The sequence below is a fragment of the Lampris incognitus genome, chromosome 6 (genome assembly GCF_029633865.1).
Source record: "Lampris incognitus isolate fLamInc1 chromosome 6, fLamInc1.hap2, whole genome shotgun sequence".
NCBI classification, from domain to species: Eukaryota; Metazoa; Chordata; class Actinopteri; order Lampriformes; family Lampridae; genus Lampris; species Lampris incognitus.
In genome coordinates, this window is record NC_079216.1 from 21,954,535 (window position 1) to 22,098,713 (window position 144,179).

Genomic DNA, 144,179 nt, shown 5'->3' on the forward strand with positions numbered 1-144,179 from the left:
CTTTGTGTCAACCTTTCATGTTTGAAATCCTGCCGGGGGGGGGGGATGTTATGTCTGCACACATCGACAGTGCTGCATTTGATTTGGTGCTGTTCTATTGTGCTGGGATCGATTGGTGATGCCTGCGGGCTCTGGGTTGTTTGATCGGGTCTGCCTGTGATGCTGTGTCAGTCTAAATAAAGAATGCAACGTAGCGGTTGTGTCGAGCGACAGCGCTGTGTCCTGACGTGATTTCTAAATACAATAGTGACTTTCAACGACGCTCGCGCCACGCTCCTGTGCAATGTCTCCACGGGTCGGCCCCAGCCTGTCATTCCAACTGGCTGGAGGCTCCATGTTTTCGATGCTGTCCATGGACTCTCCTACCCTGGCAAAAAGCCATCCCAAAGGCTAGTGGCAGTCAAGTTCGTCTGATACGGGCTCAAAAAAGACATGAGAAACTGGGCTGATACCTGTATTGAGTGTCAGTGCTCTAAAGTGCACCGCCACACTAGAGCCCCCCTGGCACAGTTCCCGGTGCCCAAAAGGAGGTTCTACCACATAAACGTGGACCTAGTGGGCTCCCTGACCCCCCCGGTTTTACTTACGTCCTCACCGTGGTGGACAGGACCACTTGATGGCCAGAAGCCGTCCCACTATCATCAACGACGTCCACCTGGGCATTCATCGGGACCTGGGTCACCTGGTTCGGCACCCCGTTGGACCTCTCCTTGGACTGGGGCTCACAGTTTGCATCTGAGCTCCGGAATACAGTCGCAGAGAGCATAGGGGTGAAGCTCCACTGCACCACCGTGTACCACCCACAGGACAGTGGTTTGTGCGAGCGGTTTCATCGCTCTATGAAGGCCACTGTTCAGGCCAGCCTCAAGGATAGCAGCTGGGTTGACAGGCTCCCGTTGGTCATGCTGGGCCTCAGGACCGCCCCTAAGGAGGACCTCCAGTCCTCATCCGCTAAACTGGTTTACGGACAGCCGCTGCGGGTCCCAGGGGATTTCGTCCCCAACACCACAGCCCCCTGGTCTGCAGCCCATCAACAGACCACGCTCCTGGATAATGCCAGAGATTTTGAGCCAGTCCCCACTTCGCAACATGGCCTCCCACAGTCTCACATCCCCGCAAGTCTCCAGGCAGCAGAATATGTTTTCATCCGCCAAGATGCCCACCGTGGACCCATGCAGCCTACCTACGGTGGGCCGTTCTGCGTCCAGGAGACCAGAAACAAGCACTTTGTTGTGGAAGTCAGCAACAAGCCAGAGAACATTTCAGTAGATTGCCTCAAACTGGCTCACCTACCCCTACGCTGCCGCAGGGTCCTTAAGGCCCCTCCTGTGGGCACTCTGGCCTCTGCACCTGTTCGACGAAGCTGTTGTGGCCGGGCGATCTGCCCCCCTGCACGCTGACTTTTTTTTATTATGGTAAATTCTGGGGGGACTTATGTAGTGGACTATATGGGCACAACTCACCGTAACTGGTAGACACGGGCCCTTTAAGAAGGGGTTTCTGGGTTGAGAGGGTGAAGCGAGGAGTAGGGGTAGCACCATGTTTTTGTTGAGGATGGTGATTTTGTATGGATGAATAAATGATAGGGCGGCACGGTGGCACAGTGGTTCGCGCGGTCGCCTGTCAACAAGAAAGTCCTGGGTTCGAGCCCCAGGGTAGTCCAACCTAGGTGGGTCATCCCGGGTCGTCCTCTGTGTGGAGTTTGTATGTTCTCCCCGTGTCTGCATGGTTTTCCTCCAGGTGCTCCAGTTTCCTCCCACAGTCCAAAAACATGTAGGTCAGGTGAATCGGCCATACTAAATTGTCCCTAGGTTTGTGTGTGTGTGTGTGTGTGTGTCTGTGTGTGTGTGTGTGTGTGTGCCGGCCCTGTGTGATGGCCTGGCGGCCTGTCCAGGGTGTCTCCCCGCCTGCCACCCCATGACTGCTGGGATAGGCTCCAGCGACCCTGAGAGCAGGATAAGCGGTTCAGATAATGGATGGATGGATGGAATAAATGATACACATGTTCGTGTAGTCAAAGAGAGAAATTATCGGTCTCTACTTTCCTGCAATTTCCACAGTATTTCAAATACACAAATACAAGTTGTTAAAGTATTTTGTTACAAATTACATCTTTTTTTCTGTCCAGCAAAATACAAATTGCAAAATACTCAAAAGTAATTAAATACGTATTTTAAATAAATTTAATTGAAATACTGCCCATCTCTGTTCACAAATCAGTTCAATGTAATGAACCTCAGTTGGATTCTCAAGGCATTTTTGCATATGAAAGCAAATACAGGCGTAATATTCCTTATTATTGTGATAACATTCTCCCATACCGCCCAGCACATGTTGTGTAACCTGACGTGCGCTCAGTGAAACGTGACCTTCTGTTCGCCTGTAGACTTTCTTTATTTTGCCTTAAAGTTGTAGAGGTGGACACGTGGTGGGTGTGACGCGCTGACCCCGTGTCTCTGAAGGTAAACCCGTGCGTTTGCGGTGCGGAGCCGGCCCCTGCCTCCCACCCTCCTCCAGAGGGGAGGCGCCCGGGAGCGCTGCCAGCTCCGCTCCGAAATCACTGGAATTCCGTTTCCGCTTTAGGGAGTCGACTTCGGGCTGTTTTTATTCACGGCGTTTTTTTTAATGTAATCACTTTATTTGGCTCTGTCACATTTACACCGATGGCTTCCTCGCCTCAGAAGTCTCCGTCCTCTCCCAAGTCCCCGACTCCCAAGTCGCCCTCTTCCCGAAAGAAGGATGACTCTTTCCTGGGCAAACTTGGTGGAACTTTGGCAAGAAGGAAAAAAGCTAAAGAAGGTAGGTGGCTAAAAAAAATAAAAGAAGACGGACCCGGACTAGAAAGGATATTTTTCTTCTGTGTTTATCTCAGTAACGAAGCGAAAGGGGACCCACGACAGACCATGTGTTGTAAAGTCAGTAGTTTGGCAGTTATAATAATGTCAGTAGTTTGGCAGTACGTTGTGGCCTGTCTGGCACCAGTTACGGACCAGAATTATTTCCTGGGTAGGCTTGTGTGTTCCGTCTGTGGACAGTGCTGATGTGTTTTCTCATAATGTCACAGAATAGAAATCTCACAATAAAGCCGTGTGACACTGCCGGCCAGACGTGTAGTTATCTCCATGTAGGGTGTTGGGAGTCCGCTGCTAATGTCATGGTAGAGGAATGATACACACACACACACACACACACACACACACACACACACACACACACACACACACGCACGCACACATACACACACACAGAGAGAAGTATGCAATATATGTAATGGGGGGGGGGTAAGATTCACATCTTCCTGCCGTTCCCACGTGATGTGCTGTTTTACGACAGCTTTACCGCATCCATCATAATGCGTTTGTGGAATAACTTGAACGCACGTTCTTTTCGTATGAAAATGCCCCTCAAAACGCAGACGCGCCACAAAAAGCCTCCATTTACAGGCTCGGTTAGATCGGAAGCCACCCAGGGCCCCTTGGGAGGTACACAACGCTCTGGTGGTGCTGACATTCGCTAGTAAAGGCCAGGGCTGATTGTGGAGCCTTGCTTCAGAGAGGATGATTGGTTTGTGTCATTCAGGATGCTGTTCCACAGCTGAGCTTGTTTTGTTCGCGTGGCACATACACACACTTAGATGCACATATCCCGGCAGCAGCAGTGTGGGGTGCTGTTGTGTGTCCTGTGTGATGGAGAACCCGGCCGCTCTGTCTTCTGTCAACATTAATTGGATTGAAGCCTCTCTGACGTTTATGACAGTGGCTGCTCACATTGGGGAGGTGAGGAGATTGAATGAGACTGGCCGTTGGACAAGATGGGAAGAAAAAGAGGAGTGATAGGATATGACCTGTGATAGTGGGGGTGGAGGGGGCAAAGCTATAAGGATGGAGGAAATTGAAAGAGTGATGTGGGGGGGGATCAAAGCAAAAAAGGAAAAAGGAGGGAGGGGAATGAGTAGATGGGGTGTCCGGAGAAAAAGCATGAAAATACGGCCGTTTGTAGTTGCTGTGTTTGACAGAGGGTTAGCCAGGGTTCAGGGTATAAACACCAGCGGTGATAGCAGTAGTTTGCCTGTGCCATGGAAAAAACAACAACATACACTTCATAAAAGAAAAAAATATTACAGACATGCTCAAATTTGTTGGTACCCTTACAGCTCATTGAAATAATTCTTCATTCCTCTTGAAAAGTGATGAAATTAAAAGCCATTTTGTCATGTATAGTTGCATGCCAAGAGAGGCAAGATTGAGATGGTTTGGACATGTGTGGAGGAGAGATGCTGGGTATATTGGGAGAAGGATGCTGAATATGGAGCTGCCAGGGAAGAGGAAAAGAGGAAGGCCAAAGAAGAGGTTTATGGATGTGGTGAGGGAGGACATGCAGGTGGCTGGTGTGACAGAGGAAGATGCAGAAGACGGGAAAAAATGGAAACGGATGATCTGCTGTGGCGCCCCCTAACGGGAGCAGCCGAAAGTAGTAGTAGTAGATAGTTGCATGCCTTTGGTATGTCATAGGAATAAAGCAAAGAAGCTGTGAAAAGAGATGAATTATTGCTTATTCTACAAAGTTATTCTAAAATTGCCAGGACACATTTGTTGATTCCTCTTAGAAAAGGTAATAAATAATTGGATTATAGTGAGATTTCAAACTAATTACTTTCTTTAATTAGTATCACACATGTGTCCAACCTTTGTAATTAGTCATTCAGCCTATCTAAAGGGAGAAAAGTCATCCCTGTGCTGTTTGGTATCATTGTGTGCACCGCATTGAACATGGACCAGAGGAAGCAGAGGAGAGAGTTATGTGAGGAGATCAGAAAGAAAATGGGAGACAATCATGGTAAAGGTAAAGGCTACAAGACCATCTCTAAGCAGCTTGATGTTCCTCTGGCAACAGCTGCAAATATTATCAAGAAGTTTTAAGGTCCATGGAACTGTAACCGACCTCCCTGGGCGCGGCCTCAAGAGGAAAATCGACCCCATGTTGAACAGAAGGATCATGCGAATGGTAGAAGAAGAACCAGGGATAACTTCCAAAGAGATACAAGCTGAACTCCAAGGTGAAGGTATCTGATCACACCATCCATCATCGCTTTTTGAGCGAAAGTGGACTCCATGGAAGAAGACCCAGGAGGACTCCACTTTTGAAAGAAAAACATAAAGTCAGACTGGAATTTGCTAAACTGCACATTGACAAGCCACAATCCTTCTGGGAGAATGTCCTTTGGACAGACAAGTCAAAACTGGAGCTTTTTGGCAAATCACATTATCTCAATGTTCACAGATGAAAAAAATGAACATTTCAACAAAAAGAACACCATGCCTACAGGGACACATGGAGGAGGCTCAGTTATGTTTTGGGGCTGCTTTGCTGTTCCTGGCACAGGGTGCCCTTGAATCTGTGCAAGGCACAATGACATCTCATGACTATCATTCTGGAGGGAAGCGTACTGCCGGTGTCAGAGAGGTCTGTCTCAGATGCAGGTCATGGGTCCTCCAACAGGATCATGACCCAAAACACACAAATAAAAGCACCCAAGAATGGATGAGAACAAAACACTGGACTATTCTGAAGTGGTCTTCTGTGAGTCCTGATCTGAATCCTATCGAACATCTGTGGAAAGAGCTGAAAGCACTAATCAATCCTGAGACAGCTGTAGCAGTTTGCTCAGGAGTGGGCCAAGATACCTGTTAACAGGTGCACAAGTCTCAATGAGATCTACAGAACACATTTGATTTTAGTGATTGTCACTAGAGATTGTGTAACAACATATTAGGTTAAGAGTACCATCATTGGGCGGCACGGTGGCGCAGTGGTTAGCGTGGTTGCCTCACAGCAAGAAGGTCCTGGGTTCGAGCCCCGGAGTTGCCCAACCTTGGGCATCATCCCGGGACGTGCTGTGTGTGGAGTTTGCATGTTCTCCCCGTGTCTGCGTGGGTTTCCTCCGGGTGCTCCGGTTTCCTCCCACAGTCCAAAGACATGTAGGTCAGGTGAATAGGCCATACTAAATGGTCCCTAGGTGTGTGTGTGTGTGTGTGTGTGTGTGTGAGATGGCCTGGCAGCCTGTCCAGGGTGTCTCCCCGCCTGGCGCCCAATGACTGCTGGAATAGGCTCCAGCATCCTCGCAACCCCGAGAGCAGGATAAGCGGTTCGGATAATGGATGGGCCGCTCTATGAAGCGATCCATCCATTCATCTGTTGCCATCACCTCATGTCTTTCAGGATGGAATAAACAATGGTGGATGCCAGTAACTTTTTTCCAGAGAAAATGGTGCATCTTTCATTTTTAGTTGAAGGGGGACCAACAAATTTGAGCACGTCTGTATAAAGAATTCAGTATTTTCTGTGGATATTGAGAAAATGTACACTCACCGGCCACTTTATTAGGCACACCTGTCCAACTGCTCGTTAACACACATTTCTAATCAGCCAATCACATGGCAGCAACTCAATGCATTTAGGCATGTAGACATGGTCAAGACGATCTGCTGCAGTTCAAACCGAGCATCAGAATGGGGAAGAAAGGTGATTTAAGTGACTTTGAATGTGGCATGGTTGTTGGTGCCAGACGGGCTGGTCTGAGTATTTCAGAAACTGCTGATCTACTGGGATTTTCACGCACAACCATCTCTAGGGTTTACAGAGAATGGTCCGAAAAAGAGAAAATATCCAGTGAGCGGCAGTTCTGTGGGCGAAAATGCCTTGTTAATGCCAGAGGTCAGAGGAGAATGGCCAGACTGGTTCGAGCTGATAGAAAGGCAACAGTAACTCAAATAACCACTCATTACAACCGAGGTATGCAGAAGAGCATCTCTGAACACACAACACGTCGAACCTTGAGGCAGATGGGCTACAGCAGCAGAAGACCACACCGGGTGCAACTCCTGTCAGCTAAGAACAGGAAACTGAGGCTACAATTCGCACAGGCTCACCAAAATTGGACAATAGAAGATTGGAAAAACGTTGCCTGGTCTGATGAGTCTCGATTTCTGCTGCAACATTCGGATGGTAGGGTCAGAATTTGGCGTCAACAACATGAAAGCATGGATCCATCCTGCCTTGTATCAACGGTTCAGGCTGGTGGTGGTGGTGTAATGGTATGGGGGATATTTTCTTGGCACACTTTGGGCCCCTTAGTACCAATTGAGCATCGTGTCAACGCCACAGCCTACCTGAGTATTGTTGCTGACCATGTCCATCCCTTTATGACCACAGTGTTCCCATCTTCTGATGGCTACTTCCAGCAGGATAACGCGCCATGTCATAAAGCTCGAATCATCTCAGACTGGTTTCTTGAACATGACAATGAGTTCACTGTACTCAAATGGCCTCCACAGTCACCAGATCTCAATCCAATAGAGCGCCTTTGGGATGTGGTGGACCGGGAGATTCGCATCATGGATGTGCAGCCGACACATCTGCAGCAACTGCGTGATGCTATCATGTCAATATGGACCAAACTCTCTGAGGAATGTTTCCGGTACCTTGTTGAATCTATGCCACGAAGGATTAAGGCAGTTCTGAAGGCAAAAGGGGGTCCAACCCAGTACTAGCAAGGTGTACCTAATAAAGTGGCCAGTGAGTGTAGGTTTTAGGAGGGATCGGGTGTGCCAGGCTAGCTCGGCTGTTAGCTAGTGTATGGTGGGTGATGCTGCAGACTGGGGGACAGAGAGATGGGCTGTGGTAGGACACGGCACACACACACACACACACACACACACACACACACACACACACACACACTGTTAACTGCATTCCATCTAACATCCTAACTTGTTATATACATGTGTGCTGTCCCACGTAGCACGGTGGAGCATGTAATCACCTCCTGTTTGAAGTCAACCCCGAGCTAATACCACACAAGAGCTAACGCCATACCACAGCTAACGCCACACCACAGCTACACCACACCAGAGCTAACACCACACCACAGCTAACGCCACACCACAGCTAACACCACACCAGAGCTGACGCCACACCACAGCTAACACCACACTAGAGCTAACACCACACCAGAGCTAACACCACACCAGAGCTAACACCACACCAGAGCTGACACCACACCAGAGCTAACACCACACCACAGCTAACACCACACCAGAGCATACGCCACACCACAGCTAACACCACAGCACAGCTAACGCCACACCACAGCTAACACCACACTAGAGCTGACGCCACACCAGAGCTAACACCACACCAGAGCTAACACCACACCAGAGCTATCACCACACCAGAGCTGACACCACACCAGAGCTAACACCACACCAGAGCTGATGCGACAACACAGCTAACACCACACCAGAGCTAACACCACACCAAAGCTGACGCCACACCAGAGCTAACGCCACACCGCAGCTAACACCACACCACAGCTAACACCACACCAGAGCTAACACCACACTAGACATAACACCACACCAGAGCACTTTCGCTGTGTAGCATTCACATTTGCCAAATAAGCTAGCTACTGTATTTGGGTTTTCTGGACACTTGTTGATGTTGCTCACATGCCTTCATTTTGTAAAACTGACCCCCAAAAGTTGCATTCGGTGTCACCGGGAGGGTAGTATTTTTATTCAGTTTTTTGCGGTTACCTTTCGAGTGCTAGTTGTGCTTTGGTGGTAGCTGTCAGTAGTGAGCATAAGAAAAGATGACTCAAGGCAGAGCGTGCTAGAGGATCCAGGTAGAGAGCGAAGGGGGTTTTCATGGTCCTGGTTTTTAGAGGACATATGATATATGCAGCAGACTCAGTTAGTTGTGATCGTACGGGCGTCAAATTATCTTCAGAAAGCAGAAAGAGCGAGACATGTCACAATGTCATGATATTCTCATACAATCATATGATGCCCATCATACCTGTGTGTGTGTGTGTGTGTGTGTGTGTGTGTGTGTGTGTGTGGGGGTGTGCGTGCGTGCGTGCGCGCGCATGCCTGCACACGCCTGTGTGCGTGTACATCCATACTGATGGATGGTGTTAATTAAGACAGTGTTTCTCTGGGAGGGCAAAAGTATGAGGATGTTGTCCGGGTAGCATAGTGGTCTATTCTTTTGCCTACCAGCACGGGGATCGCCAGTTCGAATCCCCGTGTTGCCTCCGGCTTGGTTGGGTGTCGGCGGGTGGGAAGCCGGATGTGGGTATGTGTCCTGTTTGCTGCACTAGCGCCTCCTCTGGTCGGTCGGGGCATCTGTTTGGGGGGGAGGGGGAACTGGGGGGGGAATAGTGTGATCCTCCCACGTTCTATGTCCCCCTGGTGAAACGCCTCACTGTCAGGTGAAAAGAAGCGGCTGGTGACTCCACATGTATCGGAGGAGGCATGTGGTAGTCTGCAACCCTCCCTGGATCGACAGAGGGGTGGGGCAGAGACCAGGACGGCTTGGAAGAGTGGGGTAATTGGCCAAGTACAACTGGGGAGAAAAACGGGGGAAAAGCAAAAAAAAAAAAGGCACTGTCTCACTCAGTAATATTTTTGCCATTGGCTTCAAGCATGTAATGGTTTGGGTTCAAAGGTGATATGAAGTGTGTGTGTGTGCATGTGTGTGTGTGATGGAAATATACTCTGCAATAAAAATAATAATAATGTTTTCCCGTCATAGTGTCTGAGCTGCAGGAAGAGGGAATAAATGCCATCAACCTTCCTCTCAGCCCCTCTCACTACGAGCTGGACCCTGAGGACACCATGCTAGGTAAACCACCGCCCTTACCATCTTTGATACCACTGTCAGTTGTAATTCATGTTTACTGAATGAATAAGCTAGCTCAAGCATGATGTTACAGCCCCTTTATCTAGAAACTAGAAATTGTTGGTCTGCAAATATTTAAGACGAGCCTCACAACATTTGCCGTGCTGAGATGGTCAGTAATCCAAATATTTGTTATAGGAATATAAATGTCCTGCCAGTGAGGATGGAGCAGGGTTGTACAACTAACATGGCTGCCACAAAGCATCTGAATGCTTTCATTTTCAGTGGTTTTATGTGGTGTGATATTCATACTCTGTTTTATACACGGTAATGTCTTATCCTGCCCTGTCAGATTTAAATTCAATTTATGTAGGAATGTTAATCTGTCAGTGTCTTCAGAAAACCCATTTTCAAATCTGTTTTTTTTCCAGCACTGATAGATGACATTGCTCTCCACTCGATCCCAGTAAACATGGGGAGCCAAAGCAATTAAAATATATCATTATTTGGTATGAAAAAGAAGTGAAAGTCTTTTTTTTTAATCCTTTGCTATGTTGTCTTTCTGGAGGTGAAAGGCTTCTTCTCTTGGGCACTAAAGAGAAATTCTTTAGTTTGTTTACTTATTCTCGGTATGCTGCCATTACTGTCCTTCCCCAGTGTCGGCCCTGACAAAATGTACACTTTAAATTTCGACTTTTAAATGACTTCTTTGTCCCTTTCAGAGGAGAACGAAGTGCGTACCATGGTGGACCCCAACTCCAAGAATGATCGCAAACTCCAGGAGCTTATGAAGGTCATTTTCTTCTTAATTCCGATTTTCTTTTCTTTTCTACGGAGCTGTCCAACTAAAAAAATGAAGAAGAAAAAAAAAACCTCATTTACTGATAACACATAGTTTATTGAAAAGAATCAACCCTTTAATAAAGGACACTCAACCATTCATACATATTAGAGACACATGCACCGAATTTTATTTGCACAAATTTTTTATTTCTTGTAAATTTTGTGCACAGATAATTTTGGTAAGCCATTCTTGTTTGCCAAATGATCCACTCAACTGACAAGCACATCAGGATGCTGGTTAAGCATCATTTTAACACCAGTGTACAGGAAGCAGTGTGCTCATCGACTCCACTTGGGTGTCTTCTTCATGTTCTGAACTGCACCAGGCAGCTGGCAGAAACCATAGCTGTTGTGGAGCAGCACTACGCTGATGTTGAACCTGTAAATACTGTGCCCATGTATGGCGGTAGGGTCATGTTATGTGTAGACAGAAGTTGCAGAGAGCGAACACATCAACGTCAATTCATCTGCATAAAGATACCCTGACAAGATGTTAGGGCCCAGTGTTGTGTGATTCATCTGTGGCCATCACCTCATGTCTTTCAGCATGATTGTGCAAGACCTTAAGTTGCAAAAATGCATGATTTCTGGAGGTTGTGATTTCTAAAGTTTAAATGCGGTTGCTCAAAGGATGAAATGATAGTTATTTTAAAGAAGAGTCAGTCATAGTGCCAAAAAGCAGTTTCTATGCAAATAATAATCATCATAATCATAATCATTACATTTATATGGGGCTTTTCTAGACACCCAAAGTGCTTAATATAAGCCCCACTTGGTTACTGGACTTATATTTTCTACACTTCTCAAAAAAATAAAGGGAACACATAAGCAATGCAATGTAGCTCCAAGTCAATCACACTTTTGAGATATCAACCTGTCCAGTTAGGAAGCAACACTGATTTGTGAATCTATTTCACCTTTTGGTAAATTGTTTAATTTCCACCAGGTGGAAATTAGACAATTTGCAAGACAACCCCTATAACAGGAATGGATTTGCAGGTGGTGGCCACAGACCATTTGCCTGTCCTCATCTTTTCTGGCCGATCTTTGGTTAGTTTTTCATTTTGCTAGTGCCCGCACCACTAGAGGTGGCATGAGGCGGTATCTGCAACCTACAGAAGTTGCTCAGGTAGTGCAGCTCATCCAGGATGGCACATCAATGCGTGCTGTGGCAAGAAGATTTGATGTGTCTCCCAGCACAGTGTCCAGAGCATGGAGGAGGTACCAGGAGACAGGCCAGTACACCAGGAGACGTGGAGGGGGCCGCAGAAGGACAACAACCCCGCAGCAGGACCGCTATCTGGTCCTTTGTGCAAGGAGGAACAGGAGGAGCACTGCCGGAGCCCTACAAAACGACCTTCAACAGGCCACTAATGTGCAGGTTTCTGCTCAAACAGTGAGAAACAGAATGCATGAGGATGGTATGAGGGCCCGACGTCCACAATTGGGGCCTGTGCTCACAGCCCAACACCGTGCAGCCCGATTGACCTTTGCCAGAGAACATCTTGGTTGGCAGATTCGCAATTGGCGCCCTGTGCTCTTCACAGATGAGAGCAGGTTCACACTGAACACATGTGACAGACGTGAGAGAGTCTGGAGACGCTGTGGAGAACGTTCTGCTGCCTGCAACATCCTCCAGCATGACCGGTTTGGCGGTGGGTCAGTGATGGTCTGGGGAGGCATATCCTTGGACGGCCGCACAGACCTCTACGTGCTAGCCAGAGGTACCATGACTGCCATTAGGTACCGGGATGAGATCCTCAGACCCATTGTCAGACCATATGCTGGTGCAGTGGGCCCTGGGTTCCTGCTCATGCATGACAATGCTCATCCTCATGTGGCCAGAGTGTGTCAGCAGTTCCTGTATGTCGAGGGCATTGATGCTATGGACTGGCCTGCACGTTCCCCAGACCTGAATCCAATCGAGCACCTCTGGGACATCATGTCTCGTACCATCCGCCAACGCGATGTCGCACCACAGACTGTCCAGGAGTTGACCGATGCCCTGATCCAGGTCTGGGAGGAGATCCCTCAGGAGACCATCCGTCGTCTCATCAGGAGCATGCCCAGACGTTGTAGGGAGTGCATACAGGCACGTGGAGGCCACACACACTACTGAGCCTCATTTTGAATCGTCTTGAGGAATTTCCACAGAAGTTGGATCAGCCTATGTTCTCATTTTCCACTTTGATTTTGAGTATGATTCTGAATCCAGACCTTAATGGGCTAATGATTTTGATTTCCATTGATCATTCTTAGGTTATTTTGCTCTAAACACATTCCTCTGTCTAATAAATAAAGATTTTCAGCTGAAATATTTCATTCATCGAGGTCTATATTATGTTTTTAGGTGTTCCCTTTATTTTTTTGAGCAGTATATTTTGATGTTTGGGTGTGTGTGTGTTTGTGTTGAGTGGGAAGACGGGAGGGATTTTCAGACTGTGGAAGGACGTCCTTGGTCTCTGGTACTCACAACCCCTTTCCTTCCAGCTTGCATATTCAGAAAACATGTCACCCATGTTTGGGACACTCTGGATCAACTTGTTGGACAATGTATTTCAGTTTCTGGGTATATTTAGAAACTTTTTGTATATCAATAGTTAATTTTCTGAAAGGAAAAAAGACTTCCTAAAAATCTAAGCCCATGAAAAAGCTTTTTCATGATGGCACATGCTGCTTATAGTTGACAGAACCACTTGTCTCTGTCTGAGAATGAATATGTTGTGTATAAATCCATAACCAAGTAATTGTTGAAAATATAAGGTCAAATGCAGTACATAACAGTGCATACAAACCAAGTCTGACTCATCTTTCCTTTATTTTTCCCATGTGGGTGGCTAAAATAAAAACGATATATCAGTGAATACAGTAGTGTAGCATTTTCTCAGTCTCCACAATTACTATTTAGAGCTGAAAAATGCAAGATATTAATTCCTGTGTCAGGTCATAAATTCAGAGAATGATAATGCACACACACTGTTTGCCACTATGGATAAACTCACCAATTCACGAGTGCTAATGTTGCCTGAATTCAATTCCACAAAGTTGTGTAATTACCTTGGTTTTTTTCACTGAAAATATTCGAAAGATTAGGAAAACGATCAGTGCTTTCTCACGTAAGTTAAATAACACACCTCAGCAATGAACTAGAACTAATCTGGTAAAGATAACTCATTTTGATGTCATAAACCTCACAACTCTTGAAAAAATGTGTTTTACATCTCAAACCCTCCATGTGCTGCTTTGATTCGTTGTCTTCAGATTTAAAAAAGGGGGCTTTTAGTTTCCTGACAACAGATGTATTACAGATAGTCAACAGTTCACTGCTTTAAGGGGGTTTCCCCAAAGCCCTGAAAACTGCAGTAATCAAGCCACTTTTAATAAACGCTAATCTGATACATATGTACTAAACTACAGGCCCGTATAAAACCTGCCATTCATTAATACAATTATTGAGAAAGTTGTCTTTAGACAAATTAGCAACTTTATGGCAGTAATTAACTACCTTGACATTTTCCAGTCTGGATTTGGGCCCCACCACAGCACTGATACTGCTCTTATCAAGGTTCTGAATGACGTTAATCTCAGCATAGATTCTGGTGAAGTCTCTGTCCTCATGTTATTAGACCTCACTGCTGCATTTGATACGATTGATTACAATATATTAGTAGACTGACTTGAACACTGGTTTGGTCTCTCTAACATGGTCCTGAATTGGTTCATGTCCTACCTTCAAGACTGAGACTATTTTGTATCAATTGGTAGCTGTACATCAGAGTGTCTCCCAACAATGTGGAGTTGCGCAAGGGTCGATTCTCTGACCTCTGTTATTTAATTTTTAAATGCTCCTGTTAGCTGAAATTATTAAAAATGTCATGATTTCCTCAGATGTACACAGATGACAAGCAAATATATATATATAGCCGTGTCACCAAATGAATACAGTTCAATAGTAGCTGGATGTTCCAAAATGTTCTCCAGTTAAATGAGGACAAAACAGAAGTCATTGTTTTTGGGGGTAATGAAGAAAGACTTAAAAGTATGTGCTCACGTTAATAGTCTGTCCTTGAAGAGTAAAAATCAAGCTAGAAACCTCAGTGTTATCCTGGATTCAGACCTAGCTTTCAGTTGTCACATTAAATCAATAACAAAGTCAGCCTTCTACCGCCTTAAAAATATCACAACGATCAGAGACTTGATGCCAGAACATGATCTAGAGAAACTTGTACATGTTTTTATCCCTAGCAGGCTGGACTACTGCAATGGACTATTCACAGGTCTGTCTTAGACAGCAATCAGACAGCTTCAGCTAATCCAGAATGCTACTGCCAGGGTTGTAACCAGGACCATAAGGGCTCAGAATGTAACTCCAGTTCTCAGATCACTACATTGGCTCCCAGTTTCTCACAGAATCAACTTCAAAATTCTATTGCTTGTCCATAAACCACTGAACGGTTTAGGGCCAAGATACTTATTAGATCTTCTGACCCAGTATGAATGTTGCAGACCTCTTAGGTGGGCTGGTTCTGGATTACTGGCTGTTCCCAGAGTCAAAACTAAACATGGTGAAGTTGCCTTTAGCTTCTATGCTGCTCAAATGTGGAACAAATTGCCAGAAGAGCTAAGACTTGGGACAATGCTGACTACTTTCAAATCCAAGCTAAAGACCCATCTGTTTGCCATTGCTTTTAATTAATTTTCTTTTAAATCAAATTTACTTGCCTATTTGTTTTATTGTTTTTACTCTGTGTGCTTTTGTTTGCTTTATTGTTTTTGCTCTTATGTGCATTTGCTTGCTTGCTTGCTTTTATTGTTTTTATCATTTGTTTGTTGTGCTTTTTCCTGTGTACTCTTCAAAGCACTTTGGGTGACCTTTGAGTATGAAATATGCTATATAAATAAACGTGCCTTACCTTGACTTGCCCATGTAGGTGCTAATTGACTGGATCAATGATGTTCTGGTGGGAGAGAGGATCATCGTGAAGGATCTGGCTGAAGATCTGTATGATGGTCAAGTCCTCCAGAAACTCTTTGGTGAGAAGCAGAGCCAAACAAAAAACATTATTAGCATTAAGTATTGATAAACTTGATTGTATTTTGTTTTTTTTACTTCTATGTGGTTTAACAAGGAGGCTGATACAGACCCATGTTTAAAACACGTTTTCATGTTAATCTTATATTTAATCACTTAATCTGTGTTTTCCATTAAAATTCAATATTATTCTCAAAATAATTTGAGATTAACACTTTTACCTTACCGCAAGAGAGTACTGAGTTCAAATGCGGCCCTTGTGTGAGGAGCTCACGGGAACTCTCTTAGTTTGCATGGATTTCTTCTGTGTGTGCCAGTTTCCGCCCACAGTCAAAGATATTCATGCAAGGTAAATTGCAGACTAAAAATACCAATTGGTTTAAATAGGAGTTTGATTAATTTTGTGTAGGAATGGGTATGGAAACCCGGTATTAAATGCGCAGCAGTGCTAAATTATTAAAGACTGTAGTATCGATAAGCTCCAGTGTTAACGATTCTGCTATCAGTATTGGAATTAAGAAAATAAATGTTCTGTTTAGGCTACATAAACATTATCTTGCACCTTTTATCTCACCAACTCCGTTTCTAATTTGCAATAAGATTAAGACATTTGTCTGTTATACCTTTTCACTATTCCCAGTCCAGAAGAGCGACGTCTCTCTCTGAGCATGTAAGATGTGTGAGCGGAGGGGTGGGGCCAGCTCTCTGCTTCTCTGTCTCTGATGTAAAAACACACACACACACACACACACAGACACACACACACACACACACACATAGAGCCTGCTCTTTGTGACAACGGCGGACAGAGAATTAAACAGTCAAAAGTCTGGTTATACTTCACTAGAGTTGATGCTGACAATGCCCGTTGCCACATGTCAAGTCAACTCAATTTTATTTGTATACAAGTGCAACAAGTCTTTTGCAACGCAAGCAATCTTTTGAAACATCTAACGAAAGTGCATCAAATACAGGCAGAGCTCGTAGTTCATCTCTCGTTGGCCCATCCACCTCAGGTATGTTATGTATGCTAGCAGCCTTCAGCCCACACGGAATTAAGTAAATTATACAAACATGGGTTAATGATTAAAAGTGACGCTGTGTCCAGACATGAGAAAATAGAGCAATGTTAATTCTGTTCTTAATTTGTTTTGTTTTTTTGCTTAACAAAAAGAACCCAATAAGAGTACCGTTAAAGTACTGGATCGGTAAGCAGTATTGGTAAGAGTAGTAGTACTGTTAAAATCTTGACAATACCCATCCCTAGTTGTTTGTGAGTTGTTTGTGGCTATCTGACTAGAGTGTCTTTCTGCTGCCTGCCTGCAGGGATGGGCTGTCGCTCACTGTGGGCCTAAATCGGAATAAACTACTATAGTGAATGAATGGAAAGACAAATGTCATGTTCATTGTTGACCTGACAGTTATGTGTTTTTTGTTTGTTTGTTTTTTTTGTTGATGTCTGTCTCTATTTCTGTTGCAGAAAAGCTGGAGGGTGAGAAACTCAATGTGGCAGAGGTGACCCAGTCAGAGATTGCCCAAAAACAAAAGCTCCAGACTGTTTTGGAACGCATCAATGACTCGCTCAAACTCTCAACCAGAAACATTCGCTGGAATGTTGACTGTAAGTGGCCTTATAAGGGGTGCTAGAGCTTGACAAAAATTGATATTGTGTTTTCCCGATAGATGCACTAACCATATTGTTTATCATAAATGCATACCCATCTTTTAATCCACTAATTTTGTTTAAGTACTTTAAAATGTCTGCCACTTGGGTGACACAGCAAAACAATATACAAGCATCCCAATGGTGAGGTTCACAGTTTGAACTCTGGTGTTTCCTCCAGCTCTGCCAGGCATCACAAGGAGCACAATTGGCACTGCTCCTTGATAGAAAGCAGTAGGGGTAATTTTTCTCACCGTTGCAGTTAGGGACTCCTACAGGTGGTGAGCCACCAGTGTAGCTGTCGGTGGATCTGGGGAAAATAATGGGAATTTCTGCACATGTCTTTTCGTTTTAACTCTGGAAGGCTTCTGCCCATACCTACGTCAAAAGAGCCGAACACTAGATCTAAACTTCTTTCTTCATCTGGCTCCAAAATGGTGGAATGAACCTCTGCCCTTCCATCAGAGCTACAAATTCTTTTACTTCATTCACGAAGGGCTTAGCCTTTCCTTTTTGAGGATAAATTAATCCATAAATGATCTTGAAACATTATACTGATTCATGTTGTTCTGCATGTTGAATCACCTGCCATTATTAATTTGCATCCTTGGCTGTGATCTCTGCACTTATACTAGTTGCACTTAACATGACCTACACATTTGGCTATGTTTTTTTTCTTCTTTTTTTTTTGAGATACTTCATTGATCTCCGTAGGGAAATTATGCTGTGCATTTAACCCATCCTAGCTGTGTAGCTAGGAGCAGTGGGCAGCCACCATGCAGCACCCGGGGACCAACTCCAGTTCATCTTGCCATTCCTCGGTCAAGGGCACAGAACGGACTACTAACCCTAACATGCATGTCTTTTTTGATGGTGGGGGAAACCCGAGCACCTGGAGAAAACCCACCACAGACACGGGGAGAACATGTAAACTCCACTCAGAGGACGACCTGGGATGACCCCCCCAAGGTTGGACAACCCCGGGGTTCGAACCTAGGACCTTGTTGCTGTGAGGTGCCACTGCCCCACCATGCCGCCCAGAATATATAGTATATCAATTGGGGGCTCGTCCGGGATTATCTTGTGTCACTGTCTGGTGAAGTGGGTTCTGAAATGACATGACCCTCTTTCCAAAGCTTCAGGGAAGGCTGCAATCCAGTGCATCATCCAGAGAGCAGAGGCCACCTGTGGAATGTCATAATGGCCTCTGTCACCCCACGGCGGATGCTGGTCTTCAAGATCCAGAAGAGACTTTCTGATTTGAATGCAAGCCAGCTACTGACAGTCGCAAGTTCAATAGATGATGGCGGTGCAACTTACAACATTGATGACCTGAGTGAACCAGACCAGGTGAGCTTCAGGGAAGGCTGCAATCCAGTGCATCATCCAGAGAGCAGAGGCCACCTGTGGAATGTCATAATGGCCTCTGTCACCCCACAGCGGACGCTGGTCTTCAAGATCCAGAAGAGACTTTCTGATTTGAATGCAAGCCAGCTACTGACAGTCGCGAGTTCAATAGATGATGGCAGTGCAACTTACAACATTGATGCCCCAAATGAACCAGACCTGTATGACCTGATTGTGGACTACATAAGAATTGAGAAATAAATGAGCACTGGGCTGAGTTAGATGCTAACTTTGGTACTCTCTCTATCAATCCACAGTGTTTCTATCTTGGCCGCACAGTGCTTCTTAGCCTGTGTAACTTTTGGTGCCAGTCCAGATTTCCCCTAGGTCTGGTGCCGGTAACAATTGCCCCATCTATGATACAGGTTTGTGGCATTATCCAGCAAAATTATCATTTGAATTACCTATTACTTGCATCACTATTTGTGATTGACCTATTGCACATTTATGCTACTTGGACTTGACATGAAATTTGGCAACAGGCATGGGCACAAGTCCATGAATACTGGATGGCATCCAGTGCTTTACCTGTGCCCCCGTCCATAGGGTTAATGGTTGTGTCAGGAAGGGCATCCGACATCACATTTTGCCAAATCAGTATGCAGCTTGACAAGACCCTCAGTTGAGGCTGCCTACGGGATTGGCTGAGACCCATATTAAAAAATAGCTGCCATTGGTGCTGTGCCTCACAGGGTACCAATGAAAACTGTACAATCTGCTGTGGTGACCCCTGAGAAACAGGGAACAAGCTGAAAGAAAAAGTAGTAGTATGCGGATTCACAAGACCATACTGGATCGGTTGAGGCGCCATACTGGATCGGTCAAGGCCCAGGTTAACAACGGCCGCCATTAATTAATCCTCGTGGGGAAATTCTTCTCTGCATTTAACCCATCCTAGCTGTGTAGCGAGGAGCAGGGGGCAACGGCCATGCAGCACACGAGGACCAACTCCAGTTCGTCGTGCCATGCCTCGGTCAATGCCACAGACAGGAGTTTAACTTGTGTAACCCCTGTGATTTCCACAAGACGGTGATTCTGTAACTACATGGTGTTAACGGCAACGTAGTTCCCCGTTCTTACCAGTAGAGTGCGCATACTTGCTGCAGATTGCTTTTTTTTTTTTTTTGGATTAATGCAGGCGACCAGAGCAGAGATATCCCTGTGGTGAAGTCTTTATTAGGTTTGTAACTTTCTCTAAAATTCATGAACAAGTACTATATTTTGGATTTTACGGTAAGAAGACTCCTACTCTTGAGAACCAAAGTTTGGCCAGCGAGCGTCATCTCTTTCTTTGTATTTTACCGAGCGACGCGCCGGTGAGTTTAACACTTGAGTCGCGTTGCTAATAGCTTAACTTAGCTTATTGTGCTAGCTAATTTCACTCCGGGGTATATTTATTTTGTGGCTATGTGAAACATTATGTAGCTTTGTTAAGTGTATTAGAGACTCTCAAAACTGCTCCCAAGCCCAGCCTGACTGACCCAGTTGCCTTGGTGGTGCTTCTACAGCTGTCTAAAGCACAAGTTCGAACCATTGCAATAAAACTGAAAATGATGAAATAATATAATTATAACTAACTGTAAGTTGAGGTAAATTCAAAAGGTTGGTAGAAAATGTGATAAAGGTACAAGGTTAGCGAGTAAACTGTGAATGATGAGTCGTGATCAGCATATATTTGAAAATGAGCGCCGTTTGACAGACTCACACTCAAGGGCGGGGCCGGGGGAAGGTGGCTTGCCTCCCTCTGACTAGAGGGCATTAACATTTTCTTTTTTAATTTCATTACGTAGATGGTGACAAGCATGAGCGCAAGTCCATGAATACTCGGATGGCATCCAGTGCTTTACCTGTGCCGCTGTCCATAGGGTTAGTGGTTGTGTCAGGAAGGGCATCCGACGTAAAATTTTGCCAAATCAGTATGCAGATTGACAAGACCATACTGGATCGGTCGAGGCTCCATCCGAAATCGGCTGAGGCCCGGGCTAAAATTGGAAAAGGGATTTAGCGTTGATGCCAAACTTGCAACATTTTTACAAAGCAAGTAAATTACAGCACGGTGGCGCAGTGGTTAACGTGGTCGCCTCACAGTAAGAAGGTCCTGGGTGGTAGTCCAACCTTGGGGGTCATCCCAGATCATCCTCTGTGTGGAGTTTGCCTGTTCTCCCCGTGTCTGTGTGGGTTTCCTCCAGGTGCTCCGGTTTCCTCCCACAGTCCAAAGACATGTAGGTCAGTTGAATTGGCCATACTAAATTGTCCCTAGGTGTGAATGTGTGTGTGTGTGTGTGTGTGTGTGTGTGTGTGTGTGGGCCATATGATGGCCTGGCGGCCTGTCCAAGGTGTCTCCCCGCCTATGCATCGACTACAGGAAGTTGAACAATCAGACCATAAAGGATGCATATGCCTTACTGAACATCGAGGAAACCTTTGCTGCTCTCACAGGATCCAAGTGGTTTTCTGTCATGGATTTAAAGTCTGGCTACTATCACGTGGAAATAGCTGATGAGGACAAGCACAAAACGACTTTTGTCACACCCATGGGTTTCTGGGAATTCAACAGGATGCCCCATGGAGTCACAAATGTTCCGTCAGCCTTCCAGCGAGTCATGGAGAAATGCATGGGCTCTCTCAACTTCAAAGAAGTCCTGGTGTTCCTCAATGACTTCATCGTATTTTCTGACACCCTTGAAGAACATGAACGGCGCCTTCTGCATGTCCTCAACAGGATTAAGGAGTTTGGTCTCAAATTATCACCCGAAAAGTTCCACTTTTTCAAGAAGTCAGTCAAGTACTTGGGCCACGTAGTCTCGGGAAACGGAGTGGAAACTGACCCTGGAAAAATCGCCCCTCTGACAACCTGGCCCAGGCCAAACAACATCAGTGAGCTTAAATCCATCCTAGGATTCACTGGGTATTATAGGAGATTCGTCAAGGACTATGCAAAAATCACCAAACCTCTAAATATTCTGGCTGCTGGTTACCTTTCACCCCGGAAGAAGCCCAAAAGCTCCAGGGTCTTTTCCAACTTGTACCTAAAATGACCCTTTGATGGAAAATGGACATCAGAATGCGAAAATGCATTCAAAGCACTTATAGAAAAGTTGACAACTGCTCCAGTCCTCGGCTTTGCCAACCCCAGGAAACCATATGTCCTGCATACTGATGCCAGCCTGCCTGGAGTCAGTGCTGCTCTCTGTCAAGAGCAAAACGGTGAGATGAGAGTCGTCACTTATGCAAGTAGAGGACTATCCAACTGTGAGCAGCATTACCCTACACACAAACTTGAGTTTTTAGCACTCAAGTGGGCTGTTACAGATAAATTCTTTGACTACCTCTACAGGGCTGAGTTCACCATCATGACTTACAAATATCCATTTACCTACATCTTGACGTCTGCCAAGCTTGATGCTGCGGGACACCGGTGGCTCGCTGCCCTGTCTAACTTTAATTTCAACATACAGTACAGAGCTGGCAAGAGAAATGCTGATGCCGATGGGTTATCTAGACGTCCACATGATGCGGTGGAACCTGATCTAAGAGCTCAAGATGAAGATGACAGGGTGAAACAGTTCATTTCAAGGTTTGTGAATGAAAGGAGTGACCCCATCTTCCCCAAAGATGCTGTCAAAGCTGTTTGCCAAAGACATGAGCTAGACAAAGCTCCAGACACTGAAGAGGGTAGCCACTCACCTGTCATATTAGAGGGTCTCACCATTTATGTGAGTGCTATCCCAGCAGAGTTCTCTCAAGCTGACTTACTGCATGGATCTAGCGCCCTACCTAGGATGCCACAGCAAGATTAGGCTGCGGAACAATGAAATGATCCCCTGATCAGCAGAGTCATAGACATTGTTAACACAGGAAGATGTCTCACTTACCATGTTCACCAACAGGAGGACCGAGAAGTTCAACTCATGCTTAGAATGTGGATCAACTTGTAGTAAACAATGTTGTTCTGTACAGGAAGTGCATGAACAGAGGTGAGCCCTTCTACCAGCTAGTTCTTCTGTTGAAGTACAGAGAAATGGCACTTGAAGGTCTCCACGACTCAGTCGGTCACATGGGAACAGACAGAACATTGGATCTCGTTTGTATGCATTTCTATTGGCCAAGAATATTCGCGGATGTTGAAAAGAAAGTATGAAACTGTGAAAGATGTATCCGTCATAAGGCCACAATTGATAAAACTGCCCATCTTGTGAACATCCTGACAACTCAACCACTCGAGTTAGTCTGCATGGACTACTTGTCCTTGGAACCTGATGGACGTGGACTGAAGAACATCTTGGTCATAACTGACCATTTCACCAAGTATGCCATTGCTGTTCCTACCGCTGATCAGACAGCAAAAACAGTAGCCAAGATCCTCTGGAACAGTTTCTTTGTCCACTACGGCATGCCTGAATGACTTCACAGCGATCAGGGTTGCCACTTTGAGTCCACTCTCATCAAAGACCTTTGCCAACTGTTGGGGATAAAGAAGACAAGGACAACCCCTTACCACCCCCGAGGCAATCCTGTCGAGAGGTTCAACCAAACACTTCTGGAGATGCTGGGAACTCTCCAGGAAGAGAACAAAATCAAGTGGCACGATTTTGTGCTGCCCTTGGTTCACTCATACAACTGCATCAAAAATGACACAACTGGATTCTCTCCTTACCAGTTAATTTTTGGGAGACAGCCAAGCCTCCCCATTGACATGGCATTTTGACTCAGTCCAGAAGAACTGAAGAAAGTCACGCTCACTCACACAGACTATGTGGAAAAAACTGAGAGATAGTCTGCAAGAAAACTACAAGCTTGCCATTGAACACAGTGAAAAGACTGCTTAGCGCAACAAGCAGCAATATGACCTCAAAGTCAGAGAGTCTATCCTTGAAGAAGGAGACCGTGTCCTCGTCAAGAATGTCTCAATACAGGGTAAACACAAGATAGCAGACAGATGGCGCAGTACTGTGTAAAAAGTTGCAAGGCAGATTGACGATTCCCCAGTCTACAACGGGAATCACATAAATCTCAGACTTTTATTGTTCTTATGAGCAAAAAAAAATAATATATGTTTTATATATTTTAACCAAAAATTATGCATTTTTAATTTAATTAACACATTTCATATGAAGAGGGAAGTATTTTTGCTCATAAGAACAATAAAAGTCTGAGATTTATGTGATATGTTTTAAGTGTTACCTTACATGAATGTGAGAAATGGTCAGAGTGGACATGAGAAAATGATTGTAATTTAACAAAAACAGCTAAAAATATACAAATTGTATATTTATTATTTAATTGTATTTTGCTTCATGCTAACCAGTACACTTGAATCAGTGGCTTCAGACACTGAAAACATTACTGACAGTTTTATTATGCCTCCTTGTCCCCTTTGAATGTTGTGGACTCAAACTTAACACTTTCTATGAAATGACCCAAATGCTAGCTAGATAGCGAGACGGTTTAACCTACTATGAAATGGCAAGGAAAGTATGAGCTGCTTTTGGTTACAGTCGATTTGAGTTTTGATGGCATCCTAGGAGGTTAAAAACATACACAGCTAGCTAGCTATGTCTTACCTTTGTCATTATGAGGTACATCCCCCTGCTGTGAGTGTAGCACCGTGATTCTGTAACCCAACCAGCTACAAAGAACTGGTAAGCATCCAGACTTTTGTATGCTTTTAGGTCAGCACCTGTGTATGAGGACACTCCGTTGGTAACATTGTGATACAGATCGTGTGGATTAAACTCGGGCAGACTGGACGATTTTGCTAGATCCGTGAACACATCGGTGGGAAGAAGGCACGGATCAGTAACTAACCCTGCTATCGCTAGCTTCTCCACATATCACTCTTTGTGCCGTCCTACAAGGTGACTCACTTCACAGGACAACTCCACCACATTACTCTGACTATTGGTAGCCATCACTTAAATTTAAACTATAATAGCTACTCATCCGTCGCAATATTTTGTTTGTTTTTGTTGTTCGCTTTTGAATTTCCCGGTCTATCACTTCCTGCCGTCCGTCATGGCGTTCATATTTCCCGCGAGTGGGACGTGACGTCATGGGCAAAGGATCAATAGGAAGTGGAGTATTATTGCCCATAGATTACTCAGGAGAATATCACATTTCCAACAACTATTGTACACGAAATTCCTCGAGCACAAGTCAACCCAACTAGGGAGGATGACCAAGATGCAATGAGCACTGAAAAGCCAAATCTGAATCCAGAGGCTGATGCATTCCAACCCATGGGAGACCTGAAGGGAATATTCTGAGGAAAAGGAAGGAGACCTACCTGTGGAAAGAAATTTACCGGTTGAAGGAGACATACCTGTTGATGATGATCTGGAAGTCAAAGATGAAATAGTCCAAGATGAATCTGAAAGAGAAAATACAGTTGAAGCAAGTGAAGGAAATGTGGAAAAGGAAAAAGATGATGACAAAAAAGAAGTGATGATGGAAGAAGAATTTGGGATGGAGAAACAAGGTGAAATTGGGCCTAAAACTGTTGAAGACAATCCTGTTCAGGAAGAAACAGAAGTTTCGGAGATCAGAAGGTCAGCAAGATAAAGAGCCGAGCCTAACAGACTAACATTCTGAACAGTCTTGACCAAGTTTTTACACAAGCACTTGATTTTACTCCTACCCCTGGCATTAGTCAACTTACACATTACATTACAGTCATTTAACCGACACTTTTATCCAAAGCGACTTACAATAAGTGCATTTATCATAGGAAATCAGAACTACTAGTCATCAGAGGTCATAAGTGCATCTAAACAAGCATCTAAGAGCAAAACCAGTGCTAAAGTAAAAGCACAAGAAAGAGATTTTTTTTTTAAATGAGTGAATACACCTGTATAAAATATACCTGTATAAAAGTTACATATGCAGGGACACATTCAGTTTCAGGAGGGGAGGATGTAACCCCCATGATTTGCACAAGACAGTGAGTCAATAACTCCATGGCATTAACTCCAATGTAGTTCCCCGGTCTTACCAGTAGTGTGCATACTCACTAGAGATCGCTTTTTTTTCTTTTTTTTCTTTTCTTTTTTTTTATTAATGCAGGTGACCAGAGCAGAGATATCACCATGGTGAAATCTTTATTAGGCTTATACTTGCATGTCTTTTTTTTTTAATGTGACAGTCTACCCACCAGCAGCACTGGACCGCATTTATATACTTATATATTGATGTATTCTATTTCTATTTAAAATGCATCTCCAAAAAAAAACAAACAAAAACCGTCTACTCTGGTAAACAAACTGAAAGAAAAGGCTCTGAGACATACTGTGTATTTATGAAGTGGTATCAGATGGTATAGGCTGATCTTGTTAAAAACAATAGTATTCGATGTGTTGTATTGGCTAAAAATCCCAAATCAGAGCATGTCTAGTAAAATCCCACCTTTCCCCCTAGAAGCAAGTCCTTAGATATCATCAATGTCTTCATCATTATCGCCAATGTCATCAAACTGGATCTCATCACCATCTCCAGGACCGAAGGTGTCTATCTCATTGATTTTGGCGTGCTCAAGCAGCTCCCTGTAGGCTTTCAAACTGCGAGCCTCATCTACGTTATACTTGAGGATGACATCAACTTTGTTGTCCTGGTAATCTCTCAACCCAACCAGGATGATGGCTGTTGTGTTGATCAACACCTTTTTCTGAGTTTTCCCCAAGCCGCGTGACTCCATCAAAACACATAGCCTCTAGATGTCAATTCCCCAGCATTTTAATCGCCTGAGCATATTCTTGCCCATCCTCTTTGAACACCAACTCTCTCTTCTCAGACTCATTTTCATTCTTTCTACTTCGCCGATTCTTTCCTCCTTTACCTTTATTTTTGGGCATATTCTTGAGTCTGTGGACTTGCTGTTCACAGTAGACAGAAACAAGTTGCTGTTATACGATATAGTGTTTACAGTGGTCAACGAAATCAGATCCACAGAAGTAAGAGCAATCCCCGCTGGTTCTCTGGCGGTTTTATTATTTATTTATTCTTCATTTTGGGGTTTTTTAGCCACTGACATTGCACATCGGTGCTTTAAGTTTGGGGGGTATATTGTCCAACTAAGTTACACAGTCCACTAAGAGACTGTTGTTGCTTCCACTGATGGTTAAAGTGTACCTAATCCCCTAGGTCTGAGCCTAACTCCACCCACTGCATTATTTTGAAAAGTGCTAAAAAGCGGGCAAGGGGCTGAGATGGGGAGGGGGTTGGTGCATGGATATGTGATTTATGTCTGTTTTTCTTTCCCTTTATATCTGTCCAAGTCAGAGAGTGCTGCTGGCGTTGTGTGTGGCTGCCACTTTTCCCTCTCGTAGCCCCCCATCCACCCCTGTATGTCTGTCTGTGTTATGTTCATCTGTCGTCTTGTTTCACTCTATTTATTGTAAAGCGACTTTGAGTACTAGAAAAGCGCTGTATAAGATTGATTTATTATTATTATTATTATTATTATTGTTATTATTATTATATGTGAGGCAGGAGCATGGGCAGGAGTAGCTGGGGAGATCTATGAGAATGGCAAGGTGTGAGTTGCCAACTCGCCGCCACACACTGATGTGCCCAGTCCTCGACACTGGCATGGCATTGGACATGACCCCACGAAGATGCCCTGACACGGATGCGCCGCAGACGGCAAGAGTGCCCCATGAAACTGGCCGTGGCTTTCTGGCGGCAGAGAGAGATGGGCGACGGGGCAACTGCTCCCAAGCCCAGCCCGACCGACCCAGTTGCCCGGTGGTGCTTCTACAGCCGCCTAAAGCACAAGTCTGAACCATTGCGATAAAATTGAAAACGATGAAATAATGTAATTATAACTAACTGTAAGTTGAGATAAATTCAAAACGTTGGTGGAAAATGTGATGAAGGTACAAGGTTAGTGAGTAAACTCCTGTGAATGATGATTCTCGATCAGCATATATTTGAAAATAAGTGCGGTTTCACACTCACAGTCAATGGCGGGGCTGGGGGAGGCGGATCCCCCCCCCCCCCCAAAACAAACATTGTTTGTTTTGTTTTTTTATTTCATTACGTAGATGGTGACAAGCATGGGCGCAAGTCCATGAATACTTGGATGGCATCCAGCGCTTTACTTGTGCCCCTGTCCATAGGGTTAGTGGTTGTGTCAGGAAGGGCATCCAACGTAAAATTTTGCCAAATCAATATGCGGATTGACAAGACCATACTGCATCAGTTGACGTACCATACCAGATCGGCTGAGGCGCAGGCTAAAATTGGAAAAGGGGATTTAGCATTGATGCCAAACTTGCATCATTTTTACAAAGCAAGTAAATTACAGCGCAGTGGTTAGTGTGGTCGCCTCACAGCAAGAAGGTCCTGGGTTCGAGCCCCCGGGTAGTCCAACCTTGGGGGTCATCCAAAGTCATCCTCTGTGTGGAGTTTGCATGTTCACCCCATGTCTGCGTGGGTTTCCTCCAGGTGCTACGGTTTCCTCCCACAGTCCAAAGACATGTAGGTCAGTTGAATCAGCCATACTAAATTGTCCCTAGGTCTGTGTGTGTGTGTGTGTGTGTGTGTGTGTGTGTGTGTGTGTGTGTGTGTGTGTGTGTGTGTGTTGGCCCTGTGATGGCCTGGCTGCTTGCCCAGGGTGTCTCCTTGCCTGCCGCCCAATGACTGCTGGGATAGGCTCCAGCATCCCCGCGACCCTGATTGGGATAAGCAGCTTGGATAATGGATGGGTTACCTTTCATAATTTCTTGTACGTCTACAATTCCTGTATATGTATGTGGTGAATCAGGGACAGGAGGGGTGTAGCTACACCTCCGTGGCTGCACCACAGCAAAAAAACACACTAACATTAACGTACAGCAAAATTCAAAAAGTAATATAGAGGTCACCAATTATCAGCATTACAGATTCTATTTTTAAAGTCCATTGGTGTCCAGAGAAATTAATATTTGGGAAAATAAAATTACAAGGCAAAATGAAATGAAATGATCACAGAAAGTTGAATCAGTTCATCTGGACATAACGTTTATTGACAAAAACATTTTATCACTCATCTTAAGTGACCTCTTCAATCTCAACTGACTGCAGGTATCCCCACCCTTATAAACAATACAGCGGCATAACCACCCAAACCAACGATCAGTTTCATATGCAGTTGCTGTGACTTTTCAATGGCAATTTCTACTATTCACAGAGGATTTGGGAATGGTTGCAATCATAGCATTGTAAGGTGGTGACAGGTTCAGGGTTGGTTGTTCCTCTTAGTACATCTTACATCTGTCGTCATCTTACAATGCTGTGATTGCAACTATTCCCAATTCCTCTGTGAATAGTAGACATTGCTATTGAAAAGTCATGCCAATTTGTAGCTGGGGAAGGGGAGAAGTCCTAGGCCTTGGGTTACCCTAACTGGGCGTTTGTCAAAGCCAGGAAGATGCCCAAACAGTGCACCAGCCAATCAAAGAGAGGAGAAGGACAACAGCTGTCTTATAGTAAACCAGTGGTGATTCCGCATGTGGCAGGAGTGTCAGAAAAGCTGAGACACGTATTTTCCAAACACCACATCTCAGTTGCTTTCAAACCCCAGAACATGCTGCACCAGAAGTTGGTCCACCTCAAGGATCAGGTACTCTGGCACAAACAGAGCAATATAGTGTACGCTGTTAAGTACCAAGAGGATTGCCATGACTTGCACATTGGGGATACTAACGCTGGCCAAGAGGATGGCACAACACAGGAGAGCTAACACGTCAGGCCAGGACTCCACAGTCTACACCATCTACAGACCAGTGGCCACTCTTTCAAGGATGAGGATGTGCACATCCTTGATAGGGAGGAATGCTGGTCGGGAGATGACACCACAGGAATGCTGAACGGGAGTCTAAAGAGGCCATCTATGTGACAAGGGAACGACCATCCCTGAATTGGGGGGGGGGGGCTAAGAGTACATCTGTCACCATTTTACAGTGCTGTGATTGCAGCTATTCCCCAACCCTCCGTGAATAGTACTCATGACCATCGAAATGGTCACACCATATTTGCATATGAGACTGGTCGTTGTTTTCGGTCATTATGCCACTGTATTGTTTATAAGGGTGGGATACCTGCAGTCAGTTGAGACTGAAGAGGTCACTGAGATGAGTGATTAAACGTTTCTCTCAGTAAACGTTGCATCCAGATGAACTGATTCAACTTTCTTTTATTTCCTTACCTCGATTATTGAGCATGCATAAAGATGAAATGAAATTATGTTGAAGTTTGGTTCTTACACCATCATTTCAATTGCCAGATACAGCTAAAGGAATTTATTTAAAATGATTTGGATTTTATTTTTAGATTAAAAGGTAATGTAAACTTGTATTTTACCATACATGCGGCAACAAATTGAACAAATTTCATGAAGGACAATTATCTATCTTTAACATTGTTTAATCCCTTTAACCCTGTCCAGTTATTAGTTTAATCCCCCCACCCGAATTTAAAATCTGTGAATTCTAACAGAGATAGCTATGCATCCTCATACACTATTCTGTGTACTGCACCATTGAGAGTGGGATAGTGACTTGGTGGTATAAGCATTTATGAGATTAATTGTAAAAAAATTGGTGAGAGTGATACGTGCACAGGAGAAGGTGCTTTTAAAGATGGACATCACACTTGAGACAGATTGGGATCAGTGCAAGATCTCATCATTCATACCATGTTGGTCAGTTACCAGAGAGCTGTGGACATTATTTACACCCTGAGTGGATAAATGTACTTCTCGCAGGCCAGTTTGTCTTCTCCACTTGAAAGGTTTAGGGTTGATTGTGTTCATTTTGCCTACCATTGAGTTTATATGGTTCTTATTGAGCTGTGTGCTTTCAGACAGAGAAGTTGTGAATGTGGCAGTGGATGTCTTTGTAATTTTCCATCTCGCCCTTGATGCATTCTTTTCTAACAAAGAGGGCAATGATAAATATTATCAAGATGACCGTACATTCTGCTTCACTAGCTGTAACATAACTGCATGGGATACCATAATGGTAATAGAGGGGACAATTGATGGCACCAGGTTGGTACAGTGAATGATGAGTAAGGAGAAAGGACAAGCTGGATGGATAGATAGAGATGGATAGATGGAAGGATGGATGCCAAAAGGGCCCGAGGGAGGCTTTGATATAAGGAAAAGGTTCATTTTGTGAGAAGGGCAGTACAGAGGCTTCATTAGATTGAATTGATTAAAATTCAAAATGTGAAATGTAAGTTCATCTCAGGACAAAAAAAGCCCTATAATGATTAATAAATGCATACATGGCATGTCTAAGCAAAACGCTGGAGTGCACTGAAGAAGAACATGGAATGTAATTGATTTCACTGCGCCTCCTAATCAATACTCATTTCTTCTTGCTCTCATCCTCCATTCAACAGCCTTACAACCCGACCATTCCTGATGTAACTTAGTCTTATCCTCTTATCCAGCGAGGATTTAGTAGATTTCTGAAGGCTTTTAGCTTGCTCTCAGTAATTTACCATCATTGTGCCATGGGGCATAATAAAAGGCTTGCTTTGGCCACTTAATTGATCCTGGTTGTTTTGACCATGTAATCCCGTTGCGCTCAGGTGTATGACTGCGATGACTAAAGACATGTTATTTGGCACAACTTGGTATGAGCAGGTCTTTTATGGTTTATGTTGTACTGCACAGTCCCACCAGGTTTTATCTGAATCGCTCTCTTGTTTTTCATCACAAAGGCTCGAGTTGCCTTGGCTTTGTTGGAAGCATTGAGGGTAATTTGTGCAAAGTCGGCTGTGTATTTACAGTGAGCAGGAGGTAGGGGTACAAAGTAAGTAATTTAAGTTTATTTATGTAGCACCTTTCACAGACACAAGTCACATAGTGCTTCACAGTCGAATAAAACCAGGATAAACAACAGATAAAACACACCAGAGGAGATGGGGATAAACACAAGTTAAAACATAAAATACCACATGCTACCTAAATGCCTGTCTGAACTGATGGGCTTTCAACAGCTTCTTAAAAGAGTCCACAGACCTCAGACTTATTGAGAGACTAGTCCAGAACTTAGGTGCTGGTGACTGGAAAGCAGGATCTCTCCGGGTCTTAAAATGTGTCCCAGGGACACTTGGAAGACCCTGGTGAGAGGACCCAAGAGCTCGGCTCCTGGTGTGGGGGTGCAGAAGGTCCATGAGGTAATGGGGAGCCTGGCTATGTAGGGCTGTATAGTGAGCACCAAGATTTTAAAATGAGTTGTAAGATTAACAGAAAGCCAGTGCAGAGAGGTTAAAATAGGTGTAATGTGTGACCATCTGCTGGACCATGTTAAAAGCATAGCAGCAGCATTTTGGATGGTTTGTAAGTGGTCTGAGGCAGATTTATTAAGGCAGCTAAGAAGAGAATTACAGTAGTCTAAACACGGTGAGATAAAAGCGTGTGCTAGCATCTCCATTTCAGCCCTTGACAAAAGGACACTGGAGGAGGAGGAATATGGGGGGATTTGAAAAGGAGAAAACATTTCCTCTTTTTGACCATTATGTCTTGCGGCTGTTTTACAACGCTGTCTGTACTGCAGAGCATCCTGCCTTTTGGCCTGATTTGTGTGTTTGGTAACATGCGCTGCAACCAAGCCCAAGATTGGTTGCATCTTGCTCGTGCGCTGCGCATGAGCAAGATGTTGGTGGGGCCAGTGGGTGTGACCAGATGTCAGCTGCTCAGTTGTGTAAAGACCTCATTCTGAGTAAGGCTGAGTGCATCCTCAGTGACCCTTCTCACCCTCTACACAACAGGTTCCAACTAAGCTATCAGGGCAAAGGAAGGATTCTGGAAAGGAAAACAAGAACAGCCAGTTTTAGCAACTCTTTTGTTCCTGCAGTAATTACACTGTAAATAAAACAGACAGTACAAAAACACAGGATTTGATGGTGTTTTGCCCAGGGCTATGTGCAATGGTAACCCTTATGGAATACTTGTATGGTGCAATATTTTTATTAGTTGATTATAATTGGTATGTAGAGTTTGTTTCTCAGGGATTATGTAGCCCACAGTATTTATTTGTCCTTATATTAGTGTCTGGCAGCGTATGCTAGAGCAAGGGTGCTTAGAAATGCTGTGTGTGTCTGCATATTTGTTTGTGTGTTAAGGGGATGGAAGAGCGGACTGCATACTTTATTTTTTCCTTTATATCTGATTATGACTGTTTTGTGTACTTCTGCACCTTGACCACCTGAATATCTCTATCTGGGATAATAAAGTTTACCTTGACTGTGAGAATCAGCCCCTGCCTCAAAAAAAGAATATTGTTCACCATGACTTAGGCATTCTCAGTTCCCTTGGTTTGAATATAAAAGAGGAGTGTTTTGTGATTACTGCAAGTGATGTGGGACTGTGATCAAGGTTATATTTTGGAAAGTCGAAAAAATAAAATGTGACTTGTGTGTTTCAAATAGCTGGTTTAAGTTAAAAAAAAATCTTCCTGTTTTCAGGGCAGGGCGAAACTAACCTAATGTCAAAAGAAAACAGGCTCGAGTAGATTAATTATTTTATTAAAGCCTGATCAATTCAATTCAATTTTATTGTCATTAAAAACAATGTGCAGGCACATGTTAAAAATGAAATGAGGGCTGTGGCTTCACCAAACAGTGCAAGACAGACACAGACAAACACAGCAAACACAGTATAAGATATACACACATGAAGACCAAAGCTGAAAATAAGTAAAAAAAAAATAAAAAAAAGCTGGAGTACAAAATATTTAAAAATATCTACAGACATTCAGTGGGTAGCCAGGTTCAGGTGGGCAACAGCTTGTGGAAAGAAGCTGTTTTTGAGCCTGGTAGTGCGGGCTCTGAGGCCCCTGTAGCGCCTCCCAGAGCACAGGGGGGAGAACAGTCCATGGTTGGGGTGGGTGGGATCTCTGCTGATGCTCAGACCCCTTCGAAGGCAGCGTTTGTGATAAATGTCTTTTATGCCTGGGAGCTGGGTACCGGTGATATGCTGGGCCACCTTGACGATCCGCTGCAGAGCTTTCTGATCTACTGAGGTGCAGTTGCCGTACCACACTGAGATGCAGATGGTCAGGATGCTCTCTGTGGTGCAGTGGTAGAAGTTGGTGGGAATTTTGGGGGGTAGACGCGTGCTCCTCAGCCTCCTCAGGAAATGCAGGCGTTGTTGGGCCTTTTTCACAAGGGCCTGGGTGTTTAATGTCCACGAAAGGTCCTCGCTGATGTGGACTCCAAGGAATTTAAAGCTGGGAACACGCTCCACTTCCACCCCGTTGATGTGTATGGGGGAGTGGCTGCAGCTTCTAGACCTCCTGAAGTCCACAATCAGCTCCTTCCTCTTCTGCACATTAAGGACAAGATTGTTGGTAGTACACCATGATATGAGGTGCTCAATCTCGTCTCTGTAGGCCATCTCGTCATTGTTGGTGATACGGCCAATGACTGTGGTGTCATCTGCAAACTTAACTATAACATTTGAGGGGTGAGTTGACAGGCAGTTGTGGGTGAAGAGGGAGAAAAGGAGGGGGCTCAGAACACAGCCTTGAGGGGCACCTGTGCTGAGGGTCAGGGTGGAGGAGGAGTGGTCACCTAACCTAACAGACTGAGGTCTGTTGGTCAGGAAGTCCAGGATCCAGTTACAGAGGGAGGGGTTGAGGCCAAGGGAGAGGAGTTTGGTGGTTAGTTTGGCGGGGATGATAGTGTTGAAGGCAGAGCTGTAATCTATAAACAGCATCTGGATGTATGTGTTGTTAAGTTCAAGGTGGGTCAGAGCAATGGGCAGGGCAGTGGCAATGGCATCCTCAGTAGACCTTTTGGGTTGGTAGGCGAACTGATGTGGGTCGAATGTGGGGGGGATAATGTTTTTGATGTGAGCCAGAACCAGTCTTTCAAAGCACTTCATGGCAATGGGGGTGAGTGCTATGGGTCGGTAGTCATTCAGACATGTGGATGTTGGTTTCTTGGAGACAGGAATGATAGAGGTGGTCTTAAAGCATGCCGGGACTTTAGATTGGGACAGTGAGAGGTTAAATACAGGTGTGAAGACCTCAGCCAGCTGGTCTTCACATTCCCGGTAGACCCAACCCGGTATGCCGTCTGGTCCGGCAGCCTTCCGTGTGTTCACTCTGCGCAGTGATTCTCTGACCTCTGCGACTGATAAGAGTCGAGATCGTGTTCTTTGAGCTGCAGACATGACTACATACCTTCTGTCTGAGAAACTCGTCAATACTGGACAGAATTTTAGCACTTGCCGAAATAACTTAACCACTTTCTATGAGGAGAAAATACATCGTTGTGCTGCCCCCTTAGCAATGCTCTACTGAAGATGTTGAGGTAGTTTGAAGTAGGGAGGCACCGATATCACTCTTTCACAGCTGATAACCATTCCAAGTATGAATCTTGTAAGTATTCTTCAATACCAATTCCGAGTACACATCTTTAAGTATCATTTGATACCAATCCCAAGTGTGACTCTTTAAGTAAAGTATGGTCCAACACAAAGTACTAATCCTATCCATTACTCTTCTTGAACTGTGCAGACTTATACCATTAGTTTGCCCCCCCCCCGCCCAGTTTTTGAGACACACACCCTTTTCCCATCTCGATCTCCATCTCACAAATTTACATACTGAGTAGAGAATACCTGAAACTGCACATTACCCTGTAAAGCAGAGTCATAAAAAGTGGTGCCAACTGTTTTTTATCAAACTGAATCCTCTTGACTGGTCAATCAATAAAATGTTATACAATGCTTTCAGGGTCATTTACTTGTCAAAATATTTCTTTCTTTCTCCGTCTCTATGTATCTATCTATCCATCTTTGCAACTGTGTTTCTATTGTCACATTTTTCTCACTTGTTGGGGTTGCGACCTACCATTCAATTCAGTTTGGGGAGGCTTGAATGCTTTACATATGGCTATTTTTAATTATTTATGATTTTATGTTTATTTTTTATTCTTGTTTGATAGATTTTACATACATTTCTCTCCTTCCTTCTTTCTTGTATGCTATAGCGGTCCATGCTAAGAGTATTGTTGCCATTCTTCACCTGCTGGTGGCGTTGTCGCAACACTTCAGAGCACCAATCAGATTGCCGGATCACGTCTCCATTCAAGTAGTTGTCGTCCAGGTGGGTATGTCGATGTTTTGGAAGGCCACTCTGGAAGTGATTTTGTGTAAATACGTTAATGTATGTGATGTACTTATGTATGCACATGTTTATTGTTTTGAGTATTTTATGGGGGTTTGTGAGATTGTTGTTTTTGCAACACCTTGCTTCATCCTTATCATTTTTTCTATGTAAATATATTCTTTGCTTATAGATATGATATCTCCTTAATATTTAGCAGGATGAGATAACAACACATTTGTATACTGTATCTGTTTTCTTGCTTTTAGAAAAGAGAGGGCATCCTTCAGTCCAGACAAATTCAAGAGGAAATCACAGGCAACACAGAGTAAGTCTGCTCAGCTAGTTCAGCTATCCTGTTGCCACAATACATGCATGATGTTTTCAATGCAGAATGACACTGTCACTTGCAGCAAGGATAGATATTAAGAAAAAAAAAGTAGAATAGTCGGTGAAAAGTAGAAGAATAATGTTGGTCATAAACCTTGGCTAAACTGTCCAATTTAATTGCCACAAGTTGTTCACCATGCATCTGATGCTGTTCAGTTGAAGTGCACTTCTTTTGGGAATTATTTTCCTTTTTTGAGGGAAAAAGGTTTTTACAGAGACAAACATTTGGCAAAAGTAATAGCTGATAAATTGATTTTCTCAAGATGAAATTTACGCTTTTGTTTTTCTTTGCTATTGCCTGCTCTTCAAAGCGGCATATGTGAATGTCGAAAATACTTGAACTGCGGCGGAACCTATTTGTAGATTTGTTTTACCCATAACCAGTTATGAAACAGGAATGTAAAAGAATGAATGGGTGCTTTTTCAGGTGACTTAAATAAGATGGCAGGTGACTTGAATATCTGGGCCCATTCAACTCTGAAAAAAGGCTGTGAAGTCCTTAGCCGGCTTTTTGGTTTCAATCAGTGGCATCAGGTGTTATGTTCTGCCACTAGTTTCAGCTTTATTGATTTGGGATGGCACAGTGACCCAGTGGTTAGCACTGTTGCCTCACAGCAAGAAGGTCCTGGGTTTAATCCCCAGGCTGTCCCAAGTCCAGACACAAGGGCAATGTCTGGTCGCAGTGTGGTGTCCGCAATATGGTTGGGGAACTTCAGCTGCCATTTGAAGTCCACCAACAGCTGCCAGTCCTTGGCTGAGGTCAGGATGCCTGCAAATGTTCTTTTAGCGGGTTTTGGCTGCTCCCCAGTCCTGACAAAGGCAATGCGCTGCTTGGAGGGTCGGGACCGCTTTGCCCATTCAACTCCTGCGCTGATGGCTTCAGCGATGGTCTTCAGGACCTGATTGTGCCTTGATCGGTGCCATCCCTCTCTAAGTGCCTTGTTGCGGCATCTTAGAATATGCCCCAGGGTTCCTCGCTTGGAGCACAGAAGGCACATTGGTGACTCTGCTTTTCCCCATATGTGCAGATTTGATGGGCTTGGAAGCACATCATATACTACCTGGATGAGAAATTGGATGCAGTATGGCTCGGTTTTCCAAAGTTCAGCCCAGGTCACTTTCCTCTTGACCGTGTTCACCTATCTTGTCCAAGCTCCCAGTTGCTTCATTCCCACTGACTTATAGGTTCTCATCTCCTCCACTGCTGCTCTCACCTCGACCTGAATTAGGCGGCGCCTTTCCTTCCCTCTGATGGTGTTCGTTTGGGGAGCTGGAAAGGATCCTAGCCAGCTTGGCCTTGTGTGACTGCTCCCACCAGTCTCTTGTGACGCAGCCTTGCTTCTGCTACCTGAACAGCTTCCTCTGTCCTCCACTTCCTGCCCATCCTCACTTGGATCCCTGCTTTAGCTACCCTTGGATCACTTGAGGCCCTGTACTGGACCACTTCTCTGGCTCTTGTTACCTTGAATTCCTCCTCCAAGGATTTGAAGGACAGTTGCAGTTTGTTGTGGTGACCATAGAATGTGATGCTGCTCAGGCTCTTTGGGCAGCCCCAGTCATCTCCTGAGGTGGTTGCTGACCCTCTTCTCTAGGGTCTTGACTTGAAATAAGAACTGGATAGACAAGGAGAGGCCACATGATTCTGGGAAGAATGCTGTGCTGATACACTCAGGCTTTGAACTTCCCAGGGTAGGCCAGATTTGTCCATGGATTTCAGCCAGCCATCCAACTTGGTGCAGGTCAGCTGGATGGATGTCATGTCCCTCTGAGAGCTGTCAAAAACCTTGCCTAAGCTTGACTGGCTTCTCTGTGATGGTTGGGATGGCTATGCCTGTGTTGTTGAACTGGAACTTGTCCTCCACTTTCCCTTTTCTCAGCACCATAGATCTTGATTTGTCTGGATTGAGATGCATCCAGGCCCACTCCACCAGCTTTTTGAGCCCCTGCAGAATCCACCGCCACCTGGGACTGATTCTTTTGTGACTGTGAGATCATCCATGAATGCCCTGAAGGGTGGTTGCCATTGAATAGAATTCATTCTGGGCCCTCTGCCCTCTGGTTCATCAGATTTAGTGAGTATGTTCATGGCAAGGGAGAACAGTGTCACAGAAGTAGTGCACCCTGTGATGATGCCGATCTCCACCTTATGCCAGCTTGATGAAATTGCTCCTGAAGAAACCCTCATCCTGAAGTTGCTGTAGTAATCAGCGATGAGGTCTCTGATTCTGCTGGGGACGTGATGTTTGGTCAGTGTGAGCTGCACCAGCTTGTGTGGAATGGAACCATATGCATTTGCCAGGTCGAGCCACAACACTGAAAGGTTGCCTTTGTTCACTCTAGCCTCCCTAATGGAACTGTGTCATCACACTGGTGTGCTCTAGACAGCATGGCATTCCTGAAATGCTACCCTTTTGGACTGATGTGTCGATGTAGGTGTTCTTGGCCAGGTAGGTGCCCAGTTTATTGGAAATGGCACTGAAGAAAATCTTCACCTCGACACACAGCAGGCAGATGATGTAGAACTGGTCTGTCTGGGTGGAGTTTTCCTCCTGCGGGATCCATACCCCTTCAGCCCTCTCTCCACTGCTCTGGGATCTTCCCCCTTCTCCAGGTGACTTGTAGGAACTTCCACAGATGCAGCAGGAGTTTGGGACAATTCTTGTACACTTTGTATGAGGTGCTGCTTGGTTCTGGAGCAGTCTCTGACTTCCTTTAGCTGCAGCTCTGACATGTCGAACTGCACAGCCGGTTCAGGAGGGTCTATTAGGATGTTGTTCTGTCCCAGCTCCTGCTCTCTTTCAGGGTAGCTGTATATCTGCTTCAGATGTTGGTCTATATCTTTCTGCGAGCAGGCCAGTTTCTCACTGTGCTTTTGACCCAGCAACTCCTTGGTGAACTTGAAGAGGTTGGTGATAAAGGCAGCACGTTTTTGGGCCCTTTCCCGACACCGCTTCCAATGCCACTCTACCCGGTGGAGGACCTTGATCTTCTTTCCTAAGATATACATCAGCTGGGCCAAGCCAATGCGTCCCTCTTCTCCTGCCTCCTTGTACTGGGACTTCAGCGCTTTCATCTCCTGCCTGATGTTGTGAATTCTGACCGCTCTTTGGTTCTTTGAGTAAAGTGTTTTGGAGCCTTTCTCCTCCTCTTCTCTGAACTGTTCAGTTGCAATGCTAACAATGATTGTTGTCATGGCTTGTAGCTTCCTATTGGCCTCTCCCTTCGCTGTTGGCTCCAGAATTTAGTTGACATCTTCATCAAACTGCTTCCACAGTAAAGTCATGTTAGCTGTTGGCCATTTGATCTGCCTCCTGTTAGGCTTGATGTTAGAAGTATCAGTTTGCAATAATTGGAGGTTCCGGGCTCTGTGGGGAACTCCAGGTCTGACACCTCCTGCATCTCACTAGGTTGGACACCTGTGCATTTTGCTGCTCCTGCTCCCACCAGACACTTGATCCTTGCTTGGTGGCTCTTCAAGCATAAGATGGCAGATGACTTAAATATCTGGACCCATTCCAACTTTTAGAAAAGGCTTTGAAGGTTTTACAGCTTTTTGGTTTTAATCAATGGCTTCAGGTGCTGTGTTCTGCCACTAGTTTCAGCTTTATTGACCAGTTCGATGTATTTTGGAGTTGGAGAGACTTGTATAAAAGATAGTCTACACCCTAACAAAAAATACACAAATTTGCGTATAGAAAATTTTGTTTCTTTTACAAACAATACCTGCCCATGCTGACTATCCAGCACAACCCCTCCTCAACAGTGTTCAGATGATTTTCAAGTGTACAAGATAATGACTATTTGTAGTAGGAGAAAATCCACTCTGCAAAAGGGGTAGCAGCAGCTGTTGTCACATACAGGTTAATCACAATTTCTCGCTTTCCTTTGTCAATTCTGCCTAAGAAACTGCGGTCGGCTCTTCTTAATGTGAGATCACTTGTAAATAAGTCTTTTTTTATGTAATGAATTTATTCTTTCAAACGATCTAGATCTCTTCATGATCTCAGAATCTTGGCTTACACCAAATGATTATGTAAGGACCATTGAAATCTAAAAAAAATCTTTGGTACTTCATTTACCAGCATGCTTTGTGTTTTAAACATTTCCTGTGTGGGTGTGGTTTCCAAACATGTGGACCAATGGGATGTATTTGTTATTTGAATTTTTGTTATCGGCCAATGATATGATGTGGAGTGTTCTGCCCGCGAAATCGCGGAAATCGCAACGGTCGATCTCCTCGCGAAAAGGAGGGAGCTGGGGGACGGAGCCGGACTCCAAGGAGAGAAGTCACATTTTTTTATCTCTCTCTCTGCGGCCCCGTTTGAGTGCTCGTTTCGCGGAGACTTTGTACACAGCCGTGTACTGGCCGCATTTGAGGACCCGAGGGTTGCGATTGGCCCACGGTCGGGTGCTTGCTGGTGGGGTTTGTTTCGGGTCGGATTGCTTCGTTTCCCACCGGAGGACCATTGTCTTTGCCGGGGTTTTCGGAACGTTGTGACCTGTGGCCATCTTGCCGACGAAGGCCCTGCCGGGGAGCCGACAGCAAGCACAGCGCCGACCATCGGAGGCCCTGCCGGAGAGCCGACGGCAAGCACAGCGCCGACCATTGAAGGCCCTGCCGGGGAGCCAACGGCAAGCACTGCGCAGACCATCGGAGGCCCTGCCGGGGAGCCGACAGCAAGCACAGCGCCGACCATCCTCTGAGCTACACACAGCCTCCTGGTCGTGGGAGCGTTGGGTCGTGAGTAACTTGGGCAGAGCACTTATACACATACACCCACGCACTCGTGTGGTACTCTCTGTTTTTTTTCTCTCTCTCTCCCTCTCTTTCTCTCTCTCTCTCTCTCTCTCTCTCTCTCTCTCTCTCTCTCTCTCTCTCTCTCTCTCTCTCTCTCTCTCTCTCTCTCTCTCTCATTATTATCCAATAAATCCTATTATTATTAATTATATTTCGGGTGTATTGGCAGCTCATTTACTTTGGAGTGCTGGTAATAAGCGTGTACGGTACTTCAGTACACAGCAGGGTCACACGATCTGCCTTAACCACAGGTTTGTTTAAATTCTGGGAAGATACACCATTCACTAGCCTTAGGTAAGTGTAGTATTTTCTCAGGGGAGGCACCGCGCTACTACACTGATAAATATCCTGGTTAATTATTTCTATTATCATTTATCACTATTATTGTCATTAGTGGCACTAGCCTACTAGTGCACAGGAGGTTCGGCCAGCTCAACATTCCACCGCTGAGAACTCAGGATCCTGTTGCGCCATTGGATTTGCTTGTAACACTTTAGTAACTGGTAGCATTAGGATGTTGTCTTGTTCAAATGTGCTTGGCGTTGCCCGCCAGTGAAGAAGGGGTTACATTTTGGAGGCACCGCTGGGATTCTCCTGTTTTATTAACTTTAGTAGGTAGTTTACTGTTTATTGTTGTTTGTTGTTGTGATTTAATACAGTTAGCATGGAGCTCAGTCAGGCTGTCGAGTGGAGCCGTGAGGAGAATTTGGATGTGTCTCATGCTATTTTGCTTAGCAAAGTGCCACTGAATGTCGGAAATGATATTGTGAGCCGTGTACTTGATACAGTCAAAGTTTTGGGTCGCACTCGGATACGTGGTTGCCGTAGTGACAAGACTGGTAGGCACATGTTCATTCTAGTGGAGACTTCTGCTGCTTTAGAACCCGTTTCTTTACCCCCTGAGATGGGAATTGTAGGTGAAGCGGGTCCCTGGTCTGTTCATGCTCTGAGTAGTTTGCTGTATGCTAACCCTGTCCCTGAAGGGGATGCATTTGAGGCCAAGCTGTTGGCATTGTTACAGCAGGAGGGTAAGTCAATGGGTGATGTTAAGGCTGTTGTCATGGGCACCCAGCATCCTACACCTGATGTCAGCACGGATTTAGTCAATGCCATAAGCAAGCTGGTGGGCCGCTGTAATCAGGCCCCATCTGATGCACCTAGTTATAGGAAGCTGAGGTTGTTTTCAGGTTTGCAACCTGTTCCCCCTGGTGAGGAGGAATATGATTCCTGGATGGAACAGGCTACTCAGATGATCACTGAATGGCAGTGTGCAGATGCTGCAAAGAGGCAACGCATTGTTGAAAGCTTGCGTGGGCCTGCTGCGGACATCGTGAGGTTCTTGAAGGTCAGTAATCCCTCTTCCACGGCTACTGAGTATTTAACTGCTCTTGACACTGTGTATGGGTCCACTGAGAGTGGGGCAGATCTTATGGCATCGTTTCGCCATACATTCCAGGAAGATGGAGAGAGACTGTCTGCTTACCTCTATCGCTTGGAGAAACTCCTCCACCGTGTTCTTGTGAGAGGAGGGATTGGTCCTGCTGACTTGAATCATGCACGCATGGAGCAGCTCTTTAAGGGTGCCCTTACCATTGACTTGGTGGCTTTACGTGTGCGAATGATGCATACTTGGCAAGATCCACCTACTTTCTCTCAGCTGATGCGGGAAATCCGAGAAGAGGAGCATTGGGTAAGTGTGAGAGAAAACACTAAGCTTTCTGTTGCTGCCGCAGCGGTTCCTCGTGCACGTGTGACTGCTGCTGCTGCTGTCCCCCAGGTGGCTGTGAATCCAGTGCCATCTGAGGTGGATAGTTTAAGGAATGAAGTCAAGGAACTGACAGCTTTAGTAAGTAGAGTTTTGAGTGCTGCTATCCTGACTCCTGAAATGCCAGCACCGCAGACTACACTGGGCCAGAGCTTAAAGACCACTGTTTCCCCGAGGGTTGTTTCCTCGACCTTTCCCACGTCTGCTGCTTTATCTTCTTTGCTTGGCATCTTTTTCTATAAGTGTGGGGAGGATGGTCACACCAAGTGAGAGTGTATGCATTCTGAGAACCTCATACTGGTGAATCAGAAGCTGATCAAAAGGGTCACTGCCACAGGGAAACTTCAGCAGAACTCAGTGACGGAACGGCGTCGAGCTCCATCACACAAAATCCGTTCCACCCAATGCTTACCTCAAATTAAGGTCAGCCAGTCACCCCTGCCGGCTGGCTTAGTGGGGCCCTCTACCGAGGTGCCTGTGCAGATAGAGGGGATTTATGCCAAAGCTCTTCTTGATAGTGGTTCCCAGGTCACTATCTTGTATCGCAGCTTTTATGATGCGCATTTGAAACATTTGCCTCTGCAGCCAGTGGAAAATCTTGAAATATGGGGTTTGAGCTCTCACAAATACCCATATGATGGCTACTTGTCTCTCAGGCTTGAGTTTACTGGGGCTGTTACTGGAGTGCCTCAGGTGGTAGACACCCTAGCTCTTTTGTGTCCTGACCCTCAGACCAAACAGGGGATAGCTATTTTGGTTGGCACAAACACTCAGGTAGTGAGAAAGTTGTTTGCTTCTTGTAGGGAACAGGCAGGAGACCGGTTTCTCAGCACTCTGAGAATACACCCGGTCATTAAAAAGGCTTTTGAGTCCCTCCAACACACTGGTATCATGCAAGATTGTGTGGACAAGCATGGCACTGTGTGGTTTACAAAGCATAAACCTGTTGTCCTGCAGCCGGGCCAGGTGTTGCAGCTTTCCGGCGTGACTAAATTACCTGGTACCTTTAGTGAGTGTTCTGTACTTGTAGACCAGGCTGTTACCAGTGATGAATCGTCTGTCCCTGAGCTACAAGTGAGGCCTGAAGTTCATCCTATCTCTGTTGTGTCTAGTCGGCATATTACAGTAACTGTAAGGAATGTTTCCTCTAGGGAATTAGTGGTGAAGAGAGGAAGTCCCCTCGCTCACCTCTTTCCAGTTGAAGTAGTGCCGCAGGTTCCGTCCACTAGCCGCTCTGAGGATGTCAGTGGGCTCAGCCCTTCTTCCTTTGACTTTGGCACTTCTTCTATGCCAGAGGAGGCCAGGCTGTGCCTCTGTGAGAAGATGATGCAAAGAAAAGATGTGTTTTCCTGTCATGAGTGGGAAGTGGGCTGTTCCAAAAGCACCATGCATGATATTAGGTTAAATGATGCACGGCCTTTTCAAGAGAGGTCTCGCCGCTTGGCCCCCGCGGATTTAGAGGATGTGCGAAAGCATTTGCAAGAGCTTCAAGAGAACGGCATCATCTCAGAATCCAGGAGTCCGTACGCCTCGCCTATTGTAGTTGTGCGCAAGAAGTCTGGAAAGGTCAGGCTGTGTGTGGACTACAGAATGCTTAACAAGCGGACCATCCCTGACCAATACACGGTTCCCAGAATTGAGGACGCCCTCCATTGCCTCTCTGGCCGCAAGTGGTTCTCTGTTTTGGACTTAAGATCTGGTTACTACCAGATTCCCATGAGTGAGGCTGATAAGGAGAAAACCACCTTCATCTGTCCTTTGGGGTTCTATCAGTTTGAGAGGATGCCTCAGGGAATCTGTGGTGCCCCTGCCACATTTCAGAGAGTCATTGAGCGGACTGTCGGGGACATGAATTTCCTGGAAGTTCTGGTGTACCTAGATGACTTGATTGTGTTCGGACACACATTAGAGCAACATGAGGAACGGCTCCTTAAGGTTCTGGACAGGTTGAGAGATGAGGGTCTGAAACTATCTCTGGACAAATGTCAGTTTGGCAGGACATCGGTGAACTATGTTGGGCACATAGTCTCACAAGACGGTAAAGCCACTGACCCTTCCAAGATAGCTGCTGTTGTTTCTTGGTCTCGACCTCAGACGGTGACTGAGCTGCGGTCATTTCTGGGTTTTTGCGGTTATTACCGTCGCTTTGTGAAGGGTTTCTCCACACTGTGTCGACCCTTGAATGAGTTGCTGCAAGGCTGCCCATCACGTGTCAAGAAGAAACCAGTGAGTTCCCAGACCCCGGACTCCAAACCTTCTTTTCGGCCCTCTGAGCCATTTGGCCCCAGATGGAGCAACCTGTGTGAGTCTGCTTTTCAGGAGTTGAAGATGAGGCTTACTCAGGCTCCGGTGCTGGCTTTTGCAGACCCCCAAAAGCCATATGTGTTGCATGTTGATGCGAGCTTGGATGGTTTAGGTGGTGTACTGTATCAGGAGCATGTTGACGGTTTGCGCCCAGTAGCTTTCATCAGCCATAGTCTTTCCCCTTCGGAAAAGAATTATCCAGCTCATAAGCTGGAGTTTTTAGCGTTGAAGTGGGCTATTGTTGACTGGCTGCATGACTATCTTTATGGGGCCACTTTGGAGGTCAGGACTGACAATAACCCGCTGACTTATATAACTACGTCAGCTAAGCTGGATGCCACTGGTCACCGTTGGTTGTCAGCCTTGTCCACCTACAGCTTCAGCGTGAAGTATAGGCCGGGGCGGCGAAACGTTGATGCAGACGCGCTGTCGAGACGCCCTCACATCAGTCTGTCCCCTGATGATGAGTGGCAAGAAATTCCAGCGCCTGGGGTCCGAGCCATTTGTCAGGTGGTGTGCTTACAGCGATCAGGTTGTTCCTCGTTCCCCTGTGTTGTCAAGCAGATTGGTAATCATGAGTCAGCTATTCCGGAAGTGTTCTGTAATGTTGCTATGGTAGTGACTGATCAGATGCCCTCTCTCAGTTCTGCTGAGCTTCAGGATGCTCAGAAGACAGATCCTTTCATAGGAGAGGTGTGGCATGCCATTAGCCTGAAGAAACCTGCTGGTAGTATCCAGACTAGGCACCCAGATTTTAGGCTCTTGAAAAGGGATTGGGACAAGTTTTCTATTGAGGGAGGATTGCTGTATAGGACAGTTAAAAAGGGGGACCAGCATGTTAAGCAGCTGCTCCTGCCAAAGCGTTTTCACAGTCTTGTCTGTAAGATGCTACATGATGACATTGGTCACCTGGGGTTTGACAAGTCATACAGCTTGGTGAGGGACAGGTTTCATTGGCCTCGCATGAAATTTGATGTTGAACGGTATTGCAAGTCTTGTGAACGCTGCATCAAGCGGAAGACTCTTCCTCAAAGAGCTGCTCCTCTCTCCCACATCCAGAGTTCTGGGCCCATGGATCTAGTTTGCGTTGACTTTCTTTCGATTGAGCCTGACTCTCGGAATGTCGGCAATGTGCTAGTGGTCACTGATCATTTCACACGCTATGCCCAAGCTTTTCCCACCAAGGACCGGACAGCTGTCACAGTGGCAAAGACTCTGTGGGAGAGGTATTTTATCCATTATGGCTTGCCTACGCGTGTACATTCTGACCAGGGGAGAGATTTTGAAAGTCGGCTATTGACTGAGATGTTGTCCATGTTGGGTGTAAAGAAGTCCAGGACGTCTCCTTACCACCCACAGGGTGATCCTCAACCTGAGAGATTCAATAGGACCCTGTTGGATATGCTAGGTACTCTGGAGTCTCATGAGAAGTCTAAATGGAGCCAGCACATTGCACACCTGGTGCATGCATATAATTGCACACCTAATGAGGCTACTGGGTACTCACCCTATTTCTATATTTTTTTTCGGGAAGCTCGGCTCCCTATAGACGTTTGTTTTGGTGTTTCGTCTGATGACAGGTCATCTGCGTCACATATGAAATATGTGGCAAAGATGAAAGAGGAGTTGCAAACTGCTTATCAGCTAGCGCAAGCTTCCGCGGATAGGATGAACCAGAGCAACAAGGAGCATTATGACCAGAAAATCCGTTATCATAGTCTGAGTCCTGGGGATCGGGTTTTGATTCGGAATCTAGGGTTGAAAGGGAAGCATAAGCTTGCAGACCGGTGGAGCTCCTGTCCTTATGTGGTGGATGGGCGACTGGCTGATCTTCCTGTGTACCGCCTTAAACCTGTGGATGATGGGCCAGTGAAAGTGATGCACCGTAACCACATCTTGCCTTTGGGACAGGAGGTAAGGTTGGGTTCTGTGGCTGACACCACTCCTGCTCCCAGCCCTAGAGCTGTCAGGCGTAGAAGAGCTAAGGATAAGCGTAGGGTCGTTGGACCTGAAGTTCCGACTGCTGTGACTCAGGAACGGTTCATTTTCTCAAATAGTGATTCCGAGTCTGAGTGTGGCTGTTATGCTGAGGATGCAGTGCAAAACGCTCCTCTGTGTGTAAACATCCAGGATGTGCAGCCTGTGATGGAGTTAGACTCCGCAGCGCCTTGTGTCTCCATTGAGGGTAGAGGTTCTAGTCCAGTGCATTCACCTAGTAAGAGGGTTAGTGTTCCCGCAGAGATGGAACCTACTGTCAGCTCACACGGTATAGTGGAGGTTGAAGAACATGTTAACCAGCACTATAGTTCTGACACTCCCCTTCCAAATGCCTCTGATGTAGTTTCTTCGTAGTCCTTACCTGCAGTACGAAGGTCTCAAAGGACAAGGAAACCTACTGATAGGTTAGTGTATGGAGGGTTAGGAATCCAGGGTACGAACCATGTAGTCGCATCACACATAGCGCCAGTGTAGCTTCATGCCTGGTGGTGTAGCCCACATTCCTGTTGCAACACATGCGCACCCACACCTGTGCTTATGCCATGCACTCCTGCCATTGCACCCATAGCTAGTTTCTGAGTGCTAGACTATGTTTGTTGTTTTGGCAATTTCTTTATGTTCTTTTCCTTTCTTCCTTCTTCACCTTAGTATGTGACCTGGTATGGGCAGGACATGTTATTTATTTGGTGGGTGAGTTTTTTTTTTGTTTGTTTATTGGGTTCTCTCTTCTCTTAATGGGGGAGAGTGTAAGGACCGTTAAAATCTAAAAAAAAATCTTTGGTACTTCATTTACCAGCATGCTTTGTGTCTTAAACATTTCCTGTGTGGGTGTGGTTTCCAAACATGTGGACCAATGGGATGTATTTGTTATTTGAATTTTTGTTATCGGCCAATGATATGATGTGGAGTGTTCTGCCCGCGAAATCGCGGGGTCGCAACGGTCGATCTCCTCGCAAAAAGGAGGGAACTGGGGGACGGAGCCGGACTCCAAGGAGAGAGGTCACATTTTTTTATCTCTCTCTCTGCGGCCCCGTTTGAGTGCTCGTTTCGCGGAGACTTTGTACACAGCCGTGTACTGGCCGCATTTGAGGACCCGAGGGTTGCGATTGGCCCACGGTCGGGTGCTTGCTGGTGGGGTTTGTTTCGGGTCGGATTGCTTCGTTTCCCACCGGAGGACCATTGTCTTCGCCGGGGTTTTCAGAACGTTGCGATCTGTGGCCATCTTGCGGACGAAGGCCCTGCCGGGGAGCCGATGGCAAGCACAGCGCCGACCATCGGAGGCCCTGCCGGAGAGCCGACGGCAAGCACAGCGCCGACCATTGAAGGCCCTGCCGGGGAGCCGACAGCAAGCACTGCGCCGACCATCGGAGGCCCTGCCGGGGAGCCGACGGCAAGCACAGCGCCGACCATCCTCTGAGCTACACACAGCCTCCCGGTCGTGGGAGCGTTGGGTCGTGAGTAACTTGGGCAGAACACTTATACACACACACCCACGCACTTTTGTCTCGTCGCCTGGGCATCGTAGGGTGTCTGCCTTGCCCTGCGCTCAGAGAACTGGTTTAATGTGCACCAACGGGCCCCAACAGAAAGCGCTGGGTATTTTGTATTCTTTTGATACTTTCTTTCTGTGTATTGTGAACGGTTGTCACACCCTGTGAAATTTTAATTAATGTTTAGTTGATCAACAGTACCACACTCATGTGGTACTCTCTGTTTTTTTCTCTCTCTCTCCCTCTCTTTCTCACACACTCTCTCTCTCTCTCTCTCTCTCTCTCTCTCTCTCTCTCTCTCTCTCTCTCTCTCTCTCTCTCTCTCTCTCTCATTATTATCCAATAAATCCTATTATTATTAATTATATTTCGGGTGTATTGGCAGCTCATTTACTTTGGAGTGCTGGTAATAAGCGTGTACGGTACTTCAGTACACAGCAGGGTCACACGATCTGCCTTAACCACAGGTTTGTTTAAATTCTGGGAAGATACACCATTCACTAGCCTTAGGTAAGTGTAGTATTTTCTCAGTGGAGGCACCGCGCTACTACACTGATAAATATCCTGGTTAATTATTTCTATTATCATTTATCACTATTATTGTCATTAGTGGCACTAGCCTACTAGTGCACAGGAGGTTCGGCCAGCTCAACATTCCACCGCTGAGAACTCAGGATCCTGTTGCGCCATTGGATTTGCTTGTAACACTTTAGTAACTGGTAGCATTAGGATGTTGTCTTGTTCAAATGTGCTTGGCGTTGCCCGCCAGTGAAGAATGGGTTACAATTATATTCCCCTAGTCGAAGCTAGCCCACCTGGTTATTGTTTTTTATTTTAAACCAGCCCAGACTAACAGGCAGGAATGGCGGGGTTGCTGTTTTCTATAAAGATATATACAAATGCTCCAGCATTGATCTCGGGACTGTTTAGCTCTTTTGAAGCCCTTTCCTGATTAAAGGAAATTATAGACCACCTAGATGTGATCACGGTTTTATCAGTGAATTTGCTTAATTTCTATCCTGAACTCTGCCTAGATTTGATAAGTTTCTGATCCTTTGAGACTTGAACATCCATATCTGCTTCCCTGACGACCCTCTAGACCTGGAATTTTTAAACCTTATAGTCTTTTAACTTATCACTTATCTGATTGTACTTGCTCACACAAAAGGTCACACTTTTGATCTAATTTTATCATAAGTTATGAAGATTCCTGATGTCAAATGTGTAGATGTTTAACATGGTGTTACCTTGTGTTACCTGTATCCCTGTCCCTAAAACTAGATCTAGAACTTTTAATTCATCCTCTGCTGCTAAATTCAATACTGCCTTCAACATCCCCACTAGTTTTTCTGGCTCGCCTCATACTGCAAGTGAACTGTTGAATAATCTTAATAACAGGTGTTCCTCCATCTTAGATGAAATCGCTCCCTTCAAGACCAAAAAATCTAGTCACCTCTCGATATTTATAATTATGATTTAAAAATATTTATAACAGCCCAGATTGGACATTTCTGGAGTTAGGATCATGCCCATATATTTCGCTTCCAGCACTCCTTGGCTCACCGCTCAACTACCCCCTAACAAAATCAATAGACAACCCAGTCATGCCCTTAAAGTGTGGACCCAGTTCAGGAAGTCCTTTGGCTACAGATATTTTTCTCGCCTGAGCCCTGTTGCTTCTAATCATCTTGTCATTCCATCTTGACATGACTCAACTTTCCAGGACTGGCACAGGAAAGGCATCAGATGGTTTAAAGACATGTTCAAAGATAGCTGTTTTATCTCTTTCAGTCAACTGTCTGAGAAATACAACTTACCCAAAACACATTTCTTTCGATATTTACAGGTCAGACATTATATGCGCTCCATCTTACCTTACTTCCCTGCAGAACCTGACACTAACCCGGCTGACACTTTTCTTTCCTTTAACCCACTATCTAGGGGTGCATTGTCAGCATATAGAAACAGCTCCATGCTGACATGTCCACCTCTGGACAGGATTAAAACGACTTGGGAACACAATGTGGGACATATATCTGATGACCAATGGGATTCCATCCTCACATCAATACACAAATCTTCATTCTGTGCAAGACACTGCCTAGTGCAATTTAAGGTGGTCCATAAGGGCCCACATGTCCAAGGTTAAATTATTTAGCATCTACCCTGATATCACCCCCACTTGCGACAAATGCAAAAACAGTGATGCTACCTTGATCCATAAGTACTGGCTGTGCCCTCACTTCTGGAAAGATATATTTCGTACCCTATCTAAAATTTTAAAACAAAACTTAGACCCAGACCCTCTTATTGCTCTGTTTGGCATTACTGATGGAGGTTACTCTCATCTGACATCTGTGGCCTTTGCTTTGCTCTTGGCCAGACGCACAATTTTGGTCAAATGGAAGGACGCTGCCCCGCCCACGCTTAGTCAGTGGCTTCGAGTCGTAATGTCCTGTCTCAATTTAGAGATGCTGTGATTCTCAGTCAGTGGTTCAGAGAATTTTTTTTTATAAAACCTGGAAACCTTTTTAACATACTTTTGTAACACCCAAAAAATATAAGCACAATATTTGTTTTAACTCGGCCCCTGACATGAAATACAATACCTGACTCCATGGAAATAGGTATATTATTTTCTTCTTTTCTCCTAGACATTGTGCCTTAGAATTATTCCAGATAATCAGGGGGTGGGGTGATGGGGGTGGGAGGGAAGGGCTGTTTCACTATATCACTGTTACCACTGCCACAGGGTTTTGTTTGTTTTTGCTTGTTCTGTACATTGTTGTGTAGCTTTGTGGTATATATATGTGCCCAGCCCTGTTCACTTTTGGTAAAAATATTTTGAAAAGAAAGAAAAGAGCCAGATTAGAAAAATGCCCCATTCCATAACCAAACCAACATCGGGCTACTATTAAATAGGCTACTTTTAGATATTAAAAAACAAGATATGAAAAAATATGATCCTGTACTGCATGCTGTACCAGTAGGCTGCAGAAATTTATTAGCATTGCCATGACAACCTTAACTATTGATGCATATGGCAAAATCGCAAGCAGTGTATAATTATTTTCATGAATGGTTTTCGATTCGATTGTCGCTGTAGTAGCCCAGGCTGCAGACAGCCCATCAGCCCAGAGTCCATTAATGTAGTAAAGCCCAGAACAACTGTGGTTAAGTCCATAACCATAGAACTAGAATAATATAGTAGGCTGCGAACAACGCCTGATCACCACAAAGTCCATAAGTGCAGCTTCATATTCTTGTTTCCCCAGGAGAGAGACAAAAAAGGAGACACACACACACACACACACACACACACACACACACACACACACACACACACACACACACACGGGGAGAGAAGGGGGAGAGATGGAGCGAGACACATACAGAGGGAGAAGGGGCGAGAGAGGCTAGAGAGAGACACACACACGATACTGACCATCACATACTACACCAAAGGAACTATACTGCTGCAGGGAAATGAGAGCCTGAACTCTTTTGAAGAGATTTTCCCTCTGCTTAAGGCAGAGGTAGACAACCACAGAGACAGCGACACGGCTGAGGAACAGCTACCTACAGAGCCCCCACAACACGCAGCAGCCCCTCCCCTTCCCCCTTCTGACAATGAGCCCCCAAAACAAGCAGCAGCCCCTCCCCCTTCTCACTCTTTCTCTGCCACTGACAGGCAGCTGAGGGAGAGTCTGGCTCTGCTGGAACTGGACTTGGTCGAGTTTAGGGAGTTCACCCAGGCCAGGCTTTCTGACACCACCACCAGCTCCATCCAGCAGCTAAGGGAGGAGGTGGAACAGCTGAGAACAGAGAACAGACTGACTGTGAAACGCCGTGTGTTTGGACCCAATCGCAGAGAAGAGGCAGTTGTCAAGTAATAAGTCACTTTACTGGCCCCCGGAAAACATACAATAACCAAAAACCACTGCCAAACAGGGCAGGCAAAAATGCAAATACGAATTAACACAAAATGCCAAACACGGGAAACACTCTCACACAGAGGAGGCAGGCGAGGGTTCAGGAGACACGGGCATCTGCAAACCAACGCTCAGCTTTTCCAAGACCCGACGAGGAATGTCTGCAAAGCACCCGGTCAAATAGTCCCCAGCACAGGTGCACCTAATCACAGGCCAATCAAGGTCAGGTGCCACTCATACTGGCCAACAGGGAGATGTCACACCTGTTGGCTGCTGACCCTCTGGCCAGTGATCGTGTCAGTGCCCCCCTCCCAGGGACGGATTCCAGACGTCCCAAAACCAGAAGGACCCAGCAGGACGGACAGAGGGGCCCAGGGGGAGGACGAATGGGGTCAAGGATCTCAGGCGGGCGGCCCGAGGGCTAGGGCCGATCGGGCGGGTGACCACGACGTAGGAGGCAGAGCTTCTCCGGCGGGCAACCCGAGGACTGGGGCCGATCGGAAGGGCGACCAGGACACAGGAGGCAGAGCTTCTCCGGCGGGCGGCCCGTGGGCTGGGGCCGATCGGGAGGGCAACCAGGCTTTGGAGGCGGTGGGACGGCTGCGGGGCAAACTGAAGAACTGACGGCCACGGGGCAAACCGAAGAGCTCACAGGCGGCGGAGTGGCAGCCGCGGGGCCAGCTGGACTCGGAGGCGGCGTGGCAGCCGCGGGGCAAGCTGGACTCGGAGGCGGCGTGGCAGTCGCGGGGCAAGCTGGACTCAGAGGCGGCATGGCAGTCGCGGGGCAAGCTGGACTCGGAGGCGGCATGGTAGTCGCGGGGCAAGCTGAACTCGAAGGCGGTGTGGCAGCCGCGGGGCTAGCTGAACTCGTAGGCGGCTCGGGGATGCTGGGCAGCCATGGCTCGGGGACGCTGGGCAGCCGAGGCTGTGGGACGCTGGACAGCCAAGCCCAACGGGTCGGGGTGGGCGTCGCCGACACAGGTGGCGCTGTCTGGGTAGGCAGCGGCCGATGGAGAGTGGTGATGGCGAGGCCGGTGACGGCGGCCATCATCTGCTGCTGTTGCGCTTTGATCTGTTGCAGCTGGGAGTGATCCGCTTTCCGCAGCTGAAGCATGGTGCGGATCTCTTTCAAAGCACAGCAGATCGAGTGGATGTTCGCCTTCAGTGACTGGAGCTCTTTGCGCTCCTCAACCAGAGCCGCACCCCGGGCAGCAACGGTAACGCACAACTGCTCTAATTCTGCTGGGTCCATGTATGGTCGAGTCTTGCTGTAACGCCGTGCGTTTGGACCCAATCACAGAGAAGAGGCAGTTGTCAAGTAATAAGTCGTTTTACTGGACCCCGGAAAACTTACAATAACCAAAAACCACTGCCAAACAGGGCAGGCAAAAATGCAAATACGAATTAACACAAAATACCAAACATGGGAAACACTCTCTCACACAGAGGAGGCGGGCGAGGGTTCAGGAGAAATGGGCATCCGCAGACCGACGCTCAGCTTTTCCAAGACTTGACGAGGAATGTCTGCACCTGTGCTAGTCCCCAGCACAGGTGCACCTAATCACAGGCCAATCATGGGCAGGTGCCCCTCATACTGGCCAACAGGGAGATGTTGCACCTGTTGGCTGCTGACCCTCTGGCAAGTGATCATGTCAGACTGTCTTGGAGCTACAGGAGACCGTGAAGCAGCTACTGGTGGAAAACCAAAACCTACATTCCCAAGTAGCACAACTAGAGAAGGAGGCGCTACTGAAAGAGAGTAACCTCATGAAACAGATGGAGGATCTTAGGTCAGAGCTCCAAGAGAACATCAGGGCCAGGGCTTCCGTCTCCCAAAACAATGCCACTAACACCCATACAGATCATCACACCTCCCCTGACACTAGAACAACCAACAAACATGATACAGAGACCACTCACACAGACAGACAGACAATCCTCACACAAAGCACACAACCCAACCAATCTCCTCCCACCAAGACAAACAAACAGCGCCCACACGTAGCCCTGCTCATGGACTCAAACCAGAAGTTCATGGACCCTCAGAAACTGTTCCTCGGATATCACGTGACAGCAAAACGATGCAGCACTACCGGCCATGCACTACAGTTCCTGAACAAGGAATCTTTTGGGAGCCCGCAGTGCATCATCATCCACAACGGGACCAACGACCTGCACTCTGTGTGCAGTGACACAGCTGTGGCGGTGCATAGAGTGGCAGAGAGAGCAAGTGGGGAATTCCCAGAGGCACGGATCATCGTGTCAACACTGCTGCCATGGCGTGACACCCCACCCCATATAATCCATGGAATCAAGGCAGACATCAGCAGAGGCTGTGCAGCTCTTCCCAATGTCCGCCTGGCTCACCATCCAGCCATCAGCCTCCATGACCTCTACGACGGACTGCACCTTCACAAGGAGGGGGTGCGGATTTTTGCAAGAACCCTAAAAGATGCTGCTTTGGGCCACAACCCAACCGCACCCACCTATCCTTCGTCAGTAGGAGACTACAGACCAGAACCCTCCCACATCCCCAGATACCCCCCTTTCCCCCCCAGAGCACACAGCAATACCTGGACCCCCCCCCCCCCAGCCCCATACTCCATACTCACCTTTGGGCCGAAAGCCCTACACACCCCCATACCTACGTGCTGCTTTCCCCAGGTCCAAGAAAGCTTTGCACCCAACCCCTCCAAAAAGCAAACAGGCAACAACACCTGACAGAGCCAGTCCCCCACAGCACAGGCCACAAAGCTATGCTGCTGCAGTAGCCCAGCCCCCTCCCCCCCACACCCACTGCCCCAGCCAAGACCGAGCTGGGAGAGATAAAGGAGATGCTCCACACCCTGTGCTCCAGACTGCTGCATGGGTAAAATACACAGCCGTGTTCACACACACACACACACACACACACACACACACACACACACACACACACACACACACACACAAACAGAATAGACTGCCAGTCCAAGCCACATAATTCCCACACTATTCTGTGCACTACAGACTAGGCCAGGGCAATTTATTAATATTATGTGAATATCATGATGTGGCTCTGGATGTCATCTGGGATTCTGGATGGCTGCAGTACACCAGAGTCATATAACTTTCTGAGCTTGAGCTGCCTGACTGTTCTCGCTGCTCTGGTGTTTGCCTTTAACCCTTTAAGACCTGAAGTCTCATTTTAACAGCATCTAGGGCGACCTCTTTGTCTCATCAGGTCTTGATGGGATAACCACTTACACGGGGGAATCCTGAGTGTTGATTTGGCTCTGGATGTGTATAATAATGCCCACAATATCGATAGTGAGGTGTATTTGTTAAGAGTTATCATGATATTTTATATATGTCTTCTTCCACTGTAACATAATAATCCTCTGATTCACAAAAGAGACTCATTGTATGTTTTCATTTCATGCGTTCTTTTTCTGTGTCTTGTTGGAACAACCAGGGTCTCTTCTCATCTTCCTTTGGGATGAAGAGTAGAGACCCTGACTTCTTAAAAAACATCGATAATGTCGACATAGTCATATTAACTGAAACCTGGTGTCGTGAGGACATACCAACCCACTGTCCCTCAGGTTACAATTAAATAATTACTCCATCAAATAAACTTAACTCAGTACATCGTGGACGAGACTCCGGAGGTATTTTGATTTAGTACAGAAGATATTTAGCCAACCACATTTCAAAAATTAAAATTGGAACATCCCACTGCTGGCTAAAACTCAGCAATAAATTTGGCATATCAAACAAAGATATCCATCTCTGTGCTCTATATCCACCCCCAATTGAATCTCCATATTATGATGAGGATTTCCTGAGTAACCTCCATGAAGAGGTAAGCCTTTTCCAGGCCCAGGGAAATGTGCTGCTCTGCGGAGATTTTAATGCAAAAACAAGTTCAATAAATGATACCATTGACACTCAGGGTAACAGACATGTGTTTGGTCAACATTCCCTGTACCGCTCAACAACCCTCATTAAAAGGAGCTCCTTCGACTGTACTGTGAACAAGGCTGGTAAGGAGCTAGTGCACCTCTGTCGCGCCTCTGGCCTGTATACACTTAATGGTAGGATCAGAGGAGACTCTTTGTTGTTCAGGTCTTGGAGCTAGTCTAGTTGACTATGCAATAACTGACATGGACCCCACCTCCTTCAGTGCATTCACTGTCAGACAACAAACTCCTCTTTCTGACCATAACCAAATTATGATTTTCTTCAAAACTATTAACCTGACTCAAATGCCTATAGAGGAGCCCAGCAAGCTGTTCAAAATTAATAAGACCTACAGATGGGCTCCAGACAGTGCAGAAAAATGTATCAACATCCTAAATTCATCCAAATTACTTAATATGATTACTAACTTCATTAACAAACCGTTTGAAACTAATAAGGACAATACCAACCAAGCTGTCAATGAAATCAATTATATCTTTCAGACAGCAGCAAACATGGTCCTACCAAGGACCAAAAAAAACCAACCTAAAAATGAAAAATGGTTTGACAACGATTGTAAAAATATAAGAAAAGAACTGCGTAAATTGTCAAACCTGAAACACTACCAACCTCAAGATATGGATATAAGAAAGAAATATAGCGGAAAATTAAAACTATATAAACACACATTAAGAATGAAAAAACAAAGCCATGTAGATAGAACCCTACAGGAAATAGAAAATTCCCTGAATCAAAACCAGTTCTGGGAAATGTGGAATAATTTGAGCTCTACAAAACCTCAAGACCTGCCTATCCAAAATAGAGAAATTTGGAAAAATCAATTTGAACATATCTATTCGGAAATCCAACAAGAACACTAAAATTACAATCTAATCAAACAAAAATTACAGTTACTCGAATGCACTATAAAAGACAACCAAAACCCACTGGATTTTCCAATAACACAAGAAGAATTGGCACAGAAGCTCAAATCCTTAAAACCCAATAAAGCTTGTGGCCTTGACAGCATCAGAAGCGAGATGCTTAAAAACAGCACACCTGAGCTGCAAAGGGCAGTACTCAAATTATTCAACATCGTTCTAAGTTCGGAATATTTTCCTGACATCTGGAGCAAAGGGCTTATAATTCCTATTTATAAAAATGGAGACAAATTGGATCCTAATAATTTCAGAGGCATTTGTGTGAGCAGTAGTCTGGGGAAGGTGTTTAACAGCATTTTGAACAATCAAATTCTAACCCTCCTTAACGAACACAATGTCCTGAGCAAAGGTCAAATTGGCTTCCTCCTAAATCACCAGACTACGGACCATATTTACACCCTACACACCCTCCTAAATGAAAATGTGAATCAAACCAAAAATGGAAAAATATTTGCTTGTTTTATTGACTTCAAAAAAACTTTCGACTCTTATTTGGCATGAAGGACTATACTATAAACTTTTACAAAGTGGTGTAGGGGGTAAAGTGTATGACATAATAAAGTCAATGTATTCGGACAACAAATGTGCAGTTAAGATTGGAGACAAACACACTGAGTTCTTCACTCAGAATAGAGGGGTGAGACAGGGCTGTGGACTTAGCCCGACACTATTTGATATATATATTAATGAACTGGCAGTGCACCTGGAACAGTCTGCAGCCCTAGGTCTCCCCCTGTATGACATGGAAGTAAAATTTTTTGCTTTATGCGGATGATCTACTTTTGTTGTCACCAACCGCAGATGGACTGCAACAACTACTAGACCTGCTTGAGGACTATTGCCAGCACTGGGCCCTGGCAATAAATCCAAAAAAGACAAAAGTAATGATCTTCCAGAAGAAGCCCAGATGTTAGGAAAATAGATACCAGTTGACTCTAGATAGCATCATCTTAGAGCATACGATGCAGTATACCTACCTTGGTCTAATTATTACAGCATCTGGGAGTTTCAGTAGGGCAGTGAATAACCTAAAACAAAAAGCTCGCAGAGCTCTATATGCAATTAAAAAGAAATTATTTAATATTGATATACCAATCTCCATCTGATGCAAATTGTTTGATGGTGTAATTCTGCCCATTGCGCTATATGGAATTGAGGTATGGGGTCCACTCAGTCTTTCCAGCTACACTAGATGGGACAAGCATCCAGCAGAAACCCTACATGCTGAATTCTGTAGAATGGTTCTGAAAATACAAAGGAAAACACCAAACAACGTATGTAGGGCAGAATTAGGCTAATTTCCATTATTGATAAATGTACAAATAAGATCTCTAAATTTCTGGATGCACTTAAATACAAGCCTAACAAATACATTGCACTTTAAAGCTCTGAAAACCCAAGAACTGAACCCCGAAAAGAGTCCCCTGAAGCAACTGGTTCTGAGACTCACTTTAACAAATACTAAGACCAACCAACCTCAGGCCAGCACTGCATTCCAAACAAATATTACGGTAAATCAGGCTATAAAACAAACCAACATGAGGATAAATAAGGCTATAAAACAAAGCAAGAAAAATTATTTGAAACATTGGAACACTGAAATCAAAACTCAAAACAAACTAGAAGTCTTTCGGGCCCTAAAAACAAACTATGATTTGGAAGAATACCTCTTAACTGTCAGAGACAGGAAGCAGCGACAGATCTTCACCAAATACAGGCTCAGTGACCACAGTCTAGCCATTGAAAAGGGGAGACATAAAAAGACATGGTTGCCAAAAGAGCATCGAACATGTGGTCAGTGCATGACAGATGAGGTGGAGACAGAGGTGCACGTCTTCCTTAAATGTGAAAAATTTGAAAAACGGCGACGGGCTTTTGTCCAGGAGCTGGAACATGTGATTCCAGAGTGCCAGAAAATGGACGACGCAGGTAAGCTGCGGGTGGTCCTGCGAGGGGGGCCAGCGGCGAGCATTGCAGCAAGATTTATATTTTCCTGCCACAACCTGAGAGACAGTGGGTGACGGCACCTATTGCTACTGTTGTTGTTTGATATTATAATCATTGTTGTATTGTGTTGTTGTTTTACATGCTTTGGCAATATGTACACGTATGTCATGCCAATAAAGCACATATTGAATTGAATTGAGAGACGCACACACACACGCGGGGAGAGAGGGGGGAGAGATGGAGCGAGACACAAACAGAGAGAGAAGGAGCGAGAGAGGCTAGAGAGAGAGAGAGAGAGACACACACACACACACACACACACGTTCAGTTGTCCAGGTGGAAGAACAGGAGAGTGACAGAGGGAGGGGGAGAAGGGGGGGGGGACTCATACAGAGTGAGAGCCCTTCAGTTTTACTGTACAAATGTGTATTAGTTGGTAAAAGGTTGGCAGGATATAAACAGTGGACACACACCATTCTGTGTGATTTGTGACACTCCTGCAACACAGTACTTTTGTAATGGTCTCTGCAGCCAGGGAACAGTGATCCGAAGAGGCAGGTCAGTTCTGTTTGCCTTTTTCCACCTAGTTCAGTAGGCCTTGTTAGTCGATGTCGGGTGTTTTCACAAAGCAGACAAATGCAGCTCATCTCCGAATGTCCTGTAGCCTGCTCTTCTTCTCTGTACTTGTGTTTGTATAATTTATTGTTGCCAGTTTAGCTTCACGTTAGCTTTCCACTGACACGATGAGCACGCAAAGGTGCAGAGTAACTGGAGGTCTGCTGGTAGTTTGGTCAGAAGGGAGGGGACGACAGATTTTCCTAGGTAATTGGTTGTAACTAATGGGAGATGATTGCTTATGGCATGAAACAGTCTTGTACTGTCTCATAAAGAATTTATTTGACTCTCTAGATTTTATATATATATATATATATATATATATATATATTTTTTTTTTTTTTGTAATTTTTTTTCCCGCCCGCTGCGGGATTCGTTCCGGGGTGTACTGCACTGCCCCACAAGGCGACATTTCTAACCGCTCGACTAAAGGGGGGCCGACCCATATATCTGTGATGGCCTGGCGACCTGTCCAGGGTGTCTCCCTGGACAGGTCTCCCCAATGACTGCTGGGATAGACTCCAGCATCTCCACGACCCGGGTTGAGATAAGCGGCTTGGATAATGGGTGGATATATATATATATATATATATATATATTAGGGATGTCCTGATCAAGTTTTTTGGGCCCCGATCCGATTCCGATCATTTAATATTGCCATCTGCTGATCCCGATCCGATCCAATACATTTTCTGAGAATAACCAATCCAATGTATATGCTTGACAACTGAATAGCTCTGCAATGCATTAAGAAAGAAAATGCCTGCATCCAAGCTGTTCCTTAATGGGTTTTTATGTATTTTCAAAATAAACAGTATAAATATGCCTCTTATCACAAGTCCACTTGTAGTGCAGCATTGGTTTTAATTTGTTCTTTAACAAAATAGCCAAGTAATTGTAAACAAACTAAAATATATAGCTTATTCCACTTAGTGCAAATAGTCACAATTCCACTTCAAAATGGTAGCTTAAGTTTGACATTCAGTCACAACAATCAATTCCTTAGTGCAGCATTGTACTAAAACTAGAACACTCAAAATGAGTGCATGACACGTAGTGTCGGGAGGGCAGGTAGGACATAACGTGGACCAACAGCTGCAAAAGACGGAGAAAACCAGTGTCCCCTACCACAGCGATGGGCTGGTCATCCAAAGCGATGAATTCAGCTACTTTTTCAGTTAGCTTTTTGGCCTTGTCTCTGCCGGGAGGAAATTCCTCTCTCTTTTTAAAAGTACCCTCCAGTGTGAGTTGCTTCGGTGCAGACTTCGCCTTGGTTAGCTGAGTGAACTCCTTAAATTCCATTTCGTGTTTTTTTAGGTGCCTAATCAAGTTAGTGGTATTGTGCGCAGCTCTACAAAAACCGCCCCGCAAAAGGCTTGCATTGCAAGTTGCTGTTGGGTATTTTCAGTTTCTGTTTTAAAACAACGCCACACTTTACATTTTAGCTGCATCCTGGTCATGCCGCAAATTGTGCTCCCCGTTTACGACAGCTGCATTACAACAGACTGAGCGGAGGTGTTGCAAAACAAAACAAAAGATCGCACTTATATTCGCTGAATCCAATCCGATCCGATCTCTTAAAAAATGCCTGGATCGTCCCTGATCCCGATCATTGAGATCAGATTGGGACATCCCTAATATATACTACTCTCTCTCTCTCTCTCTCTCTCTCTCTCTCTCTCTCTCTCTCTCTCTCTCTCTCTCTCTCTCTCTATATATATATATATATAGTATTGTATTGGTGTTAGATGGAGCAAATGCTCCTCTTTGACTTCATTGTTCTTGAATCTGTAAGTGCAGCTTAATCTCAAATCCAACATCTTGCTCCTGAAAGCTGAACTTGTACAACACATTTTGCTACAGATATGTTGTCTTTCTTACTGTATTATTAAAAAGAATACACACAATAATGGAAAGCCAACCATGTATCTGGAAAGTAGGGATAGCACCCTGAGGTGAGGCATTAGATCATTTCAAACACACACACACACACACACACACACACACACACACACACACACACACACACACACACACTTCCCTGCATTGATGCTGTCCTGCAGGCTGTCAGCAGAATGTTAGGAGATAACAACAGGCCAACACACACACACACACACACACACACACACACACACACACACACACTTGCTCATATTTTGTCACGGCAGATAGATCCACTGTTAACAACATAGACAGATACTTACAGGCACACACAAACTGACACAAACACACACTGGAGGTGGAAGTACGGTTATTACCACCACCAGGACCACTGCCCAGCCCTGCCGGACTCTGCCATCACACATTACACCATGACCATCAGTGTGGACTTGCGTGCGTGTGTTTATGGATTAGTGCTTTGTGTGTGTGTGTGTGTGCGCGCGCGTGTGCGCGTGCGTGCGTGCGTGCGTGCGTGTGTGTGCGCACGCGCATGCATACTAGCTTGCCCATTGCGATATGTGTCTTCCTTGAGGACATTCACACCAAAGCGTTCCCTGCGCTCCAGCTCAGCCAGGCCCTCTAACAATCATATTCTGCATTGTGCGGAGATTGCCCTAACAGGCATGACAAACACACCATTCTCTGAGAAAACCTGCACATGGAGCGCCCAGGCATGTTTTCATTCATTGTATTAATACCCAGCAGTGTTTGTCTGTTGCTGAGATTATTGAAATGTATTTATAGTACACGTCGCAGTGAAAATTCTGCAAGTATGTCCATTGTTAATATTCCAGTAATACCCGAGGTATGCTGATATTCCAGTAATACCCGAGGTATGCTGATATGCGTTGCCAGTGACGTGATGATACACAACACATGAGAAGCGCTACCTACCTTGTCAACATCCTCTTCAGTCGAACTGAGAGCATTCCTCTCTGGTTATCCCTCTCGGTTCGGGATTTCTTGTTTTAGGCTGTGAACTTGTCTGTGACCACAAATGGCCTTTATCATACACATTTAACTCATTCATTCTCCCTCTTTTTTTTTCTTTTTTTTTTTTGTCTTTCTATTTTCCAATCCTCCTCTTTCTCAGGGCTTTCTCCGGGAGACACGGTATGTCTATTATATATATATAACGCAAGAGTGTATGTTTGTATGTTCACTTAAAACTCCAGAAATACTCATTGTAGAACAAAAAGAAGGGTATCTTTAGAATCAGCACTTTTCAAGGATTGCACAGTTTGAAAAATATTTAAAAAACCAAGTACAAAATTTGATTTATTTGCGAAAGAGACATTCCAACGATGCTTTGTGGAAACTTTCGGCAAATCCTTCCATTGGTCAAGGGAGGCACTACACCTAACATTGTCAGTGCTAGCCTGAAGGCACGCAACGTGGTTTACCCTGAGGTGCTTGAGCACTGAGCGATTAATACACACATTGGCAAAGAAGCTTGATGAATGGATTGAAAATTATGACATTTGATCATTTTCGTTGATAAGATTCCTTTATTCGACATTCGTTTATCACATATATCATATCATAAATCATCCTATATTTCATCATCAATTATATCGTAAAGATCAGATCCTGTTGGTTGTTTGAGTGAGAACATTTTCCTCAGGCAGCGCCGGGTACCTCTGCTAGTTCTTCTATAAAGTACACATTTTTCAGGGACATTTTCTGAAAGGATTGAAGTTAATTTTTTTTGTGCCTGTTTTGGTTACTAATCTTTGTCGTTTCGTGTCCCCAGAGCGCGATGCTTTCGACACCCTGTTCGACCATGCTCCAGACAAGCTGAACGTCGTCAAGAAGGTGCTTTTCATGTGTGGCGGCGATGTGTTCTTGTGTGTTCCTCTGTCTCTCTGTGCATGGAGGTGACATGCATAGTGTTCACATGCAAAAGATCAACCTAACCACAAACCAAAAGGCCTTGCTTTCATCATACTAACAGTCATACAAACAACTTTGTTGTGTAATGGTTGTTGGGGCAAGCATAAAATGATTACAGCACTTATTTTTGCTTAATCTTTTTGATTTATTAACATGTGTAAATGGTATACTCAGCTAAGTATTAACACATGACAATAGCATAGTCGCTAAGAATTTGTTTTTGCTTTTTTGGGGGGGGTGTTTTGTTTTTGCTTTTTTTTTGTTTTTTTTTTTGTTTTGTTTTTAAACTGTGCATGGCAAAATTCACCATACACAGTGAACAGGATATCGAAAAATACAAGCATGATAAAATGCTGTGATTTTAGGGGGGACCTTAACAATCAAACATATATTACTCGGGTTGGATCTGTATGTTGTTGCAAACTGAAAATGCAAAATTGTAAATACAGAATTGTTATCAAAGTTCACTATGTGCTATGGCACTGTTAGCAGTCTAAACAGAAACAAGTGAACAAATTCATTTTCAAATTTTATCAGAAATAAAAAATAGAAAAGGCATGACTGGAAAGAAGCGAGGACTTCCCTTGATAGTTGTCATATTAACAATAAGCTTGGATTTTTTTTTTGAATTTGACCTGGCAAGATTCCCTCTAAACCTTAAACAAATCTTGTCATGATGCCTTTTAAAACATTGGCTGCTTGTCCCCATTCATGTCTTTTCCATTCTTCATTTGAGATGTAAAATGATGAAGTCATCCACGTCACAACTGATTACAATTCTGATGCATAGTTGGCAGTGGTTTACTGTCTGCCACTACGTACATGGACCCAGTTAGCTGGTTAACGGTTAACTTTCAGACAGGATGACAAGCAGAGATTTAGAAAAATGTGGTTAATTATTCATTCGGCTACTATAAAATGAGATTGTCTGCTCTAATGACGTAACTGCAGCAAACAAAAGTATCCATTCATGCCTTGACTTACTGTTCAGTTATGAATCCTCCCCGACAGTCGTGACGGTGATCTTGAAGGCTGAAATTAGATGTGGTCAAATGAACCAGCCACTCATTTTTGAGTTCTCCATAATTATCCCACCCTGTGATGGCCTGGCAGCCTGTCCAGGGTGTCTCCCTGCCTGCCACCAAATGATTGCTGGGATAGGCTCCAGCATCCCTGTGACCCTGAGAGCAGGATAAGCGGTTCAGATAATGGATGGATGGTTATTTCAAACCTTGTAAACCCTTTAATCAAAGTGTTGCCTTGAACAGATTATTCCTGGAAATGAGATTAATGGTGTCCGTGTAATATACTCGGTTATGCATATGATAGTAGAGTATATCTGTGTATGTAGATATACTACTATATGCTTTGTGAATAATGTTGTACATCTGTCGAGTATGACACTCTTCCAACCTTTGAAACCGAATCTCTTAATGTTTTCTTTCTTTTCTCAGACACTGATCACATTTGTGAACAAACATCTGAACAAGCTAAACCTAGAGGTGTCTGAACTGGACACACAGGTATTGGACGGAGAGACACACACACACACACACACACACACACACACACACACACACACACACACACACACATATACACACTTGTAAATGCAAATTTTAAAGTGTTCACAATATACATTCATGTTTAAAAGGTTCTTCATAGTGCTGCCAGTATTGTAAAACAGTGCCTTGATCTTATTCATAATGATATAGTCAGCTATTTGCCATTTAGATAATGCTGCCTGCTTGCAATACTACATATTTAAGTGGCCCTGATGGGAATTCAACCCTAAGCTTTACAGTATGTTGCCCATATTCAGTATTAAATCATCATGAAAATCTATCTAATAACACTGTAGATTCAATCCTGTCCCTTACCTCCTGAATACCCCTTGATATGGTATAGTGATCTCTTTTGAAGCGGTGAAGCAATGATAGTACCTACAGCCATGTGAAATTGATGTGGGTTATTGACTGCCGTCATTATTCAGTTTTAAAGGAAACATTCATATACATATACATTCATATTAGCCTGCAAATCTGAATGGTGTCATCCTTAGTTTGCAGATGGTGTGTACCTGGTGTTACTGATGGGACTGCTGGAGGGATACTTTGTTCCTCTTTACAACTTCTTCCTTACACCGGAGAACTTTGACCAAAAGGTACAGTTTAATCCTTTATGGTATTGAACTTTTTTATATACTGAACTTTTTTATATACTGCAACTAGTCCAGTAAACCCAGCCACTGGGGATGCAAAAGCCAGTGCATTCTTAGTGCCAGTCCCAAGCCCGGATAAATGGGGAGGGTTGCGTCAGGAAGGGCATCCAGCATAAAACCTTTGCCAAATCAAATATGCGGGTCATAAATCACATTCCGAATCAGTCTAGGCCCGGGTTACCAATGACCACCACAAGTACTGTTGGCCAGCAGGGTGCAAGTGGAAACTATGTTACTGTTGGGCAAAGGCGAAGGAGAAGGGGAAAGCATGTCCAGAGGCAGCAAGAGACGAGTAAGGGCAAGAGTGTGAAGGTGACTGGTAAAGGCAGAGAGCTGGCTTCTATGATGGAGAGAAGGAAGGTAGATGTACTGTGTGTGCAAGAGACCAGGTGGAAGGGGAGTAAGGCCTGGAGCATCAGAGGTGGGTTCAAACTGTTTGCATATGTCCTGCAAGTTTGGTGTGAGATGGAAGAGAAAGAATAATTCTCGAGTGAGTTGGATGAAGTGGTGACGAGTGTAACCAAGGAGGAGAGAGTGGTGATTGGAGTGAACTTCATTGGGCATGTTGTTGAAGAGAATGGAAGTGATGAGGAGGTGATGGTATCAGAGAAGAATGTTGAAGGACAGATGGTGGTGAATTTTGTGAAAAGGATGGAAATGGCTGTGGTGAATACATATTTCAAGAAGAGGGAGGAACACAGGCTGACTTATGAGTGGAGGAAGGTGCACACAGGTGGACTATATCTTATGCAGAAGGTGAAGGTGCAATGTGAAAGAGATTGGTGACTGCAAGGTGGTGACGTAGCTAGCCAGCATCGGATGGTGGTCTGTAGGGTGACTTTGGAGATAAAGAAGAGGAAGAGAGTGAAGGCAGAGCAAAGGATCAAGTGGTGGAAGTTAAAGAAGGAAGACTGTTGTGTGGCGTTCAGTCAGGAGCTAAGACGGGCACTGGGTGGTAGTGAAAAGTTGCTGGATGGCTGGGCAACTACTGCAGAAATGGCGAGGGAGGCAGCTAGGAAGTTACTTAGTGTGTCATCTGGACAGAGTAAGGAAGACAAGGAGATTTGGTGGTGGAATGAGGAAGTACAGCAAAGTATGGAGGAAGAGGTTGGTGAAGAAGAAGTGGGATAGTGTCATGGCAATTATTTAACTCCACTCTGATATAAATGAAAAGCAAAAAAAATTTTCTTACAGTATTGTCACACTGTAATATATAATGTTCATGAACATGACGCACAAGCCCAGACACTTGAATGCAGCATGAATCATGCCCATTGTTCCGATCATGATGTATGCCCAGAGTTTCTCCTTCATTCTGCTATCCTGTAGTCACTCTTACCTGGAAATTTCTTGTCATGTCCATTCAATTGACATTATTCATTACTTCCTTTGCCAATGGGTCGTCACCCCTAAGTGAATGTCATTACCTGCAGACGTCTCCCCGTTTTCTTCAATACTGTATCCTCATATAAATAAAAAGCCATATCACACAATTCCTTTCCCCACAATCTCACAACAGTCTCCTCTCACCCCGGGAGTCAACTACAAGCTGTCCTGGGGGGGGGGTAGTCTTCCTAGGTTTTAGGGGATTTTTCAATCCCTTCACTAGACTGGCCAGCCAGATTTAATCCATGCAGAGAGTGGGTCAAAGTAGAATATGAGTTAGGACATCCCAGACGAGCCCCCAAATTGTCATGGCAATTATTTAATTCCACTCTGATCTTAAATGAGGAGCAAGACAAAACTTTCTTGCAGTATTGTCACACTTGAATATATAATGTTCATGAATATGATGCATAAGCCCAGATGGTTGAATGAGTGCCCTGATCTCAGATGCAGCACGAATCATTGTATCCAGATGAACTGATTCAACCATGCAGCACATATCATGCCCATTGTTTCGATCATAATAGTGTGTACCCAGAGTTTCTCTCTCATCCTGTTTTGGAAGAAATAGCTCATCTTTATTGCTGGACTATCATCCTGATGGATAACAGAACTTGCTCAAAGAGTTCATAGGTCAGGTCTCCCTCGTTCCTATCCTCCAGCTCGAAATTCTTGAGCTGGAGGTCCTTCAGACCTTACAACACACAAGTGGGCTTCCCAGACATTCCTCTGTTATCAGTACAATGCAACGTACAATACAGTGCCTTCGTTAGGCACTGTATTGTACTGTGTTGTTTATAAGGGGTGGGGATACCTGCAGTCGGTTTAGACTGAAGATGTCACTTAGTTGAGTGATGAAACGTATCTGTCAATAAACATTGTATCCAGATGAACTGATTCAACCTTCTTTGATTTATCCCCTAAACGAAGGAAAAAACAAACTTGCAGAATTTCTTGCTCTTCGATTGTTTTTTTAAACCATAATTTCACATGACTACAGTTAGTCAGTGAATCAGCCAGGAATTGTTACTGTAAATCTGGCAGGACAGAACAATTGCGAGATTTCAATTTTGAGATTTCACTGTAACAATCAATCAAGAAATGAGGTCATTCAGTGAGTGATTCTGTCTTCTCAGATAGAATTAATGTTCTACCAGAGACAGGACCTGTCTTTTGACCTATAGTCTAAAGCAGGGGTCGGCAACCTATGGCACGCATGCCTACGGTGGCACACGAGGCCATTAACATGGGCACATGGAGCCATTCAATAAATGATTTTTTTAGCATACTTTTTCGATAAAAAATGTTTTTAATAGGAAATATAGCCTAATGGTGAACTAAACAAACAACTTGATTTAAAATTATACTGAAATAATTAATTATTCTTAAAATACACCATTGTTTTTGACAGCAACAGAGCGCACACAATTGACGTGGTCCAACATCCTCCTCCTCCCTTTGATCTGCTGGCAAGCGCAGCATTACAGCAGTAGTGACAACGTGGCATAGCTAGCTAGCTTTCTTTTTTACTTTAGGTCAAGAACAGCTGATGATGGTAGATGCAAAATAAAGTAAGTCGTCTAATATTCTCCTCTTTCAGCCATCTTGGTGAAATAAATTCAGGTTTATTTCACAAAAGGACCATACTGTGTGCACTCTGCTGCAAAAATGTGTGTCAAACTTCAAGTGTAAAATGTCATTTTGAAACAAGGCATGAGAAACACTTCTAAGATAAGGCTGATAAAGCCGGATCAATCAAGAAGGCAGTAGCCCAGCATGGGAAGCAAAGCAGCCCGATGTGCCGCCAAAACCAAGCTACAGAGGGCAGCTATAAAGTCGTACAGTGTATTGCTTAACATGAGAAGCCATTCTCCGATGGAGAGTATATAAAGGAGCTTTCCTCAGCAGTTCGCAGATCATATTTGATGGATTACCAGACAAAGACATGATCATAAACAGGCTCGAAGAAATTACCATTTCTGCGAGAACTGTAGAGGCGCATTACAGACATGGCTGAAAACGTAAGACACCAGCAAACTCTTGCATTGAAAGATGCGTCTGTTTTCATCATAGCTCTTGAGTAGAGTGTGGATGTAAACAACGTTCTACGTCTAGCAGTAGTTACCAGATATTGCTACAAACAAGGGTCACTGAATCGGTAAGACTGAATTAATGTTAAGTACGTGTTAAGTTCTATGTTAAGTACACTGACAGAGCCACGAAACTCCGAGTCAAATTCAATGTATGTGCAAACCTACATGGCCAATAAACATGATTCTGATTCTGATTAATTTTCTTTTGTACCCTAGTAATTTTCATACATTTGCAAAGCGTGTGTGTGTGCGTGTGTGCGTGCGTGCGTGCGTGTAGAGGGTATATCTTTTAGCATGGGAAATCTAGACGGGGAGACAAGCAGCAGCAGAATATAAATAAATGCTCATTATGAAAATGAACTGGCACTCAGGTCTGTGAATTTTCTTTTTAAACTTTGTAAAGTGGCATGGCACATCTAAAAGGTTGCCAACCCCTGTTCTAAAGAATATTGCTATCAGTGCTGTTAATAAAGAACCTTGTGCACTCAAGGCCTGAACTCCCTCTCCAAATAGCTTGATGAATACCATCCCTTGTCCCCAGAAACAATTCTGTGCACAGTCATTCCTTTAACTCTGTTGGCCTCCATAATACCATGGTATTCTGATCAGGCAATCTGTGGGGACACCATAGTAGCCTTGTGTTTGGGTCTTGTCCAACTGGCCCTGCCAAGCTGCAAAGCAGTGATACAATTTTCACAATTGCACACACACACACACACACACAGATACTCCTGGCCCATTAGAACAGGCACCAGCCCCACGGCATCTGTAATCTCCTATTGCACAGGGAATGATCTGAGTGGCGAGGATGTTTACCTCTATAACTGTATGTGTGTGTGAGAGAGAGGTCTATACAAGGGCCTAGAGGCCTATAGATGGGATGCCTAAGGTTTTGGTGGTTTTCATTTATTCAAACAAAAATAAACCAATGTGCAGAAGCGTTGCACCATCTCTTGAATTATATCAAAAGAATTCTGCTCCACTCTTTGCCAGGCTGCCTCATCCCATCCATGTTTGTGGACATCTCTCGTATGGAATTGACAACATGGTGATAGTGTTTGAGGTCTGGACTACATCTAGCCCATTTCTTTTTCAGCCATTCTGCAGTAAACCACATATTTACTTATGTTCTTTATAATATTGGGGCTTATGAAAAACATGCTCTACATTTTCACTTCTCAACACCTGATTGATGAAACACTCTGAATGGCCAAATTTGTTCTTATAAACCTGCTTTGAATGTTGAATTTAATTTGTTCGTGAATTGATGCGCTTGCTGTTCAGTTTACTATAACCTTCAATTAGCATAGTTACTGCCTCAAAACCACTATAACGCCAGCAGCAGATTTTGACTGTTGTGTGGGGAAAGCGACCATTCTGAGGAATCTAAGCAGCTGACCATGTGATACCTTTACATTGAGAAATGCTGCCACAAAAACGATCTAAAAGGACATTAGTTCGTCCCACTGTCAGAACTGACATGGAAAAAAAGTGAATGTTTGTTTTATACTGGAATGTTGATAAAGTCTCACCTGTTCCAGTAATGCAAGAGTGCAGTTTGTGGGAGTTTTGTTTGTATTACGTAGATTTGCTTCCCCCTTATTCCTTCTGTTTGCATCTGCACTAATATTTGATAGGTATGAAAAGGCTTTTCTAAAAGCTGACTGAAAGGAGTGGAGGTATCAACCAGTAAGATCTCAATACCTTATAGCCAGTAACATTTCTGTTTCAATTTAAATATTACACTCATCAGCCAAAACATTAAAACCACTGACAGGTAAGTAAATAACTGATTATCTCATTACAATGTCCCCTGTGGAGGGGTGGATATATTAGGCAGCAAGTGAACAGTCAGTTCTTGAAGTTGATGTGTTAGAAGCAGGAAAAATGGGCAAGCGTAAAAATCTAAGCGACCTTGACAAGGGCCAAATTGTGATGGCTAGATGACTGGGTGATAGCATCTCCAAAACGGCAGGTTTTGTAATATGTTCTCAGTATACAGTGGTCAGTACCTATCAAAAATGGTCCAATGAAGGACAACCAGTGAACCGGTAACAGGGTCATGGCAGAGTTGTGGACTCGAGTCACATGACTTGGACTCGAGTGCGACTCGAGTCACAAATTTGATGACTTGCGACTTGACTTGCCAAAATTAAAATTACTTGAGACTTGACTTGAGACTTGACATCTATGACTTGGACTTGAGCTGGATGACTCGAGAGAATTGTTTACGTGTTTTCTCAATGTTTATGCGGGCTGCACCTCTCTCGTATTTTATTTATTTTATTTTGTAATCATTCTTCATTTCCAGTGCGCACACAATTACATACGCACAGGCATCGCGTAGGGCCAATCAAACGTTTAGATGGGCGGGAAAACAAAAATACTCAAATCTAATTGGAGGTACCATCATGCTACTCAAAAACTAACGTCAGCTCTACTCAACATGAGCGCGGAGAGTTTGCAATCATGGCAAGTGCGGCTGCTGCTGGAATGATTCCAAAAATAATAATTTACGGCTATAAGAACTTCGAAGTTGTTGGGAAGAAAAGGACTGCCGTTTGTAAAACATGTGCAGCAAAATTATCAGATGGGATTTCAACAACGTCAAACTTTGTGCGTCATCTGAAAAGCCACAAAGAGAAGTAAGTTTGTTTGCTAGCCTACAGGTACAGTAGCGTGTGAGTGGTCACACACACACAGACACAATCTGCCCGTTTGGAATACGCCAGCCAGGCTATATCGCCCAAACATCGTCCCAATCTCATCTCAAAAATACAATTGAACGTACTGTTCTGTTTCAGAACACCTAACAACGAATATTCAATTATGTTGGCCCAGTGGGCAAACGATGTCTGGGCGATGTAGCAGTCACCGGAATGAATTAGCATGCCCCCTGCTGCCCCCAGATCATCAGCCTATCAAACACTGTTTCAGTGCATGGTTTCACGTATCATACTATAATGCAATATTGTAACTTGCATGGATAAGAAGACACGCTGGCCGCTGGCTCGCGGATCTAACCTTTTAGTCTAGCGGTTAGCGATGTCTCCTGCGGTGCGGGCGATACAGGTTCGCTTCCCAGCCATGGCAGTTCCTGTGGTTGCGTTGTCCCCCGAATTCGCTACAATATGATATAGTTTTAAACATGCGTAATATAATGCGGTTCTCGAGAAAATCAGCCCATTCCGAACGGGCACTGAACTAGTGGTATTCAATCGTGATTATGTTTACACTGTTTTTAATTGAGCATTTAGACGATGCTCCGAAGTATGTGCTACCGACGACTCCTGCCGAGGGACTACAGATGCAAATTAGCTTATAGCTAATTCTGGTACAATATAGTTATTGTGCATTGTCCCTGTCAAATAAATAAAAAATATTGAAGTATCTCCATGATTCAAATTAATCTAGTTATATACTGTCTTTGGAAAGATTTTTCTCCATTGAATTATAAACATTTATAAATACATTTACTTGTTTCATGAAACCAAAATTAATACCTATAATTTCCTATATTACAACACTTTTTGTATGGCACAATGGCAATTGAAATAATGCTCAGAGCATGAAGCACAGTGCACTGCACCCAATATGAAACATAGCCTACTAAGCATAGGCTTAGATTAGAGCCATGGGGTAGTAGGTTATTTCACAAAGCTGGCTAACTAAGTAAGCCTCACTTCTGCGCAGAGTGAACCCCGGAACAGCTCTTTTTACTTCAATCCATGTTCCAGATCTGAAAGGTTTCCAGGGTTTACTTTGCGCAAATGTCAGGCATACTCAGTTAGCCAGCTTTGTGAAATACTCACTTGTGTCTAGTCCAGTGGTTCTAAAACCTCCATGGCTGTGACCAAAAACGCACCCCTATATATTTTAATGTACGCTTATTAAGTACACATTGTCACGTACATCGGTATTTAATAAGCGTACATAAGTAGGGTGCGCCTTTCGTCACACACAGCCCATGTATTTATTGAATTACACCAACAGCACCCCTGATTCCACTAATCTAGGGAGTCAAACAATTAAAGGTAGGGAAGGCGATTTTTTTCAGAAGCACTTTTTGTTATATTTTTTGCAATTCTCTTTACATCCCGACAGCAATCAATAAATAAAATACTCTGACACTAAATTAAAAAAATAAAAAGAGTAATCTGTGGAAGTCGCAGGACCGTTATAAACCCACCCAATCATTTTAAGGTGTCCGGTTAAAATGATTGGATGGCCTACCTGCCTGTCAACCTATCTACCTCCAGCAGTAGGCTAGTCAGGCAGTGCTTGTTTGAGTGTTTTGGAGGAGTGGCTTTGGAGGGAGGCGATAAAGCCCTAGCCAACTTGATATTTTGCAAGTGCAATGAATTGTAGGTCGAACTAGACAAGCGGAGAGAGTGTTTGTTTATTGTGTATTGGAATGATCAATATGTTTTGTATTGTTATTAAGAGTTGTGCGCTCATTTGTGATTTAGAGTGTGCCTTTTATTATTTCTTAAATGTAAAACAAAATCCAACTGTTGTCCAAATTTGAAGACAATAAAATAACAATTATTTCTAACATTATCTGTGGTTTATTTATGTACTATTGTAATGAAACAATTTAATATTACCTGAATTTAAAAAAAATGTGTTAAATTGGTATAAAACACCCTACATTTGAGACTTGATGACTTGACACCTGAAATTAGGGACTTGTGACTTGACTTGACGTGAGCTTGGTGACTTGGGACTTGACTTGAGACTTGCCCTTCATGACTTGGGACTTGACTTGAGACTCGAAGGTTAAGACTTGAGACTTACTTATGACTTGCATAACAATGACTTGGTCACAACTCTGGGTCATGGGTACCCAAGACTCATTGATGAGCATGGGGAGTGAAGGCTAGCCTGTCTGGTCCTATCCCACAGAAGAGCTACTGTAGTTTAATTTGCTGACAAAGTTAATGCTGGCTATGACAGACAGGTGTCGGAACACACAGTGCATCACAGCTTGCTGCATAGCCGCAGACCGGTCAGAGTACCCATGATGACCCCTGTCCACCGCCAAAAGTGCCTATGGGCATGTGAATGTCAGAACTTGACCATGGAGCAACGGAAGAAGGTGGCCTGGTAGTCCATGAGCCAGAGCCCAAAATGTCCTATTTCGGTACACTCAAGGTGGCAAAACTTACTTATAATTTTTGAAAGGATCCATGTCTGTAGATGATATTTTGGTATGATAACCATTCCTGAGTGGCAGCTGTATCACAGTTATCAGCTCATGAAGTTAACCACCCCCTAAAGTAAATTGCATTTTAGACGCTGGTGCATATCCTGGTTTAGCCTCATGGTCAGGACATTTTTCAATGTTCTATAATATTGTCTTTGGTATCATTTTAAAGGGGACCTTCTTAGCTTTCATTCAAGCCCTGTTGTGCATATTTCTCACAAATATAGAGGTCACTTGAGCTCTTCAACCCGTCAATAACACACATCTTTCTGCAATGTTCGCCTAAACTATATACTTTCTTTTAGCCCTGTGGCATCTAGGAATATCAGGGACACAAAACACAAAAACTGGAATACTCACAGGACTGTAAAGATTCAGGAAATGTATAATATACCCATACTATTTCATTGTGTGAGGTGATTGTGAACCTTAAATTAGAAGGGCATTATTACTAAGAAACTAACTAGACCAAAGCCAGTTAGTCCATGGGTCAGACCAGATATCGATATCACCCAAGGTGACACAACTTCACTGGTGCCATTTTATTTGGTACACTAACAGAAGTAAAATAATACATGATAACCTTTCCAAATGAGCAGCTATTTCATTTTTCTTTCAGGAAACCTGTTTCTGTGCCTCTCACGATTGTGTATTTGCCCAGATTTTTACAAATATAGCATTTCAACACCCCTGGTACTGATTAGCCTAGCTTAAACTCTGGGACAGTTCTTAGTTGGCCAACAACCAAGGATAACCAGTACTGTGTACTTCCATTCATTGTGCTAAGCTAGGCTAACGTGCAGCCAGATAGCTTTCTACAAAACACATATAGAGGAAACTGGTATCTATCTTCTTGTCTCACTCTGGAGAAGATTGTAAGCTAATTTCCCATAATGTTAGCATGTTCTTTTAATGTATATGTTAATATGATTAGTTAAAGTGGCTACGAGGAGGACAAAATACAGCTGTTGCATAGCAACTAGGTAATGTATCTATTTGTGGCTATGTAAGATAAATAATGGTAATATGACGCTGGTGAAGCAAAGTAAACTTTGTTTTAGTAGTGTTCATACACCTAAGTTACATGTATTTGTTTGTATGTGGCAGGTGAAAACTGACTGAATATGGCCACTGGTGAACAAGCAAGTTTTTACCCAATACCAAAGCGCCCACGGGTGGAGTGCATTATCCACTGTTCTGATGATACAGATAAGCTGGTTTCACTACAAAGTGTCGACTCATGGAGAACTCTGCTCAGGGCAGCTCAGATACGAAATCATGCACCAGTTTTGAAACTGGCAAAAGACATTCCTGAGGGACAGATTCCAGCAATCTACTACCACAGAAAGTGTCGCAGTATCTTCACTATGAAGCAAATTCTTGATGGCCTCCTTGCAAAAGAAAAGAAAAGTTGTGTCTCTGCTGAAGAGAAACAATCTAAGAGAGTAGCTCGACATGCTCTAAGTACATCTAGGACTTATGATGCAGAGTGCATATTTTTTCAGAAAAACAGCAAATATTCCAAGAGACAGAATACGAGAGAAGTACTGGTGCAGTGTCGAGAACTGCGAGCTGATGCAAAGATCAGGAGTGCAGCCACAAAGAAAAGGGACAGCAGAATCCTTGCCATTGTGAGTAGAGACCTTGTAGCAGCTGAAGGGCACTACCACATGTCATGCTATAGACTTTACACCAAAGAAGAGGTTTCCAAAGAGAGGTTGCCAGCAATGAAGATGATGATGCTGCCGCCCAGTATGAAGCTGCTGTGAATAAGGCATACAATGAGCTGTTCCTCTTCATCAGGATGGAGCTTTTTGGCAATCCTCAAGTGATGACAATGACTGATCTCTCTTCTAGACTGGTAGCTTCAATGAACTCCCAAGGCATTGCCCAAGTCAAGGAATCAACCAAGAAGCACATAAGGCGAAACCTGGAGAGTGAGTTTGCTGGAGCCTTGCAGATATTCCCTGATGAGAAAGGAAAATTCCTCCTCTATCCCGATAACTTGTCCATGAGGGAACTTGCCAAAGAAAATCAGTCTCTCAAAAGGGAGCTGCAGACCCTGAAAAGTGTCAGTGCACAAGATGTTATAGCCAAAGCAGCCATCAAATTGAGAGCAGACATTAAAAGTCAAGATGTTCCTCAAACCTCGCCGCCTGAAGTCAAACCAGAAGCAGAATGTCCTACCATTCCAGAGTCGCTCATTATCTTCCTGTACTCTCTACTCACAGGCTCAAATGATCCTGATCATGCATCCCAGAGAGTGCAGTGCCTTCTGCAGTCATTTGGCCATGACATAGTATATGCAGTGACATGTGGAAATACCAAGCCTTCCAAGCACATTGTTCTGCCATTCAGTGTCAAATCGTTGACAGGAAATGTAGAGTTGATAAACATCCTCAACCGACTTGGTCACAGTGTGTCCTATTCACAGATGGAAGAGATCAACACTGCCCTGTGTCTCCAGAAACTCTCATCATCAGGGAGTGGCATTGCCCTTCCAGCTAACATCCATCCTGGCATATTCACAACTTTAGCCTGGGACAATATCGACCGTCTTGAAGAAACTGTCAGTGGTGAGGGAACATCTCACAGGGTCAATGGGATTGCTGTGCAAGCAAAGCCAGTCAACCCACTTCCTGTCCAACCCATGCCCACCGTTCCCAAAACAAAGAAGAGAAGCATTGATGGACCCCCACCAATGTTACCAACTTACAATGCTGGACAACGGGTAGGGCCACCACAAAGCAAAAAGTCAGATGCCGATACTGCAGCCAATACTAAGCTTGCCAGAGAGAAAAACCTTCTTTGGGTCCTAGCACGCATGTCACAACAAGAAGAACAGTCAGTCAGCAGCTGGACAGGCTTCAACATCCTGACTCGAGGAGAGATGACGGTCATCCCTGACAATATAGGCTATCTGCCTATCATCAATGCTCCAGCGACACAAATGTCTACTGTCAACGAGGTGCTTAACCAGTCACTGAGCATCATGCAGTGCTCAGGCCTGAGGAAGATTGTCTGTGTCTTTGACCAAGCCCTGTATGCGACGGCTGTCGAGATCACATGGAAACACCATGACAAGTTCCATGATATCATCATTAGGCTTGGGGTATTCCACACCATCTGCACACTGCTGGCAATAATAGAAAAGCGTTTCCAAGATGCTGGACTCAAAGACCTCTGCATTGAGTCTGGCATGATTGCAGAAGGCTCAATTGCTGGTGTTATGGATGGCCGCAAGTACAACAGGGCAGTGCGACTACACAAGCTCCTGTATGAGGCTCTCATGCGACTGACCTTGAATGGTTTCCTGTCCTGGTTGGAAGAAACTCACAGGAATGACATGGTTCACCTGAATGAGACACTGAAGACCATTGACAGCCTTGGGAAAGAAGTCTCACAACATGCTTTGAAGGAGGTCCTCGAGAACAGCTCTTGTACATGCATCATGGATCTATTTGAAGTCTACCGTGAGTTCCTTAGAGGTGGAAACGGCAGCCTCTCGAACTTCTGGATGTCCTATTTGGACATGGTTGAAATCTTGTTGGGGCTCATCCGAGCATCCAGAGAGGGAGACTGGATGCTACACTTGGCTAGCATTCGAGCAATGATCCCATGGTGCTTTGCTTATGACAGGATGAATTATGCACGCTACCTCCCCTACTACTACGCCCAGATGTCTGAGCTGCCCATCACACACCCAGATGTGTACACAGAATTCATGGAAGGAGGCTTCTCAGTCCAACTGGGCTCCACCAATCCCTTTGGCCGAATCCCTGTTGACCAAGCTATAGAAGAAACGGTGAACAAAGACACCCAAACAGCTGGAGGGACGAAGGGATTCAGCTTGAAGCCAGGAGCTGTGACCAAATATTATCTCACAGCTGAGTATAGAAGCATGTACCTCAGACAGCTGAGAGACCTGACAGGTCAAGGCAGGTGCAAATGGTCTCATCCAGATCTACAGAGTCCAAGAATCAAGAGAGATGAAGCAGATGTCCAGTCTCTCATGGACCTTATGGAGAATAACTGGCTCAATCCTATGTCCCCTGATGAGATTGATTTGGTTAGCCTCTCCACTGGCAACATGGCTCCACCTGATGTGACCATAGATCTCTTGAGAGCTCTTGAGAAAGGAGAAGAGGCCTACCAAGCATTCCAGCAAACAAGGTTAGATGCAGACCCACCACCTGTGAAATTCCACGACAAGATGACCAAGCAAAGTCTGAAAACATTCTCCAATGTCAGCACAAAACAAGCTCATGGAAAGAAAGCACAGGATGTGGTTCTGAAGGCAGATAGAAACCTTTTCAGTCACATGATCCTGGTGGCTGAAAGCAGGAAGGTGAATCTGAAGGATGTCCTTGCCTACCCATTGGGCCCACTACCATGGGCACTGGCAAATGCTGATGGGTCCTTACGAAAAACAAACAAGGCTGCACTTGCCAGAGAGCTTGAAAAGAATGTATCTCCTGCAGAAGACATCCCAATCCCATCTACTTCCATCATTGATGGGATGAGCCTGGTCCAAAAAATGAATGGCAACAACAAAACCTTTGCACAGGTGGCAGAGTCAGCCTTGACCCAGGTCCTCCATGAGGGAGCACAGAGTGGGAGGATTGATGTTGTTTTTGATGTCTATCACCAGACTTCGATCAAAGATGCTGAACGACTGAACCGGGGTGGAGACATCACTCTCCAGTACAAGAATCTTGCAGAGGGACACCACGTCCAGCAGTGGAGAAAATTTCTGTGCAGTTCCTCCAACAAGACCAGTCTCATCAAGTTTCTGGTGGAAGAGTGGAAACTCCCACGATACAGAGCTATGCTGCATGGCAAGGTGTTGTACATGACCTGTGAGGAAACCTGCTACAAGTTGACAGAAGATGGGTGTGAGGAAGCAGCAGAACTGCACTCCACACATGAAGAAGCTGACACCCGTCTGCTCCTGCATGCATTGCATGCAGCAAATGCGGGCTCAAAGTCAGTTATCATCACAGCTGAGGACACTGATGTCATGGTGCTTTGTCTTGGCTTCCAGAAGGACATCACCTGTCCCATCTACCAGAGGTGTGGGACTCAGAACCGCACACGGTTTGTCGACATCACCAAACTGGCAAGTTCACTTGGAGACAGCATCTGTGACAGCCTAATTGGCTTACATGCCTTCACAGGCTGCGACACTGTCAGTGCATTCGCTGGTCGAGGGAAGCTGAATGCCCTGAAGATAGTGAGAAAGCACACTTCCTGCCAAGAGACTTTTAGTCAACTGGGACAGACATGGAATGTGAGTGATGAGCTGTTCCAGAAAATTGAGCAGTTCACCTGTCGGATGTATGTTGCTAATAGCAGCACTGCTGAGGTGAACAAACTGCGTTACCAGCTCTTCTGCAACAAAAAGGGAGAGGTTGAGTCCAGCCAGCTGCCACCATGTAGAGACTGTGTCTTTATGCATGTTCAACGAGCCAACTATCAGGCAGCAATATGGAAGTGCTGTCTGCAGGCTAACCCTGTGGTGCCAAGCCCTACTGAGTATGGATGGACAGACGATGAAGGCAAGCTGGCCATTTACTGGATGCGCTCCCCACCTGCACCAGATGTGGTCTTGGAAATGCTAACATGCAAGTGTGTGCATTCATGCAAAATGCCAAGCTGCATGTGCCTGTCAAATGGACTTCCATGCACAGACATGTGCAGGTTACAGACCTGCAGTAACCAAAAACAACAGGATGGTCCAGAACTGGACTTTGAACTTGAGGAGTCAGATGATGAGAGAAACGAGCAGTTTGAAGAATGACAGTGTGATGATTCTGATGGTATTACTGTGGTAGTAGTCTATTGATGCACAGGATGTTGATTCTGGACTTGGTTACCCAGAGCTTGATAACAATAATGTAACCATATTCACATATACCCATTACCCTACCCATTACCATTACATATACCCACTAATGATATGGGATTACATGTATCATTGACTAAGTATATGTAAATGTCAATGTTGTTTAAAATATTAAAATAGTTCATTACCTCACTATGGTATTCCTTTTTATCATGTTTTTTGATTGTGTATTTAAACAAATGTATAGAGACCAGTTTGTGACCTAACTGGCTTTGGTCTAGTTCTCATTTAAGGCTCACAATCACCTCACACAATGAAATAGTACGGGTATATTATACATTTCCTGAATCTTTACAGTCCTGTGAGTATTCCAGTTTTTGTGTTTTGTGTCCCTGATATTCCTAGATGCCACAGGGCTAAAAGAAAGTATATAGTTTAGGCGAACATTGCAGAAAGATGTGTGTTATTGACGGGTTGAAGAGCTCAAGTGACCTCTATATTTGTGAGAAATATCCACAACAGGGCTTGAATGAAAGCTAAGAAGGTCCCCTTTAAAATGATACCAAAGACAATATTATGGAACATTGAAAAATGTCCTGACCATGAGGCTAAACCAGGATATGCACCAGCGTCTAAAATGCAATTTACTTTACGGGGTGGTTAACTTCATGAGCTGATAACTGTGATACAGCTGCCACTCAGGAATGGTTATCATACCAAAATATCATCTACAGACATGGATCCTTTCAAAAATTATAAGTAAGTTTTGCCACCTTGAGTGTACCGAAATATCGTCTGGCCCATGGACTATGGTCTGATGAATCCCATTTTCTTTTAGATAACTTGGACAGCCAGGTGTGTGTGTGTTATTTACCCGGGGAAGAGATGGCACCAGGATGCACTATGGGAATAAGGCAAGCCGGCGGAGGCAATGTGATGCTCTGGGCAATCTTGTGCTGGGAAACCTTGGGTCCTGACATTCATGTGGATGTTATTTTGACACATGTCACCTACCTAAACATCGTTGCATACCAAGAACATCCCTTCATGGCAGCGGTATTCCCTGATGGTAGTGGCCTCTTTAAGCAGGATAATGCACCCTGCCACACTGCAAAAAAAATTTTAGGAATGGTTTGAGGAACGTGACAAAGAGTTCAAGGTGTTGCCTTGGCCTCCAAATTCCCCAGATCTCAAACCGATCGAGCAATTATCACTCTCTCTTCCTTTGATAAACGCTCCACCACTTCATCCAACTTTCCAGAATTCTTCTTTTACTTCTATGTCACACATAACTTGTGGGGCATATGTGCATATAACATTCATCATCACACCTTCGATTTCCAGCTTCATACTCATCACTCTGTCCAGCACTCTTCACCTCCAACACACTCTTCACATACTCTTCCTTCAGAATTACCCATACCCCATTTCTCCTCTTATCCACACCATGGTAGAAGAGTTTGAACCCAGCTCCATTGCTCCTGGCCTTACTCCCCTTCCACCTGGTCTCTTGCGCACACAGTATATCTACCCTCCTTCTCTCCATCACATCAGCCAGCTCTCTCCCTTTACCAGTCATAGTGCCAACACTCAAATTTTGGACTCTCACCTCCGCACTTCCTCATCTCTCGCTGCCTCTGGACATGTCTTTCCCTTCTCCTTCTCCTTCGCCCAACAGTAGCATAGTTTCCACCAGTATCCTGCTGGCCAACAGTACCAGTGGTGGTCATTAGTAACCTAGGCCTCGACCGATCCGGTATGGAAATCTGATTTATGATCCACATATTTTATTTGGTAAAGGTTTTACGCCAGATGCCCTTTCTGATGCATCCCTCCCCATTTTTAAAAAAAAAATTTTTTCTGATTTTTTCATTTTTCTCCCAATTTAGTGGCCAATCGCTCCCTATTTTAATTCAAACACCCACCCTCGTACTGCATGCGTTCGCCAACTGCATCTCTCCGGCCGACAGTCTCAAAGGAGACGCCTCCCCACTTCCATGACAACGCGAATCCAGGCTGAACCACTGCTTTTTCCGACACACCCAGAGACACATTCATGTGACGAACACAAGCCAACTCCACCCCCCTCCCGAAGACAGCGCTGCCAATTATTGCTGCTTCATCGAATCCGGCCATAGTCAGATCTGATGAGACCAGGGCGCGAACTCCGGTCCCCAGTGGGCAACTGCATCGACACAAAGCCGAAATCCCTCCCCATTTATCTGGGCTTGGGACCGGCATTAAGAATCCACAGGCTTGTGGCTGGGTTAACAAAAGCGTAAAACACACAACATTAATCACAAATTAAAAACAATTCTGAAGAGGTGAGTTTTGAGTAATAATTTTAATATGAAAAGATCAGTGCAGTCGGCTGTGTATTGGGAGGGAGAGGGCAGCAATGGAGAAGGCTGTTGCTCCAGGTCCGGTACTTGGCCCTGTGTGGTGGAGACAGGAGGTTGACGTCGGAGGAGTGAAGGCTGCAGGAAGGAGTATGGTAGTGGAGCAGTTTAGTGAGATAGGAGGGGGCAGGGTTCTGGACGGCTTTGTGAGTGAGGAGGTACTTTGAATTGGATCCGTTGTGGGACAGGGACCCAGTGAAGGCTCTGGACTACAGGTGTGATTTAGTCACAGGAGCAGAAGTGGGTGAGCAGGAGTTCTGGATGTACTAGAGTTTGTATAGAACTTTGGATGATGACCCGTAGAAGAATGCTGTTGCAGTTGTCAGTACTGGATGTAATGAAGGCATGGATCAGGGTTTCAGCAGCAGAGAAGGAAGGTGATGGGCGGAGATGAGCTATGTGTCTTAGGTGGAAAAAGGCAGTTCTGGCGATGTGATTGATGTGGTGTTCGAAGGAGAGATTGCCGTTGAAAATGATTACAAGGTTGTGGATGTGTTGGGAGGGGGACAGAGTGGAGTTATTGATGGTAAGGCAGAAGTTGTGAGTCAATGTGGTAAGGGATTTGGGCCCGATAATGATCATGTCAGATTTATCACAGTTTAGTTTGAAGAAGTTTGGTTGCATCCCGGATTTGTTCTGTTGATAATAGTGGAGCCAAATTATTTTAGGGCTGTGCTAAAAATGTCTGTGATGGTCAGTAAGGATGTTATGATCAACAGTGGGCAATGGGGATATTTTGATTAGTCACCGTCTTCGGATTAAAGTAACCAGACTCAAGGCTCAAGGGCCATCAGTGCATCATTCAATACTTTCAGGGGGGTGATTATGTGTTTAAATTTTTGTTTAAAAACAATGAAGGTTGAGAAAGTATATCCAAAGGAATTGAAACAAGTGTAACTGGACTTGGTATATATCCGTGAAGACGTTTCGCCTCTCATCCTAGAGGCTTAATCAGTTCGTGCCTTTCTGACTAGACCAAGCTAGTCTGACTGGCTGGTGATGAAACTCAGATATTTATCCTCTTTGGAGTCGTTATCAGAGCTATAGATGTCCATGGCTCTTTGTGTTGCGATATTAAGCAGCGCCCGTCGTTATCAGAGCTATTGATGTGCATGGCTCTTTGTGATCCGATGTTAAGCAGCGACGGTCGTTGGGGGTGTTAGTTTCGACTTCATTAGTGCTCCATTCAGTGGTCATGAGTCGTTGGAGCCGTTAGTGATCGACTGTTGTTCTTGGAGGCTAAGCTTCTTGAGTCTCCTGGGTAGAGATGAAAGGACGGCATTGTAAGTGGGAGATAGGTGGTGTCGCAGACCTCCTCTTCTGTTGAGGGATGGTTTTTCCAGTTTCGCATAGATGGCTTCCTTCACCCCTCTTTCAAACCATCTATCTTCCCTGTCCAAAATGTGTACGTTGCTGTCTTCGAAGGAATGTGTCTTCTCCTTTAGGTGTAGATAAACTGCTGAGTCTTGACCTGAGGAGTTTGGCCTTCTGTGTTGGGCCATCCGTTTGTGTAGTGGATGTTTGGTTTCTCCTATGTATAGGTCAGTGCAATCCTCATTGCATTGTACAGCATACACCAGATTGCTTTTCCGGGTGTGTGGTACATGGTCTTTGGGATGAACCAGTCTTTGTTGGAGTGTATTGCTGGGTTTGAAGTATACCGGGATGCGGTGTTTGTTAAAAATTCTCCTGAGTTTCTTGGAGACCCCAGAAACATATGGGATGACTATGTTATTCCTTCTGTTCCTTTTCTCCTCATCGCTCACATGGTTGGTCTTTTTGGAACGTGTTGCAGTTTTCACAAAGGTCCAACTGGGGTAGCCGCAGGTTTTTAAAGCTCCCTTCATGTGTTTGTGTTCTTCCCATTGGGCCTGAGTGCTGTTGAGCACATTGTCAGCTCTGTGTTGCAAAGTTCTGATGACGCCCAGTTTGTTTTCCAGTCTGTGTTCCAGAGAAAGTTTACATTTTTTTCAGGAATTTTTGATAGAAAACACAACAAGGAGATTGATTGTAAGTTATTGAGAATCAATCATTCAAGGCCAAGTTCTGGTTTTTGGGTGGTCACTCGTGTGAACTGTCGTCACCAATTTTTGTGATAATCCGCCTTTCGGTGCTGGAACCATGACCTGTATCACAATGTCTGTCCTCAATAAAACTACGGCTGAGGTATGAAGATTTTTGTCTGATGTTCTTCCATTCCACTCTGCGGAGATCACCCCGATCTCTACAAGGTCAAGGTTTGACTTGCCTTGTTGCATTATCTACTTTTGGCCAAGCTTTAGCCTAGAAACACAGAAAGTTGAATCAGTTCATCTGGACACAACGTTTATTAAGAGAGAAACGTTTCATCACTCATCTAAGTGACCTCTTCAGTCTCAACTGACTGCAAGTGTCCCCACCCTTACACAAAATACAGCGGCAAAACCAACGATCGGTTTCATATGCAAATTGCCATGACCATTAACTAGAGTTTCAATGGCAGTGTGTACTATTCACAGAGGATTTGTGAATGGCTGCAATCACAGTATTACCCACCCTTTATCTATCCACTATGGTAGGCAGATAAAGGTCCAACTCCAAGAATCACTCAGGAAAGCTGGAAGGGTTGCACTCACATGTCATGCATCACAGTAACTGGTTAGCATGTCATGATAATTTCAATTTAATCATGAATCCTAAGATGTAGCCTAAATGACACACCAGGCTGTCGGCCAACATCAGGCCGTCGGTGAGCATCTGTGACCCTAGTTTTTGCGGCGTGTCCCTCACTGTCGGCACTAGTTGGACCCCTGTCGACAACTATTCGGCTGATTCAGCATGTTAAATCGGTGGAGCTCGTCGGTTAGAGAGATCACTCTGATTGGCTGTTCAGCTTAGCAAATCAGTGCAGAACATACATGCTAGTTGTCGGCTGTAGTCTTGGCATTGTGTTCAAGTGCTACTTTTTGGCCCAGACGGCAGGCGACATGAGTCAACGCAGCAGTCGGCCTTCGTTGCCGCTAGTCGGTTTGGTGTGTCTCAGCCCTTACAATGCTCTGATTGCAACCATTCCCCAACCCTCTGTGAATAGTACACATGGCCATTGTAACTCTATTTAATGGTTATGGCAATTTGCATATGAAACCGATCATTGTTTTCGGTCGTTATGCCACTGTATTGTTTATAAGGGTGGGGATACCTGCAGTCAGTTGAGATTGAAGAGGTCACTTAGATGAGTGATGAAACGTTTCTCTCAATAAAGTTTGTTTCCAGATGAAATGAGTCAACTTTCTGGGATTTTCCTACCTGGATTATTGAGAATGCGTCAAGACCTTTAACCTAGAATATGGTGGTGCAGAGGTGATTTCATGGTACACTCAAAGTTTGCGAGGTATGCGGGTCCTGAGGCTGAAAACCATTGCAAATCAACTTGTTCTTGTGTTGATATGTTGTGTTTGGTTTATATATAACATGGTGTGTGGATTATGAACAAACAAGTCCACTCCTCAGAAGACGGTGGACCACAAGTCATGTGGTCCAGTATGTCAAGCCATCAGTCATTCAAAGCATTCTGTCCATACTGTCTTTTGCTAATGGTGGATTCATGAACTTTGATCTTTGCCAAGTTAACAGGAGCTTATAGATTTCTGGGTGTAGTTTTAGCATTCTTTGCCATTATTCCAAGCATCATGTGGTCTCATTTTGGCATGAAATGCCAAGACGCCCGCTTCTGGATAGATTGCTAACTTTGATACCCTCCATGTAAATGATCTTGATGTAAATGAGCTTTCTCATTGTGGGATCATGGACTACATACTGCTTGGAAATGGTCTCATAACCCTTCCTCAAACTAATAATCGGCAACAACTGCTTCTCTTCTTCTTAGGTCATATAAAGTTAGATTTATCCGGCATCCGGGTAGCGTGGCAGTCTATTCTGTTGCCTACCAACATGGGGATCGCCAGATTGAATCCCCGTGTTACCTGCGGCTCGGTCGGGCATCCCTACAGACGCAATTGCCCGTGTCTGCGGGTGGGAAGCCAGATGTGGGTATTTGTCCTGGTCGCTGCACTAGTGCATCCTCTGGTCAGTCGGGGTGCCTGTTCGGGGGGGCGGGGGCGGGGGGGAATAGCATTACCCTCCCATGCGCTACGTCCCCCTGGCGAAACTCCTCACTGTCAGGTGAAAAGAAGCGGTTGGTGACTCCACATGTATCGGAGGAGGCACGTGGTAGTCTGCAGCCCTCCCCTGATAGGCAGAGGGGGTGGAGCAGAGACGGAGATGGCTCGGAAGAGTGGGGTAATTGGCCAAGTGCAATTGGGAAATAAAAAAGGGGGGCGGGATTAGATTTATCTATTGGTAGGTCAGGGAGGGTTAGATGACGGTTAAGTGGGTGTCCTCTTTTTCATGTCACTTGCAACAGTCCACCATTGGTTCTATGCCTTTGTTCAGTAGATGTGTACCTAAGACTCATTCCCTCGGTGTTAGGTAGCCATTGTCAGTCATTTCATGATATCAGCCCTTGTGGTACTCTGCACTGGGAGTACTTTCCAGCATGCCTAGCAAACATGCGTAGACATAATGTGCAGAAATTACAATGTACCCACCATTTGCAGACTCTTGTGCTGAGGTTGTGGAGAGTTGGTCAGAACGAGCTTATTAACTCCTCTGAACTTGTTGCATTATCACAACCTGCTGGGGTGAACAGCTCTTCAGGGCTTCAGAAAACTCTTCTCAGTAAAGCATTGTAGTATTTTCATATTTCAGCTGTAAGTACCCAGTAATAGGAAGTAACCCGTCTTCTATTATGAAATTAGTCTTTAACTCTGAATTTTTTTTACTTCAGATATGACCTTGAAAATGTTCACAAATCTTAAAAAACCCTGCTAACTGATGCTAATTGATTAGGTCTGTACATCATTACCATGTGAGAGTGCACAGAAACTTGACCCGTCGATCTAGCTCGCAAATGATAAATCCTTGCATTTGTTCTTTAAAAGCTCATTTGCCCCACTGCACCACATGCGGAGCAACACGATCTCTGCAACTCTTCCAACATGTTGGCAAACACAGGCAATCACAACGTTGTCACCTGCTTACCAGATATTTTACACCGCCCGCAGAACATTTTGCACGCATGCTTTGTTCAGGCGTCTGCCGTGTATTTTACATCAGGCATTCTTCGGGCCATCAGGTGTCAGTGACCTGCAGAAACTGTCGCTCCCTCCACTGCACATGTTCAGTTGTGCGGTTTGGCGATCTAAAGTGAAGAATTGGTGTTCCCGTTAACCATTTACTTATCGTGCTTACTGGGGATACTTCTGCCAGTCTCCACGTGTGGCCAGTGTCGTTATTATATTCTACTGTAGCGCATTTTTCACACAAGTGGACAATATCAGCTGTCAGCTGCGGTAACACCTCACTGGAAATGTGAGACGTTAGTGGGACACGGCTGATATAAAATTATTTTTAAATGAGGTTGCAGAATGTTTGTGCAGCTGCTGAAGGCTTATGGCGTGGCGCTGCGCTGTTTACCTACACGGGATGCTGCGGTTGGAGGGTTGAATTGACCCTCAGTGTATTGTGGGTTTTATCGACCTGGTTCCACATTCTCTTATCGCTGTGGAGGTGTGAGTGTACCCGTATTATTGTGCCTGTCCACCTGAGCCTGTGGCTGTGATATTTGCATGTGTAAAACCATGTTCTCCCATGTGCAAACATTTTAAGTCTGTGCACACATGCGCGTTTGTATGTGTATGTGTGTGTGTGTGTGTGTGTGTGTGTGTGTGTGTGTGTGTGTGTGTGTGTGTGTGTGTGTGTGTGTACATTGGTGCAATGATTCCTACTACAGGTAGATCTTCCTGTGTACTCCCATCATGCCTGACAGCCTTGTCTTCCTCTCTGCAGGTCCACAATGTGTCGTTCTCTTTCGAGCTGATGCAGGATGGAGGGCTGGAGAAACCCAAGCCCAGACCAGAGGGTAGGTCTTTTGTTATCAGTCATGCAGAATCTGTGCCTTTGTTGGTAATGCAGTGGCGAGTGATAACAGATGAAGGAAGGAGGTGCTGATGAGGTGCTTCAGAATTTCTGAGCTGCGTGTCAGTCGTGAGCACATGGTTGGCTGAGGAGATGATCCTGTTTAGAATAAGAGATCTCTTGGAGACCGGGTATGGGTCTCATAGTGTGTCGTTTATCATTTTGGATAGCAATCAGAATAGTCTCAGTCCACAGCTAGACCCCCATCCTAGCCGAGACCAAGACTTCAGGCAGTTAAGGCTGAGATGAGACAGAGGCTAACATCGGTCGAGACCAGGCTCGAGACCAGTGATAATTTGTGGATCTTTATACTTAAGTTCTATTGGAGTGAAATACACTAACACTAATCTCACTTCTGCTCAGCTGAGGCCTGACTGTGTCAGAATATCTCCACCCACATGAGAGGAGTGGGTCCTGTGAATATCTTTACATGTGGGTTCTTGTTGCCAACAAAATTGACCGATTCCCTATTTGCTCAGTTACATGTCTGTCAAACAAGACAGACAGTAAGTCTAGACTAGGATGTGTTTACATGTCTTCAGGGGTTAAATTGGGCCGGATCTTTCCAGATCTGATATCCGGCACCTAGGATCAAAATTGGAACCAAGCGGATCTCAGCTCTGGCACCTTAGATCGTCATAGAAATGTACTGTAATTGTTAAATTAAAATGAATATTGATCGCCTCATAATAAGTCTAAGGTAATGTCGTTGATTCAGCTATACCCAGTGCCGTAAAGAGAGTGCTCTGGTGTTGATGAATGAGCCACACTGACATCTGCAGTGTAAACTCAAGCTGCATCATCATTGGTTTGTTGTGTCCATGTCAGCGCGCGATCTGGAGACCTCAAGCAACAAGCGCGCCACAGTGTGCTCAGAATCCAGAAGCGAGCAGCAGAGTAGAGCAGGTGACCATGCACTGACTAAGGTAAATGATAGGTTATTTAACTTGCTAGCTAGATCTAGCATCCAGACAGTTCAATACTATAGCAAAAAATGTGACTGTAGACAAATAGCAAACAAAAATAGCTGTCTGCAGGGGAGCAATACATAAAGGGATTTGTGGGCAGTGTTGTGTGACGGTGTGGAGAGAAAAATATAACCTTAGCCGGGCAGCTAACGTTAGCTATTGTTGCTAGCGGGCACTCGACTGAGTGGGGTAACTTAGCAAAAATAAATGTATGGTAGTTAGGTGCAGCTAACTAGCCAGCTGTCTAGTTGGTTCAACATGTTTATTGGGAGCAAAATCGACTTGTGTGGAGAGGAAAACAGCTAGCTAGCTAGTTAGCTACACAGAAAACTAAGTTAGCTTTCATTTGAAATCATGTTCCTTTGTTACCACTCTAATTTACCCGCGCAAAACACCTCAGCTCTGTATGTGCTAAAATTTGTGTCTCCACCTATGTCAGGGGAAAAAAATTAGATTTTTTTTGTATTGTAATGGTAATGACAGTGACATACAATAAATTAATGAATATAATTTATGCTTATTATTTGTTTGACTGCTATTTTGTGAAGTTTAATAGCATCCAGTTACAGCAGTGAAATAGCACATAATTGTTTTTTTTAACTATCTGTGTGATATTTGTTTTGATTATATAAATTGGTGCTGTGTCCGCCGCATCTTAGTCCCAACCTCCACCAACCAGGGATCCCCCACCTCAGAAATCCCAATTTAACCACTGCATGTCTGCATGTTGTAACAGTAACGCATGACACATCTGTGCCAAAACGTTTTCTCCCCAATTGTATCCAGCCAATTACCCCACTCTTCCAAGCCATCCCGGTCACTGCTCCACCCCCTTTGCTGATCTGGGGAGGGCTGCAGACTACCACATGCCTCCTCCGATACATGTGGGGTCGCCAGCCGCTTCTTTTCATCTGACAGTGAGGAGTTTCACCAGGGGGGACGTAGCACGTGGGAGGATCACACTGTTCCCCCCCAGTTCCCCCTCCCCCTCGAACAGGTGTCCTGAACGACCAGAGGAGGCACTAGTGCAGCGACCAGGAAACATACCCACAGACACAGCCAATTGCATCTGTAGGGACGCCCAACCAAGCTGGAGGTAATGCGGGGATTCGAACCGGCGATCCCCATGTTGGTAGGCAACGGAATAGACCGCTACGCTACCCGGACACCCCGAGCCAAATTCATTTTTTTAATCGTTTTGTCAATATCTGCTGTACAAACTATTTTATCATTATTTCCCTCCCCTCCCCCTTCCTCACCCCAAGACTTGGACAACAAGGTGCAGAACTGAGTTTTACCTCACATGTGCAGCGAGCTGAGCTGAGCCGTGGGAGCGGGGGAGACATTCAAGCTCAGATTCGCTTTTGAGTAAACTCACGTGAATTAGTTACCGAAATCCCAAAATGTAATGGTTTGATACCAAGAATAATAGTGAGTTGTGTTTGTGTTTTATTTGTCATCAGCTTAATTACACAAAATATAAATGTGATTGTCTTGTCATGAGACCAGGACAAGTTGGCTCCAAAAATCAATGAATAAACCAAAATAAGAGCAGGATCAGTGACCTCATGTATGGGTTTGCGCACATAGGTTTTATTCAGACAGGACTTGCTGGTCTGTACCAGTAAATCAGTTCTCCACATCCTGACACAAGTCCGATCTGTACTGAGGCCACGTTCCTGCTCCTGCAAGCCTGCACACACAAGAAGGTTGCAGATGTCTTCTTCTTGCTCCTGGAAAAGGTGCGCTCTGTATCGGACGAGCTTTTTGTCCCAGTAGTTTCATAGCAACAGCAGCAGTGTCTCTGCCAAACCCGTGTTTGCTCAGCGAGTGGTGTGGCGGGCATGTGGCACCTCAGCTCGACGGGACACGAGGCCTGGGCAAATTCTGTCAGACTCAGAGACCCCGGCTTACCGGGGGCAGTTCATCTCAGCACGTACAGGGGACTTGACTGTAACACCATTACTCTTCCTTTCTAGATATCGTGAACTGTGATCTCAAATCGACCCTGCGTGTTCTCTACAACCTCTTCACCAGATACAGGAATGTGGAGTGACCACAGCGAGTTGTGCAGCTTCCGTGACGCAGCTAGTGAAAAAAGTCTCTTATCAAACCACATCTTCTCTTAATCTTTATGGACAATGTTTATTTACCTAACTGCATGCAACACTAATACATACCCCTGGTTTTACAAACACTACATATTTTAATTTTTCTGCATTTTCAGTAAAGGCAAAGATTGATGTGCTATAAATGCATTTTACTGAATTTTTCTGATTTTTGTGGGGTTTTTTGGGGGTGGGGGGTTGTGCTCTTATTGTATAGCTGATATTGGACATTATCTTTGAGATAAATGCATAATGAACTATGTTGAGTCAACTTACAAAAGTTATTCTGTGATATTTTTTCTATTTTTTTTTTGTATGACCCCATGGTAACGTTGTGAAGGTGGGGGTAGATTAGCCAAACACGCAACTTTATCCAAGTAGAAATTGTATTTATTGCACATTTTGATATATTTGCTCTGTCATTGATTCCTATGTACACTTAATGACCAACTCACTTTTTTTTACTATTTTCTTTACTGTGTCATTCATGCGTGCATGTTTTTAAAGTTGTGCGTACTGACACTTAAGGTAAGTGACGATGTGCGAGGCTCCATGTTGCTTCTGGTGTCTCCACGTCTTCTGTCTCGATCAAACTTCCGTTAGAGATGTATAAGGCTCAGCGTTTTCAGTTTTTACCAATTTTCACCAAAAAATACCCAGATTTTTTAAAAGGAGCAGATCGGTTTAAACGGATTTTCACCCGGATTTTATGTTTCCGCAGATCCAAAAGTTGTTCCTGTTCGTGTGAGGTTATGTGACAGTGTCCTCTTGTGGTGAAATTTAGCATGCTGGATGGCTTTGAAAAATAAAAATCGAAAATGCTGAGCCTGGCGATGTAACATCTGAGCAAGTCACACTACAACTGAAGATTTCACACAACAGCAGTTAAATTTATGCAGAGTCCAGCTGCTCAACCTGATTGGTCGGATTGACAAAGGAAGCTGTGCAGGTCCGTAGCACACCAGCGTGCATTGTGGTCTGGTTACAAACCTACCTGGTGCTGATAAAGGAGCTGGTTATTCACATTTTTAGCTTTTTTTTTTTGTAATCTTTTCTTTATCTTTTCCGTTAAAAAAAAAAAAACTTTGGAGGCCTCATACTTAATTCTTTTATGTGTCGTTATTCCTGTAATGATGGATGCATCAGTGTCATGGCTGCTGTCACGGTGAAGGACAACTTCCTGTCAAGAAGCAGTTTTATACGCCCGCTATTATAGTTTTCACTGCGGTCTGTAACACATGAAATATATGACTAATGATATTATGGATTGGTTTTACTTACAAAGTCTCGTATTGTGTATAAATTCCTCAAGTAATGAACATCACAGTTGGCTTTGGAAAGAGCTGCACACCCTGTTGTTATCCTGTATGTTAAAGTCGTACTACCAGTAGGTGCATTCTTCAATAAAGCTTTCGGTCTCTGAACGCGACTGATTGTATTTTTTTTTCTCCAAAGTAAGGACTGTTTTGTGTTGGAAACTGGGGTCACATTTGGTCCACATTCGCTGCTCTCATAGTGACAGATGAAGTCATCCATCCATCATCCCAACTGCTTATCCTGCTCTCAGGGTAACGGGGGATGCTGGAGCCTATCCCAGCAGTCATTGGGCAGCAGGACATTCATACCGAGGGCAATTTAGTACGGATGATTCACCTGACTTACATGTCTTTGGACTGTGGGAGGAAACCGGGGCCCCCGGAGGAAACCCACGCCGACACAGGGAGAACATGCAAACTCCACACAGGATGACCCGGGATGATGCACCAAGGTTGGACTAACCCGAGGCTCGAACCCAGGACCTTCTTGCTGAGAGGCAACCGCACTAACCACTGCGCCACCATGCCACTGAACAGATGACCCTCCTGAACAAAAATCTCTTTTCAGTAAACGGACAGACTGGTGGAGATACTGTGGGAAAGTCCTCTACATTGGAACTGACCTGAATATAGACTGCAATGGACAGGAGGGCAATTAGTGAACTGATGAAAATAGTAAATTTTCACAAAAACTACAAAATAGAGAGCTTCCAAAAATGTGTGTGTGCGTGCGCGACCATGTGTTTGACTACTAAACAATACCCATTGATCCAAGTCCCTCCGTGTGATCACATTTTATTAGAAGGATGAAGTCCTTGAGATGAACCGTCTCGTTTTCAAGGGGGCACACTCACACATACACAACACAAAAGCTCTCCCGGGGCTAGACACTCTCCACCCACTGGTTCCCCTAAAATGCCAAAACACAGTAAATGTACACATCCATACAATGCTTTAAACTGGGGGGGGGGGGAATAAAGGAGCACTCCTGGGGTTGTGCGGTGTATGGGACACAGGAGCTGCCATTCTAAAGTGCATCCTTGCCTCTTACCTCTCCTTTCCCGTCGGTTTTGTTCGGTTCTGACGGAGTGTTAAAATGAAACAGCACTCTCGGGGTCGTGCAGTGTGTTGGACATGAGAGTTGTGAATAAGAGATCTCTAGCTCTTCCACACCAGCTCACCACATTACAATTACATACAATTACAATTACATAAAATAGCGGTGGAGGGTCTTGGTCTTCCCATAGTGCCCCGCCCCCACCCAGCCATGGACCATCTGGAGAACCTGGGGACGGAGTACACGGGGCACCAATAACTGCAAAGGGGGGGGGGTCACTCCCTTATCCGGGAGCTTGCCACCTCCGGTACACCAACCCGTCATGGAGCTCAAAGTTCCCCCACTGCGAGTGGTAGGCCCCCATGTCGGGCCCCAGCACTGACACCTCTGTCCACTCGGGGCGCCGCCCTGTCTCCAGCCAACCCTTCACCAGCATAAGGCCCACATCTGCCCCCTACTGCTGCGTGGTCAGTGGGAAGAGCCTCTCCTCATTGCTGGTGCGCTGGATTGTTTCCACCGTCAGCGTCATCTAGCCCCACTCCCCCTGCCGCTGGCAGCAGCGGCACTCCAAAGCCGCACCGGGGCTCTGGGCCTGCTGAACGGCAGTTGCTTGGTGACTGGCTTCATGCCCCTACACATTACAGATAAATTCTTCACACGGCTCAAGTATAATTAGTAACAAGAGCAAATTGTTTGAAGATAGGTAAAAAGAGATGCCTTAAGTGATGACAGGAAGAAGACAGGGTGAAATGGAACCGGTTGAAAAAGAGAGCCCACCTTGCTTGCCGAGAGTTGAGCCTCTTGGCCGTCCTCAAGTACTCAAGGTTCTTATGATCCGTCCAGATGAGAAAAGGCTGTTCGGCCCCCTCCACCAAGTGCCTCCACTCCTCCAATGCCACCTTGATGGCAAGCAGCTCACGGTTGCCAACATCATAGTTTCTCTCAGAGGCCTACAGCTTGCGGGAAAGAAAGGCACAGGGGTGTAGCTTATTGTCCTTAGCCGACCTCTGAGAGAGAACATCTCCCACCCCCACATCGGAGACATCCACCTCCACCACAAACTGCAGGTTGGGGTCAGGCAACGTGAGGACAGGAGCTGAGGTGAAGCTGGCCTTCAGTCTCTGGAAAGCGAGCTCAGTCCGGGAGTTCCACTGGAAGCTAAGCTTAGAAGAAGGGCAACAACAGAACTAAAATTCCTGATGAACTTTCTGTAAAAGTTAGCAAACCCCAGGAATCGTTGAACCTCCTTACGACTAGTGGGAGCGGGCCAATCCACAACAGCGCTAACCTTTTCTGGGTCCATCCTGACCTCCCCCTCAGACATGATGAACCCCAGGAAGGACACGGAGGGCACGTGAAACTCACACTTCTTAGCTTTGACAAAGAGTTGGTGGTGGATGAGGTGCAGGAGGACCCACCGGACGTGCTGAATATGAGTTTGCTCATCAGGGGAGAAGATTAAGATGTCGTCCAGGTAAACAAAAACAAACTCATTGAGCATATCCCGGAGGACGTCGTTCACCAGGGCCCGAAAGACAGCTGGGGCATTGGTAAGTCCAAACGGCATGACCAGGTACTTGTAATGACCACTGGAAGTGTTAAATGCTGTCTTCCATTCATCCCCCTCCCTTATTCTAACTAGGTGATAAGCATTCCTTAAGTCCAGTTTAGTGAAAACCTTAGCACCATTTAGTAGTTCATAAGTAGTGGAAATTAAAGGGAGGGGATACCTGTTGCGAACGGTGATCTCATTGAATCCTCTGTAGTCAATGCAAGGTCGCAGGGTTTTATCCTTGTCAACGAAGAAGAACCCAGTGCCAGCAGGAGAGGATGAAGGCCAAATAATCCCTGCAGCCAGGGATTCCTCAACATACTTTCTCATGGCCTGGGTTTCGGGAGCTGACAGGGAATACAGGCGACCCTTGGGTGGTGAAGTTCCGGGGAGCAGGTCAATGGCGCAGTCATAGGCCCGGTGCGGAGTCAAGGATATGGCACGGGCCATGCTAAAAATCTCCGTAAGGTCATGGTAGCAGACAAGAACCCGGGAAAGGTCGGGAAACTCTGGATCCAGGCTGGGGGAGTTCTGGGAGGTGTTAGGAGGTTGAAGCTCTGACAGGAAAGTTTGACAGAGTGAGAAACAGTTCTTTGCACAAGTCTTTCCCCATGAAATTACCTGCCCCGTTTTCCAGTCTATATGGGAGCTTTGGAGTGTGAGCCAGGGGTATCCCAGGATAAATGGGTGCTGAGGAGCTCGAAAGACATGAAAGCTGAATCTTTCGGTGTGAGTGTCGGGAAAAGACAGGTGTAGTGACTGAGTGCGATGGGTGACCTTACATAATAGCCTGCCGTCCAGGGCACTGGCGTCCAGGGGCTGGTTGAGGCAGAAGGTTTTGAGGCCCAGCTTCCTGGCTAGATCAAAGTCCATTAGGTTAGCATCTGAGCTGGAATCAACTAGGACTGGATGCTTAAGAGAGAACGCAGGGGAGATGAGAGACACTAGAGGTTGCAAACGAGAGGGATTAGAAACCGTCAAAGTACGGCTCACCAGTGCCCTCACCTTCACTAGCGAGCCCGGTCTTTTAACGGGCAGAAGGCGATGAAGTGGCCCAGTTGGCCACAATAGATGCAGCGACCCTCTGAAAGTCGTCGATGGCATTCCTCTGTGTTCAGGTGGGTTCGGCCAAGCTGCATAGGTTCCTCCGTGTCTGTGGGAGGCGCTGTGATAGAGTCAGCAGGAGGAGTGCGTCGCCAGGAAGAAAAAGAAGAGCTGCTGACCTGTTGCCTCCGCTGGAGCGGAGGGGAACTGCAGGGTCTGGTTCTGCCTCTCTCTCTCTCTCATACAGACGTTGGTCAATCTTTATAGCCAGGGCGATAAGGGAATCAAGCTCTGCAGGTAGGTCCTGGGGGCTAATTGGTCTTCGAGTGTCAGAAGGTCCATCAAGAAAAGCATCAAACAAGGCTGGCTGGTTCCAATCACTCTCTGCTGCTAGAGTGCGGAACTCTACGGCGTAATCAGATACCCTCTTCTTACCCTGTCGCAGTCTCACTAGGGCTCGGGTTGCCTCCCGTCCAGGGGCTGTCTGCTGGAGGATCTGGGTGAAGGTCTTGGAGAACAGCGACAGTGAATTGCAGACAGGTGATTTCCGACTCCACTCTGCCGTCGCCCAGACCTTCGCTCTCCCGGTCAGGTGACAAATAATATATGCAATCTTTGAGTGGTCAGAGGGGAAGGCAGCAGCCTGAAGCTCAAAATGCAAATCACACAGGGTTCGAAAAGCTCTGCAGTCACCTGTGTCTCCGGAGAAACGCTCTGGTCTGGAAAGGTGAAGAGGCAGGGACGGAGTGGCAGACGCTGGAGAAGCAGCATCGGACCCAGGACCAGGAGGTGCCGCCGGTGTCGATTCGCCAGAGCCCAGCAGGTTCTGTATCTTCCGCATTTGGTTAAAGAGATGGTTGAGCTGGGTTCCGAAAGCTGCCAAGAGGGACTCCTGACGATCTGTCAGCTCCTTCACTTCTTGGCGAAGAAGACTGATCTGTTCATCTTGACTCTGGATCTTGTGAACCTGTGCCCGGAGCACAGAGCGTACTGTTTCCGAGTCCGCTGAGTCCATGTTATGGCCAGTTCGTACTGTCAGTACTGAACCACAGGCTTGGACTCAAAACGCAGACTCAGTCTCAGTTCACAAAAATCAGTCCTTTTAATAAAAATGAGGTCGGTACACAGGTGATCAGATAGCAAGGCAACAGTGTCCAAATCGGCAGGCGAAAGGCGAGGTCAGGAAACTATAGGGCTCAAGAAACTTACACAAGGGGAAAAATGCTGGAACGCTGTCACAAGGAACAAGACGTACTGGCAAAGAAGGAAGGGAACACTAAGACTATACACTCTGGAGGAGGGGAGACAATGAGACACAGGTGCAACACATTAGGGCAGGTCAGTAATCACACAGGAGGGAGACACATGAGGGCAGGAAGTAAAGGACCCGAAACGAGACGAGGTGAATATCAAATTAAAACAGGAAATACAAGACAAAAAACCCTGGGAGAAACAAAAGATAACTTAACTATCCAGACGGGGCGTGACATTCAAGATCCAGAAGTTTATTTATCACATTCTTCATGTAGAAGTACAGTAAGCAGCGAAATGTTTTTTTTTGGCCAACTCCAAAAACTTCACCAAGAGAAATGGAATACCAATAATAAAATGAGAATAAAACAAAAATAAATTAAAATATAATAAACATTTTAAAAAAAAGTTTAAAATAATATCCAGTATAGGGTATAAAGTATATGTGTTCTCATTTTAGTTGAAACACATTTTCATTGTAGTAAAATTACATTAAAATAATTTCCCCAGTTACCTCAGCCAGGGAACAGTTCAGCTGTTACATTGTTCTTATTGCATTATTCGTACGTCATGTGTGTGGTCACAAGTGAAGACAGAGTTACATTCTGATTGAAGAATCCACAGTTATGGAGCAGATGGAGGATCACGGTTGACCGGGATTGTGCCTCTCTTTGAAAGGCAATTTGTTGGATTTACACGGTTCGGTTACAAAATGATGTCAAGTTATGTTTAAGCTTGACCAGCAGGTCTGTCTTCGGTTTGTGGGGATTTTTTTTCCACCAGTTAGGCAAGGGAGCCATTGAATAGGAAGATGTGGACCCAGGTCAGAGAGGGAAAGGTGCCAATGGAGGTGCGAGGGAAAGAACGAGGGTAGATTCTTGGGATCCCAAGACTGGTAAGTGACTTTTGTAACTGGTCAGTTTAAGTCCAATTTCAACTTTATTGTCATATGTGTCGTGTATCTACATTCTACAGGGTAACTGAATTATACAACGATCAAGGTGTATCTTGGGCTTCCTCTTTTATTTGCTAGACCGTAGTAACATTACAAAACGACTGCGTTAAGCAGGCACGAAAACACATGAGTGATCCTCTTGTTCTGTCTTCTTCCAAGGGCGCGCACCAGAGTGGCGCGCATGCATTTATACAACATACACAATCAATAGACATCGAGGGTCAGAGGTCAAACATAAAATACATATTACTGCAAATAAAAACATTTGCTTTCGTGTGTATCTCCATACACTACACCCCTCCCCTGAAATCTGAACCCAGTACATTTACAGTACAACAACATTTCATTTTTTTTACATCTTTTCAACATTACATTGTTATAACAACAACTGGGTTCTCATGGATTTAATCTATCAGGCGGCTTCACATGCCGCTGCGGTCTCTGGACACCCTCTGCAACTGAGGAGGGAGCAGTATCACTGGATCCTTGCTGCACAACCCTCTCAGTGGATTCTGGAACGTTTACAGGCATTGCTCCACATGCATGTGATACATTTGGAACAACCCTCAGATCATCATCAGATTCATCTGACACATTACAGTTCTCAATCTCAGTATTGATAATTTGATTGACATGTCTGTTGTACACCTTTCCATACACTTTCACAAGATATGTGACAGGACCAAGTGCCTTTACAATGCCCCCAGGCACCCATTTAACACCTTCCCCTCCCTGCTTGGACTGTTGACTGTCCTGTCTCTGTTGCATGGACTCTGCGAAATTAGGTTTGGTGAGAGACAACCTGGTTTCGAATTGACGTCTGAGAAACAATTCTGCAGGTGTTTTCCCTGTAGTATGACTGTGGCGTACTCCTATAACAGAATAGGAAATTGTGTATGCAGTGCTGCAACATCATATTGCTACTCTTTCCCTTTTCAAGAGCTGTTTTCAGGTTCTGCACCAAACGCTCTGCAGCCCCATTAGAAGCTGGGTGGTAAGGAGAACTCTTAATGTGTTTCTCCCCATTGTTTTTCAGGAATGTTTCAAACTCAGTACGTACAAATTGTGGTCCATTATCAGACACAAGTTCGTCTGGAAGACCCCAAGTGGCAAAGTATCCCCTCAAAACTTCTATGGACTTTTCAGATGTAGTGCTACTCATCAAAGCTACTTCTGGCCAACGTGAATAGCTATCAGTGACCACTAGGAAGTTGAACTTTCCCTTCTGAGCGTAATCTATGTGTATCCTCTGCCAAGGATGGTTAGGCCAGCTCCAATTGTGAACAGGAGCTGTGGCAAGTTGGTGTCTGGCAGGTTGGTGTCTGTTTAACTGGCATGTCTGGCAACTGTTTACCAGTGACTCTATGTCAGAAACAAGGCTTGGCCACCAAAAGTGACTATGGGCTAATGCCTTCATCTTTACCATTCCCTGGTGATTTTCATGCAATTCATGTAACATCTGTGGTCTTAACACCTCTGGTATGATTACCCGGAAACCCCACATCACACAGTCAGATTCAACAGTCAGTTCAGTGTTTCTTATGAAGTATGGCCTTAACTCATCTTCATTCAAGTGCTTTGGCCAACCATTCAATGTGAAGTGCTTCACTCTCTGTAGTACTGCATCAGTCTTTGTCTGTTTTGCAATCTCTTGTGAGGACACTGGCACTTTATCCAAGAATGAGACCCTAAATACAGAACTATAATCTGAGTCTGCCTCTTGAGTCTGTAGTTGTAACCGCGATAATGCATCCGCATTCGCATGTTGTAAGGATGGCTTATAACGTATGTCATACTGGTATGCTGCTAAATTTAATGACCACCTCTACAGCCTAGCTGCTGCCAATGTAGGCACTCCAGTCTTGGGCCCTAGTATCTTTAGGAGTGGTTTGTGGTCTGTAAGCAGAGTAAACTTTCGTCCATACAGATAATCATTAAACTTGGTCACCCCAAAGATGTTGCTAAGTGCTTCTTTCTCTATCTGAGAATAGTTGACTTCTGTGTTAGTGAGTGTCCTAGACAGGTAGGCTATAGGTTTCTCACTGTTGTCTGGAAACTGATGTGAAATCACGGCACCTATGCCGTAAGGCGAAGCATCACATGCCAAAATTACAGGCAGTTTAGGATCATAATGTGTGAGCACTGGCGTGGCTACAAGCTGTGCTTTAGTACACTCAAACGCCTCTTGACATTTTCTTGTCCAATCCCATTCTTTATATTTATGTAGGAGCTCAGTCACAGGCTTAATCTCGCTGGACAAGTTTGGAATAAATTTGCCATAGTAATTGAGCATGGCTAAGTACGACCTCAATTCTGTCACATTTTTCAGCACAGGAGCTTTGTCAATAGCCTCAGTTTTCTCTTTAATTGGGCGCACACCCTCAGCATCAATTACATGCCCGAGGTAGGCCACACAGTTCTGAAAGAAGGCACATTTCTCTTTGTTAAGCCTAAGCCCATGTTCTTCCAGTCTCTGTAACACTTGTTTAAGATTGCGCAGATGTGCAGTGGTATCTGTTCCTGTTATCAAAATATCGCCTAAGTAGCATACCACGCCATCAAGCCTTGTAATACTTCATCCATAGTGCGCTGGAAAATAGCGGGCACGCTAGCGACCCCATATGGCAAGCGGTTGCATACATAGAGACCTCTGTGTGTATCGGTGGTGAGAAACGGCTTACTTTTCTCATCCATGTCGAGCTGAGTGTAGGCCTGCGTAGAGTCAAGTTTAGTGAAATGCTTTCCACCTGCTAAAGTGGAGAATAAATCCTGCGGGTTTGGAAGTGGGTACTGATCTACACCAAGCCACTGATTTACCGTCACCTTATAATATCCGCAAATGCGCACTGATCCATCTTTTTTCGGAATGCACATGTTACACTTTTAAGAATGACGTGATGGCCGGTTCTTGTGTAGCACATGAATTTTTCTTTTTATTCCTGTTGGAACATAAACAAACACAACATCAGTCCTGGCGTCTGTGTCTTATTCGTGCGTCTGACGTCTCACTCTACTAGTGACAGGCGTCAGTCACCGATACCTTACACCTACAGCTAGTGACAGGCGTCTAGCAACACACATATTACATATTAAACAAAACAAAAACACTCAAAATACAGCCATGTGATCATGTCACAAACACCTTTGTAGCAACTTTGTACTTTGTATATTTATATCCAATGAACTTATTGTAATCTCTATTACCATATTAACTGTTTAGCCCTTTAACTTATTACTGTTTTTAAGTCTATTTATTATTCTCTTTAACCCAATGGTCACAAAACATAACAATGAACTTGAATACTGTAGCCGTGTGACGTAAAGGGGAACTCTTATTTTGTAACAGGAAACGATATACAGTTTTCCTGGCCAACAATTAGTCAGAGCCGCCGTGAAAGCGGCCTTTTACTGTTAGCAACTGTTATTAGCTTCCACTCGTTTACACATCAATTAAGAAGTTTACAACACACCTTAGCAAGGGCTAATTAGAAAACACCCTCATTGATAGTTGTTTCATTCGCTATTGTACATTTCTTTCACACAGTTTCATAGCTCGTTTCCAATTTCATAGATTAGACGGATCCGCCCGGGTAGCGAGAATAACCAAACCGCCTTTATCAAGTCCGTCTACATTCAAAGCTAGTTAGTTACTACACATCACACTCACAGTCTAAGACCTTAGCAGTTATTTTCTCGCTTTCATATATTGTTCTGTTTCTGATATCTGATTATCTTACCTGTTGGAACATAAACAAACACAACATCAGTCCTGGCGTCTGTAGTCTAGTCAGTTAAGGCAAAATGGCTGCAAAAAGTCATTCACATTTGAGCCTATGTTTTTCTGTTAATTTAGAGTCCAATAAAGAAAAAAATGCAAGGAGCCCAAAATTTTAGGTGGGGGAAGTCTCTGAAATGGCCACGCCCACTTTTTAGGCCTGTAGTATCTCGGCTCCTGAATGTCGCAGAGAGCTGATCATGGGCTCAAAAGAAGCAGAAGCACCACATTTATATAAGCATTATGAACAAACATATACCCCAAAACCTTTACTTTTTCAGATATTTTAAGAAAACTAATTTTTACTGGTCACGTTTCACGTGTCAGCTCCTGAAGGTTGTAAAAAGCTATATTTGACATGAATCTCATTCGCTGCCTATGTTATAAAGCATGAAGCACAATACACACACGAATCATGAGTTTAGAAAATATCTTAGTTGTCTTCAGCTCCATGTCATGAGAATAGCAGTATCATACACAAGATATCTTAACCCAGGCCAGGTTGCAGTGGGTGGATCCGATCAGCCCCTTTATGCCATCAAGAAAATGATACAGTGGGCCATGGGGGAAGAGTTTTCTCATTCATACTTCGCGTTCATGGGTGGGCTGCACCTTGAGAAGGTTTCTCTTGTCTGTGTTGGGCAGTTGATAAAAGGAACTGGCCTTGATACCATCTTAACCTCAGCTAATCTGAATATCACAGGTCTGACAACTGCTGTCTGCGATGTGAATTCCATAAAGAAGGCTAGATACTGTATTCAACTCCTGGCTGTGGTGCTGGCCAAGAAGAGAGATGAAGCATTTCAGGCAAAACGTCTAGAGGACAACAGTTTGACTTGGAGTAACTGGGTGGCCAATGAAAACAGCCCCATGTTTCACTACTGGAACAATGTTGTTGACACAATCAAGAAGGTTCTTATCTTCATAAGATCCTTTCGAGAGGCAAACTTCATCATGATGATCAGTGCACTTGAGCAGCTCATTCCTCTTTTCTTTGCACTTGATCATACACACTATGCCAGATGGGCATCAGTGTTTCTTCAGGATCTCAAAGAGCTCAAATGGAGACACCCATACTTGTTCAAGGAATTTCTTTCAGGCTCTTTCACAGTAAACACCAGAGACAACCCATTCTCAAAGATTGCATGTGATCAAAAGCAGGAACATAACATAAAGGTCATCAAGTCTGACACTGGATATGTCGATATCATCAATCGGGAAGATCAAGAGTTCTTCAGGAAACTCGAACTTGCGCTACCCGAAATCCAGCGCTACCTAGATGAGGTCGAAGGTCAAGATCCATCACACGGGCACAAAGAAATGCTGGATTCCTTCAAGGAAACATTTTCAAGCCACACACTCAAGGTGTACCAGGGTATCCTTACCAACCCGTTCGATGAAGCTCAGTTCATGAGGTTGAACTCATCCATTCCCTTCCCAGATGTCATAAGTAAAGACTCCAGTTTTGTCTTTACAGTCGGCAAAACTCAGCATGACCAGTTTGTGCAGGAGCGAATTGTATTAAGTAAGAAGGATGTCAATGCAACCATCTCACGAAATGCCCTGAAACTCCCAAGTTCATGTGCAAAAGTCCAACTCGCTAGCCCTGCAATCAAGCCACCCAAAGGAACCTTTGCAAAGCTGAAGGAGGCCTGCAGATCAAGAGAAGAAGAGACAAGGAAGTTATTTGGTGGTGAATTCACAGGTGAAACTAATTGATATAAAGTCAGTTATTCAAATATTTTAGATGTTACTTAAGTCTTACCAGATTTTTAATACAGTGATATTCATTGATTCAATTTCACATTCAAGTTAATTGATTTGACAGTAAGCCCAAGAGTTACACTTAGCTTAACTATTCATTTCAATTTCAGGTTTACCCGACGCCTTGTCAACAAAGGATGGAGATATTTATCATAGCCAAAAGTCTCAAATTCTTAAGGACATCGGTGTACAAGTTCAATCTACATCCTCAGAAGGACTTGTGATAGATTTGTCTGTGCAAGTACGAATCATGGCAAAGTCTCTCACCAAAGGCATGACATTCCAAGACTTTGTAATCAAAGTGTTGAACAGCATTGCCAGGATCGGTCATGAGAAGAAAGCCAATCGTATTGACATTGTGGCTGACCTCTACCAGAATATGAGTATCAAGACTGCGACTAGGAAGAACCGGGGATCAGCAGGTAGTTCACAGATGGCTTTCAGTGAGAATGACACCATGCCAGAATCTAAGCAATTCTTTGAAGCTTTTCTGTCTAATGTAGACAACAAAGTAGCCCTGAATCTAATGTTCGCCAGGATTGCTAAGGCACAAGCGTGGAACTGGGACAAGGAGTTCAGCATCACCTACGGCAGAAAGGTGCTTGCAAATTTCGGCGAAAGCTTCGAGATCCAGCTTTATGACAGCATAGATATGCTTGAGGAGGCTGACAACCGCATCGTTTGCCATGTGATGCACATGCTAAACAAGGGGATCAAGTCAGTTACAGTTAGAACAGTCGACTCCGATGTGGTAGTCATCCTACTAGGGTTCACTACACAGTTCCTATCAGTATGTAATGACTTGCAACTTATAGTTGACTTTGCAGTTCCTGGCAAACGCCAATTCTACTCAATCACAGAAGCACACAAGAAGCTTGGTGGAGATGTGGCCGATGCCATGCCTGTGTTCCATTCTTTTAGTGGCTGTGATTCTGTGAGCGCCTTCTTTGGCCACTCAAAGACTGCTCAATACAAAGCCTGGATAGACCACAGTAAGTCCACAGAACTCACTGCTGCTTTGAGAGGACTAAGTTGCTGCCCTAGTATCGAGACAGTTAAGGAAAGCATGGAAGTTATTGAGCCCTGGGTAATGAGCTGGTACAACAAGACTGGACTGTACAACTGTGTCAGTATAGATGAGCTCAGATTCCAGCTGTTCAAGCACTCAGTTAATGATGAGCTGAGAGACCTACCCCCAAGTCAGGATGCGCTTCTACAGCATCTGTTGAGAGCTACATTCCAGGCAGGATGGCTGTGGGGAAACAGCCTGCTACAACTCCCTTGTCCCCCTGTCATTGAATGGGGTTGGACTACCGAAGGAGAGGAACTCTTCGTCAAGTGGAGCACAGTTTCCACAAGAGATACGTTGTCTCAAGTAACAGGGGTGTGTAGTTGCAGATCTAATAAGTGTACCTCATGTTCTTGTGCTGGCAGAGGGATGAAATGTCTCATTTATTGCAAGTGCCTCAGCAAGTGTTTGAATCCAGTCTGATGGGATGTGTGAGGTTAAAATAAAGATTTTTTTGGACCTCACATGGTTTGCTTTGTTTCTTTGGTGGTTACTGGGTTCCTCCTCTTATAACAAAGAGTCAACTTGAATACTAGCACTCCATGAGTAGATGTAACACTTTTACTCAAACAAACTGTATAGCCTTCTTGCACAGATTTGGCTAAAGTTGATTGCATGCTGCTGATCAATTCAATGGAAAAAAGAACATGTTCATGAATAGCTCAAAACGTGAAGGTTTTAGGGCATACAGTATATTTGTTCAGAGCACTAATATAAATAGTTATTTCCACATCTTTTGAGCCCAATATCAACTCGGGGCAACCTCCGAGAGCTGAGCCTGAGATATAGTCCCAGGGCTAAAAAGTGGGCGTGGCCATGTATGTGACCAGTGAAAATTAGTTTTTTGTAAATACCTGAAAAAGTAAAGGTTTTGGGGTATATGTTTGTTCATAATGCTTATATAAATGTGGTGCTTCTGCTTCTTTTGAGCCCATGATCAGCTCTCTGCGACATTCAGGAGCCGAGATACTGATTTCCAGGCCTAAAAAGTGGGCGTGGCCATTTCAGAGACTTCCCCCACCTAAACTTTTGGGCTCCTTGCATTTTTTTCTTTATTGGACCCTAAATTAACAGAAAAACATTGGCTCAAATGTGAATGACTTTTTGCAGCCTTGACCCCATATTTGCCCTTAACTGACCAGACTACTGTGTCTTATTCGTGCGTCTGACGTCTCACTCTACTAGTGACAGGCGTCAGTCACCGATACCTTACACCTACAGCGCCCCCTGTTGACCATGTGTTCCAACCATTTAAGACAGAACCAGAAATACTAGAAAATAATAGAAATCACATGAACAACATTGAAGCAGTAATTTTAACATATTTTAAAGTCTTTCGCTTTTTTTATAAGGAGTTTTAATTTTAAATGGGGGGCAAGATATTTTAATCTTGTTCATGCCAATGTCTATGAAAACACTCAGTGCCACACACACTAGCGGCGCAGCCCATTCACTATGCTGCACATGAGCGATATTTCCCTCTTGTTCGAGTTCGATGAACTTTTTATCCACGGCTTCACGCAGTGCATAAAGCACTGGCCTCGCTTTGCAAAATTTTGGTATAGCATCCGGTGATACACGCAAGGATGCAGTGACGCCTTTTGCACAGCCTAGCTCTGCGCTGAAAACTGCTCTGTGCTCTGAGCACACTTGCTCCACTGGGTCAGATGCGGCAACGCGATTCACTTTTGACCAATCTAAGTTGAGCACTCGAATCCAATCACGCCCCACCAGCGCCGGTGCTTTACCACGGGCCACTAGCAACGGCAGCTGCTGCTTCCCACATTGCACATTCACTAGGATTTTACCCAACAAAGCTGACGGTTGGTCTGTGTATGTTCTCAATGTAACGTCACATGAATGCAATTTTGACCCTTTCAGTTTGGATTTGTACAGGCTGTCTGAGATAACTGACATTGCTGCCCCGGTATCTACCTCCATGTACATCCTAACACCACTGCATTTTACCATCACCTTGTAAGGTTTCACATACTCACACTCAGTCTTTACTGAATACAGTCTCATATCAGTTGTTCAGAATCAGTCCCTGAGTCCGGTTCGCGAGTTGCGTCTGCCTGGTCGACAAAGTTCACCTCCGGGCCGCCTTTGGTCCGAGGCGGGCGGGCAGACGAATGTCCAGCATACCGCCTCCCTTGGTCCCTACCGGCGTCGGTGCGCTTGTTCCGACAGGCTCGCTCCAGATGGCCGTTCTTTCCACATCCGCGACACCGGAAGTCTTTGAAGCGGCAGCTCCCCGGGCCGTGTCCTTTCCCGAGGCTGGCACCTGTAGCAGTCCTGGTGGCTGTCGCTGACCTCCCTCTGGTTCCGCGCAGTCCTGGGTTCTCGATGTCTCCGCACTCCGACATGATCTGCTCGCATATGCACAGATGACTGTCCGTTCTGCATGCATTCTAATCCAGAATTCGTGCATTCGAAATTGTTCGTTAATTCCGACATCTTTTGTCATGTTAATCCCTCGCCAATGGCGGCATTCAGTAACTTCCGGCGCAGCTCTTTGTTAGATGTCTCACACACGAGCTGATCTCGGAGCTGCTCCTCGAAGCTCGCGCCAAACTTGCATGTAGAAGCTAATCCTTTCAAGCTAGCAATGCAATCAGCAAAAGCCTCTCCAGACTGTTGTCGACGGCTTCTAAAAGCAAATTTTTCCGCCAATACGGTCTTCTTTGGCGTGTAAAAACCCCGCAACGTCTGTAGCAAGGTTGCAAAAGCAACTTCACTGAACTTTTTCGATGAGAAGATCAAGTCCTTTAGCAAGGCAACATTCTTCGGCCCAACCACGGACAAAAACACGGCTCTTCTCCTATCTTGCTCAGTTTTGTTAGCAGACAAGAATTGCATAAGCCTTTCTTCATAATTGTCGAAGGTTTCTGCCGTTTCGTTGAACTGCAGTCCTATATCTGTACTATACAGTGCCATCGCGTACGTTAGCTGCTAAGCTGCTAGCATCGTCCAAAAATTACCGGTCAAGACGGGAGCAACCCGTTGCACATAAAAATAAAGAGGAAAATCCCATCCTCGTCACCAAAACTTGTTGTGTATCTACAAGATAACTGAATTATACAACGATCAAGGTGTAGCTTGGTCTTCCTCTTTTATTTGCTAGACCGTAGTAACATTACAAAACGACTGCGTTAAGCAGGCACAAAAACACGAGTGACCCTCTTGCTCTGTCTTCTTCCAAGGGCGTGCACCAGAGTGGCGTGCGTACAGTTATACAACATACAAAACCAATTGACATCGAGGGTCAGAGGTCAAACATAAAATACATATTACTGCAAATAAAAACATTTGCTTTTGTGTGTATCTCCATACACTACAATATGTATTTAGCATACAATGAAATTCTTATGGTCTGGCTCTCTGCTTTAATGCCAGGGACAGAAGGAAACCCCCCCCCTAAAAAATGTACAAAATTACATACAGAATAAACAGTACACAATAGCACAACAATGTAAGGTGCATACGGGTGGGTCAACTGTTCAGCAACCTGACTGCCTGTGGAAAGAAACTATTACTGAGGTGGGTGGTGTGTGATTTGATGCTCTGGTAGCATTTTTTTTAGATGGAAGGAGTCAGAACAGAATATGAGCAGGGTGGCTGGTGTCCTTAATGATGTTTTGGGCTTTCCTTTAGCAGCAAGTGGTGTAACTATTATGAAGTTGTGGTAGTTCCATGTCAGTGATTTTTGCTGCTGTCTTTACAGTCCTTTGCAGCAGTCTGCAGTCCTGAGCAGTCAGGTTACCTAACCACACTGTGATACAGCCTGTCAACACACTCTCCATGGTACCGAGATACACGTTCACGAGTGTTTTGGCACTCATAACAAAACTCTCGAGACACCTCAGAAAATACAGTCTCTGCTGTGTCTTCATCAGGATGCATTTTGGTGTTGAGAGACCATGTGAGGGTGTCTGTGATGTATAAACCAAGAAATCTAAAACTGTCCACAATTTCAACAGATGAGCTATTGATGGAAATAGGAATGTGATTTCCTCTGATCTTTCTACAGTCAACAATGATTTCTTTTGTCTTATTGACATTTAGAGAGGGGTTGTTATCAGGGCACCATATGTTAAAATCTTCCACTTCCCTCCTATAGGCCCTCTCATCACTGTCGTTTATTAGTCCAATCACTGTGGTGTTATCCATGAATTAAATGATGCTGTTGTTGCCATATTTGGCAACACAGTCGTTTGTAAACAGACTGTACGGCAGGGGACTAAGACAGCAGCCCTGAGGTACGCCTGTTCTAAGAGCTAATGTGTAAATGAGTATGTTTTACCTATTCTCACAGTCTGGGGCCTGCCTGTCAGAAAATCAAATAGCCAGTTGCAGATAGAGTTGTCCAGACCGAGACATCTGAGTTTCAACACCATTTTGGATGGTACGATTGTATTAGAAGCAGAGCTGTGATCAATAAACAACATTCTGACATATAGTTATCTTTCTTTTCAGTGTGTTCTAGAGCAGATGCAAAGCAAGGGAAATAGTGCCATCTACAAATCTACTGGAACAGCAGGCAAAGCGTGATGGGTCAACGGTAGCAGGAATGTTACATTTATATATGATATTACCAATCTTTCCAGACACTTCATAATAAAAGAGGTCAAAGCAACAGATCAATAATCATTAAGGCAAGATACAGGTGTTTTCTTAGGTACAGGCACCATGGTGGTTTTCTTAAAACACGGTGGAACCACACACAATGACAGGAACATGTTAAGATGTCAGTAAAAACCTGAGATAACTGAATTTAACATGCCCTGAGGACACGGGAAGGGACGCCATCTGGGCCAGCAGCTTTATGAGCCATAACCCGTTAAAAGTTTTACTCACATCAGCCTCTGTCACCTGTAGTTGGACTTCATCAGGTGGGCACTGTGCCGCTGTCACTGGGTCCAAACTGTGAGCTTCAAAGTGGGCATAAAAGTTGTTAAGCTCATCCAGGAGAGAGGCAGAGGTGTTGATAGCCACACTTAGTTTAGATTTATAGACCATAATCACCTGCAGCCTCCTTCACATGTGTTATCAGTTATTCACAAGTAATCTTTGTGTAAGATAGCCTGTGTGTGTGTGTGTGTGTGTGTGTGTGTGTGTGTGTGTGTGTGTGTGTGTGTGTGTGTGTGTGTGTGTGTATGTGTGTGTACATGTTTAGCTATCCTTGTGAGGACCAAATGTCCGCACAAGGATAGCAAAAACTGACAGGCAAACCTTGTGCGGACCTCTGAAAAGGGTCTATTTTAGGGTTAGGAGTTGGTTTTAGGGGTACGGTTAGAATTAGGGTTAGGTTAAGGTTACGGTAAGGGTTAGGGTTAGGCATGTAGTTTGCATGGCTAACGTTAAGGTTAAGGGCTAAGAAATTAATGTAGTCAATGAGGGGTCCACACAAGGATAGTGAAACACGACTGTGTGTGTGTGTGTGTGTGTGTGTGTGTGTGTGTGTAGTAGGAGGGTTATGCCAACATGTATTTCTATTATATTTAAATTGATATGAATGGCTTGCTATGGAGCCAATGGTTTCAGAGTCTGGGATGGTAAATTAAAAAGCCACAGGTCTAACTGACCATTGGTAAAGTGACCTGAAAGTCAACTCCAGCAATGTGATAACTACATACCATTAAACAAGGGTATGTAGTGGAAATAAATCTCACATTAAACTATCTTTTATACTCAACACGCAGTCCTTGAATGGTAGGCTGCTGTAGAAATAACCCTGTCTCCCACCCAAACAGACAAAAAAATGTATTAATTCGTTTTTTATCCAACTACAGTAATACTTTTATAGAATTTGAAAAGATCAAATAAAAGAATAACGTTTTACAGGTTTGCTTTAAAGCCTGTCGGTGGTGAAGTGGCGCAGAGGATGCCCACCGCCCGGTGCCACTGGGCTTACTGGGGGGGGGGTTCCTTGTGGCCCACTGGCTTTGCCATTATCATTCAACTGATTACTCTGTGTTGGAGATTATCATGAAAGTCTTTTTTCCTTACTCATTGAATTATACACTTAATTTAGAAAAAAAACAGTTACATCCCTAAAAAGCTCATCGATGTTTTTCTCTCAACATGTGGAGCACAGCAGGGCTGTAGTTACCCGTCAGATTAATTTCCATTGTGCGTTGTTGGAGAGCACTGATTCTGGTAGGGCTTGAGCAATCGAAACCCAGATATCAGTTACATCAGAGAAATCATTTCGGGTGCACAGAGCTCCTTAAAATGTACATTGAAACTCAGGACATCATGACCCAACAACTCAGAGAAAAGCCATTTATACTCAGATAACCAAGTCATGTGTGCTGCAGCCCTGCTTTTGTTGGTGCCTGAATACACGATACTGTAAAGGCAGTGTTGTTGTAATGTGTATTACTAATATTCACATATATGTTTCCTTGAATTATTTGTTTATTTCTTTAATGAAGGATTTGAAGGCCGATGCCACTAATATCTGCTTATTATTACAGTTCAGCTGTACGTATTGAAAATCTACCTGACGGCTGTATGCCACAATGGAGACTGTTAATCACTACTTAAAGTGCAACCATTTGCAACCATTCCCCAACCCTCTGTGAACAGTACACATGGCCACTGTAACTCTAGTTAATGGTCACGGCAATTTGCATATGAAACTGGTGGTTGCTTTGCGTGGTTTGGGAACAGCTTCTGTCCCTGAGCCATAACCACAATAAATGCTGCTGGGTCTTGATTCCTGGCTTTTTGTGTAATATGTTGGTGTCCAGTAGAATGTAGAAATGAATGTGTGTGTGTTTGATGTTTTTTATGTTTTTTATTCTTTTCATATTGACCTTTGCACTGATAAGAACTACGCTTTCAAATTTTGTTGAATTTGTACAATGACAAATAAAGTTCTATTCAATTTTATTCTACAAACCCCAATTCCAATGAAGCTGGGACGTTGTGTAAAACGTAAATAAAAACAGAATAACAATGATTTGCAAATCCTTTTCGACCTATATTCAATTGAATACATTACAAAGACAAGATATTTAATGTTCAAACTGATAAAATGTATTGGGTTTTTTTGCAAATATTCACTCATTTTGAATTTGATGCCTGCAACACGTTCCAAAAAAGCTGGGACAGGGGCATGTTCACCACTGTGTTACATCACCTTTCCTTTTAACAACACTCAATAAGCGTTTGGGAACTGAGGACACTAATTGTTGAAGCTTTGTAGGTGGAATTCTTTCCCATTCTTGCTTGATGTACGACTTCAGTTGCTCAACAGTCCGGGTCTCCGTTGTCGTATTTTGCGTTTCATAATGCGCCACACATTTTCAATGGGAGACAGGTCTGGACTGCAGGCAGGCCAGTCTAGTACCCACACTCTTTTACTACGAAGCCACGCTATTGTAACACGTGCAGAATGTGGCTTGGCATTGTCTTGCTGAAATAAGCAGGGACGTCCCTGAAAAAGATGTGGCTTGGATGGCAGCATATGTTGCTCCAAAACCTGTATGTACCTTTCAGCATTAATGGTGCCTTCACAGATGTGCAAGCTACCCATGATGCCATGGGCACTAACACACCCCCATACCATCACAGATGCTGGCTTTTGAACTTTGCGCTGAGAACAATCTGGATGGTCCTTTTCCTCTTTAGCCCGGAGGACACGATGTCCGTGATTTCCAAAAACAATTTGAAATGTGGACTCGTCAGACCACAGCACACTTTTCCACTTTGCGTCAGTCCATCTCAGATGAGCTCGGGCCCAGAGAAGCCGGCGGCGTTTCTGGGTGTTGTTGATATATGGCTTTCGCTTTGCATGGTAGAGTTTTAACTTGCACTTGTAGATATAGAGACGAACTGTTTTAACTGACAATTGTTTTCACAAGTGTTCCTGAGCCCACGTGGTAATGTCCTTTACAGAATGATGTCAGTTTTTAATGCAGTGCCACCTGAGGGATCGAAGGGTACGGGCATTCAATGTTGGTTTTTGGCCTTGCCGCTTACGTGCAGAGATTTCTCCGGATTCTCTGAATCTTTTGATGATATTATGGACTGTAGATGATGAAAATCCCTAAATTCCTTGCAGTTGTACGTTGAGAAACGTTGTTCTTAAACTGTTGGACTATTTGCTCATGCAGTTGTTCACAAAGTGGTGAACCTCGCCCCATCCTTGCTTGTGAACGACTGAGCCTTTCGGGGATGCTCCTTTTATACCCAATCATGACACTCACCTGTTTCCAATTAACCTGTTCACCTGTGGAATGTTCCAAACAGGTGTTTTTTGAGCATTCCTCAACTTTCCCAGTCTTTTGTTTCCCCTGTCCCAGCTTCTTTGGAACATGTTGCAGGCATCATATTCAAAATGAGTGAATATTTGCAAAAAACAATAAAGTTTATCAGTTTGAACATTATATAGCTTGTCTTTGTAGTGTATTCAATTGAATATAGGTTGAAAAGGATTTGCAAATTATTGTATTCTGTTTTTATTCACGTTTTACACAACATCCCAACTCATTGGAATAGGGGTTTGTATTATGCTACAGTATTTTTTATAAGGGTGGAGATACCTGCAGTCAGCTGAGACTGAAGAGGTCACGTAGATGAGTGATGAAACGCGTCTGTCAATAAACGTTGTGTCCAGATGAACTGGTTCAACTTTCTGGGGTTTTCTTACCTGGATTATTGAGCATGCACCAAGACACACTTAAAGTGTTTAGACTCCATTACAGTAGACTTCTTGTTTTCTCATCATGGTATTAAAGCTATAATCAAGAATATCCAATTTAACAGCAACTCTACTCCACTTTTTAACACCGCCCCCCCTCACACACACACATATCAACAAAAAAGCAAGTAGCGATCAGAAGCTGAGTTTTAGTAACAGCTAATTTTCAGTGTAGTTCAGATTTTCAGATTAGTCGTGCTGTCCATTAGACACTATTGAATATCTAAAAGTAAAACCAGAAGCTTCATGTAGTCAGTGGATCAACCCAGCTACCCTTATAACCCAGTCACTCTCATCTACATTTGGTTGGATTTGGCCATCAGCTTAAACAAAACCAAGTCTGGATCAAGGTTAATATGTCTTTTAATTATCAAACATTCCCCCATAATGTTTGACCCATAATACCACATCCTTTCAAAATATTTCTCAGTAATGCAGCTGTAGCCTGTGCCCTCAAACACAGTATATCACAATGTCTCCTTTAAGACGCCGTCTGCACCCCTGTGACTTCATTCTCAAAGAACTCATTCATGCTGAGATGTTCACCGCAGGCATTAAAGCTTTTCAGCAAGGTGACAAAACTGTTTGGAAGCTGCAGTCCTTGAACTCTGCTGTTCCTGACGGGCAGAAAAGCAAAGTTATTATTAAGTTATGAAGTTATTATTAAATGTCCTTTATTAATCCCCTATGGAAAATTCAGTTGCTGAAAATTAACTCATCCCTGTGATCTGTGTAGCTAGGAGCAGCGGGCTGCCGCCTTCATGCTGCGCCTGGGGACCAACTCCAGCTCTTTTCCCATTACCTGGGTCAGGGGCACAGACAGGAGTATTAACCCTAACATGCATGTTTCTTTTGATGGTGGGGAAAACCGGAGCACTCGGAGAAAACCCACCGCAGACACGGGGGAGAACATGCAAACTCTACACAGAGGACGACCTGGTATCAATCAATCAATCAATCAAGACCCCCCCCTAAGGTTGGACAACCCTGGGGTTTGAACCCAGGACCTTCTTGCTTTGAGGTGACAACGCTAACCACTGGGCCACCGTGCCGCCCAGACACATTTTCCCACCACAGGAATCAGTTAGGTGTCACTTTGCAAGACCTTATTTGATAAATGATTTAGCCTAAACCCACAATATGGTTTGCTGGCACCGAAGAAAAAAAAAATGTTATGAAGTAGAGCTGATACCTTTCTCAACTGTGAATGTGACAAGGTCTTTCCACTAACGTCTCTCTCCTCTGCTGTTATACCGAGGTGCTGCACGCCAGCAGGCTCCCAGCCATTGATAGACAGTAGAGCTCCTCACCACAATGTGAGAATATACTCTCTATAGTCCATTTTTCATGAGAGGAGCCAAAGTGCAATAAAGAGTGTGTGGAGAATGGAGATTAATGTGTGGAATTGATAGAAATATGAGGTGACAGTGATTTAGTATTAGCTTCTGTATGTGATGATGTCTGTTTGCCTATGAGTACGAGCTCTCACTTGTACTAACTGCAAGTCATGATAGTAGCTGGGCATGTGTTTTTTATATAATAATGTTTTTTTCTACAGTAGTAAGATAAGCTAGCAGGCCAAACATGCGGAGTCTGACTAAATGCTCAGTCAAACAAATTATGGGATGTCTACTGCTATGTACATTTTAACTGAAACTTAACTCTGGTGTATTTACACCGGGGTTACATAACTACTATGTCCCACGTCTACCTTTGTCTATCACTCTATGTGGCAGAGACCACTCAGTCCCCCTTTCCTTAAAAGAGAGCATTTGAAGAACACAAAGGAAATGGAGGCTCGGGGTAGCTGAACCCTCATGTTGCACTGGACCAGTCGTCTGTGAATATACTGTATACAGACTGCGGCGTATTGGATCGAGCACTCGGTGCTCGATTGTGTTGGACTGTCACCACTACTGAGTTCTGTAATACACTGGTCTAGCCTGTAGTGTGTGATGTCTCCGTCAGTAAAGATCAGACTTGTGCCGCATCCTCGTCTCCGTGTACTTATATATAATAGTGATTAGTAACCCACGAATAGTAACACTACACTAGTGTACATAAGAGAAGTCACAACATGGTGTCAGAAGACGGAGTTACGGTATAATTCGAGGGCGGTACTTCAACGAGTTCGCTGGTAGCTGAGGCAGCTAGCTAACAAGTGCTAGCCTGCGCACAAATATGGAACAGTTCAAGCCGCCACCACCGCTGATACTTACCGGGAATGTCGCAGAAAACTGGAGAAGATGGGAACAGCGTTTCCAGCTGTACATGACCGCTTCAGGTGCGTTGGATAAGGAAGAGACGGTTAAAATAGCCATTCTGCTTCACACCATCGGCGAGGAGGCGCTAGAAGTGTATAAAACACTCACCATCATCCCAGAAGGAGACGACGAATCGACGGAGGACGTTCTGAAAGCCTTCAAGGACTTCTGCAGCCCTCGGAAAAACGTCGTGTTCGAACGCCATCAATTCTGGTCGCACACGATGTCAGCAGGAATATCGGTGGACAGATTCATCACAGAGCTGCGCCAGAAGAGCAAAGACTGTGAGTTTGGCAGACATGAAGATGACATGATAAGGGATAAATTAGTGTTCAGCATAAATGATGCCCGTTTGAAAGAAAGACTGTTACGTGATAATGAGCTTACTTTGCGCAGGGCCGTAGAGATATGTAGATCAGCCGAGCTCGCTAAGTCACAAATACAAGCGATGCAGACGACACATGTTGTCCAAGACGCCTCAGTGGATGCATTGAAGAAAGCAACAGGGCTAACGCGCACGGGCAGCTGGAACAAGAACAAAACGAGCAGCAAGAGGCATGTAACAACAACTCTCTGCCACAAGTGTGGAAATAAACATGAGCCCCGTCAATGCCCAGTTTATGGTGCAGTGTGCCACAAATGTGGTAAGAACAATCATTTTTCCAAGGTGTGTAAATCAAGCACTGAAAAAAGCGGAAATTACAAGACAAAGACAGTGCATAATCTAGAAAGTGAAATTGATTCCTTATATATAGGCATGATTGGAAAATACAAAAACAAAGCAGCCCACCAAGCTAAAGGCACTGTATGGCGTGAAACAGCCACGGTCAGAGGCGTAGCAATTAACTTCAAGTTGGACACAGGCGCCGATGCAAATGTGCTTCCTATGCGCGTATTCCGGCAGCTACCAGGTCCCGTTCAGTTACGGCCCACAAAGACTGTGCTGATTGCTTTTGGTGGTGCACGGCTACCCTCAGATGGTGTTGCATCTCTAGATTGCCGCACGTCTAAGCATACGGCTATATTGGACTTCCATGTGTCTAGCCGAGCTGGCAAGCCAATCCTGGGTGGAGATGCGTGTGAAGAGCTGCAGCTGGTAAGAAGAGTCGAGGCGCTTGCAGTGGAGTCCCCACAACCAGCAAAACCTCCGGCCACCAAAGAGGAGCTGCTACAGAGGTATGCGGAGGTCTTCACAGGATTAGGCGAATTTCCTGGAGTTCATCACATACACATTGACCCCAGCGTCACGCCTGTGATTCACGCATACAGGAACGTACCACTCTCCATCATGGACTCACTAAGAGAGACACTCACAGACTTGCAGGGCAGGAAAGTCATAACTCCTGTCAATGAACCTACAGAATGGGTGAACAGTCTTGTTGCCACAAAGAAAAAAAATGGTGCGCTAAGGGTATGTTTGGATCCTTGCAACCTGAATGAGGCAGTCAAGCGTCAACACTACTCCATTCCTACACCAGAAGACGTGCGCAGCAGGCTAACAGGAAAATCCATCTTCTCCATCCTAGATGAAAAGGATGGATACTGGCAGATCAAGCTAGATGAGCCGTCGTCTAAGCTATGCACCTTCAACACGCCGTGGGGCCAGTTCCGCTTCCTCAGACTCCCATTCGGGATCAAATCGGCCAGCGAAGTGTTTCAACAAAAGAACTGTGAGACCTTCGGCGATATCCCAGGTGTGTACATTATAGCAGACGACATGATCATCGCAGCGTCATCAGAGCGGGAACACGATGAAATCTTGCAGAAAGTAATGGAGAGAGCCAAGACCGCACATGTGAAATTTAACAGGGACAAGATCCAGTTTAAAGTTGATACTGTAAAGTACATGGGACACGTCATCACGGCAGCAGGACAGAGAGCTGACGACACAAAGATCAGATCGATTGTCGACATGCCAACCCCGGAAGACAAACAAAGTCTCCAACGTCTGCTGGGAATGACAAAATTCCTAGCGCAATACATACCAAACGAAGCCTCACTCACGGCACCCATCAGACAGCTGCTCAAGAAGGATGTAGCGTGGCAATGGTGCCCGCACCACAGCTCAGCGCTAAAGGCACTAAAGACCACCCTCACACAAGCCCCTGTGCTGAGATACTACGATCACAAGCAGCCTCTCACTCTACAAGCAGACTCCTCAAAGGATGGACTGGGAGCCTGTCTGATGCAGGACGACCCCCCAGTGTGCTATGCCTCACGAGCGCTCACCGACACAGAAAAGAGGTACGCACAGATAAAGAGTTGCTCGCTATAGTGTTTGCTGCTAAGAGATTCCACCAGTATGTTTACGGCAGACCAGTAACTGTCCAGTCCGATCATAAGCCTCTGGAGGTCATCATGCGCAAGCCGCTGAGCACAGCACCTGCGCGGCTGCAAGATATCCTTTACAACTGCAGAGGTATGATCTGAGTGTAACATACACACCAGGCAAGCACATGTACATTGCCGACACACTCTCACGCGCTACAGCTAGCAGAGAAGGTGACCATATTGATGAAAACCCTTGTGATGAGAGACTTGTGTATGCCTTGGATGCCACAGATGCCTTGAGCGAGGAAACACTCAGCCAATTAAAGAAAGCAACGGCAGCAGATAGCGTGCTGCAAGCTGTGTGTGAGAAACACAAGAAAGGCTGGCCCATGAAAAAGAAAAGTTTGGACAGAAAACTACACGCCTACTGGGCAGTAAAGGACATTATAAGCATGGAAGATGAAATTGTCTTGGTCGGAGACAAAATCATCATACCCCAGAGCTTCAGGAGCACGATTTTGGAGAAGCTGCATCTTGCACACCAAGGAGTGCAGCGCACAAAAGCCAGAGCAAGAAAGTCTCTCTACTGGCCTGGCATGGCACGAGATATAGAGGCAATGGTGGAAAAGTGCGTGCAATGCCAGCAGCTACAGCCCAAACAGCAGGCTGAGCCACTTATGCCGCATCAGGTCCCAGAACTGCCATGGATGAAAGTCGGAGCTGACATCCTCGAGCTACATGGTCAGTCATACCTGTTGTTAGTTGATTACCTAACCAGATATCCTGAAGTGCTCAACATATCTGACAAAACAGCATACACAGTAATCCAGAAGATGAAGTCTGTGTTTGCCAGACACGGGATTCCTAGGGAGATAGTGAGTGACCATGTCCCATTTGCCAGCTATGAGATGAAGTCATTTGCAGCTTCATGGGAGTTCAAGCTCACACACTCCAGCCCAGGTTTTCCCTCTTCAAATGGCATGGCTGAGAGAGCCATAAAGACAGTGAAACATGCGCTGAAGAAGGCAATGCAGACCGGCACTGACCCACATCTGGTGCTGCTGTCACTGAGGAACACACCGGTGACAGGACTGGACGTATCACCTGCACAAATGTTGATGGGGAGAGTTCTACGAAGCACACTTCCGTGCTCCAGTGCTGTGCTGACACAATCAGTCCCACAGCACATTCACAGCAAGATCCAGAACCTGCAGTTCCGCCAAAAACAACGTTACGACCAGTGTGCAAAGCCCCTGCCAGTGTTGACCCCAGGAGACACCGTACACATGCAAACACGGCGCGGCTGGGAGCCTGCCGTTGTCATCCGACAGCGAGATGAACCACGGTCCTACACTGTGCAGACACCGGCTGGGAGGATGCAAAGAAGGAACAGGCGACATCTGAGGAAGATACATCCGAGCCTATTCAGAGACACGGACAGTGATGAACATTTTGACTCAGAGGTACAACCCTAACCCTCACAAGCGCCTGTGCCAGTCGACTCACCACCACATGACCTGCCACCACACGACCCTCTTCCGGTGACTACAGGCAGTACACCCACATGCTACACAAAGTGCGGCAGAGCAGTTAGGCGCCCTGCCAGATACAATGACTAACCTCAGGGTTCTTTTGTGTGATCATTCAAGTGTTTATTAAGAAAAAAAAAGAAAAAAAAAAGAAGGTGAAACAAAGAGTACAAGGTGTGTTTAACCTGAAATGTTGCAAGATTACTGAATGTTCAAAATGTTTACATGCTAACCACCAGAATGTGAAAAGGAAATGGTTTATGTTGTTTAATGAGAGTCATCTGTCATTTAAAAAAAATGCTTTATTAATCATTGAAGTATGCAAGTATGCATGTTCAGTGTTGATACCATAGTGTTAATGGTTCGGTAAAGGGTCTACTGTTGAAGTAACTGATGAGTAGGCCACATCTCAGTTGGAAAAGAGGGATGTGGTGTATTGGATCGAGCACTTGGTGCTCGATTGTGTTGGACTGTCACCACTACTGAGTTCTGTAATACAATGGTCTAGCCTGTAGTGTGTGATGTCTCCGTCAGTAAAGATCAGACTTGTGCCGCATCCTCATCTCCGTGTACTTATATATAATAGTGATTAAGTTAGTAACCCACGAATAGTAACACTAGTGTACATAAGAGAAGTCACAACACAGACAGTGTGCAGAAACACTGTAGGAGTGCACCAAGCAATATCTCAAAAGGTTGAGCTGCCGTCTCCCCACGGAAAAAAAAAAATCCCCATTTGATTAACACTAAGCCCTGCAGAGGTATCTTGGTGGATGAGCAACCTGAGGCACATTTGATATACTCTTGACAACGTGACGTATGGCTCACAACCTATATCCTGATCGATGTATACTACTCTTCTGCAAAGAAGAACGAGGAAAAATCCTAAATCCAAATGTACTAATGTAGAGGAGCTCAAGCAGGAGTCGTGACAACTTTCTCTTTCGGCTACATTTATTCCTTCCACCATTACAACAACAACAACAAAAAACCCGCGCAGCGGAAGTGTGTCACTGTAAACCCGAACCGAGGAAACAGCAGCTGTAAACTAACGTTCCTACTAGCTCAATAAGGGGAATTATGTAGCCCCATAACCACTACACACGTCCCCCCAGAATTCGCCTTAATACAAAAAGTCAGTGTGGCGAGGGGGGCGGATCTCTCTGCCCCAACGGCTCCGCTGAACAGGAGCTGGGGGTTGGTTAACCGCAGGCAAAGCAGCAGAGTCCTCACAGCTGGACCGGGGAAAGGGAGGGGCTGGGGAAGCAGGGGGCGGCTCGCCGGGGGAGGGGGGCAGAGCCGGGGGGTGCCCCCGCCGTGGGGGCAGGGCAAGACCAACAGGGCGGTCTAAGTCCAGGTGAGCAGGCTTGAGGCGGTCCACAGAAACCCGCTCCAGCCTGCTGCCAACCTCCACCACAAAGTGCTTATCTCCAGTGTCCCGTACCCGAAATGGGCCGTCGTAGGGTAGCTGCAGGGGACCGCGGTGCGCGTCGTGACGGATGAAAACATACTCCGCCGACCGCAGCTCCGTGGGGACATAGGACTGAGAGCCGCCGTGCTGAGAAGTGGGGACCGGTGCAAAAGCCCTGGCTTCCTCCTGCAGCGCAGTCCGTTGGCAGCTGGCGGACCAGGGAGCTGTGGCGGTGGGAAGGAAATCCCCCGGGACCCGAAGTGGCTGTCCGTAGACCAGCTCGGCGGATGAGGACTGGAGGTCCTCCTTGGGAGCCGTCCTGAGCCCAAGCATGACCAAAGGCAGTTTGTCGACCCAGCGGTCGTCCTTGAGGGTAGCCCGCAATGCGGCCTTCATCGAGCGATGGAACCTCTCGACCAATCCATTCGCCTGAGGGTGATATGCTGTGGTGCGATGGAGCCTCACCCCTAAACCCGCGGCGATCTCCTCCCAGAGCGCTGACGTGAATTGCGGCCCTCTGTCCGAGGAGAGGTCAGATGGGGTGCCAAAGTGGGCGACCCAGGTTCCGATGAACGCTCGGGCAACCTCAGGTGCTGTCGTGGACGAAAGCGGGACGGCCTCTGGCCATCGCGTGGTCCTGTCGACCATGGTGAGCAGGTATGTGAAACCACGGGAGGGGGGTAGGGGGCCTACCAGGTCCACATTCACGTGGTCGAACCTCCTCTCAGATACCGTGAAAGGTATCAGGGGCGCTTTGACGTGCCGGAGCACTTTGGATCGTTGGCACTCCACACAGGTGTCAGCCCATTCCCTCACATCCTTTTTGAGTCCATGCCAGACAAACTTTGCCGCCACCAACCTCTGTGAAGGCTTTCTGCCAGGGTGAGACAGCCCATGGACTGCGTCGAAGACCCGTCGCCTCCAAGCAGTCGGAACGACTGGTCGGGGCTGACCCGTAGAGACGTCGCACAGGAGCGTGGCGCCGGCGTCGTCGAAAGCCACATCCTCCAACTGCAGCCCTGTGTCGGCGGTCCTGCATGCCTGCACTCCTGGGTCGGCGGCCTGGTCAGCCGCCATCTGGCTGTAGTCGAGTCCCAAATGGGCGGCACCAGCGATGGCCCGGGAGAGACAGTCAGCGACCGGGTTGGACTTCCCAGCAACATGCCTCAAGTTGGTGGTAAACTCTGAGATGTAGGCCAACTGTTGCTGCTGGCGGGCTGACCACGGCTCTGCCACCTTGGCCATCGCGAACACCAGCGGTTTGTGATCGACGAAAGCTGTGAACTGACGGCCCTCCAATAGGAAACGAAAGTGCCTAACAGCGAGGAAAAGGCCAGCAGCTCACGATCAAAGGTGCTGTATTTGCGCTCTCAGGTTCAACTGCCGGCTGAAGAAGGCAAGCGGCTGCCACGCACCGCTCACCCACTGCTCGTAAACCGCGCCGACAGCGTCCGAAGCATCCGTCGTGATGGCAATGGGCGCTCCAGACACGGTGTGCCAGCATCGCCGCGTCAGCCAGGGCGGCCTTCACATCCTTAAAAGCCGTGTCCCTCTCTGCAGACCAGTTCACAGCGTGAACAGCCCGGGGGATAAACCGGTGGTAGAAGGACACCATGCCAATGAACTCCCGGAGGGACTGGGCAGTGTGTGGGCGTGGAAAGTCTGCGACTGCCTCCACCTTAGATGGAAGGGGGGCCGCCCCGTCCTTGGTGACCCGGTGGCCCAGGAAGTCGATGGTGCTCAGACCAAACTGGCATTTGGCCGGGTTAACTATCAACCCGTGCAGGCTGAGTCTCTCGAAAAGGGCTCTGAGGTGGGACGAGTGCTCGGACACGGAGGTGCTAGCGACCAGGATGTCATCCAGGTACACAAAGAGGAAAGGCAGGTCCCGCAACACTGAGTCCATGAGGCGTTGGAAGGACTGCGCGGCGTTCTTAAGCCCAAACGGCATGCGCAGGAACTCGAACAGTCCGAACGGAGTTGTCACAGCCGTTTTGGGGACATCAGCGGGATGGACGGGCACCTGGTGGTATCCACGGACGAGGTCCACCTTGGAAAAGATCACTTTCCCAGCCAGGTGGGCGGAGAAATCTTGGATGTGAGGGACCGGGTAGCGGTCCAGTGTTGTTGCGTCATTGAGCCGACGGTAGTCACCACATGGACGCCACCCACCGCCAGGCTTAGGCACTATGTGGAGGGGTGAAGCCCACTGGCTGCTGGAGTGACGGATGATGCCGAGGCGCTCCATGTTCTCAAACTCCTTCTTGGCGACAGAGAGCTTGGTCGGGTCGAGGCGCCGAGCTCAGGCGTGCACCGGCGGGCCGGTGGTGACGATGTGGTGCTCAACCCCATGTTTGGTCGTAGATGACGAGAATGTGGGCTGAGAGAGAGAAGATGGAGAAACACGTCCTCATTGGAGAGCATGCTGGACAGCCTGACGGAGCCTGTATCGCTGAGTGCACACGCGTGTGAAGCGAAGGTGACGGCGTCAATCAGGCGTCGATTCCTGACGTCCACCAGCAGCCCATGAGAACAAAGAAAATCTGCACCGAGGAGGGGAAATGCCACGTCGGCGGTGACAAAATCCCAGCTGAACCGCTGTCCATTAAAACACATGTCAATGTGCCTCGTGCCGTACGTACGGATAGAGCTGCCGTTAGCAGCTTCCATGGGAGGGCCGTGAGCGCCCGACAGGGCGTCCACACTCGATGCAGGTACGACACTCCTCTGCGCCCCAGTGTCGCATAGGAAACGCCGCCCCGAGATGGAGTCTCGCAGGAAAAGTAGCCTGTTGTCCTCCACGCCGACGCCCATGGCGTTTCCCGACGAGCTGGAATTGCACGGGGAGGTGCACTTTTTCGCCTTGGCCCCGAACTTTGCATGATAAAAGCACAGGCCGGGCTCCTGTCGCCGCGGCGACCACCATGGAGTCACCAGGTGGTGGCGTGTGGGGGTGGGCAGGGATGAGCGCGGACGCGCAGTGCTGCTGTTGGCTGGCCAGGAAGGACTTGTCAGCTTCTTCAGCTCGCTTGCGGCAATCGGTAATGCTGGTGTTAGCCAAAGCGGTCCGCACCTGAGCAGGCAGTTGTCGCAGAAATAGTTGTACAAAGAGGAAATCAGGTGTGTGCGCCGGTCCCAGCAGATTCAGCATTTTGTCCATGAGCTCAAAAATCTTCAAGAGGTGATCTTTGAGCCCCTTGTATTTGTCTGCCGCCGGAGGATTTGTAAGGAGACTCGCCACTCTAGTTGCAGTCGAACATCCGAGCGCCGATACCACGTAGTAGTATTTAGTAGCATCATCCGTTATTTTGCGGATAGCAAACTGCGTTTCCGCCTGGGCGAACCATGTCGTTGCCGATGACTCCCAGAACTCTGGCAATTTGAGAGAAACCGCGTTGATTTCGTCAACCATGTTCGTTCGAAAGATTGTCTCTGATAACTACCAAGAGACAAACGTCGGGGTCACCAGTGTAGAGGAGCTCAAGCAGGAGTCGTGACAACTTTCTCTTTCGGCTACACAACGTGCACCATTTATTCCTTCCACCATTACAACAACAACAACAAAAAACCCGCGCAGCGGAAGTGTGTCACTGTAAACCCGAACCGAGGAAACAGCAGCTGTAAACTAACGTTCCTACTAGCTCAATAAGGGGAATTATGTAGCCCCATAACCACTACACTAAGTTGGTTGAGATGCATCACAACATCAGTTAGCAATTTCTTAAATTAGTTGTTAGTAATTTAAATCTAATTATCCACACATTTAAAAAACAGAAGTTTTTTTCTTCACTGTCTTTTAAGATATTAGTCCCAGTTTTTCTTTCCACTTTGGTTTTACATGATTTTAGAGGTTTTCGTCGCATCTCAGAGCCCAAAGCATCCATCCATCCATTATCAGAACCGCTTATCCTGCTCTCGGAATGCTGGAGCCTATCCCAACAGTCATTGGGCAACAGGCAGGGAGACACCTTGGACAGGCCGCCAGGCCATCACAGAGCTCAAAACAACAATAAATAGATAGATAGATAGATAGATAGATAGATAGATAGATAGATAGATAGATAGATAGATAGATAGATAGATAGATAGATAGATAGATAGATAGATAGATAGATAGATAGATAGATAGATAGATAGATAGATAGATAGACAAATAAATGATGTGATTGATTTCACAAGGACACAAAGTGTCATGGATGCAACACACAAATGTGTGACTGTTGTGAATAGAACATGGGGTCATTGTCAGTGAAAGTTGAATCAGTTAAATCAGTGTGACCATGGTCACACCCATATTTGCACATGAAACGTTGTATCCAGATGAACTGATTCAACTTCCTTTGATGTTCTTGCCTGGATTACTGAGCATGCATCAAGACGTCATTGTCACGCCCCGTCTGGATAGTTAAGCTATCTTTTGTTTCTCCCAGTGTTCTTTATCTTGTACTTCCTGTTTCATTTTGATATTCACCTCTTGTCTCGTTTCAGGTCCTTAACTTCCTGCCCTCAAATGTCTCCCTCCTGTGTGATTACTGACCTGCCCTAATGTGTTGCACCTGCGTCTCATTGTCTCCCCTCCTCCAGAGTATATAGTCTTAGTGTTCCCTTCCTTCTTTGCCAGTTCGTCTTGTTCCTTGTGACAACGTTCCAGCATTTTTTCGCCTTGTGTAAGTTTCTTGAGCCCTATAGTTTCCTGACCTGTTTTTGCCTTTTTTGACCTCGCCTTTCGCCTGCCGATTTGGACACTGTTGCCTTGCTATCTGATCACCTGTGTACCGACCTCATTTTTATTAAAAGGACTGATTTTTGTGAACTGAGACTGAGTCTGCGTTTTGAGTCCAAGCCTGTGGTTCAGTACTGACAGTACGAACTGGCCATAACATGGACTCAGCGGACTCAGATACAGTACGCTCTGTGCTTTGGGCACAGGTTCACAAGATCCAGAGTCAAGATGAACAGATCAGTCTTCTTCGCTATGAAGTGAAGGAGCTGACAGACTGTCAGGAGTCCCTCTTGGCAGCTTTCGGAACCCAGCTCAACCATCTCTTTGACCAAATGCGGAAGATACAGAACCTGCTGGGCTCTGGCGAATCGACACCGGCGGCACCTCCTGGTTCTAGGTCCGATGCTGCTTCTCCAGCACCCGCCACTCCGTCCCTGCCTCTCCACCTTTTCAGACCAGAGCGTTTCTCCGGAGACACAGGTGACTGCAGAGCTTTTCTAACCCAGTGTGATTTGCATTTTGAGCTTCAGGCTGCTAACTTCCCCTCTGACCGCTTAAAGATTGCATATATTATTTGTCACCTGACTGGGAGAGCGGAGGCCTGGGTGATGGCAGAGTGGAGTCGGAAATCACCTGTCTGCAATTCACTGTCGCTGTTCTCCAAGACCTTCACCCAGATCTTCCAGCAGGCAGCCCCTGGACGGCAGGAAGCCCGAGCCCTGGTGAGACTGCGACAGGGTAAGAAGAGAGTATCTGATTACGCCGTAGAGTTCCGCACTCTAGCAGCAGAGAGTGATTGGAACCAACCAGCCTTGTTTGATGCTTTTCTTGATGGACTTTCTGACACTCTCAAAGACCAATTAGCCCCCAGGACCTGCCTGCAGAGCTGGATTCCCTTATAGCCCTGATTGACAAGCATCTGTATGAGAGAGAGAGAGAGAGAGAGAGAGAGAGAGAGAGAGAGAGAGAGAGAGAGAGAGAGAGAGAGAGAGAGAGAGAGAGAGAGAGAGAGAGGCAGAACCAGACCCTGCATTTCCCCGCCACTCCAGCGGAGGCAACAGGTCAGCAGCCCTTCTTTTTCTTCTTGGCAATGTACTCCTCCTGCTGACTCTATCACAGCGCCTCCGCCAGACACGGAGGAACCTATGCAGCTTGGCCGAACCCACCTGACCCCAGAGGAACGCCAGTGACGAGTTTCAGAGGGTTGCTGCATCTACAGTGGCCAACTGGGCCACTTCATCGCCTTCTGCCCGTTAAAAGACCGGGCTCGCCAGTGAAGGTGAGGGCACTGGTGAGCCGTACTTTGACTGTTTCTAATCCCTCTCGTTTGCAACCTCTAGTGTCTCTCAACTCCCCTGCGTTCTCTCTTAAGCATCCAGTCCTAGTTGATTCCGGCTCAGATGCTAACCTAATGGACTTTGATCTAGCCAGGAAGCTGCATGGGCCTCAAAACCTTCCGCCCCAACCAGCCCCTGGATGCCAGTGCCCTGGACAGCAGGCTATTATGTAAGGTCACCCATTGCACTTAGTCACTGCACCTGTCTTTTCCCGACTCTCACACCAAAAGAATCAGCTTTCATGTCTTTCGAGCTCCTCAGCACCCGCTTATCCTGGGATACCCCTGGCTCACACTCCACAGCCCCCATATAGACTGGAAAACGGGGCAGGTAATTTCATAGGGAAAGACTTGTGCAAAGAACTGTTTCTCAACCTTTCCTGTCAGAGCTTCAAACTCCTAACACCTCCCAGAATTCCCCCAGCCTTGATCCAGAGTTTCCCGACCTTTCCCGGGTTCCCGTCTGCTACGATTGACCTTATGGAGGTTTTTAGCAAGGCCCGTGCCATATCCTTGACTCCGCACCGAGCCTATGACTGCACCATTGACCTGCTCCCCGGAACTTCACCACCCAAGGGTCGCCTATATTCCCTGTCAGCTCCTGAAACCCAGGCCATGAGAAAGTATGTTGAGGAATCCCTGGCTGCAGGGATTATTCGACCTTCATCCTCTCCTCTGGCGCTGGGTTCTTTTTCATTGACAAGAAGGATAAAACCCTGCAGCCTTGCATTGACTACAGAGGACTCAACGAGATCACCGTTCGCAACAGGTACCCCCTCCCTTTAATTTCCACTACTTTTGAACGACTAAATGGTGTTAAGGTTTTCACTAAACTGGACTTAGGGAATGCTTATCACCTAGTTAGAATAAGGGAGGGGGATGAATGGAAGACCACATTTAACACTCCCAGTGGTCATTATGAGTACTTGATCATGCCGTTTGGACTTACCAATGCCCTAGCTGTTTTTCAGGTCCTGGTGAACGACGTCCTCCGAGATATGCTCAATGAGTTTGTTTTTGTTTACCTGGATGACATCTTAATCTTCTCTCCTGATGAGCAAACTCGTATTCAGCACGTCCGGCGGGTCCTCCTGCACCTCCTCCACCACCAACTCTTTGTCAAAGCTGAGAAGTGTGAGTTTCACGTGCCCTCCGTGTCCTTCTGGGGGTTCATTGTGTCTGAGGGGGAGGTCAGGATGGACCCAGAAAAGGTTAGCGCGGTTGTGGATTGGTCCACTCCCACTAGCCGTAAGGAGGTTCAACGATTCCTGGGGTTTGCTAACTTTTATAGAAAGTTCATCTGGAATTTTAGTTCTGTTGTTGCCCCCCTTCATGCACTGAGCTCTTCTAAACTTAACTTCCAGTGGAATCCCCGGACTGAGCTCGCTTTCCAGAGACTGAAGACCAGCTTCACCTCAGCTCCTGTCCTCACGTTGCCTGACCCCAACCTGCAGTTTGTGGTGGAGGTGGATGTCTCCGATGTGGGGGTGGGAGATGTTCTCTCTCAGAGGTCGGCTAAGGACAATAAGCTACACCCCTGTGCCTTTCTTTCCCGCAAGCTGTAGGCCTCTGAGAGAAGCTATGATGTTGGCAACCGTGAGCTGCTTGCCATCAAGGTGGCATTGGAGGAGTGGAGGCACTTGGTGGAGGGGGCCGAACAGCCTTTTCTCATCTGGACGGATCATAAGAACCTTGAGTACTTGAGGATGGCCAAGAGGCTCAACTCTTGGCAAGCAAGGTGGGCTCTCTTTTTCAACCGGTTCCATTTCACCCTGTCTTATCGCCCTGGCTCTAGGAACTTAAAGCCTGATGCTCTCTCCCGTTTGTTTCCCTCTGAGAACTCTTGTAAAGATCCTACTCCCATTCTTCCTCCCTCGTGTGTTGTGGGTTCTGTCACTTGGGACATTGAGAGACGGGTCAACGAGGCCAATGTGAACTGTCAACCTCCAGCCGGTTGCCCGCCGAACCGGCTGTTTGTGCCTCCTGTCTTGCGTTCACAGGTCATCCACTGGGCCCACTCGTCCCGGTTATCCTGTCACCCTGGAGTACGCAGGACCTTGTTCGTCATATGACAGCGGTTCTGGTGGCTGGTCATGGAGAAGGAGGTGACAGAGTACGTTGCAGACTGTCCGGTGTGTGCTCGCAGTAAGGTCTCCTGATGCCCAGCTTCTGGTCAGCTTAGCCCACTCCCTGTGCCACATCGACCCTGGTCAGACATCTCCGTGGACTTTGTGACTGGTCTCCCCCCTTCCGAAGGTAACACCACCATCCTCACAGTGGTAGATAGATGGTTAATTTTGTTCCCTTGCCCAAGTTGCCCTCGGCCAAGGAGACAGCCGAGGTGATGCGGCATCATGTTTTTCGCCTCCATGGCTTCCCCAGGGACATTGTGTCTGACAGGGGCCCGCAGTTTGTGGCACAGTTCTGGCGGGCTTTCTGTTCACTCCTGGGAGCATCCGTCAGCCTCTCATCTGGCCACCATCCCCAAACCAATGGTCAGACGGAGCGGCTGAACCAGGAGCTGGAGACCAGCCTGCGTTGCCTCGCCTCACAGAGCCCCAACACATGGAGCAGTCAGCTCACCTGGGTTGAGTATGCACACAACTCTCTCCCATGTTCCTCATCTGGTCTCTCCCCCTTTCAGTGTGCCTATGGATATCAACCTCCTCTCTTCCCTGCCCTGGAGAGGGAGGTCAGTGTGCCCTCTGCGCTGGCTCTGGTGCACCGCTTTCGCCACACCTGGGCCCGGGCCCGACGCACCCTGCTCCGCAATTCCGAACGTTACAAGAAGACGGCTGACCGACAACGGATCCCTACCCCCACTTACAGGAGCGGCCAGATGGTATGGCTATCCACTAAAGACCTTCCTCTCAGAGTGGAGTCCAGGAAACTCGCTTCCAGGTTTGTGGGGTCATTCCCTATTTCCAAGGTCATTAACCCAGTTGCTATCAAGCTCAAACTCCCCAGAGCCATGAGAGTCCACCCATCCTTTCACGTGAATCAGATCAAACCAGCCATAGAAAGCTCTCTGGTGGCCCTGTTTACACTGTCCGCAAACTCCTGGCGGTCCGGCGTCAGGGCTTGGGCTCCCAATACCTGGTCGACTGGGAGGGATACCATGGTCACACCCATATTTGCACATGAAACTGGTCGTTGATTTCGGTCGTTATGCCTATCTTACAATGCTGTTACAACAAACATTCCCAAATCCTCTGTCAATGGCACACATGGCCATTGAAACTCTAGTTAATGGCCACATCCATATTTGCATATGAAACTAATCGTTGGTTTTGGTTGTTATGCAAATGTATTTTTTATAAGGGTGAGGGTACCTACAGTCAGCTGAGACTGAAGATGTCATTTAGATAGTGATGAAATGTATCTGTCAATAAACGTTGTATCCAGATGAACTGATTCAACTTTCTTTGATGTTCTTGCCTGGATTAGTGAGCATGCATCAAGACGTCATTGTCACGCCCCGTCTGGATAATTAAATTATCTTTTGTTTCTCCCAGTGTTCTTTGTCTTGTACTTCCTGTTTCATTTTGATACTCACCTCTTGTCTCGTTTCAGGTCCTTTACTTCCTGCCCTCATATGTCTCCCTCCTATGTGATTACCTGCCCTGCCCGCGATATTATGAACCCTACATAGGCCTCGCCAAAATCCCGTTTCTGGCTTTGTCACGTGTGCGCCACCGTAGCAACGCGAAAATATGTTGTTATGGGGTTAGCGCTCATCAAGGAAACGCTGTACACCCACAATTTAACCTGTCTAAGTTATCCACAATCAACATTAACGTTTTTAACTCAATCTTTGCTTGCTCCACGTTTGAGCATAGGATACTTCACCCCTTATCATGACTACAAACAAAACGAGCTCCTATATTGTAGTAATATGACTTTTACAAGTCTTACACATTAGCGCCACCTTCAGCTCTTGCACATTAGCGCCACCCTCAGGAAGATGACATATTTGACTCTGTCGTGATGTAATACTCAATGTAACCTTTTAGCTGGGGTTCATTCTGATTCTTTGTCTCATCAAGCCTCAAATGCATCACAATTATAATACCAATAACGTATCCAAGGAGCAGAGGCAGACCTTGTAACCTAAAATTGTTAGGTTAGTCAACTTAAGGCTATTCTTTCCCTCACAATCATAATTTCAACCCCATGGTTCACTTTTTAGACGACTCATAAGTTATGTAACTTAATATTTTGATTATTTTTAATCAAAACCAAAAATAATCTAGACTTCCTGCTTAATTTCGTTTTCAGGGCAAACACTTAAATCATAAGACAAACATCCTAGTCATGTCTTTCATTTCATTTACCAGAAAGTTTACATTTTCTACTATTAGCCTAGGCCTATAGTGTATAGTGCACAGTGTTGTATAAAGAAGGCCTGCTGAAAAGCTATAGGCTACTTGGGTAAAAGTAATGAAGTATCAGACATCGAAACTACTCAAGTTTCAATGAGCAATGAGGATCATGAACAGAGGAGAGCACATAAGACTGCCATTTTAATTATTATTTTGCCACTAGGGGGAGAAATTTACTAACTTTGGCGACCCCTCACTCTCGACAGGAGCGACTGCAATAATTGAAAATACCACCATTCATTTAGATAAAATCAGATCTAAAAATAGGGTCCAGGGTCTTAAAAATTGAAATTCCCCTTTAAAGAAGACACGCCATGGATTTCATGAAATTTATTACAATTTTGACTGTATTATTACAATTCTAAAAGGAGAGAGAAAAAAATCATTAGGTTGCTACTGCATTTATAAAGGAGATTGGATGTACAGTATATCACACTATCATGTGCGACTAGTCTGCTGGGATCTCGCAACTTAACACTTTGTTCCCTGATGGAACAGGGAATCTGTCTGGCCAGACAGATAAGCCAGCCCCTTATGTCTTAACATGACTCCTTACGATGGGACTGGACCTCCGCCAATAGGGGCTCAGGGCCCAACAACCGTTTTTGTTCTCAAGCTCTTTTTCAAATAGATGAATTCAAATAACACCGTCACCAACCTAGATTGCCATTCTAATGGCAAGGAGTCCCTGGGGTTCCTCAAGAAACCATAGTTTTGAGCTATAGGACCTGCGCCCAAGCAATGGAGCCCATTTCCTTTTAGGGAGTAGAGGAGCTTCTGCACAAAGCTAAGAACAGGTAACAACTTACTGATCAGCTTTCTTAAATGTGAGAAAGTCTATTTATTAGATACATGTTCATTTTCAGACAACTAACGTTACTTACCTCCGTTCTGTTGTTGACAGCCAGCAGTCCAAAATTACAAAAGCAGCCAGCTGTCCAAAATTGCGAAAAATACAAAATTACAAAATTGAAGGTAGCTAACGTTAGCTTTGCTTCGCACCGAGTTGATAGTTGATTGTTTCCTTAGCAACGCAGCGGAAATCCGGCGTCCGTTCGCGAGATTTGAGACAGGGTACGGGATTTTGGCGAGGGCTATGTAGGGTTCATAATATCGCGCCCTGCCCTAATGTGTTGCACCTGTGTCTCATTGTCTTCCCTCCTCCAGAGTATATAGTCTTAGTGTTCCCTTCCTTCTTTGCCAGTTTGTCTTTTTCCTTGTGACAGCGTTCCAGCATTTTTCCCCTTGTGTAAGTTTCTTGGGCCCTATAGTTTCCTGACCTGCTTATGCCTTTTTTGACCTCGCCTTTCGCCTGCCGATTTGGACACTGTTTCCTTGTTAGCTGATCACCTGTGTACCAACCTCATTTTTATTAAAAGGACTGATTTTTGTGAACTGAGTCTGCGTTTTGAGTCTAAGCCTGTGGTTCAGTACTGACAGTCATCTGATTCATGTTTGTAGCTAACCAACCACCCAGTAAAGCAAGTGGACACATCAGAAACACTTTATCTTTATCAAATGATTTGTTTGTTTGAGCCGGTTAAAAGTGATGGAGAACATCTCACTTGCACCTATGTCAGTGTTGTTACCGTGAAATCCTACCTGAATGAAACCACATAGGCAATGCTGAGCAATAGAGTACGAGGGAGAGACTAATCATGGGTGGGGTGCTTCATGTCTAGGGTTAGTTTACACTATATTGCTTTTACAGTATGCTGTTAGGTGCCATGAGGATTGTACATTGGGGAAACTAAACAGACGCTTGCTGAGCGGATGGCACAACACAGAGGAGCTAATGCATCAGGCCAGGACTCCACAGTTTACACCCATCTACAGACCAGTGGCCACTCTTTTAAGCATGAGGATGTGCACATCCTTCATAGGAAGGAATACTGCCTTCACTCTCTTCTTCACCACTCTTCCGCACTCCCTGTTACTTTGAACAGTTGACCCCAAGTATTGTCTGTGAATGTTCTCATTCATCCAGGTCATAGTTATCCAAAGGAGTTAAATCAAGTGCAACTGGACTTGGTATATATCCGTGAAGACGTTTCGCCTCTCATCCAAGAGGCTTCCTCAGTTCGTGCCTTTCTGACTAGACCAAGCTAGTCTGACTGGCTGGTGATGAGACGCAGAATTTATCCTCTTTGGAGTCGTTGTCAGAGCTATAGATGTCCATGGCTCTTTGTGTCTCGATGTTTACCAACGCCCGTCGCTAACAGAGCCATAGATATGAGTGGCTCTTTTGTGTACCGATGTTTGGCCGCGCCCGTCGTTATCGGAGCTATTGATATGCGTGGCTCTCCTGTGCTCCGATGTCCAGCCGCGCTCGTCGCCATCGGAGCTATTGATTTGCATTTGTTTAGCAGCGACGGTCGTTGGGAGTGTTAGTTTCGACTTCATTATTCAGTGGTCATGAGAGTCGTTGGGGCCGTTAGTCAGCTCTTTGCAACACAAGAGCTGACAAAATGCCCAGCCACACTCAGGCCCAACGAGAAGAACACAAACGCCTGAGGGGAGCTTTAAAAACCTGCGGCTACCCCAGTTGGACCTTTGTGAAAACTGCAACACGTTCCAAAAAGACCAACCAGGTGAGCGACAAGGAGAAAAGGAACAGAAGGAATAGCACAGTCATCCCGTATGTTTCTGGGGTCTCCGAGAAACTCAGGAGAATTTTCAACAAACACCACATCCCGGTATACTTCAAACCCAGCAACACACCCCGACAAAGACTGGTTCATCCCAAAGACCGTGTACCACACACCAAAAAAAGCAATCTTGTTAGGGTTTGCACCCGACCCCAAGAGCACAAACACAGAAGGCACAATATAGCGGGACCAACAGGCTAATTTGTTGAAGAGAAAACTCAGGAAGTCCACTTTCACCAGGAAACGCGAAGTCCACCTTTAAGCCGGGAACCGTGGAGTCGCCCTTTAATCCGGGAACAGTGGAGTCGGCCCTTAATCCAGGCAGGAGGGGGGGGGGGGGGGTAAACAGGAGGATACCAAAGGAGAACGGAAAATCACAGCAACGCTGGAGTGAAGAAATCCTCTTCGTAAACGGAAAGCAGCGCACAGGGGAAGGGGAGCAACGAGGGAGGTCCAACAGAGAAATCTCCAGGGAAGATCCAGGTAAGTAAACAAACTTCGATGAGCAGGACAAGCACAAGTACTCTCCCAGGGAACGGCACGAACTGGCAACAAGCTGAGAGTGACACAGCCAGATATAGGGAGGTGATTGCCAACAGGTGAGTGGAGGGGTAACGAGGAAACAGGCATCAGGTGGAGTTGGCAGAGCTCCGGGTACGCTTACACTGCAGAGCGGGTGTGGAGCGGGGAGACGTTGAGCCTTGGCCAAGGTTACACTGCAGAGCGGGTGTGGAGCGGCGAGACGTAACAAATCTGGTGTATGCTGTACAATGCAATGAGGATTGCACTGACCTATACATATGAGAAACCAAACAACCACTACACAAACGGATGGCCCAACACAGAAGGCCAAACTCCTCAGGACAAGACTCAGCAGTTTATCTACACCTAAAGGAGAAGACACATTCCTTCGAGGACAGCAACGTACACATTTTGGACAGAGAAGATAAATGGTTTGAAAGAGGGGTGAAGGAAGCCATCTATGCGAAACTGGAAAAACCATCCCCCAACAGAGGAGGAGGTCTGCGACACCACCTATCTCCCACTTACAATGCAGTCCTTTCATCTCTACCCAGGAGACTCAAGAAGCCTAGCCTCCAAGAACAACAGTCGGTCACTAATGGCTCCAACGACTCTCATGACCACTGAATAATGAAGTCGAAACTAACACCCCCAACGACCGTCGCTGCTAAACAAATGCAAATCAATAGCTCCGATGGCGACGAGCGCGGCTGGACATCGGAGCACAGGAGAGCCACGCATATCAATAGCTCCGATAACGACGGGCGCGGCCAAACATCGTTACACAAAATAGCCACTCATATCTATGGCTCTGTTAGCGACGGGCGGTGGTAAACATCGGGACACAAAGAGCCATGGACATCTATAGCTCTGACAACGCCTCCAAAGAGGATAAATTCCGAGTCTCATCACCAGCCAGTCAGACTAGTTTGGTCTAGTCAGAAAGGCACGAACTGAGGAGGCCTCTTGGATGAGAGGCGAAGCGTCTTCACGGAAATATACCAAGTCCTGGAGACCTCAAGTATTCAAACTCATCCACCTTCGTCACCTCTACTCCTTGCATCCTTACCAATCTGCTGTCTGCCCTCTTTTTTTTTCTTTTTTGACCCCCCCCCTTTTCCCCCAAATGTACTTGGCCAATTATCCCACTCTTTCGAGAAATCTTGGTCGCTGCTCCACCCCCTCTGCCGATCCGGGGAGGGCTGCAGACTACCACATGCCTCCTCCGATACATGTGGAGTCTCCAGCTTCTTCTTTTCACCTAACAATGAGGAGTTTTGCCAGGGGACATAGCGCGTGGGAAGATCACGCTATTACCCCCAGTTCCCCCTCCCCCCGAACTGGCATCCCGACTGACCAGAGGAGGCGCTACTGCAGCGACCAGGACACATACCCACATCCGGCTTCCCACCCGCAGACACAGCCGATTGTGTCTGTAGGAACGCCCGACCAAGTCGGAGGTAACACGGGGATTCAAACCAGCGATCCCCGTGTTGGTAGGCAACGGAATAGACAAATACGTCGCCCGAATGCCCCTGCTGTCGGCCCTCTTGTCCATGCATATGTATTCCGTCTTGCTCCTACTGATTTTCATTCCTCTTCTCTCCCGTACATACCTCCACCTCTCCAGGCTCTCCCAAACCAGCTATCTACTCTCACTACAGATCACAATGTCATCCGCGAACATCATAGTAGACGGAGTCTCCTGCCTGATCTCGTCTGTCAACCTGTCTGTCTATCACCATTGCAAACAAGAAAGGGATCAGAGCCAATCCTTCATGTAATCCCACCTCCAACTTGAACCCATCCTTCATTCCTACTGCACACATCACCACTGTCACACTGCCCTCATACATATCTTGCACCACTCCTACATACTTCTCTGCTACTCCCAACTTCCTCATACAATACCACACCTCCTCTCTCGGAACCCTGTCATGTTTTCTCTAATTCCACAAAGACACAATGTAATTCCTTCTGACCTTCTCTATACTTCTCTATCAACACTCTCAAAGCAAACATCACATCTGTAGTGAGCTTTCATGGCATGAAACCATACTGCTGCTCGCTAATCATCACCTCTCCTCTTAACCTAGCGTTTATTACTCTTTCCCATATCTTCATGCTGTGGCAGATCAACTATATACCTATGTAGTTACAACAGTTCTGCACATCACTCTTATTCTTGAAAATCGGTACCAGTACACTTCTCCACTCCTAAGGCATCCCCCACGATCCAAGATTGTGTTGAACAATCTAGTTAAAAACTCCACTGCCATCTCTCCTAAAAATCTCCATGCCTCCACAGGTATGTCATCAGGACCAACTGCCCCTCCACTCTTCATCCTCTTCATAGCTTCCCTCACTTCACCCTTGCTAATCCACCACACTTCCTGATTCACTATCCCCACATCATCCAACCTTCTCTCTCACTCTCATTTTCTTCATTCATCCCCCCCTTCAAAGTACTCTTTCTATCGTCTCAACACACTCTCCTGTCTTGTCAGCACATTTCCATCTCTATCCTTCATCACCCTAACCTGCTGCACATCCTTCCCAGCCCGCTCCCTCTGTCTAGCCAATCAGTACAAGTCCCTTTCTCCGTCCTTAGTGTCTAATCTCTCACACAACTCACTAAACGCATTTTCCTTTGCTTTCGCCACCTCTCTCTTCGCCTTATGCCATAGGTCCTTGTACTCCTGTCTACTTTCTTCATCTCTCTGACTATCCCACTTCTTCTTTGCCAACATTTTCCTCCGTATACATTCCTGTACTTCCACATTCCACCACCAAGTCTCCTTGTCTTCCTTCCTCTGTCCAGATGACACAACTAAGTACCTTCCTAGCTGTCTCCCTCAACATTTCTGCAGTAGTTGCCCAGCCGTTCGGCAACTCTTCACTACCACCCAGTGCCTGTCGTAACTCCTCCCTGAACTCCACACAACAGTCTTTCTTCTTTAACTTCCACCATTTGATCCTTGGCTCTGTCTTCACTGTCTTTCTCTTCTTGATCTCCAAAGTCACTCTACAGACTATCATATAATGCTGCCTAGCCACGCTCTTACAGTGTGGGAAGATGGCAGTTCAAATTCACGTTTGCAGCGGCCTCATCCAGTACCGGTGTAGGAAGATGGCGCAAATTCACATTTGTGGTGGCCTCACCCAGTACCATTCATGCAGTGTCTTTGTTCACGTCTGCATCTAAGTTTGTCTTTGTTTGATGGCTGGGAGAGGTGGCACTGGATCGGCTGGGAGAGCTTGGTCTGCTGCTACCTGTGAGCGCAGGGACCACGACCCTGCCTGGAGCTGTGCCCGAAGTGTCATGGTCTGTGATCTGGGCTCTCCCATCGCCTGATTGGTGGCTTAGTTCACGTGCATCCGTGGGCCTGAATGACCCTGATGGCCCGGCTTCACTCACCTCCCCTTCTCCGATTGGTTGTCCAGTTTCTGCCCTGTCCTGCGCACCTGCTCCCAATCTCCCTGATTGGCCTCCACGAGGTATATATGTCCCTTGACTGCTCTGCTCTTTGTCGGTTTGTGTCACTCACACACTGAGACACACAGAGACTTTTGTTTGCCAGAGTGCCGCGTCTGTTGTCAACTTTCCTAGTTGTCTGTCCCTGCCGTTTTGTTCCTGCAGTGTGTAAGTTTGGTCTCGTTCCTGCTGTGAGCTTTCCCCACTGTTTGTACCTACCATTTGTCATTTTCCTGTAATAAAAGAGTTGTCTGAACCGGTTGCCTCCACCGTCTGCACTTGGGTCCTTTCCCTGCTACTTCCGTGACAGTACGAACCGAACAGTATGGACCCAGAAGCTGGTTCGACGTACCGGAGACAACGTAGGCCGAGGCCGGTGTCTGGGGTGAATGGCCTCCGGCGGGGGGTTGTTCTGCAAGATAACCAGCAGCCTGTCTCCCGGTCTGCTGGCCCTGAACCCATTAGCCGCCAACCTGCCTACTGGCTGGTAAACCACCAGTTGAGGGGTGGTGCTCAGCCGGCTCCAGCCCTGGCTCATTCTGGGGAACCCGCCTGGCCAGGGGAGGTTCCCGTAGTCTCCGCCAATACCATGTCCCTCGGCAGCCGGCCGACGTCCTGTCCGACTACCAGCCGCCGGTCACACCGGCTGACTCCTTCAACAGGTTCCTGTTCGGCTTGCCACCTCAGCCAACCTGTCAGGCTCAGCTGCCCAGCATCCCCGAGCCTCAGCTCCCCAGCGTCCTCGAGCCTCAGCCTCAGCTGAGCTCAGGCTCAGATACAACAGAGATGACGCACAGTTGTTGTGCAATAAACTGCACAAACCGCTAAAAGGATGGGTGGAAAATGTTAAACATTTTCATTGTTGAACCGTTTTGGTAGCTCACGAAAGATTATGCATGTCATAATCTTTTGAGAGCTACCAAATGTCGAACATTTTCATCGTTGAACCGCTTTGGTAGCGCTCAAAAGATTATGCGTCTCATAATCTCTTGAGAGCTAACAAAGCGGTTTTGCCCCCTGGCTGCGCACGCACCCAGTAATGTTTGTAAACAGGGAACCCTTCTATACGACACTGTTGACATATATGAAATGTGTGCTCTCAGTTGTAGAAGTAAATCTTTATTTTTGTACTAACGCAGGCAAACTTCAAGAGTACATACGGGTACTGTGTGACGGACAATGACAACAGCCAATGAAATGCGCTGAGATTGACATGTGGTCTGTGCGCATATAATAGTGCATTTGTCAATAAAGTCCCTCTTTCTACGTTTGATCCCGGTAAGAACAAAGCTGACGCCCCACTGTGTATTTATTTCTCCGTAAAGTTAACATTTATTTCGGTCTATCGCTGGGTATACACGCCAGAATCGCTGAACAATTCAACTCTGACAACAGACACCCTGTTTCTCCTTCTTCTTGAAATATGTATTCACAATAGCCATTTCCATCCTTATCACAAAACCCACCACCATTTGTCCTTCCACATTCCTCTCCATGACACAATATCTACCCATCACCTCATCGTCTCTTGTTTCCTTCATAAATACGCTCATTGAAGTCCGCTCCAATCACCTCTCTCTCTTCTTTTGGCACACTCTCCACCACTTCATCCAACTCTCCAGAATTATTTCTCTTCTATGTCACACTCAACTTGTGGGGTATATGCACTGATAACGTTCATCATTACACCTCCAATTTCTTGTTTCATACTTGTAGAGGCCTGCCAAATATGAGAATATGGATATGTGAAATATATTGTAACGTGCATGGATAAGTAGACACGTTGGCCGTTGGCTAACGGGTCGGGCCATTTAGTCGAGCGGTCAGCGATGTCTCCCGCGGTGCGAAAAATACGAGTTCGTGTCCCGGCTGCAGCAGTTCCTGTGGTTGCCCCTCAAATTCACTACATTGATGTTAGAAGTGGGATACGCGCTTTCCCGAAAGAGGGCAGTAGTGTAATGTGCACGGAAAAATAGTCACGTAGGCTAACGGGTTGTACCCTCTAGTCGAGTGGTTAGCGATGTCTCCCGGGTTCGTGTCCCGGCTGCGGCAGTTCCTATGGTTGCCCCCCGAATTCGCTACAATATTTTCTAGTGCATGGTTCAATATGGGTAAAGTAAGTGGAATAGTGTATTTGCCATAATTCTTTGATTCTTTTGTGAGCTTCGATATCCTGCTTAGCTAAACCCCTTTTTCTCACTGGCCAAAAAAACCCGCTAACATCCACCTTTTTACATTGACTAAAGGAGGACATTAGCGGGTTTTTGCTTTTTTTGCGGGTTTTTTGGCCAGTGGGAAAGTCTAAGCCAATCAGAGATGACTTTGGGGGACGTAACAAATAGGATTGTTATTCCTGGCTAGAGATGAAAGTAACTGAACTGTATGACCTAAGGATTTCTGTTAATAAAGTGATAAGTAAGCAAGTAAAGCGTTAACCGTCCATTCTGTAGGGTTAAGTAAAGAACGGAAAAGAATGACATATTGTGGCAGTGGTGTCAACCGTTTTAGTTGCCGTTTGATGTGGACGAGTGTAGCAGTGCAGCTAGCTAGCTAATTAGCTTTGAGGAGTCGACTGGCTATCCACCCAAAGGAACGGCGGAACGGAACCCCCCCCCCCAAAAAAAAACAAAACAGCTGACCTCGCGATGAAGGACTGAAACCTCCAACAATGCTTGCTTTGGACTCCAACAATTTAGCAAAAGGCATGGAAGAGTTGGAAGGGGGAGTTTACATTGTACACGGACCTTACCATGCCCGATGCAGAGGAAAGTACAAGAGTCAAGCTATTCTACTATTTCATAGGAGAGCTTGGGTGGGAGAGAGCTGTTGAACACTCTGGCAGGTGAAAGGACGTAAGCGAGGAGAACAGTGAGCTCAATGGTGGCGCTGTTTGACGGACATTGTAATCCAAAGGTAAACGAGACTGTTGAGAGATACAGGTTTTTTTTAATGAGAAACCAAGGATTAATAGAAAACGTTGACAAATACGCCACCGACTTGAGAATGCTAGCCAGTAGTTGTAATTTTGGAAACATTAAAGACTTACTAATAAGAGACCGGATTGTGAGTGGCACAAATAGCTCTGCAATGAGGGAGAGATTACTCAGGGAAGAGAATCTGACACTTGAAAAATGTCTGCAAATATGTAGAGCTACAGCAGAGCTGTCAAAAGAGAACAGCAAAACACTACAAGGACAGATAATAGAGGAAGTGCATGCCCTGAAACAGACAGCCATGAAAAGCAAAGAAAACGAGATCTGCTGTGAGTTTTGTGGTAAAACACACGAGAGAAGCAAAAACAAATGCCCTCTGGTGATAGACAGTTGAGGGTAGTTTCACCAGGGGCTGTTGCTCCTTTAAGGCAGAAGTTCGGAGTGCTGACGTAGGCACTGCTTAGAGATTCCAGGGTGGAGCCATGTTTGCAGCAGCCTAGCGGTTAGCTGGTTGACACGAGAGATTGTGCTGTATCGATGTCATTTTGTGTGGCGAGTAAACGGAATTGACTCGACTCGATCTCTCCGTCTCCTCATTCCTGCACTCCCACAGCCCAGCTTTTGGAAAAATGTGTAAGAAGTGTGGGAAAGAAAATCACTTTGCTTTACAATGCAAATCAAGAGCAGAGAACAGCAGGAAATATAAACCAGTGCATGTTGTCTCAGAGCAGGACAGTGACACATATGAGGACATTATGACCATAACAGAGGAGACTTTAAACCAAGTAGAACGGAGTCACAACAAAGGCCAACAACTCTATGCAGGAATGATGATAGGCAAGAAACTAGTTAACTTCCAGATAGACTGTGGTGCTACCTGCAATGTGATTCCAGTACATCTCCTAAATACAGACACACAGCTGGAGCACACAGAGAAAGTGCTTGTGATGTATAATGTAGTGGGAAATGCCTGGGGATGTACTTGGAATGTTGCACTGGGCTCGTGCAGCTAGAGGACCAATCACAGGTTAGCTCGCGCTGTCACAGACGCAACTATATTAGACACCGCGGGAGAGACAAAGCGCCAGAACTGTTTTGTAACCATATCGTAGACTGTCACCTTAGCGTGGGATAGAGCAGGGAAACCTAGTGTATCCTGGGCTAGACAGTAGATACGGTGGCTAGCAGTGGTAGTGTTAGCAGCAGACTGCCTCGGTACCTGTAGCCAGCTGACTACCCCCGAGAGCTTCCCCAGAGAGACTGAGAGAGACATTCACCCGGTCACACCGGAGCCAGAGTACAGAGAGAGAGAGAGACACGCACCCCGGAGAGCAGCCATCCATCTCCCGCCCCGTCTAGAGCTCAGCCGCCCTGTTCCATCACCAGCCCTGGTCCCAAGGTGAGCTTGCTAACCCATTAGCACACGGCTAACTAGCTAACTAGCAGGCTAGCCCTAGCATTGGCGCAGCTATCTAGCTAACGGTGGTGAAGCCCGGTTTGTCGCACCTAAAAGTCCCCGCCTCCATCCATAGTTATCCGGGCTATAGAAAAACCGCGACAAGTGGTGTCAGAAGTGGGATAAAAGGTTGGGATTCGCCATAATCTCAACACCGGAGGATCCTGCCCCGGTCACATGGCGGCATAATTCAGCCTGCACACTGTGAGCTAACCCAGCTAGCAAGAAGCCATTTTGTACTTCTTCGTGAAGTAGAACCCCAACGAAAAAAGTGAATGAGAAACTTCTTTATGAAGTGGAACCCAAACGTAAATCAGTGGAAAAATAAAAATGTCACAGGACAAAGAAAATGTAAAAGAACAGTCTGAGTTGAGTCTGGATGGTGCTGGTGTGGGGACAGAAGACCCCGGAGAGCACGCCTGGATGAAGCTCCTCCTGGCGCAGATGGAAACCATGAACCAGACCCAGGTTCAGATGCAACGCCAGATGGAAAACATGGAACGCCAGACCCAGGTTAAGATGCAACGCCAGATAGAGATGCAGATGGAGGCCCTCACAGCGCGTATCGATGGACTAGCGGAAGCGGTGGCTAAGCGATCTCGTCCCCCCACACCTCCCATTCAGCGCACCGATTGGGCCCGTCATCATTCAGATATCCAAGGTGAGCCTCCCGGTTTGTCGCCCATCGCTCAAGTAGTGAAGCAAGGGGTTTCTCCTAGTAGCCCTCAAAGCGATAGTGGTGTAGGGTCGGCAGGGGCTGTGCTCGGAGAACGAACTAGCAGAACGGTGCAAGACATGAGCCTACTCTCGC

At 45.7% G+C, this 144,179-nt stretch overlaps 1 protein-coding gene and 1 pseudogene across 1 annotated transcript; one reads left to right on the forward strand and one right to left on the reverse strand.

Annotated features, from left to right (window-relative positions):
• Positions 1–2,552: 2,552 nt before the first annotated feature.
• Positions 2,553–93,354, forward strand: parvaa (parvin, alpha a). The gene is made up of 13 exons (XM_056281402.1): positions 2,553–2,799; positions 9,595–9,684; positions 10,404–10,474; positions 15,456–15,558; positions 17,037–17,177; positions 35,613–35,728; positions 35,998–36,056; positions 62,885–62,904; positions 63,545–63,606; positions 65,139–65,207; positions 65,747–65,848; positions 88,721–88,793; positions 91,797–93,354. Exons 1-13 carry the CDS (start codon positions 2,664–2,666, stop codon positions 91,871–91,873), a joined length of 1,119 nt encoding a protein of 372 aa, XP_056137377.1. The 5' UTR covers positions 2,553–2,663; the 3' UTR covers positions 91,874–93,354.
• LOC130113778 (eukaryotic translation initiation factor 1A, X-chromosomal-like) lies at positions 25,996–26,478 on the reverse strand (annotated as a pseudogene).
• Positions 93,355–144,179: the final 50,825 nt, after the last annotated feature.

What these genes read in the sequence shown, in the direction of transcription:
- parvaa (XM_056281402.1), top strand. Translation starts at nt 2,664, where the DNA reads ATGGCTTCCTCGCCTCAGAAGTCTCCGTCCTCTCCCAAGTCCCCGACT. An exon ending in AACTCCAGGAGCTTATGAAG is followed by an intron (nt 10,475 to 15,455) that starts GTCATTTTCTTC and finishes TTGCCCATGTAG; the next exon opens with GTGCTAATTGACTGGATCAA. An exon ending in TTCAAGTAGTTGTCGTCCAG is followed by an intron (nt 35,729 to 35,997) that starts GTGGGTATGTCG and finishes TCTTGCTTTTAG; the next exon opens with AAAAGAGAGGGCATCCTTCA.